The sequence below is a fragment of the Rhinatrema bivittatum genome, chromosome 1 (assembly GCF_901001135.1).
Source record: "Rhinatrema bivittatum chromosome 1, aRhiBiv1.1, whole genome shotgun sequence".
Classification (NCBI taxonomy): Eukaryota; Metazoa; Chordata; class Amphibia; order Gymnophiona; family Rhinatrematidae; genus Rhinatrema; species Rhinatrema bivittatum.
The window spans coordinates 578,557,009-578,701,187 of NC_042615.1; the positions used below are offsets into that span (position 1 = coordinate 578,557,009).

The 144,179-nt window shown below is 44.3% G+C and overlaps 1 long non-coding RNA gene across 1 annotated transcript; it reads left to right on the plus strand.

The window, feature by feature from the left end:
* The first annotated feature begins 31,470 nt into the window (after nt 1-31,470).
* LOC115100022 lies at nt 31,471-104,984 on the plus strand. The gene is made up of 5 exons (XR_003858947.1): nt 31,471-31,512; nt 45,238-45,381; nt 47,395-47,521; nt 97,270-97,456; nt 102,427-104,984. It is a non-coding gene; the product is annotated as an uncharacterized LOC115100022 (long non-coding RNA).
* Nucleotides 104,985-144,179: the final 39,195 nt, after the last annotated feature.

Genomic DNA, 144,179 nt, shown 5'->3' on the forward strand with positions numbered 1-144,179 from the left:
GCTTCTTTGAAGATCTCCTGCAGACACTGCTCAGGTGTAAGCAGGGGGGTGAGTGCTGCACTGCTCTTAACTTCTCTAGCGACCCTCACTGCTCATACAATTCTCCAGTGCCATCTGCCCCTACACCACAGCAACAACAGAGATGGAAGAAGGCAGCTTGACTTCCAGCTTCTTACACAAACCTGTCAGTGCCTATTTGCTGGCACCTCCTTCTTTAAAAACCTTCCTTTTACATTGGGGGGGGGGGGACTCTTGATCAATGCTATTATCAGTAGTACTACTTATACTGGTCCTAGGTAGCTGAGGAGGAAAAGCCTTTCCTCTTCCTCTGACGTTGCTTTTGCAAGCACCACATCTACCTTTTGTTCCCAGTGGCATGATGAAATTTGAAACTGTCATTAGTAGTGGCTAGGATGGTGATGGCAAACTCCAATCCTAGAGTGCCACAAACAGGCCAGGTTTTCAGGACATCCACAATGGATATGCATGAGAGAGATTTGCATGTACTTCCTCCATTGTACGTAAATCTACCTCATGCATGCTCACTGTGGATATCCTGGAAACCTGGCCTGTTTGTGGCACTCGAGGACTGAAGTTCGCCATCACTGGGCTAAAGGCTTTTAGTCTTATAATATCATCTGCAGCACATCCAGAACAAATGTATATAAACACAGAGAGCAAAACAGACACAGCCACACTTGAAATAGAGCAAGAACACTGCTTGCTGCCAATATAGACCTACACTAGTAAGTTACCAAGTGATTCAGTTCATGGAAGAGTCTCATACCCACAAACACATACACACACACACACACATACACATACACATAAAGGGCCAGATTTTCAAAAGCATTTACTCGAGCAAAACTGGTTTTTGCTCAAGTAAATACACTTTACTCAAGTAAGTGGGCTTTTCAAAATTGCTACAATATATGCCATTGAATTGTCCATAGGATTTACTCAAGTAAGTGCACTTTACTCGAGTAAATAGCTTTTGAAAATTGCTACTATAGTATGTCACATTTACATGCATAACTCCTTTGAAAATTACCCCCACTGTATGCAACAGTGACCTCTCCATCCCAAAAGACAAATAATTGACCAAAATTGTGCCTGCTCAAAGTTACATTTTGCTTTCATTTTCAGGTTAAAAAGAAGAAGTGACATAGGAATATGCTGGTTGAAAAAGTGCTTCACCTTGATTTGTCGACCTTCCTTGTCCTTTCCCGTCCTGGCTTTGCACTGTCTGGCTTGAAGGGGAAAAACAGTGAAGTTTTTTTTTGCCCCATATACCAAAATATGTCTGAAAATGAATGGTATCACATTTTTTGAGCCACTCTCCATTTGTTTTAGAAATAATTTAAAAAATGAACCAAAAATAAACTCATTTGTCTCGTTTTACCATTTGCTTCAAATGAATGTGCATCCCTGAGATTATATTAGATGACAATTCTCAATAGGCTTCCTAGTTAGAAAGTATACAAAATCTTTTTACACATGTACAGCTGATTTTCAAAGAGTACCAAGGTAGATTCTCCTTGAATTTAGCAAGAATAATGTATGCACTTACAAGGATATGCAGCATTTCCTTTTGCTATATGTGTGATGGTCAACTAAATGTATGCTTCCTTTGCAGGTAGAAGAAATTACTACTACTACTACTTAACAAGGCCAAGAAAACTGCGGATGCTCATAGAAGACCAGCTCCTAAGTTTAAAGTTGGGGAAAAAGTAAAGCTAAGCACACGACATCTACACCTGTGGGTTACTTTTATGCACCTGGCTCCATGATATGTTGGACCTTTCTTCATTCTCCGGTAGTTCGGACCCATCACATACCTGTTGAAGTTACCACCTATGCTTAAGATACATAATATATTTCATATGTCACAATTCAAGCCACTAGTGCTTTCATGGCCTACTCGGGCATTATCTGAACCACAGAACATGATCATCGATGGAGAGACAGTAAATGAAGTCAAGGAGATCTTAGATTCATGCCGTAGGAGCAAGAAAATTGAATATCTCATCTCCTGGAAGATCTATGGTCTGGAAGAAAATTCCAGGGAGCCAGCAGAATTCATTGCCAGAGGATGTAGTGAAAGCTTATTAGTGTAGCTGCATTTAAAAAAGGTTTGAACAAGTTCCTGGAGGAAAAGTCCATTAACAATTATTAAGGTGAGTTGCTTATTTTTTGGATAAGCAGCTTGGAATCTATCTACCACTTGGGATCTGCCAGGCACATGTGATCTGGCTTAGCAACCGTTGGAAACATGATATTGGACTTGATGGACATTTGTTCTGACCCAGTATTTGGGAATGTTATATTCAAACTCTGCCGCATTGAGTCCGTAGCTTAATTTTGAATGCTTGAGAAATGTGATTTTGTATTATATGATCTTTCTATTGACTCTGTGTTTTCACTCCATTATTGTTGGGTGTGGGGTGGGGTATTGCGGTGGGCGGGCTGTAATGCTGTTCGATATATATGATGTTCTGAAAGTGATAATCTTTTTATTTCTTGCTCTGCATCAGAGTCACATGCATGCCAAGAGTTATTATGTCTTCTTTTATTAATACAAATTATATGAACATAAAATCCCCTTAAGCGGTAGAAGCGACATTTGAGCGACATGTCCACTTAAAATTGTGTGCATAGTCAGGCTATTTTATATCATGTGCATATATATGCACGTATGTTATAAAATTACCATGCCCTTGGGCACAGGCCAATGAATGCACGCACATGTGCGTCCACATACCTGTTTAAAAGTTACCGTCTTAGATTCTAGGATATCTAGTGCTGTAGACCCTAATGCAGTCTCCTGAAAGGGATTAATGAGCGTTGGGGTTATATCTAAATATTAAGGTTGATGGGGAAGTCTACTCATTATAGTTTTCATTGTCTATTATTTTCTTTATTACACTCCCTTCTTTCTGTCCCTCTGTCACCTTTTATATTGGTGCTGTTGTAGCCTGTATTGACAATTGGTATCTTGGATTTTGTATTCATTTCTATTTACTATTTTTATTGAGTATAGGGTTAATATTTCTTCACAAGTTATGCTTGTATGCAATACTTTAAAATATAAATAAAGAGTTAAAAAATATAGCAGCAAATGGGGAAAAGAGAGAGTAGGGAACCAACCTAGATCCATGCCACCTATCTTATACCTTATTTTATATAAACATGTACCGATATTGTAATGGCACTTTTGTAGATACCTTTGTAACCGAACTAAATATATGTGCCTATATGTAAACCGTTGTGATGGTGCATTACTAAACGACGGTATATAAAAGATGTTAAATAAATAAATAAATAATAAATCGTACGTTAGCTTCTCTTGAAGTTACTTCTAAAGGTAATAGTCAGTACCGAATTTGAACTTGATATAACTGATTTGAACTTCATATAAGTGATTTGAATGACTCTCATAACATCCCGCACGCTCTTTTAGCATCTCTGCTCTTTATCAAGCCGCAATTGGAATCATCTTTAATCATTAGTCACAAATTCACTTATGTGCATTTTTTTGTTAATTTTTTCTTTTAAATCAAATATTTAGTTCAAGAATACTTCCCTTTCGGGGATCACAGTCCATGGAGGGTACGACCCTTCCAGGAAAATCAGAGTGCAGTTCAACGTGCACGTGTCGCGTCCAATGCTGCTTCAGGAACTCCTCTGACTGTGTATTGTTTCCGCATTTACATGCCGGGGTATCTTCGGTTACGCTTTAATTTAGCCTCGCAAATGTATGTATTGCATCGTCGTGATTCGGGAGAGATCTGCTACTCACCGCGATGATGCAATACATACGTTCGCGAGGCTAAATTAAAGTGTAACCGAAGATACCCCGGCATGTAAATGCGGAAACAATACACAGTCAGAGGAGTTCCTGAAGCAGCATTGGACGCGAAATGTGCACGTCGAACTGCACTCTGATTTTCCTGGAAGGGTCGTACCCTCCATGGACTGTGATCCCCGAAAGGGAAGTATTCTTGAACTAAATATTTTACTTAAAAGAAAAAATTAACCAAAAAATGCACATAAGTGAATTTGAGACTAATGATTAAAGATGATCCCAATTGCGGCTTGATAAAGAGCAGAGATGCCAAAAGAGCCTGCGGGATGTTATGAGAGTCATTCAAATCACTTATATGAAGTTCAAATCAGTTATATCAAGTTCAAATTTGGTACTGACTATTACTATTAGAAGTAACTTCAAGAGAAGCTAATGTACGATTTATTATTCATTGCTATTTTCGTTGGTTCAGAAATAAGGTTGGAGTTTTGTTAGTATTATAAATAAATATATAAACCTGTAAAGAAAAAAAGGCAAAAGACTGCAGGGTGAGTCCTAACCCTTCAGTTTTTAACACCAAGGGTGGGGCGGGGGGAAACTAGGGGAAAGATTCTCACAGTAGAGGTGGAGGGTTCCCTTACACCTACTCTTTCCTGCTTCCTTAACTACCTGGTATAGGGATTGTATGCAAAATCTGTGTTTTATGCATGTATGCGCTTTGGAAAATTCCTTTCACTGTGTATACGCGTGCAATTTTACATGCAATTTTCTAAAGGGTCATTTCTGGGATAAAGCACTACTTTACCCACTGAAGTCTTTTTGAAACTAACCTCTGAGTGTCTTCTATATTTTGAGCAATGATTACAATGAAAAAATATATATAAATATATACATATATATATGTGTGTGTGTGTGTATAAATAAAAAATGTTACACTATAATGTATTTCATTAAACACAGATTCTTGACCTGGAAGAATATGAAATGGCAACACACCCACCCGTCTCTACTCTGATTACTTGTTATGATGTAAATTGTAATGAAAAGGTTTTCCCATCTAGAAGATGCTCTAGTAGTTAGTAGAATACATTGTCACCCTAGTTGCTTCTGTCAGGGAGATCTGCAGATTGGAAATGGGAAATTCTATTAAAAAGGAAAATGATTCAGCTACCAAAGCTGAAGAGTCATCCTCCAGTGAACCAAGACCTGGCAAAAGTCATAAGAATATGAGAAATGCCAGAAGCATGAAAAGGCCACTGAGTCCATCATTCTTGCTCTTTAATGCTTGCATCTGTGTGTCTATTTTCTATTACCTTTTTCTCTTTCTTTTAGAAATTTAACTTTTTAAACCTTTGATATTCACTGAAGCTTATTGTTTTAGATCCTATGTCATTTACTCATACTGATGTGCTCATTTATTTTTAAGAAAAAGTTTTTCCTATTCCTCCTAGATTATCTACTTTGTTCTCCAATGTCTAGACTTTGAATTAGATAGTATGTTTTATATTGTTGTTTTTATTGTTTCAAAAAAGCAATTATGTAAAACTTCCTTTGCTTTGGCTATAGGCACAGTTTATAGCATTTAAAGTGTTCATCTAATTAATTTTATCCCATTGCTTTTAGTATTTGAATTACTTTGGTGGTTTTGACTTTCATCCCTATATTTTTATATATGCGTGCAAGGTTACCCTGACTGAGTGAAGGTATTCCCGGGGTGGAGCTGAAGAGAGATTTGACTTTGTGTACATATTTTGGATTTTCAAAAGTATGCACACAAAGGGGCTCATTTTCCAAGCGGATCGAACGCGATAAGGGACGTTTCGCATGCGAAAAGTCCCTTATCGCGTGCGATACCAAGATCAGGGTGGAGTCGGGGCGGCATCAGCCCCAGAAGAGGAGGAGTTGGTGCGGCACCAGGGCTGACGCCGTGAAAACTTCGCCGACAGCGAAAGGTATGCTGCATTTTCGCTGCTAGTTTCGCGCCGAATAACTACACCTTTTATGGTGTAGTTATTTGGCATGACGCCGGCAGCGATCACACCATGGAGGTGCGATTGCTGCCAGCTATCTCAGGATCTCCCCCTCCCCCTGTTTCACCCGCCCGCCCCAGTTACCGCCGAATTCACTATGCCTTGCGGAATTAGTAAATACAGCCCAAAGTTTCCTAAACATTTCCCTACACAAATTAATGGATGTACAGATAATTTTCAACCTGACTATTCATGCCTAAATTGGCTTTGACAATTGGTGAAACTTATGTATGTGTTTGCTGATTTTCTTATGCAGGCTGTTAACAAATTACCCCCTAAAGTAGTAAATGGAATGGGAGGGAAGATGTGAAGGAAGACATATTCAAAAAATGCAGGAGTTATAATAAACTAGATTCTACTGTTGTTAGACTAAGAAAATGAGAATCAAATGGGCAAGAAAGAAGGGAAACCATATAATAGTTGCAAGCAGAAAAATAGATGCATTTCTAATGAATAATTTTATGAAATTCCTGGACATATGCACTGCATTATACTCTAGAACTGGAGGTGAATGTATTGCTCAGAAATCTGATGGGATCAACAATACTAAACAGAGAGAGGAGTTCCACAGCAAATTAAAAAAATAACCTTTTTTGGGGGGAAGGGGTGGGGGTGGAGGGACGCACATTGATTCAACCAAATTCAGAACTAAAATGCATCAGAAAATTATTTGCCAGGACTATAAACTCTAGTTGATCTCAGGAAAGCTGGGAAAAAAAGATAAGCTTTTAGACAAACTTTGCTCAGAATTACATTAAACATTCTAAACTTCATTATGCTTTTCCAAATATGCAGATTGCTCTCTTGACATCACCAACATCTGGAATCAGTGGAAAATGGTACATTAGTTTAGGAGATTACCATAAAAGCATCACACATGTGCATAAATCAGTTTTCACAGATTATTCTGTCCCTCTTCATTTTTGTGCAAATGCAGTGATTTCATATGCTCCCTATAAACCATATTCTCATCGAGTTTTAATATGTATATATTTACTGAACAATTCTTGCAGCAATAATTTTGTAAGTGTTCCATGCCATGACATACTCAGTGCTCCACTCATCTGCCCCCTACTTATACATGCACAAACACCCTCCTAAATTAAGACACTATAGAAACTTGCATGGATAAAATTTGGCTACATTGTCTATTAACAAACTATTACAAATGCAAAGCGTCATTACAATATTCATGACAAGAAGACACAGCACATATTTTACACAATTTTTTCAAACAGCTGAGGAATGGAGGAGCAGGTCTAGACATGTTGAAGATGGACCGTAGAAAGTTCATAAAATTCTAGCTGGGATTCATAAGATCAATCAATAAATTCCACAGCTAGGTACAACCTTATGCATATGACACCGCTCTCTAATTTTGATCTATCAAATTCAGATTGGAGCCCAGTTCTTAGCCATCATAAGCTTAATAGATCCCATTCTTTTATTAACTTCAATGCCCCTCCTTGTTGCACGGGAGGTGGACCCTTGGACCAAGGTGGGGTTGACGCTACCCGTAGGAGGGATCCTACGGGTCCCCACCGTCAGCAGATGGAGTGGGCTGGCTGACAGAGGCTGGCTGGAGCTTCACCAATACCAGCCCTCATTCCCCGTGGGTTGAGCCTTTGGGTACCGGGGCCGGCTGGAGTTAGGTTGGCCTCCATGTGTCATTGAAGAGGAGACGAAGAGGTCAGCCCAGAGGCAGCAACTAAGGAGCTGAAGAGTCTGTTCTGGGCGAGGCAGAGTCCCGGAGACCCGGGCGCCAATAGGAACCAAAGTCTGACAGGGGGCACCCGAGCAAGAACAGGCCGAAGCCTGAGAGGACCAGTCCAGGATGAAGACAAGGGGTGCATCATAGAACAAGCTGAAGTCAGGGTAGGTGGCGATCAAGGAGCGGTGGCAAGGCAAGGCTGAAGTCAAGTCCAGGAGAAAGGCAATAGCGTGTACGGACAAAGCAGAGGTCTGGACTTGGAGATGATCAGTAGCATGGTCAAGTGAAGCAGGGGTCTGGACTAGGAGATGATCAGTAGCGTGGTCAGGTGAAGCAGAGGTCTGGACTAGGAGAAGATCAATAATGTAGTCAAGCAAGGCAGTGGTCGGGTCCAGGAGAAATCAATAGAGTAGTCAGGCAAAGCAGTAGTCGGGTCCAGGAGATTGGTCCGTAAGGAAAGCCAAGTAGCAGGAACACAGGAATGAAGATGACAAACCAGGAACAGGAACTCTCAGGAATCAGTAACCAAGAACATGAAGGAAACACCAGGAGGCAACGAAGTACACGACCAGCATGGAGACTTGTTGCAAAGGTGACTAACAGGAGCTGAGCACGGCCTTATATACCGGAGCTTCAGCGACATCATCATCCGGGGCCACGGCCAAGTTCCTGCCGAGGGCCCTTTAAAGGAAGCAGAGATGTGCACGTGCCTAAGGAGGGGCATGGCACTGGATGGTGGCATCTCTCTGTGGACCACACCGAGAGGCCTGTCGTGGAGCACAGGAGTCAGTAGCAGAACCAGGAGTGCTGGGGATGGCCTGGGGATGGAGCCAGCGGCCTGCAGCCATGAAGGAAGTGGAGCCAGATGCTGGATTAGGCAGCAGAGGGTAAGAGGGCCTGGCCGCAGGCCTGCCGTGGCCGGCACACGCAACAGTAACCCCCCCTATGCCCCCCCTTGGAGGTCTTGGTTTGCCTGGATGGGCACGATGAAACTGGAGGAGGAGGTTTTTATTCAGGATACTGAGAGCTGGTTCCCATGAATTCTCTTCTGGGCCGTACCCCTCCCAGGAGAGAATGTATTCCCACCGGCGGCCCCTACGGTGAACATAAAGGACTTCATGGATCTTATAAGTGGTGTTGAACTCTGTAACCAGCTGGGATGGTTCAGGAACCTTGCGCGATGGCCAGGATAGAATTACTGGCTTCAGAAGTGACACATGGAAGGTATTGTGGATTCCCAAAGTTGGTGGCAAGCGGAGCTGATATGTAACAGGTCCAACATGATGCGTGACTGGGAAAGGTGTGATATATCTGGGTGCGGACGTTTCGGAAGTCATCTTAAGATGAATATATCGTGTACTTAACCAGACTTTCTGGCCAGGAAGAAACTCAGGAGCAGAGCATCGATGAGTGTCTGCAGACTTCTTGGTCCAAGTAGCGGTTTGGTGTAAGCAAAGATTCATCTGATTCCAGAGAGCCTTGAGGGCATCAGCAGTAACTTGCACCGCAGGAGTAGGTATTGATAGTGGTATGGGTAGCGGTGGTCTGGGTTGCTTACCATAAAGAAAGATACCCAAACCATCCAAATCCCCCTCCACCACATCTTTTGCTTACAGAAAATCCTGCCCCAGTGAGGACCTCACTTCAGCCTTTGCCAGCTCTTCTCTGAAACTCAACTGCTCAACTCCAAACACAGCCCTAGACTCTTGGAGCCACATCACCTTAGATATCGCAAACAAACTGTGCCCTATCACCACACATAAAACTAAACTATCTTAAAAAAAACAAAACCCATGGTACTCCCCAGACCTCAAACTAATGAAACATGAGTTCAGGCAGAAAGAACGCACATGGCGTAAAGACCCATCCCCGCAAAAAGCATCCATATTCAAATCCTCACTACATCTCTACAGGCTAGCCACCCTTAAAGCCAAATGAGACTACTATGCCCTAAGAATCCACGATTACAAATATAACCCCAAAGCCCTCTTCACCTATGTTTCTTCCCTTACCAAACACACATCCCCCCCCCATTCCTGACAGCGAAGCCAGCAGCAAATGTGAAAAACTGGGACACTACTTTCATGACAAAATCGCAACCATCCTTCTCCGATTTCCCTCTACTCCCTCCTCGCTCCCAGCTGCTACAGGCATTGACCCACCCTCGTCCTCCTTTAACGACCTTGAACTCATTTCATCTACTGAAATCATATCTTGTCTTATCTCATCTCAGCTCATCTTGCTGCTGCCACCTCTATGCTGCTGTGCTTCTCCTGGGTCTTCTGCCTCCATGCTGCTATGTTTTCTCCTGCTCTTCAGCGTCCATGCTGTTGTCTCATCTTATGTCATCTCATCTAATTGCTGTCTCCATGCAGCTGTGCCTTCTCTTCTGGCTCTTGCCTCTATGCTGCTCTGTCTTCTCCTGGTTTCCTGCCTCCATGCTGCTGTGCTTTCTCCTGGTCCTTGGCCTCCATGCTGTGCTTTTTGATCCTGCTCCTGCTTCTTTCTTGTTGAACTCTGCTGACTTGGCTCTTAAGTAGTCCCTTTGAGTGCACTCCTTCAACATGGACTGGCTGGGGCTTTCTTGTTGAACTCTGCTGCCTTGGCCTTAGGCTATCTCCTTGAGTGCGTTCCTTCACCATGGACTGTCTGTGGCCTTCTTGTTAACATTGCATATTTATGCTGCTATCAGCTATAACATTAGAACTGTACTGTAGCTCTTGGGTGCCACTTTTGCTTTCTATGTTCGTTGATGGTACAGCTCTACATTCGATGTGCTGTTCATTTCAGCTACAATGTCATATGCAATTCAATATCTTGTTCTTGCAGAATGTGATTAGCAAAGATGTTAACTTACTTTTAATCTGTTGACATTTGTTGTGTAATAAAGTGGTCACATGTTGGGGAAAAAAACACTTTCTGTTTGTCTGTTTTTATTTTGTACTTTTCGCCTTATGGGTTAAGTAGGTCAAAGGTTTGGGATCCATATGACCATGCATGTTACAGTGCCAGTGGCCATTCCAATTAGGTACTTTTCTGGCAGGGAAGACCATATGGCCTAGAGCCTACAACCAAATGCTCATTGTATGTTCCCAAGGAAGATAGTAAGAGCTCAACAGGAAGCTCCTTACTGTGGAGCTTCACTATTGGTTCCAGTTGCCTTCTCCAGAGAGCATACTCTTAGCTAACTCTTGGGTACATGTGCTTGTGATGTGAGGTGGGCACTATCTAGTTAATGTTAACCTCCATATGCAGTCAGGTGGAATAGGAGAGGAAATGCTTGGCTAAAGGTGCAGTAACTATGTCTTCACTCTGTAGAGGGACCAATAGGTTGTACAGCTATGTGAAGGTCATACGGAAGCTATAACAAACCATTGGCCTCTTCCTTTGTGAAGATATATTACTTCTGACCAAACAACGGGCCTTCTTTCTGGCTTTGCACTGAATACTATCATGATATAAGTCTTTAATCAGATGGCTACTTGAAATTTTCTTAAAGGTGTGTTTCATCTCTAGGGAGCATAAATGTGCAGCTACAGGTATCAGGGCCAGAAAGTACTTAGAAACATAGAAACATAGAAATGACGGCAGAAGAAGACCAAATGGCCCATCCAGTCTGCCCAGCAAGCTTCACACATTTTTTCTTTCATACTTATCTGTTTCTCTTAGCTCTTGGTTCTATTTCCCTTCCACCCCCACCTTTAATGTAGAGAGCAGTGATGGAGCTGCATCCAAGTGAAATATCTAGCTTGATTAGTTAGGGGTAGTAGCCGCCGCAATAAGCAAGCCACACCCATGCTTATTTGTTTTACCCAGACTATGTTATACAGCCCTTATCGGTTATTTTTCTTCTCCCCTGCCGTTGAAGCAGGGAGCTATGCTGGATATGCGTGAAGTATCAGTCTTCTCCCATGCTGTTGAAGCAGAGAGCCATGCTGGATGTGCATCGAAAGTGAAGTATCAGGCACATTTGGTTTGGGGTAGTAACCGCCGTAACAAGCCAGCTACTCCCCGCTTTGTGAGTGCGAACCCTCTTTTCTTCTCCCCTGCCGTTGAAGCAGAGAGCTCTGCTGGATGTGTAAAGTATCAGTTTTTCTTCTCCCCTGCCGTTGAATCAGAGAACTATGCTGTATATGCATTGAAAGTGAAGTATCAGGCTTATTTGATTTGGGGTAGTAACCGCCGTAACAAGCCAGCTACTCCCCTCTTTGTGAGTGCAAATCCTTTTTTTCCACATTTCCTCTTGCTGTTGAAGCTTAGAGCGATGTTGGAGTCACAGGCAGTAGCCATCATTCTGGCGAGTCACTCACTCTTCATTGGCAGCCTCTTGACTTTATGGATCCACAGTGTTTATCCCACGCCCCTTTGAAGTCCTTCACAGTTATGGTCGTCACCACATCCTCCGGAAGGGCATTCCAGCCATCCACCACCCTCTCCGTGAAGAAATACTTCCTGACATTGGTTCTGAATCTTCCTCCCTGGAGCTTCAAATCGTGACCCCTGGTTCTGCTGATTTTTTTCCTACGGAAAAGGTTTGTCATTGTCTTTTGATCATTAACACCTTTCAAGTATCTGAAAGTCTGTATCATATCACCTCTGCTCCTCCTTTCCTCCAGGGTGTACATATTTAGATTCTTCAATCTCTCCTCGTACATCATCCGATGAAGATCCTCCACCTTCCTGGTCGCCCTTCTCTGTACCGCCTCCATCTTGTCTTTGTCTTTTTGAAGATACGGTCTCCAGAACTGAACACAGTACTCCAGGTGAGGCCTCACCAAGGACCTGTACAAGGGAATAATCACTTCCCTTTTCTTACTCGATATTCCTCTCTCTATGCAGCCCAGCATTCTTCTGGCTTTAGCTATCGCCTTGTCGCATTGTTTCGCCGACTTCAGATCATTAGACACCATCACCCCAAGGTCCCTCTCCTGCTCCGTGCACATCAGCCTTTCCCCCCCATCGAATACAGTTCATTCGGATTTCCACTCCCCATATGCATGACTTTGCACTTCTTGGCATTGAATCTCAGCTGCCATATCTTCGACCACTCTTCCAGTTTCCTTAGATCCCGTCTCATTCTCTCCACTCCTTCTGCCATATCTTCGACCTTCTGCCATATCTTCGACCACTCTTCCAGTTTCCTTAGATCCCGTCTCATTCTCTCCACTCCTTCCGGCGTGTCCACTCTGTTACAGATCTTAGTGTCATCCGCAAAAAGACAAACCTTACCTTCTATCCCGTCCGCAATGTCGCTCACAAAGATATTGAACAGGACCGGTCCCAACACCGATCCTTGCGGTACACCACTTAAAACCGCTCTCTCTTCAGAGAAGGTTCCATTTACCATCACACATTGTCTTCTGTCCGTCAACCAATTTGCAATCCAGGTCACCACCTCGGCACTCACTCCCAAGCTTCTCGTTTTATTCACCAGTCTCCTGTGTGGAACCGTATCAAAAGCTTTGCTGAAATCCAAGTATATGATATTGAGCGCTCTTCCTCGATCAATTCCTTGGTTACCCAGTCAAAAAAGTAAATCAGATTTGTCTGACAGGATCTTCCTCTGGTGAATCTATGCTGCCTCTGGTCCATCAATTCTCCCGACTGTAGATAGTTCACTATTCTCTCTTTCAACAGTGACTCCATTACTTTTCCCACCACTGAAGTGAGGCTAACCGGTCTGTAGTTACCAGCCTCCTCTCTGTTCCCACTCTTGTGAAGCGGGACCACCACCGCTCTTCTCCAATCACTCGGCACCACTCCCGTTTCTAGGGATCTATTGAACAGGTCGCACAGTGGTCCCGCCAGCACATCTCTGAGCTCCCTCAGTATCCTTGGATGAATCCCATCAGGCCCCATGGCTTTGTCCACTTTCAGATTCTTTAGCTCTTCCCATACATTATCTACTGTAAATGGATTTTCCTCTGTTCCGCTTCCCTCCAGTTTCTTGTTGTGTAGAGATGGTCCTTCTCCAGGGTCTTCTTTAGTGAACACAGAGCTGAAGTATTCGTTTAATATTTCTGCCATTTCTTCGTCTCTCTCCACACATTGATCATTTTCACCTTTCAATTTCACTATACCACTTTGGACTTTTCTCTTTTCGCTGATGTATCTGAAAAATGTTTTGTCACCATATTTTATCTCCTTGGCAATCCTCTCTTCCACTTGACTTTTTGCCAACTTGATTAATTTCTTAGTCTCCCTCAGTTGAATCAGATATTCTTCTTTGTGCTCCTCCCTTTGGGATCTTTTGTATTTCTTGTATGCAGTTCTTTTAGCTTTAATTTTGTCAGCCACCTCCTTTGAGAACCAGATAGGTTTCATTTTTCTTTTGCTTTTCTTTACATTTCTAACATATAGAGCAGTTGCCTTGGCGATTGCTCCTTTTAGATTGGTCCACTGTTGATCCACATCTCTCTCATTTCCCCATCCATTTAGTTCTTCCTCTAGGTACTTCCCCATTTCCTCAAAGTCTGTGTTTTTGAACTGTAAAACTCTGGTCTTTGTGCTTCTTTTCCATATTCTTTTAGTGATATTAAACCATATCGTTTGATGATCACTGGTGCTGAGGTGGGCGCCCACCTTGACATCAGAGACGATATCTCCATTATTGAGCACTAAGTCGAGAATAGTTCCTTATCTTGTGGGTTCCAATACCATTTGTTTGAACAAAGATACTTGCATGGCATCCACTATTGCTCTACTGTTTTTAGATTCTGTAGATCTAAGGCTTGTGTGGTGTTAAGGGGAAGTTACACTAATCACCACACAAGATTTAACATTGGGCCCATTACTTGGGTCCTCACTCCACTTAAAAGGCAATCTGGACCAATCCCTTTTAGGTTTCATACTAAACAACATGCATTCTACTTACAGATTGCTCTAACACTGTGACAGCAGCTGTGTGACAACTGAGGAGGAGTAAGAGAGTTGTTTAGGTTAGAGAATTCCCATAGCCCAAGAGCAGACATCTATGAAGCTTGCTGTTGCTTGGTACTACACAGACCTCCATAGTCTGGCTGCTATCCTTGTACTGGCCTGGCTTGTTGATCTGGATAAACCTGTTTGCTAAGGATAATTAACATGCCAGGTCAGTACAGGGGAGGGGGAGGTGGGGAGGGTAGCCAATCTGTGGAGGTCTGCTTGATCCCAATCAACAGCAGGCCTCATAGCTGTCTGCTCTTGGGTTGTGTGGATTCTCTAGACTACACAACTCCCTCACTCCTCCTCAGTTGTCACACAGCTGCTGACATGGTGTTAGAGTAGTCTGCAAGAAGATAGAAGTGTCTAATGTAAATGTTGTGTAGTAGACAAGTGATGTAGCAAATGTTTGCAGCTAAATCGGTTCTCCTAAAATCAACAGCAGAATAGTGTCAGCACGTCTATGTATGCACAAAAAACATATCGAGCTACATATGGAAGAATATTTGGAGGCCTAACCTAATATCTTAGACATAAGACAGAGTAAATTTCAAATGATGTGGCCTGGTATGGCATCCTCTGTCAAGTCTGCAGGATATGTTCTACAGAGAAGAGGGTAAGTAGGCTACTGTTTTGAAAAAGGGAACCTATAATAGGAATGCTGGCAGGCCTTAGGTCCTACCCACAACAAAACAGCTAACCTTTCCTGGCAGATGCAGTTCTTAGAACCATGCATACCTCCAAATAACAGGACAATTAGATCCACTAAGGTACTAGATGGAATAGCCTCAGGGTTGGGGGGGGGGGGGTAAAAGGTATACACTACAGGCAGATATCTAGTCATCTAGAAATGTGACTCACCAAATCTGAAGTATGATGCTGGCAAGTTTCACAATGCCCCCCCCCCCCCACCCAAACACAAGGAATAAACTTTGTGAGCCCTAGGTGGAAGGTTATTTGACTATGTATCTGGCCATTTTCTCTATCTGATAAAATCATATCTTTGAAGTGTAGAGCACCTGGCACAGAACGGTTTAATGTTGCACAGTGTCACGTTCAGTTGTAGCCAAATCGTTAAGAAAGTTTCCCCATACAAATAAAATATTATTAGTTTTTTTTTTAAAACAATTCCCAATTCCAGATGACTTTATAAGAAAAATAAGATATTGTCAGACAAATTTATGATTAATTTAAAATGTATTATTGCCAAAGTGACCAATAATAAAGAGAAGTTTGAAAGATATTTTCAACAATATTCAATTACTCACTTTTAAAGTAAATCAATTTGAATTTTCAAATAAAAATTAATTCCCTTCTCAGATAAGCAAGGAATAATTAATTCCACACATCAAAGAATAAATATTTCCATAAACCACAAATCTTTTCACATATATGTATATAGTTATACTCTCTAGGATTCATTCTTGGTTTGACTTACAAATTTCAGATACACAAGAACAATAAAAACAACTTACCATTAAGAATGAATTTAGATAAGTATGAATTACAATGAACAGGTAAACAGGTGTATAACCCCTATACCCTTATATTCCAAATTCAATATACTGGGATATATATATCTTAACAGATTGGTATGAGTAATAGAACAAATGCTTAGTTTGGTACAAAACTTAATCTAAGGTTGCATGAATTGAATGTCTCATGTGGCAATGTGTAATTGACTTAGCTTTCTTCTCTTCAAAACGTGTCAGAGGGAAGAGCTTGTGAACTCTGCTGGCCAGTGTGGGTTAATACAGAACCAGGAAGCTGAGAAGCATTGGTGAATTTAGAGAACAATGCTAGCTAACGATGCTGACTTGTGCAGGCTGGAACTATCAAATCTTATAGCATTCTCTCACAGTACTTGGAACTTTAGCATGTCCAACTCTTGAGCACATAGGGCCAGATTTTAGTAGGTATGCGCAGGTGTAGATTTGTGCGCGCAACTGGCACGCAAAAATCTACGCCCGATTTAATAACTTGCACGCGCAGCCGTGCGCATGTTATAAAATCCGGGGTCGACGCACGCAAGGGGATGCACACTTGTGCACCTTGCGCACGCCAAGCCGCGCAGCCTTCCTCCATTCGGAGCGGCCTCAGAGGGAACTTTCCTTCCTCCTCCCCCACATTCCCCTCCCCTCCCTTCCCCTCCCTAACCCACCCCCCCAGCCCTACTTAATCCCCCCCTTACATTTAACTAAGAAGTTGCGCCTGCCTCCGGGCAGGCATAGGTTGCGCGTGCCAGCCGACAGCCAGCCCGCGATTCCGGGAATAGCGGCAAATGGCCGCTGTGCCTGAAGGCTCAGTCCCCGCCCCCACCCCACCCACGGACCACCCCACCCACGCCCCGCCTCCTTTTTCAAGCTCCGGGACATACGCACATCCCAGGGCTTGCACGCACCGCCGGGCCTATGCAAAATAGGCTTGGCGTGCGCAGGAGGGGTTTTAAAGGGTTAGGCGCGTATATAACATGCCTAACCCTTTTAAAATCTGCCCCATAGTCTTATTGACTATCCTTTCTTAATAAAATCAATAAAGGAATATCCTATCTCCCTACTCCAATTTCTTCTTTAGGTGACTAAAATCTTGCTACATTTAATGTGAACAGGAACCTTAGTGTACTGAGTTATTTCTAGCTATTGTAAATACAATTTAAAAATATTTTCCTCACTTTTTAAGATATAAGTGACTTACCTATCTTATAGGCTCATTCATCAAAATGTGTTATGACGTTAACGCACGTGATAACGTGTTAATGTGTGCATTAATGCCATAGCGCATGCGATAATAATGCTATTGCATGGCATGGATGCAAATTTCAGAAAGGGGTGGGATAAGGGAGGAGTTTGGATGGGAGTTATTAAAATAAGGGGCAATATTACAATTTTAACTATGCCTTTTTTCCTGGTGTTAAGCTGTGCAATATGTCTGAAATATCTGTCACCCAATTCGTGATAAATTTTTAGAATTTCGTTTGGCTATTTCGGGGGCTAGGGAGGGGAGTGTAGAGTGGAATGGAGAGAAAGAGAGAGTCTCTGGGAGGCCATCACAGTGTTAACAAATTTATATGCCTATAGGAGGGCCATCTAATAGCTTTAGGTGAGGTGTTGGTGGTGGTTTAGGATTTAGGGGGCATGTTTTCATCTAGAGTGAGATGTACAAACAGCACAGTATACCTTGGTGAAGATCTGACATCATTTGGAATGAGGAAAGTCTCACAAAGATGACATTTTTTTACCATGTTATCTCACCCTAGCTTGATGGTACCCTGTTATAGAGTCCATTAAGCTAGGGCGAGAGAACATAGTAGAAATGTCATCTTTGTAAGACTTTCCTTACTCCAAATGACATCTGATCTTCACCGAGGTGTAGTGTGCTGTTTGTTCGTCTCACTCTACATGAAAAACTGGCCCCTAAACTCTAAATCACCACCAACACTCCACCTCAGGCTATTAGATGGCCCTCCTATAGAGATATAAATACTTTACCACTAAGAGAGTACTGTAGATACTAGGTTCTCTCCCTCTCTCTCTCTCCCTCTCTCTCTTTCTCTCTCTCTCTCTCATAGGAATTATCACAAGGTGCAATAAGCTTACAATACTATTGATACAAAGCAGTATGTTATCACATAGTGCAATAATTTTAAAATTTCCATAAAGATTCCCCTTCTTATTATTGCAGGCATTATCCATGCATTATTAATGCATTTTGATGAATGTAGGGCTTAGTGTTTTGCTGCTTGCAGATCTTCTTCTTCAGGAAATCAGGAACCTCAAGAACCCAAGCATTCATTCACACACTCTTGGAGTCCATCATTATAGTCATTTAAAATATCATGACTATCAATATTTATGCTCGGGCAATATACAAATTTCTAACTATAACTAAGTAAAAGGTACTAGTTTATCCTTTTTCAAGAATAGGAAACTGATTTATCTACATCAACTTTACATAAGAACATAAGAAATTGCCATAATGGGTCAGACCAAGGGCCCATCAAACCCAGCATACTGTTTCCAACAGTGGGCAACCCAGGCTACAAGTACCTGGCAAGTACCGAAAAACTAAGTATATCCCATGCTACTGATGCTAGTATTAGCAGTGGCTATTTTCTAAGTCTACTTGCTTAATAGCAGGTAATGGGCTTCTCCTCCAAGAACTTATCCAAACATTTTTTAAACTAGCTACACTAAGGGGTAGATTTTATAAAAGTATGCTCGCGCAAACAAACGTACACCGGATTTTAATAGATAAGTGTGTAGCCGCACGTATCCTTTAAAATCCGGGGTCAGTGCGTGCAAGGCTGCCCAAAATCGGCACCCTGCGTGTGCTGAGCTACACAGCCTGCCTCCGTTCCCTCCGAGGCCGCTCCGAAATCGGAGCGGCCTCGGAGGGAACTTTCCTTCCACCCCCCCCCACCGCACCTTCCCCTCCCTTCCCCTACTTAACTCACCCCCCAGCCCTATCTAAACCCCCCCCATCTTAGTTTTAAAAGTTCCGCCTGTCAGAGGCAGGTGTAACTCATGCGAGCCGGGTGGCCGGCGCGCGATTCCCTGGCCCGGGAGCTGTTTTGGAGGCTTCAGCCATGCCCCCGAAACACCCCCGGGCCGGAAGCACACCTGCGGCCCCGCCCCCGAATGACGCGCCGCCACAACACGCTGCCCCGGGTCTTACGCGCGTCCCGGGGCTTGCGTACGCCGCCGAGCCTATGCAAGATAGGCTTGGCACACGCAGGGGGGGTTTGGGGTAGGTTTTCTGGGGTTACGCATGTAACCCTTTGAAAATCTACCCCTAACTGCACTAACCACATCTCCTGGCAACAAATTCCAGAGCTTAATTGTGTGTTTAGTGAAAAATAATTTTCTCCAATTAGTTTTAAATGTGCTATAGGCTAACTGTAGAATTCGTGGACCCTTGGACCGATCGGAACCAGATGGTGAGCCGCTGAGTAGGGTGATAGCGGAGGTCCCGATCGGAAGGCGGCAAGGACGGAGCTGTGAGTGGCTGGAAGACGATCCTGGAAGGCCCTATGTGACCAAGGGCCGTGGCAAGGAAAGAAGGAACTGTGGAGCTGGTACAGTGGTGAGGTGGTCTTCGCCCTGGAAGCCCAGCCTCCCCCAAGAGGAGCTCGTAGGAGTTCGGCCGCTGGGACTTAGGAGATTCACCCTGGAAGCCGGCGCCCCCCCAGGAGGAGCCCGTAGGGACCCGGCCGCTGGGACTTAGGAGAGCCCGCGGGGGCGGAGTCAGACGGAGTCCAAGGTTGTTGCTCACCAGGCCGGAGTCGTGTACCAGGGGATCGTCGCTTGCCAGTCCGGGATCAGAAGCCAAAAGATCGTTGTCAGCCAAACCGGGGTCCGAGAGCCAGGAGACGTTGTAAGCCAGTCCGAGGTCCAGAGCCAGAGGGAACACCGAAAGCCGTACCAGGATCAGAAGCCAAGAGTAGTCGGAAGCCGGTCCAGAGTCAGAAGCCGAGAATCGCCGTAAGCCAAACCAGGGTCAGGAAACACAGGAGATCAGACGGAACAGTAAAACAGCAACTGGAGGCAGGGAAACACCTGGGAACCTCGTTGCAAGGCAGGGAATGGCTGCAGCTGCAGGGCTTAAGTAGCCCTGCAGCGTCTGACGTCATCCAGGTCTAATTCGGGCTTTTCGCGCGCTGGGCCCTTTAAGAGTAGGGCAGAGACGCGCGCGCGGGCCTAGGGGGGCGGAGCCAACCGCGGGGAACGCCGGCAGCGAGGGAGAGGCCGAGACGCGGTGCCTGAGGGCCCTGCAGGCCCGGGAGAGCTGGCCACGCGTTGGGGACGCTGCAGTCGGGGTCCCTGCAGCCCCGGGGCGTGGGGGACCGGATCGGGACCGCGGCGAAGTAAGTGCCGATCCCGGGGCTGCCCCGGGATCGCAACACTAACTTCATGGAGTGCTCTCTAGTCCTTCTATTATCTGAAAGAGTAAATAGCCGATTCATATTTACCCATTTTAGAACTCTCATGATTTTAAACACCTCTATCATATCCCTTAGGGATGTGCAGAGAAAAAGTTTATGTTCATAAGTCCATAAGTCGAAGGTGAGGGTCAATTTCGGTCAATATGGACATATGTAGAATTCCATAAGTTGAGGCTATGTCCATACGTGCACCGATTCCCTAAATAAAAATTTAAACCCCTCACCCTCCTTAATCCCCCCCCCCAAGACTTACCAAAACTCCCTGGTGGTCCAGCGGGGAGTCAGGACGCCATTCCTGTATTCCTTGCGAGGAGCATGTGACGTCGGCGTCACGTCGGAGTGACGTGGACGTCACGTGATTCACCACGCGTCCGCTCCGGGACCATCGTTGGACCCAAACGGAACTTTTGGCCAGCTTGGGGGGGCCTCCTGACCCCCCCAAGCTGGCCAAAAGTTCCGTTTGAGGATGTTGGGCGATACCTGTTCCAGAGAAGGTTTTCATGGGTAATGATTCAGATGGACTGAACCAAATCACAGTGAACCTAGAAGATATGGTAGACCTGATTGACAAACTGAAGAGTAGTATATCACCTGGATTGGATGGTATATACCCCAGGGTTCTGAAGGAACTAAAAAATGAAATTTCAGATTTATTAGTAAAAATGTGTAACCTATCATTAAAATCATCCATTGTACCTGAACTGAAGGGTGGCTAATGTAACCCCAATATTTAAAAAAGGGCTCCAGGGTCGACATGGGAAACTACAGACCAGTTAGCCTGATATCAGTGCCAGGAAACATAGTGAAAAGTGTTGTAAAGATCAAAATCACAGAATATATAGAAAGACATGGTTTAATGGAATAAAGTAGGGATGTGAATCGGTACCAGACTCATTTCCAGTATTGCGTTTGGGTAAAAACCGCAGGAAATTTTCGTTCCCGCGATTCTTACCCGTTTTAATCGGCTGTGTCGTGCTGAAAAAAAAAATCCCAACCCTGTAAATTTAATTCTTTCACATCCCCCACCCTCCCAGTCCCCCAAAAATGTTTTTTAAGTACCTGGTGGTCCAGCGGGGGTCCCGGGAGCGATCTCCTGCTCTCGGGCCGTCGGCTGCCACTAATCAAAATGGTGCCAATGGCCCTTTGCCCTTAGCATGTGACAGGGTATCCGTGCTATTGGCCGGCCCCTATCACATGGTAGGAGCAATGGATCACTCCCGGGACCCCTCCTGGACCACCAGGTACTTTAAAAATTTTGGCAGGGGGGTTTGGGAGGTTGGGTGATGCAAAAGAATTAAATTTACAGGGTTGGGATTTTTTTTTTCAGCACGACACAGCCGATTAAAACGGGTAAGAATCGCGGGAACGAAACAAATAAATCCCCTTTAAAAAAAAAATGTAAGTGAGATACTGGTTTATCCTCATCAGTTTTATATCTCCAGTGCTTAAATTTATAGGCGGATTTTAAATGCCCTGCTCGCGTAAATCTGGCCGGATTTACGTGAGCAGGGCCCTCGCGCACCGGCGCGCCTATTTTGCATAGGCTGCCGGCGCGCGCAGAGCCCCGGGACGCGCGTAAGTCCCGGGGCTTTTTTAAGGGGGCGTGTCAGGGCGTCGCCAAATGACGCGGCATTTTGGGGGCATGGTGTGGCGTTTGGGGGGTGGGCCTGGGGGCGTGGTTTTGGCCCCTGGTTCGGGTCTTGGCGCGCCAGCAGCCCGCTGGTGCGTGCGGATTTACGTCTGCCTCTGGCAGGCGTAAATCCATGGATAAAGGTACGGGGGGTTAGATAGGGCTGGGGGGTGGGTTAGGTAGGGGAAGGGAGGGGAAGGTGAGGGGAGTGCGAAAGAAAGTTCCCTTTGAGGCCGCTCCAATTTCGGAGCGGCCTCGGAGGGAATGGAGGCAGGCTGCGCGGCTTGGCGCACGCAGGCTGCCCAAAATCAGCAGTCTTGCACGCGCTGATCCCGGATTTTATAAGATACGTGCGGCTATGCGCGTATCTTATAAAATCCAGCATACTTTTGTTTGCGCCTGGTGCGCTAACAAAAGTACGCGATCGCGCTATTTTTTAAAATCTACCCCTTAGTATTTAAAAGTTTACTAAATCTTTGTGGAAATGTATTAAAAATAATCTACATTCATCCATACAAACAACATTCAATTCACTATCAAGGCTGACAAATTCTGTGGGTCAGTCAAATTCAAATTAATTTTTAATACCTCAATTTTCCTTTCTCACCTCAGGATAATTAATAAATAGAATCAGAAACACCCTCACAATTATTCAATTATGTTCCCTAGCTATCTTAACTATTAAGTGTTTTTATTAGGCCTCTGGGTACAAGTACCAGATGGGCAGGTCTTGTCCCTTCCTTAGTCAACTCAGGAATCCCCCCAGTATTCTAAACTGAAACTACAATGAAAGATTCAAGGGATTATTACTCTGAATGAAGTCATTAAATAAAATAGTTCCTTGCCTCTTGGTTTTAGGTAACTAAGAACATATAATTAATAATTAACCAATCTGTCAGTGAATTTTGAAGCTAAAGAAATGTTTAATCCACCTTTACTTTTGTTTATCCTCACAAGGAAAAATATTTTAAAAGTTATTTGGCTTTAAAATAGTAACACTACGCTGACTTTTCACTTCAAGAATTTTGAACAAGATTCTGTTGTCAAGGAGATTCTATAGCAATGGCTTTCCTTGTTATAGTTGCTCTGTAATTAGGCAGAGACTGAATTTTTAAATAAAATTAAAATCTATAGCTTCCAAATAAAATATTACTTTTACCAAAATACAAAATAAACACTTCAAATTCATTCTCTCATCATTCACTATATTACTACTGTACTCATTTACTTGAAATCCTATGAAAACATTTCAGAACTCCCTTCAGTTCAATGTCTGAATTTAAAAATATTTCAGAACAATTTTAAAAGCAGCCAAAAGCTTCTTTAAAACTCCTTAGATGTTTATTAATACAGAACAAACTTTTCCAATGAATCTATATGTTTTATCTGGTTTTCAGAAGTACTTATAAATATAAACTTTTAAAAGCACTTTTTCAAAGTCTCATTTTTACATAAATTATATTTTCAACAAGTCTTCTTATGACCACCACTATCAAAACTCTGAATTTTTAAAGTTTTATAGGTCCTCTGATCCCCTCCCACAACGGCTATTAAAATGAATGTGAAGCCCTTTAAAAATGTTATGGGAGCTTCCTTAATTATTGTACATAAAAATTGGTTCAATATTTTGGATGCGGAAGTTACTATGGATCAAATGCTAAAATGTTTTAAAAGCAGTAACTACATGCCCATAATCCAGATGAGGGGGTCTGAGAATTGCAATTTCGGATTCTTCATCTGACTTACTACGATGTCGTTTGTCATTTTCGGATGGGCCTTATGGACTCTCCGCTATGCATCAAGTGCAGCATGGAGGAAGGCACTTTAATACACTGCCTCCTTCAGTGACCCTCAAAATGTTTTGGACTACTGTATTGGGAACCATCACTCAATGTACAGGTGTTGCCACAAAGACATCATAATGATACACCCCCTAAACACTACACCACCTTGCAATCTCTCTAAGGCAAAGTTTGGGCACCTGGCCACTCTGTTGGTGTGCCTCACTATTTTGTCGTTCTGGGTGGAACCAGTTACATCACCTTCTGTTGCTTCATGGTTTCAAAGGATGGCATCACTTATGCAAATGGAGCGACTGGATTGCCTCTTCGGAAACTGAAAGAGGGATAAAACATACGAGGAATGCTGGCTTGCCTGTTTTGTGTTGTTGCCCTTTGATGTACAGGCTGGAATGTTAAATGTTGGTTACAACAAAATTTCCGAATAAATTCCCTGGTCTCAGGGGGAAGTTGGGAGGTCAGGGGGAGTTTGAATGAAGATGTTTGACTTGTGGATAGGGAGAAGATGAATGGTTGTATGTGATAGAGATGAAGGGTTACAGTAGTGGGAGTGAATGTTCCAATGTATATCTGGTGATGAGTGGGAGGCTGTGTGTGTGGGGGGGGAGGGGGAAGAAAAGAGAAAAGAAGAGGGGATGAAATCATCTAGACTCTTCTGACAACAGTTTGTGCGTTTGTTAATGGTATGTACATTATGCTGGAAGACGTTGGAATCTGCAAGGTCTAAATGTAATCCATTGATATGTTTTCTGTGATATTTTGAAAAAAAAAATTGCTACGTTTTTTATTTTTAAAATATCCCAAAACCTTTTATTTTTACTTAAAAAGACATTTTCAGGCATTGTGTTGGGCAGCCCTGATGTTATTAGTGACATCATCCAGAATCCTCACTCTTCCATGTACCGGGCTTCCTAGCACCTATATACAACTTCTGCAACAGCAACTTCCCAGGCTGCCGCTACCACTTATGGCATATAGGCGATGGCACAGACACAAATATTTTATTTAAATTCAAATTTTGCCTCCGCCGGCTTAGCACCTGCACAGGAGACCTGGAGTAGCAGCAGCACTGACTTCCACCATGCCCCTCTCTTCCCATGCATGTGTTGTTATTTTTTAACTTTTGTTTCAGTGCCAGCGGGAGTCCCCACTCTTCTGTGGTACCCTTAGCAAATGCTGGCACTCCGGCATGCGTCAGCGTGTTCATCGGGAAACAATGGGAGCCTCAGAGCAGCTATGGCACTAAAAACAGTCGCCTGCTCCGAGTCCTGATGCCTCTCTCCCACTGCACCCTCAACAGACAACTTGTGGCACTCACGCTGCTCACTCGCGGCAAACATTGCCTTAAAAATAAAATCTAGTGCAGTACCATGGGCCATCCAAGTTCAAGATGCAGGTATTTAGTTTATTATTATTGTCTTTCACCTATCTACAGAGGCATCCCTTGTAAAGAGTGAAAGCATAGGATTGATGGTGTTCAAAGGTAGTGTTGGCAAAATGGATGCTAGGGATGTGCAGCAGGGATGGATTCGTCCCATTCAGTATTCATATTCGTGGGGAGTCAAATCTGTTGCATCCGTTCTTGGGGGACCCCGATCCGTTCATTAGTTACATATGTATTTGTTTCCCAAAAAACCCCCATCCCAACCCTTTAAATTTAATTAACTTCAACCCCCCACCCTCCTGACCCCCCCCCCCCCAAGGCTTGCCAAAAGTCCCTGGTGGTCCAGCGGCAGTCCTAGAGTGATCTCCTGCACTCGGGCCGTCAGCTGCCAGTATTCAAAATGGCGCCAATAGCCTTTGCCCTTACTATGTCACTTAGGCTACAGATGTCATTGGTCGGCCCCGTTACATGGTTGAAGCACAAGATGGTGCCGGCTGTCCATTGCTCCTACCCTGTGACAGGGGCAGACCAATGGCACCGGTAGCCCCTGTGACATACTGAAGGCAAAGGCTATTGGCGCCATTTTGAATACCGGCAGCCGACAGCCCGAATGTAGGAGATCACTCCAGGACCCCCGCTGGACCACCAGGGACTTTTGGTAAGTCTTGGGGGGTCAGGATGGTGGGGGGTTTATTCATTAGATACGTTGTATTCATGGAGGTTCGCCATACGTTTCATGACTCCACGAATACAACGAATAGGGACATATACGTTGTGGATTGCCAATACGTCAAAAACGAATGCACACCCCTAATGGATGCACACATACTGCATGTTCTGGGATATGCATAGGTATTGTAATGGAGGAAACAATGAGGCCAACATCACCCCCAGATTCAGATCTAGACATATAGGCTAACACTGTATGTCATTCACCCAGACACACATACTGACACATATCTGATGACCCATATTTAGGTACAGACTACCTCCTGCACTTTCTGCATCTATACATGGCCAATGTGTAGGCTCCTGCCCTGTTTCTAATCAACTATCATTGATGTCTCTGGCAGCCTGGTCCATAACTGCTAATGAGGGAGTCAGAGTCCTAACTATGCACAGAAAATTATCTCTAGCTGCCAGCATGTCACACATCTATGAGATACCAACCTATTATCTATGGGCACCCAAACAATTTAAGAAGGATCCTTACTATGCTAATTAGAACCTCAAAAAAGAACCTTCATGGTAAGTATGACAGCTCTCTAAAAAAACTATTAAATCCTCGTGAAAAGAGTGAAAAAATTCAACTATTAACAGAACCAAAAAATTTTTTGGAAGGAGAGGAATGTTTCATATGCATAATCATAAATCCCCAACAGGGGTAATATGACTGTAAATTGTAATCATAAACATCCCTCCTCCGACCAATGTGTGCACTGTGTGTACAAAACAATATTACAATCAAAAAGCTTTTTTTAAAAAAAATTTTGTGTATTAATCTGAAAACATTTTGCTGTGTTGATAGCGGTGAAAAAATACACTCAAATATTATAGTTCAAAATGTTATCAAGTGAACGCTCCTCGCAGCCTTGTAAACTGATCCCAACGGAGGGTATAAATCTTAAAAAGCCGCTGATAACGCGACCTAGGTAGGCTTAACCGGCAGTCTCTTATGGCTTAAATCAAAAGCTCCTGCAACACCCCGACTTATCTGGTGGTTTGGTGGGTCACCGACGTAGCCACGTTTCAGGTCTGCATTGAGACCTTTCATCAGGGAGTTGATCCTCTTACGATGTCTCGTCAGTCAGTGTTGGGCCATTGCCTGCTAGGTTCGAAGTGTAGGTCTTGCGACTCTGTCCAAGGCTGAGAACGCTGTGGGCTAACGGAAGCGTCCATTTAAACATGATGTTCGGATAGCTGTGCAACCAATCTCCATCAAGCTCTGAACGTATGACATGTGCAGAAATACAGCCAATCAGAAAAATAAAAGCAAAAGAAACAAACTCCGTTGAAAGCGCGATTATTTAAACTTCAACAATCACAAAATTGAATTCCAATCTAATAATTAATTTAACCCTGTTGGTGCTTGTGATTGCAAAGTGAAAATCCAAAAGGCTTCTCGCTTGTTTAAGGAAGCATAGAGGTACTGAATATGGACCACTCAAGCCCTCAGATGGCACTAAATGCATGACTTGCAAGAGACAAACATAGAAATTTTCTAAACCAACATGCCAAACACATGAGACCTCTGGGAGCAGTTGGCCTAAACATTTAGCACGTTTCAGAATGAGGCAGGATGTAGGCTTTTGAGGTCATCAGCTGACAACACCTTCTGTACCCTTTATGTTGTACATAGACCTGATGAATGAGAGTAGGGATGTGCAATAGTTTAGGATGAATTAGGCAATTTCAACAAAATTGCCTAATTTGTCCTAGTTCGGGGAACCCGAAAACCAAACCAAATTTTCCAAAATGTTTGGGAAAATTTGGTTTTTGGGTTAGTGTGCACTAACCCAAAATTCAGGTCCCCCAAATTACAAAGGCCCGAACTGCGGGAAATATAAAATTTCCTGTGGCAGGCTGGAAACAAAGCCTAAACCGAAAGGTTCGGGCTTTGCACATCTCTAAATGAGAGTCTCTTAGCACACCTGCCTTGCTGACCACAAAATGTAAAATTGACAAACACCACATGAGGCACAGCCTATAGGACAGCAACTCTTCCATCTTGGCCACAAGTCATGGCAGCCATGTGGACCAGCAAGGACGTCCAACCATAAAGCACTGGAAACTGACTATTCTGTAAAGACATTCAGATCTCTCCACACACAGGTAACATCAAAGGTACTGTATGTATGATAACATTAAAAAGACTATTGGACTAACGCAGAATAGCTAGCCCCTTATGCATTTATCCTTACTTTAAAATATTTATTACATGTATCATCTATCATTCAAGTCAGCCACAAGATAGACCACTGATGAGAAATGAAAACAAATGGAACAATGGGTAGAATTTATTTATTTATTTATTTATTTAAAAACATTTCTATACCATCATTAAGTTAAGTACCATCATAACGGTTTACAGGAAGGCACCAATATTAATATAGGTAATTAGGAGGATTCTATCACTAAACAAGTGCCAGGATTTTACGGTAACCTAGCTTGTTTATAATTATTCATAATTGTGATTGTTATGTTCACTCATGTCCATTCTTTATTGTCTCGTATTTTAGAGTGTGTCCAATCATATTTAAAAGTAAAAGTAGAGTATGTTCTCGTGTAGTTTGGGCTAGTGTGCCAGAGTGTTCTGCCGATTGTTTTTTGTTTTTCTCATTATCCCTGTATACTACTCTCCTTTCTCAATGTTGTAGGCTTGTTTAAATAACCATGTTTTCAAGTGTTTTCTGAAGGTTTTGATGTCTGTTTGTAAGCGGATCTTGACAGGCATGGTGTTCCATAGCATAGGACCTGCTAAGGAGTAACCTAACTAACCCAGCTAAACTAACCCAAGTAAGCTCTCTCTCTTACTTGGGTTAGTTTAGCTGTTCTCACTGAGGGGATTGTCAGTAATGCTTTATTTGCTGATCTTAGGTTCCTGTTGGGGACATGTAGGTGAAGGGCTGTATTCAGCCATTCGGCTTTTTCGTCGTGTATTAATTTATGTATGGTACATAGGGTTTTGTAATGTATTCTTTGCTCGATGGGTAACCAGTGCAATTCTATTAGGGTTTCAGTGATGTGGTCTCTTTTAGTTTTACCAGTCAGAATTCTGGCCGCTGTGTTCTGCATTATTTGAAGTGGTCTAATCGTTGTGTGTGGCAATCCGGTTGGAGGGAGTTACAGTAGTCAGTGCTAGCAAAAATTAGAGCTTGTAGTACTGATCGGAAATTGTTTGTTGTCAGTAGGGGTTTTAGTCTTCTAAGGGTCATGAGTTTCGCATATCTTTCCCTTACTTTTAGTGATATGTGTTGTTTTAGGTTAGGTTCTGTGTCAATTATTACTCCAAGGTTTCTCACTTTTTCTGAGAGTTTAATTGTTTGGTTGTTTTTGAGTGTGATAGGGTTTTGGATTAGTTCAATATTTTTGCGTTCCAGTAATAGGAATTCCGTTTTCTCTATGTTAATCACTAGTTCCATCTGGTTCAATAATTGTTTGATGACATCCAGATACATGTTTGCTATGTTCAGTGTCTTTTCAATTGTGTCATCAATGGGTAGGATTAACTGAATATCATCAGCATAAATGTAATGTGTGATGCTTAGACCCGCTAGTAGGTGACATAATGGCAGTAAGTATATGTTGAATAGGGTGGCTGATAGTGCCGATCCCTGAGGGACTCCTGTTTGAAGGTTTATTTTATTTGACTTTACGTCCTTTATCTGTACTTGGTAGTACCTGTTATCTAAGTATGATTGGAACCATTTGATTGTTTTGTTACTTAATCCTATTTCTTCTAATCTATTTAGAAGTATGTTATGATTTACGGTATCAAATGCTGCTGATAGGTCAAGCATCATCAGTATGTACCGCTTACCGCTGTCAAAGCCTCTCATGATGTTATCAGTAAGGGCAAGTAGTAGCGTTTCTGTGCTGTAGTTTTTGCGAAAACCATGCTGTGATGGATATAAGATGTTGTTATTCTCTAAGTGCTCAGAAAGTTGTTTTTGTATGGCTTTTTCTATTAGTTTTGCGATTAATGGTAAGTTTGAAACTGGTCTATAATTGTTTAGAATGTTTAGGTCACTGTTTTTTTTCTTTAAAATGGGTTTTACAATTGCCCCTTTTAGTGAGTCTGGCAAGGTACCTTCTGCTAAGGATAGATTGATAATCTTTGTTAGAATCGGGGATACTGTGTTGGCTATTTTCTTTATGTCCACGGTTGGTATAGTGTCTACTGCATGTGGGGCGGGGTATATTAGAATATTATTCAGAGCCATAATCCATAGAAAGCACTGTTTCAGTTAGGCCATCAATGCCATAGAGTTTCTGCCTATCTTTAGGGAGTTGGATGATGTCCCAACAGAAAAAGAGATCTGTTAGCCATTAATGACTGATGACGAAGCAAATAAGTAGTGCTCTGGAAAGAATGCAATTCTACCCAAGTCAACACATATAGGGGTAGATTTTCAAAGGGTTGCACGCGTAAGATCGTACACAACCCCCAAAAACCTACCCCTGCCTCCCCCTGCGTGCGCTGAGCCTATCTTGCATAGGCTCGGTGGTGTGCACAAGCCCTGGGACGCTCGTAAGTCCCGGGGCTAGAAAAAATGGGCATTACGGGGGCAGGGCCATGGGCGGGGTGCTGGCCCGGGGCGTTCCAGGGGTGGGACTGAGGCCTCCGAAACAGCCACCAGGCTGGGGGATGGAGAGCCGGTGCGCGCAAGTTATGCCTGCCCAGAGGCAGGGGTAACTTCTTCAATAAAGGTCAGGGAGATGGTTTAGTTAGGGCTGGGGGGCAGGTTAGATAGGGGAAGGGAGGAGAAGGAGCGGGGGGGGGGGGGGGCGGAAGCCTGAAGGAAAGTTCCCTCCGAGGCCGCTCCAATTTCGGAGTGGCCTTGGAGGGAACGGAGGCAGGCTGCTTGGCTTGGCATGTGCAGGTTGCACAATTGTGCACCCCCCTGCGCGTGCCGTCCCTGGATTTTATAACATGCGTGCGGCAGTATGCGCATGTTATAAAATCTGGCATAGATTTGTTTGCGCCGGGTTGCGTGAACAAATCTACGCCCGTGGGCATGTTATAAAATCGTGCCCATACAGTGTGCTGCTTGCACACTTCCACCAGTCCTTCTTCTTATGCTGTAAGAAATGCATGGTTCTTCAAAACATGAGGGATGCCAACATCACCCTGTAGAAGAACAAGAGTGATTGACAAACTTTTTCACTCAATCCTAAACTGGCTCTGGATCCTTACTAATAGAGTTTACCCTGAGTCAGAATGCAGCTTCCGAGCTGAGCAGTGAACCAGTGACAGGATCTTTTCCCTGAAATAGCCACAGAATTGCAGAGGTTTGATACAACCACCATGCAACACTTTATAACTAAAAGTAAGTCTTTTTAGCTGAATATGGGGGAGCATCTGGGGTGGGTGGTAGGTGGAAGGTGATGAATTCCACCTGCACAAAAGCAGGTGCAAAAGTGCCTGCAGAGCAATTCAAAGGGAACATGCACACATACCTTCTCATTGAAACGTGGCACAAAGTCCACAGGTAAAAAGTAATCACTAACTTTGTCTCAAAGCAGTCTGGAAAGTGAACTCAGTAGGAACAGATGAAAGAGCAGACAAAGGTAAAGAAATGTTTTAAAAAGACTAAAACAAGTTAAAAAAAATGGAAAATAAAATATTGCAGGAGAAAAAGGATGCCTGGGAATAAGACCCCAGAAGATAGCAATAGAGCCAAGGGACACGTAAAGTATAAGAACAAATTCTGAAGAATTAAGATAATACTACTACTTCAAATATTAGGGCAAAACACTATTACTTAAGTGTGATCTGTTTTTTTTTTTCTTTTGAAAATTACATTCTCCTGTTCATTTCTTTAGTATATATATTTCCTTTTTGTCAGTGATTTTATTGTAGAAATAATATTTTGTATCCTTAAGATATTTATAATCAGGTTCCAATTGGCTGTACAGTTTGAAAGTTTATATCAGGCATATGCATTTTATTGCCAAATTATGAATTCAATGCATGTTCAATGTTATCCAGTTGTGTTGTGCCTCAGAATCTAACTGTGGCACTGGTAAATGCGCATTCTGTTGAGAACATGGTTTTGAGTCTTCTGGGCTATGTATTAGTTTTATGTGCTTTGATAGATTGAAAATTGCTTATCAGCAGAGGAGAAAATTACAATGCATAATTCATCAAAATATTTTATTTGTATCATCAACACATTTTGAAACAAAAGCATAAAATAAATCATAGCCTACAATAACAAATATAACTCCTTGTGATTGGATTAGCTCAGTCATATCTTGTTATTGTAGATGAAAGGGAAAATAAATAGCCTCATAAACAAATGTAACAAATCATTTTTTATGCTGCCCATGGGATTTGCTTACTTATTGCATATTATTTTGATCAGCCTTCACATTAGCTACAAGTATTTCAAATGCCCTGAACAGCCTAGCACATACAATTTCCAATAATAATAACAACATACATTGGAATATGAAATCTGCCATCTTAGACCTATTACTTTCTCCAAAATCCTACCTGATAGCATTCATAAATAATTCTGTATAAGAAGTTTCAAAACTGCTAAACTCTTGCGTTATATTTATCATAACCTGTTGAGATTAAAATTGGTCCCATCTGAAAATGAGATCCTATAAAGGAATGCTTATTCGTTTTTGTGTTGTTTCTATTTTGGATTGCTTGGTGTCATCAAATAAACACTAACCAATAAAATACATACTGTAAAATAGTGTTATGGTTCCAAACAGATCTGTTCCACTCATGGTGGCACTCTCTAGGTTTCCACAATGCTGATTGTAATAGTAATGTATTAAAAGCAGGAAATTGAAAGTATGACAGTTTGTTTATTATATTGCACACAAAAAAATACATCTGTGTAATGCTAAATCAAAATAAGTAATCTCCAACAATAAATAGTATACAAATGAAAAATATTGCATCATATATAACAAATTCTAAACATCAACAGTGATAGTTTGAATACATTCAAACAACTATATAACAATTTAAACTCAGAACTAATTATACTAGCCACAACTAAAATTAGTAAATCATTATGAGGAATCCTTCCTCATAAAAATCCAGGTTTTGATGTTTTGTTTTTTTAACTGATCAATATCTTTTGTTAACCTGCTGTCATTCAGAAGATTGTTCCACAGTTGTGGTTGATAGTAAAAAAAAAATAAATTATGTTGCCTGGAACATTCCAGATGAGCAGTTCTCACAGGAGAGATAACAAGAAAAGAGACCTGGGAGGAATGCACATATCTAACAGGAGGTAACAGGAGGTAACAAGAAGTAACTTTAATATAAAACCTTAAAGGCAAATAAAAGATTTTAATCATGGATCCTCCACAGAATCAGTTACCAGTGGAGGTTAAGTGGCAATACAGGAATGATAATAATCTCTGTGATTTGTTCTTGAAAGAACCCGGGCAGCACTGTTCTATAATAGCTGAATCTTCCAAACCTATTAATGCTGGCAGGCTTGCTAACAATCTATTTCAATAGTCTAATCAAGATGAGATCATTGCCTTGTCTATTTACAGACATAGTTTAGAAAGGTATGGACAGATCTGTCTTAAGGTAGAAGAAAAAAATGTAATATATGAAAGATTTGATATGTACATGTCTAGATTAAGCAGAATTCCCAGTCAGCATACAAATTATTTGGAAGATATAATAATATTATTCAATAGGGATATGCAAAGGACAAGTTTTAGTTTTGGTATATTTTTTCAGGTTTCTTTTTTTTTTTAATTTTTTTTGATTCATTTGGTTCAGCAAGGGGCTATTTTTACTTGACCAAATCCCCCTATCAAGGCTGAACAGGAGATCCTACTTACTTGTTACCTTCATGGATGCCCTCTTCCTTATTTATATGGGTTGGGTGGGGAAGGTTTTCCTGGTGGAGGTTTAATGGTGATTGAGTAGGGAGTGGCAAACATGGACCGACTAGCCAATCTGGTGGCTGCAGAAGGTGAGATGATATGAGCAGGCAGGGAAGAGGCGGTTACTCCTCAAGACTCACCTCATTTACATCTCTGACAGTTGTCCCTCCCTTTCTCCGAAATTGAATTTCTTGAAATTGTTGAATTTGCTTTGGTTGAGTTACAGTTTACAGGTGGTTCTGGGCTAGGAGGTGGTTGTATCTAAGATGAAATTTAATCATACCAACCTCCTTCAGGTATCAACTTAAGAGCATGAACATTATCTTTGAGCTGTTTCTAAAGGTACTCAGAATTCTTCAAGTGATACCACAATGGAGTAATAGCTCTTTAGGAAACAGCAGCAATTGCATGTCCCTTAAGGCTAGTGATACCATAGATTAAAGGTTTTGGATTAAAGTTAGCCATTGGGTACAGTAACCTCCTTATGGCTAAGTTACTACCAACTAGTTGGTTCTCCAAGTTCAGTAGCAATCTTTGATTGGCCTAATAGTCCTTGAGTGGATGTAGTTTCAGCCAATAGTCATATTTAAGTTAAAGATTAAATATGAGATGCTTGGCCAGTCTGGTGATTTGGAAGAAAGGTATTGTTTCATTTATGTTGCTTTTTTTTAACCTTCTTATCTATGAATCAATTGTAATGTTTGTTATATTATTAATAAAACTGCAACCCTAATATTCCACTATATAATTGTCCGGACATACTCTATGTTTGGATACTGACTCAAGAGGTATATAAGTGTCTGTTATGCATATTTCATTTCCAATTGTTTGTTGAACAAAAGTAAACATTGGGACGTCCATATCAGACACAGTACAGAATAAAGCTAGCTGGATAAACTTAGCTGGCTAACTTTGGAGGTACAGTACAAGCAATAGTGCAGCCACACTATAGAATATAGCTGGCTATCTTAAAGTTATCCTTGCAACACTGTCATGAAAGATGACATTTAATGTGGACAAGTGCAAAGTGTTACATGTAAGGAAGAGCAACCCAAATTATAGCTACAAAATGCAAGGTTCCACTTTGGGAGTCACCACTCAGGGAAAGGATCTTGGTATCATCATGGTTAATATTGTGGTTGAAATCCTCTGATCAGTGTGTGGTGGTAGCCATAAAATCAAATAGAATGCTAGGAATTATTAGGAATGGAATAGAGAATAAAACAGATATCATAATGCCTCTATATTGCTTCATAGTGTGACCACACCTTGTGAGCAGTTCTGGTCACTGCATCTAAAAAAAGACACAGCAAAATTAGAAAAGGTACAGAGAAGGGCAACCAAAATAATAAAGGGAATGGAACAATTCCCCTAAGAGGAAGGGCTAAAGAGGTTAAGGCTTTGCAATTTGTAGAAGAGCCAGCTTGGGGAGGGAGGATAAGATAGAGAGAGGTTCATAAAATAATGAGTGGAGTGGAATGGGTAAATGTGACTTGCTTGTTTACTCTTTCTTAAAATAGAAAGACTGGGAGACATTTAATTAAGTTATTAGTTGATAAATTTAAGACCAATAGGAATTTGTTGCCTGAAGATGTGGTAAATGAAATTAGTGTAGATGGATTTAAAAAAAGTTTAGAGAAGTTACTGGAAGAAAAGTCCTTAAACCATTATTAAGGTAGACTTGGGGAAATGCACTGCTTATCCCTGGGATAAGCACAGTATAGAATTTGTCAGCCTTTTGAGATCATGCCAGGTATTTGCGACCTGGATTGGCCACTGTTGGAAACAGGATACTGGCAGGGCCATTTTAATGTCAACTAATGCCCTTAGCACAGCCCAAAATTGGTGTCCTTTGGGATCTTTCATTGTTTAACTGAGAAGACATTAAGACTCAATAAGTGCTGAAGGTGAAATAGATAAAAAATTAAGTTTTCATCCAGGCCATCCCCCAGGCCAGACCCCATAACCTTATAAAATATGAATTTTAGTTGTTTTTTAAAATTCTTTTTAATACTAAATAGCAGTAAGCAATATAAGCTAATCATTTACTTATAACTAAAGGGAAACATTAAAAAAATGCAAATGTTCAACGCTCTGTGGTGCCCTCTTTCCCTTAGTGCTCTAAGCATGTACTTATTTTGCTTAATGGTTAATCTAGGGGCTGATACTGGGCTTGATGGACACTTTATCTGACCCCATATGTTCAGTAGTTCAATCTTCTGAGCACTTGTAAAACAATTCAAAAATCATTCTTTGTGGTGGAGGGAGGGGTAGGGCATGAGAGCGTAATTCCACTCCTCTCCTTAAACCATCTGGAAATCGGCTCCTAATACGTTCCTCAGTGATTCTGGAAAAAGTGTTCCTTGTATTCTGTGTCTCTCAAAATGTCCTCTGGTAAAGGAACAAAGACTGAGCCAAACTTTACTGCAGCCTCGGATGTCAAACGATTGATGATTGGCCCCCTTCCCTAAGCCTGAGTACTGCTGGTCTCAAGTGATACAGTGTTTGTTGAACTTCATGGCATATGGGACCTCATGAATGCTCATTTTAGTACTACCCAATTTAGGGATGTGAATCGTTTTTCAACGATTAAAATTATCGTCCGATAATATTAATATCGTCTTAAATCGTTATAGAACACGATACAATAGAAATTCTAACGATTTATCGTTAAAAATCGTTAAATCGTGTTAGTGCGCACTAACGGGTGTTAGTGCGCACTAACTCCCAGTTAGTGCGCACTAACTCGATTTAGTGCGCACTAACTGAAAATGATACAAATAAACACTTTCCAGGTCACTGAAGGTCAGTTAGGAATGAATATGTGTTCCTATTGGCTGGCTGCCCTCTTATCTATTGATGTTACCAAGGTTACCACTGAGGTGATGGTTGGGGGGATGGGAAATGGAACTGGAAACTAACGAACACCAACAGAAAATGAAACAAAGTGTTCACACTTCCCAGGTCAGTAAAGGTCACTTAGGAATGAATATGTATTCCTATTGGCTGGCTGTGCTCTTATCTATTGATGTTACCAAGGCTAACACTGAGGTAATGGTTGGGGGGATGTGAAATGGAAACAGTTGGAAGCTTGACAAAAAAAGTAATGTAATGATCAGCACTCACGTGACTAGAACTTGTTTGTTTATTATTTTTGTTAGCAGGCACCTGAAATGCTAGTGCATGTTGAATTTGCCAATCACTGTGCATTTTAGAAAGGTGGTCCTGGCTGGAACTGTACACAGTTCAAATATATGTAATTGATTGTTGGTAAGTGTAGATTTTAAGTGATTTTCCTGCACACAGTGCCCTAACCCTGGCACCAGGGGTGTTGTGATCTTCCTGCACACAGTGCCCTAACCCTGATACCAGTCTGAGACAGCTCCCTCCCTGCATTACTAGTGAGAGGCTGGCTTCACAGACAGGGGGGAGCTGCCTGACCCTCACTCCTGACTTCCCCCATGTCCCAGCTAGTGAATGGTGTGTGGGTGAGGGGGGGGAGGATGGTGAAGTCTGAGACAGCTCCCTCCCTGCATTACTAGTGAGAGGCTGGCTTCACAGACAGGGGGGAGCTGCCTGATCCTCACTCCTGACTTCCCCCATGTCCCAGCTAGTGAATTGTGTGTGGGTGAGGGGGGGGGGGAGGATGGTGAAGTCTGAGACAACTCCCTCCCTGCATTACTAGTGAGAGGCTGGCTTCACAGACAGGGGGGAGCTGCCTGACCCTCACTCCTGACTTCCCCCATGTCCCAGCTAGTGAATGGTGTGTGGGTGAGGGGGGGGGGGGAGGATGGTGAAGTCTGAGACAGCTCCCTCCCTGCATTACTAGTGAGAGGCTGGCTTCACAGACAGGGGGGAGCTGCCTGACCCTCACTCCTGACTTCCCCCATGTCCCAGCTAGTGAATGGTGTGTGGGTGAGGGGGGGGGAGGATGGTGAAGTCTGAGACAGCTCCCTCCCTGCATTACTAGTGAGAGGCTGGCTTCACAGACAGGGGGGAGCTGCCTGACCCTCACTCCTGACTTCCCCCATGTCCCAGCTAGTGAATGGTGTGTGGGTGAGGGGGGGGGGGGAGGAGGATGGTGAAGTCTGAGACAGCTCCCTCCCTGCATTACTAGTGAGAGGCTGGCTTCACAGACAGGGGGGAGCTGCCGGACCCTGACTCCTGACTTCCCCCATGTCCCAGCTAGTGAATGGTGTGTGGGTGAGGGGGGGGAGGAGGATGGTGAAGTCTGAGACAGCTCCCTCCCTGCATTACTAGTGAGAGGCTGGCTTCACAGACAGGGGGGAGCTGCCTGACCCTCACTCCTCCGGGGTATTGTGATCTTCCTGCACACAGTGCCCTATCCCTGATACCAGGGGTGTTGTGATCTTCCTGCATGCAGTGCCCTATCCCTATTAATACCAGGAGTGTTGTGATCTTCCTGCACGCAGTGCCCTATCCCTAATACCAGGGGTGTTGTGATCTTCCTGCACACAGTGCCCTATTCCTGATACTAGGAGTGTTGTGATTTTCCTGCATGCAGTGCCCTATCCCTGATACTGGGATGTGTGCAAGAAGATCCCAACACCCCCGGTATCAGGAATAGGGCACTGTGTGCAGGAAGATCACAATACCCCTGGTATCAGGGTTAGGGCACAAGTTCTAGTCACATTGACTGATCACATTACTTGTTTTGTCAAGCTACCAACTGTTTCCATTTCCCATCCCCCATATACTGTCAGTGGGAAGCTTGGTAACATGAATAAATAAGAGGGCAGCCAATAGGAATACATATTCATTCCTAAACTGACCTTAACTGACCTGAAAAGTGTCAAATTGTATCATTTTCAGTTAGTGCGCACTAACTCTCCGTTAGTGCGCACTAACTCCCGTTAGTGCGCACTAATCGGAAAAAACGATTTTTAACGATTTTTTAACTAAAAAATCGTGCCTAACACGATTTTCTTGCCCTGCCACATGATTTCTATTGTTAAGACGATATGGAAAACGATTCACATCCCTACTACCCATGATATAAAATTGGGTCTGGAGCAGCTGGTAGAACAAATTAAAACCCTGCAAGTCACTGTAAGTACATGTAAAAACAAAATACTGCACTGGAAACCTTGCCTGAACAGAGCTACAGAATCCCTTCAAAATGGTGTTGAAGACCTGGCTAAGCACAATCGTAGGAGCAACATTTGCATCTTGGGAATTGCGGAACGCTCAGAAGGTGGAAATATGATACAATTCCTAGAGGTTCTGATTTCAAAAGTCCTACAGCTTCATTTTAAAAAGCCCTTTGAGATTGAGAGGGCTCATTGGGGAGCTTCTAGGCCTATCCCAAATTCCAAGTTCTCGAGATTTGTAGTGGCAAACATTTTGAGAGATCACCGGGTACTGGTGATTCTTTCTGTGGCCAGAGTTAATGCTCTGCTTCTGCTTGAAAGGAAAACTTTTTTTTATTGGATCTGGCTAAAATGACAGTTCAGAGGCATAAGCACTTTTTAGTGCTTCACCCACAATTGTAAGCCATGGGAGCAAAATATGGTTTATTATTTCCAGAACAGATGAAGATCATTTTAAATAGCCAACCAGAACTTATGATGTCCCCAAGGCTTCAGTGGTTTTCCTAATGGCCACAACAAAAATGTGTGCCATGACTTGACATCTCTGCTATCACTTTCTTTTCTATTGCCAACTTTTGCCACATCCTGTCTAGCATGCAAGAATAGATTTATCCATTGCTAATGGAAGCCAGGAAACATTTCTCTTCTGGCTACAGCATCCCTTGTTGAGTGAGAAAGATAAGGGGAGTTTGGATTCTTCCATCACCATGAAAGAGATTTTTTCAGCCATAAAGTCTCTTATAGAAACATAGAAACATAGAAATGACGGCAGAAGAAGACCAAATGGCCCATCCAGTCTGCCCAGCAAGCTTCACACATTTTTTCTCTCATACTTATCTGTTTCTCTTAGCTCTTGGTTCTATTTCCCTTCCACCCCCACCTTTAATGTAGAGAGCAGTGATGGAGCTGCATCCAAGTGAAATATCTAGCTTGATTAGTTAGGGGTAGTAGCCGCCGCAATAAGCAAGCTACACCCATGCTTATTTGTTTTACCCAGACTATGATATACAGCCCTTATCGGTTGTTTTTCTTCTCCCCTGCCAATAAGCAAGCTTCTCCCCTGCCAATAAGCAAGCTACACCCATGCTTTTTTGTTTTACCCAGACTATGTTATACAGCCCTTATTGGTTGTTTTTCTTCTCCCCTGCCGTTGAAGCAGGGAGCTATGCTGGATATGCGTGAAGTATCAGTTTTCTTTTTTTCTCCCCTGCCATTGAAGCAGAGAGCTATGCTGGATATGCGTGAAGTATCAGTCTTCTCCCATGCTGTTGAAGCAGAGAGCCATGCTGGATATGCATTGAAAGTGAAGTATCAGGCACATTTGGTTTGGGGTAGTAACCGCCGTAACAAGCCAGCTACTCCCCGCTTTGTAAGTGCGAACCCTCTTTTCTTCTCCCCTGCCGTTGAAGCAGAGAGGTCTGCTGGATGCGTGAAGTATCAGTTTTTCTTCTCCCCTGCCGTTTAAGCAGAGAACTATGCTGTATATGCATTGAAAGTGAAGTATCAGGCTTATTTGATTTGGGGTAGTAACCGCCGTAACAAGCCAGCTACTCACCTCTTTGTGAGTGTGAATCCTTTTTTCCACATTTCCTCTTGCTGTTGAAGCTTAGAGCGATGTTGGAGTCACAGTAAGCATGTGTATGTTTATTTAATAAGGGTATTGTCTCCAGGCAGTAGCCATCATTCTGGCGAGTCACCCACTCTTCATTGGCGGCCTCTTGACTTTATGGATCCACAGTGTTTATCCCACGCCCCTTTGAAGTCCTTCACAGTTCTGGTCTTCACCACATCCTCCGGAAGGGCATTCCAGGCATCCACCACCCTCTCCGTGAAGAAATACTTCCTGACATTGGTTCTGAATCTTCCTCCCTGGAGCTTCAAATCGTGACCCCTGGTTCTGCTGATTTTTTTCCTACGGAAAAGGTTTGTCGTTGTCTTTGGATCATTAACACCTTTCAAGTATCTGAAAGTCTATATCATATCACCTCTGCTCCTCCTTTCCTCCAGGGTGTACATATTTAGATTCTTCAATCTCTCCTCGTACGTCATCCGATGAAGATCCTCCACCTTCCTGGTCGCCCTTCTCTGTACCGCCTCCATCTTGTCTTTGTCTTTTTGAAGATACGGTCTCCAGAACTGAACACAGTACTCCAGGTGAGGCCTCACCAAGGACCTGTACAAGGGAATAATCACTTCCCTTTTCTTACTCGATATTCCTCTCTCTATGCAGCCCAGCATTCTTCTGGCTTTAGCTATCGCCTTGTCACATTGTTTCGCCGACTTCAGATCATTAGACACTATCACCCTTCTCACTGGTAAGGCCCCAGGACCTGATAACTTTCCTGTAGAATTTTACAGGGTATTTAATCCTTTATCTTCCAAACTTTGTGATATTTATCACTTTTTTTCACTCTTCTGGCAGAACTACTGGTAGTTTCTCTGAAGTTCGTATTGTGCTTTTGGAAAAGCCTCAAAGGGACACTTTATTAGTACAGAATTACAGGCCTAGCTCCCTGTTAAATGTGGTCTGCAAAATCTACTTCAAGCTCTTAGCCACCCAATTAAATTCTGTGTTAGATGAATTGATTCACCCAGCTCAAATGAAGTTTATGAAAGTATGATAGATCTTTGATAACTCCCAGTTGTTTCTCAGTTGACTGATGCTGAAAAAGCATTTGATCGGGATGAATGAGGCTATGTCTTTGCAGTTCTAGACTGGTTTGGGAATGACTTTATTAGGTATATTCACATCTTATACAGCTGCCCCAGATCACGGCTTTGACAGCTTTGAATTACATTGAGGTACACAGAAAAATTTTCCCCTTTCTCCCTTACTTTTCATTTTGTCCCTGGAGCTCCTTTTATTTGCTCTACAGCAGAAATCTGGGATTTCTTATGGCAAACAGAGCTGTAAAGTAGTCATTTATGCTAATGATTTGTTAATCTTTTTATCTCACCAAGAGAGTTCCATTCCTAGCTTTCTGGAGTTAATTATGGACTTACTTTCTCTTGTCATAATGTAAATTGGGTTAAAATTGAGATTATACCATTGAATAAGTAATGTGTACAAACCATGGTTATGGGGGTGGATTGTAAATGGTCTCTTGGTGGATTCAAATATCTAGGAATTTCTTTTTTTTCCTAATTCTGATTTAATGTGAGAAGACCTTATGGGTCATATTATGACATTGGATGAGGACAATACCAAGCACTGGTCACCCCCCGCCCCCCTTTCTTTCTTGGTTGGGGAGACTAGAATCCATTAAAATGTCTCCTACCCTTTTTCCCAAATCCTTTTATGCTCACTTAGACAGTATTTTGGTATTCTTTCTCTGGAAAGGAAAGCCATCTTGTATTGTACTTAGGGTTTGCATTCCTGAATTTATTTTTTGTATCACAAAGCATTTCTCATCTGCTATGGTATGCAATAGGATATCACTACAGATGAGTTGTACTTTATTCCACATTGGCTGTCTTTTGAGCATGAGTTAGTTGACCCTCTGCCATTGAGCCTGTTACTTGGTATGAAACACCCTAAGTCTCTCTGTTTGATCCCAGCAATTGCAGCTACTTACTCGATTTTTTGCTCCTTTGCTAACACTTTACCAGGGAAATGGAACTCTAGTTTGCAGTCCCTACTTGGCATAATTCTACATTAATGATAAATAAATTGGTCATTAATTGGACTCTCTGATAAGTAAAGGGCATTTAGACAATGAAAAATGTCATGGATGCTAGTAAGCTACTCCCTTTTACTGATTTGGTTCTAAAATATGATATGCTCCTCTTAATATTATCATTGGCTCCAAGTTGTTTAACGCATAGAAAGGTCAAGTTAGATCTTTTTATGGTCATTCTTGACCTTTTATCTATTAGTTCCAAATTTTACTCTTTGAGCCATGAGACTTCTTTACTCTACAAATAACCATGTGCCACTTCTTCCTCCAGACTTTTGGGTCTGGAAAAGGTTTGGGAGAAGGACCTTTCTATTGACCAGGATGCCTTCAGTTGGAATCAATATTGGTTGAGTCTAATGAAAACCTTATGCAATCTTTGTACTTCTTTACCTATCATGTTACATGAACCCCTGTAAAGATGGACTGTATAAAGCTATACTACAGTCCTGTGGTACTTGTTGTCACTGTGACTGTCGAGAGGGTATCCTGGAACATGTTCTCTTTACTTGTAAAACTAACCCTTTTGGGGTTCAAGTTTGGGATTATCCTCTGCCAATCTCATACTGACAGCCTGCACAACAATCTCAAAACTTAATCCCACAGCTTCCCATATTTTGTCATTTATTCCCCCCTCTGTCTAATCTTCCTGTTTCCTACAGATATCTAAGTCTATTTTTTCATTATACTTGAACTCAGTCTATTTAATGTACCTATCCTTTGGTACATCTTATCTGCTATGCTCAATGTGTTTATCCTTTGGGATATCTTGCCCTGTTCTTATGTTTGACATGACAGTTCTCAGATTGTTAATTGTTGTTTTCTCTTCAATGTCTTCAATTAGTTTTATGTAACATGTTGTTATAATCTGTAAACCGGAGTGAAGGCTACTCTGCTCTACCTCGGTATATAAAAAATGCTAAATAAATAAATAAATAAATTATATTAGCAAAATTCTTTCTGTGTAACCTCCTATTTCTTTACAAATTGTTTGCCAAATCTCAGGTACTGCAGCAGTCCCTTTCAGGTTCCTCTTGTACATTAATCAATATCCTCCTTGAACTAGCCTTACAAGCAGTTCTGAGTAATTGGAAGGATTATAGTCTATTGAATGTTTATTTATGATGGAACACTGTTTGCATGATTTACAGATATGAGATGGAAACTACTGACAATTTGGACATAAAGGTAAATTTCATGCTATTTGGAAACCAGTGGGAGATTTCTTGGCTCTGTAACTGCTGCTTTGGACTTTACCAAGGTTCTAAAGTTATTATTATTTTTATATACCAACATTGGATCTGAGATATCACATCGGTTTACATTCAGGTACTATAGGTATTTCCCTATCCCCAGAGGGCTTAGAATCTAAGTTCTGAACCTGAGGCAATTGAGAGTAAAGTGACTTGCCCAAGGTCACAAGGAACAACAGCAGGACTTGTCCCCTGGTCTCCTGGCTTGTAGCCCACTGCTCTAACCACTGGGCTGCTCCTCCTCCCTCTTTTTTGTTATTCCAATATGATATACTTCCTCCTGTATATTGTCATTATTGTTTGCAATTTGATTTTTCTTTACCTTCAATACACAGTTTGAACCAAAAATTATTTTTTGCAATGTATCTTTTACTGGCATAATAACCACAATTTATATAAAGAGGACCATGCTGCCATCTTACTATGAGACTTAAAAAGTAACCTTGAATCTAATAAGACCCCTAAGCCATGTCTTCTGTATTAATGGGAAATTTGAATTATCAATTATTAATGGAGGCAGGCTTTCTGGAACTTTTTCTTCCAAGCCAAAGAAATACTGATTTCTGCAAGTTTAAAAATAATCTGTTCCTACTTATCCAGGCATTAGTTGAGTTTAAACACTTGGCTATTTGTTCCATTGTTCACCTTCCAGCAAAATCACATGACAAAGTAAATCGTATGTCATCAACATAGATGAAATAGATACGTCCCAAAGATGAAAGTGCTATAAATACAAATTGAAGAGTACAGCTGATAGTGCTCACCCTTTGGTACTGATTCTCCCTTTTGTTCCTTTACAACTCCAATTATCCACATGCCTCCCCACTGGCAAATACTTGCTTCTTTACACTGTCACCTTCAAAACCCTAAAATGTTCCATATCTACTAATTTGTTGACTTTCTTTCAACTAATTTTACTTTGCTACTCCGGTTCTACTGCATTCTATAGTACTAATCTCAACATATTTCATTTGACAAAGCAATCCTATGTCAACATTTTATAAATATAGCTCAACTTCTCCATTTATCTCCTTAATGACTTTGAGCTCAGTTGCTACTAAATTGTAATAGCTCTCCTACACATCAATTAGTTTAAATTGATCACCTATTTTAACAGTTCAGTTATAAGCTATTTTTGTTGTAATTAAGTAATAAAAAGCATTAAGTCAAAATGACTGTACATAAGTTCCATGCATAGATTCTGGTACTGAACAATATTAATATCGAAACAATCTGAAATAAATGAAGATGATCATGTGACAGACAATATTTTGGTTTTCTATCACATGAACTAAATCTTGTTCATTTGAAACCACAGTCCATTTCTGGTAATTTATTTTAACCATAGGAAGCGTTAAAATATCTTATTTTGTTTTATTTTTGAAGGTGGACATTTGATATGGACAATAAAATTGCAATTCAAATACAAAGGGGGAAATCCTCTTCTCGCTCAAGGTGACTGAAAGCACTTTGTATACGTCTCCTGGTTTTCAACATCCTAGCCTGATGAAGATTTGCCTTGCTACACAAGTAAGCAGATCCTACTGTTTTTATGACAGGAGTCAGGTGGCACCTTATAGACTAACCAATTTTTTGGAAGCATGATCTTTTGAGAACAGTTTCAGGATATCCACAATGAATATGCATGAGATAGATTTGCATGCACTGCCTCCATTATAATAAAATCTATCTTGTTTATATTCATTGTGGATATCCTGAAAACCTGGCCTAGTAGTTGCTTTCCAGGACCAGAGTTGGCCACCCCTGGACCGGATGAAACAATAGCCTTGGTCTGGCTTTAGTTTCTTGTTCTCTGTGACTTTCTTTGATTGGAAAAAGAAGTCACTGTCATGGTGACTATAGTGTGAATGTCCTCTTTTTCCATAAACTTGTGTCATCTGAGGAAGTCGATTTTTATAAGCAGCAGTTAGCAAACAGATGCGTTTTATAAACAGAGTGTGTGCTGTTCTCTGCATGACTGTGTATCAGACCCTTTTCTTCACTCTCCACACTGGTAGGTGTATATGTGTTAGTGTAATCAGGAGGAAGATTACACTACATATTGCAAAATTAATGACACTCCTGGTGATTGTGTCATTGTCTCAAATTTCATAATGCCACAAGGAATGGAATGCAAAAGTAAATGTCCCTAGTACTAACAACAGTGATAAAGGCAGAGGAAAAGCTTAGCCTCCTTCTGGAAAGGGACCTACTTAGGGGAAGCCCAAGCACTTTCAGTAATATTACTGGTACTGAAAAGACCAAGATACCCTTACCAAAGCTAAAGAGATCTTTTTTTTTTTTTTTGCAGGGGAAAACCACAAGCAGTGTAGAGAGAAGAAACTGAAGGCAAAAGAGTATACGTTAGCCTTGTTGCAGTGGTGCAAGTGCAGGCAAAGGCAGTCACTGGAGGGAAGAATTGGCAGCAGACAAGCAAAGGCTGTAGGAGTGGAACAGACAAAAGAGCACAGTTTCATTTCTGATTCCTTCCCAGCAGTATCTGCAGCAGCTCCAGGAAGAAAGTACTGATTCAGATGTTTCATATCCATGGATGATCAGAATCAGAGAATGGGACATTGAACTCCTACGAGCTGAAGAGAACTTGTAGAGTCTAGTTACAGCATTCTCTCCTCTAGTGAGCAGTCACAGGAGGCAAAAAGAGACTGTGAGGGTAAAGAGAGGCCCCCGAGAAGAGGAGGTAGAGGAAAGCATGAGAGATGCCACTGGCTTTTTGCCCCTGTTCACCCTCAACTCAAGGCTCAGCAGCAGCACCCAACCCTGCAAAAAGGGAGAGTAAATAACAGAAAAATATCAGCGGTATGGAAGCACTTTAGACTTAGGGAGCACCAGCATTTTGCTGAATGTATACTTTGTTGTAAGGCCATCAGTAGAGGAAAGACAGTGGACTATTTTATGTGATATTAAGCATCATTAAAAATGACTATCCTTTAGTGTGGGTTTCGTAGTAAAGCCCTAGAAGAGCAGAAGTCAGTGTCCTAAGCCAACTCCTCGCCTCTTCCTCCAGTGAGGAGTATTTTACCACAGTCCTGTATTAGGAGGCAGGCAATATCAAAGGTATTGACATGTTATCCTGGGAAACGAATACTCTAGATGACCAACCCTTAAAGATCATGGAAAACGAGGGATTTCAGTGGCTGCTGCACCTGTTGGCTCCCAATTACAAAGTGTTCTCCTAGACAACATTCAGTAGATAGATTATCCCCTCCCTGTACTCTCAGTGCCATGTTCGCATATGGATGCAGATGTCCTAGATCGAAAGGGGAAGCATTCATTTCACAAGTGACATGCTTAATCTTCCCTAATGACACACTGGAGGCAGCTGTCTGATGCATGGGGCAGGCAGAAGCTCTAAAAAGGTGGAACAGTAGGGTTCAGGTATGCTGTGCTATACACTAAGGTGATGAATGTCAGCCATACATCGTTTGATATCTTAGGAGCAATAAAGAAGATAATGAAGGAATGGCAAATGAATTAAACAAGAACAGTCCTGTTACTCTGGTCTAATTAATTATATTTTGACAGAGTGGTGCAAAAATGAAAAAGGCAGTGCAAGATGGGAGCTGCGAGGGGACCCATTGCTTTGCACACTTGTTGCACTTGGCAGTGAAGAACACTCGGTCAGGAATTCTGCCCAGCTAATGTTACAGAGGTTAGTAGAGCAATGGACAGCCCTTCATGATTTGTCTATGGAAAGTGAGATAAAGGTGAATTGACTCTTGGGACATCATTATTGGTTTCACATGATACAGGTGATATGAGTCCTGAAGAACTTCAAGGATGCCACAACGGATCTCAGCTCCTCAAAAGCAAACCTATGTGATCTTCATAATATACATTCTGGAAAAGAAGTGTTATGAACCTGAAGGTGGACCCCTGTTCCAAGGTAGAGTCAGTGCCACCTGAAAGGGATGCAATCCCCTGAGGTCTCTACCGTCGAAGGGCCAGGACGCAGGCTGTAGTTGCACAAAGACTTCACCCTGGAAGCTCGAGATCCCCCCAGGAGAAGCCCGTAGGGATCCGGCCGCTGGGAGTTTAGGAGACTCCTTTGAAGACTGAAGAAAGGTCTGGATGCAGGCGCCTCCTGCAGGTCATGGGTTCCAGATGGCTGGCACCTCCAGCAGGTCATAGTAGTCTGAGGATGGAGTCGCAGAATAATCCAAAGCCGGTCTGAGGAATTCGGAACACAAGAGGGGTCGAAGTCCAGTCCAAGATCAAAACAGGAGAAGGGTCCGGAGCCAGTCCAGGAGCAATCAGGAGAAGGGTCCGAAGCCGTACCAGGGTCAAGCCAGGGAAACACGCACATCGGTCCAGAAGTCAGAAGCCAAGAATCAATCCACGGAGCAGGGAAGCAGAGCGGGATGAAGAACCAAGAACAGGGAGCTCAGGAACAAACTCAGCCAGGAACCTCGATACCAAGGCAAGGTCTGAGTGTCAGACCTTGCCTTAAATACAGGATGTCAGGGGAGGAGTCTCAGGAGGAGCCAAGACTATTTCCTGTCATGGCTCCTTTAAGAATACAGCTCAGCTGTGTGCGTGGCTCTAGAGAGACAGAGGGGGGGAGGAGCCAACTCGACCGAGGAACCCAGCAGCCGAGCCAGACCACGGAAGCCATCCCCAGGAGAATCAAGGGACCACCTGCAGTCCTCCAGAGGCTCGCACAACACCCGGTGCCCCGGGTGAGTTATTTGCCCTGCAACTGCCGGCCTGACCCTGGTCTCGTCCTGCCGCGGCCAGCGGCCATGACACCCGGTCCTGGGTGTGGCATGCCACGGCCGACAGCGCTAACAAGAAGTAAGTGTTTCTAGCAGAAACAGGGACTGGAATAAAAGGGTTTGGTATCTGTGGACTCCTTGGAGCAGCAGATGGAAGATAGGCTGATACCCATCACTCAAAAGAATACTTATATATTAGCCATACTGTGTGACCCATGGGTGCAAGGGAATATCTACCTCTGGCTAAATGCTCTAATTTACTGGAATGAGACATTTTTTGGCTAGGGTGTGGTAATGGGATATCTAGACACAGAAGGACAGTGGGGAATACAGTAAAGGAAAGAGTGGGCACCACACACAGTAGTGTCAGCATTCTTTTATCTACCACTTCCTACTCTACTTTTACCTACCATGCCCCCACCCCCCCATGGCTATTGCATAATGGTAGAGATGTGTATCGTGCTGGCGATCATTTTTGCTTTCGTTTTCGTAAAACTGCAGGAAATTTCGTATCTCCCGCGGTTCGGTATTTTTTTTTTGTAGTGAATCATTTTCGGTTTAGCGCGCAATAATGTTAGTGCTCACTAGCTCCCATTAGTGCACACTAAACCAAAAACAATTTGCCACAAAATAAATAAATAAAAACAGCAAATATAATATATATATATATATATATATATATATATATATATATATATATGGTGATTTTTTTTATTGCAATATCTTAATACATTTCTTAGAAAGCTTTGGGGAGCAAATACTCCCTTTCTCCAATCAAGGGGCAGTAAAATTCTAGGAGGGGATAGCAGATAACCCTGCCTCGCACACTGAGCTTAGACATTCACGTAGTTCAGCTTTGTTCTTACCCTCCACCAAGTGCCTCGAGTCAGAAGGCAGTGGCAGCGCCGAGATCCTATTACATAACCCACTGTGCTATAAACTCTCACCCTCACCTACCTCCAGGCTGGTGGAGAGAGCGAGGAAAGACACACGTGATTGGCTGTGCTGCCTGCAGGACAGAAATGCGTCAGTGATGGGCAGGAGAGCAAAAGCTGCTCCAACTCAGCAGCAGGACGGAGGACTCCACCGATTGGCTGCAGGCCCAAAACCCAGGGGGAAGGAGCCCAAGCTCTGCCTTCTCCTTCCCTGTCATGTACTCACCCAGGCTGTTAAGCGCCAAGCCATTTTTTCTTGACGCTTATGTCCATGGATACAAGAACACTTAGATTTTTGTAGAAAGTATAATTTTTTATTGATCAATGTAAGTATTCTTGGGAGATGCTGATGCCATGCCGCTGACAAATAGACCACCAGCATCTCATCGTATACAGGAAGTGATCCTTCTTTTATAGATAACATACAATATTGTACTGGGTTTAGAAGATCCTAGAGTTGCGTGACTGCCTAGAGAATAATTCACATTGGTTGTCATGTCAACAGCATGATAAGATCATTCCTAAACGTCCATGTTTACCTCTCCCAGGTGGGGCCCATTTATCATCACTCTTTGGATAGTCTTTTGTTCTGTTAGAATCTTGCTGGTCAAGGCAATTAACACATCTGAAGTTGTGTTTACAGATACTCCTGAGAATAGTACCTCTTATTGTGACAGTATAGCCTGAAGTTCCCTCCGCTGGCTTCTGCTTTGTGTGACCCTATGATTAGGCATCACCGTAAGGACCCGCTTCGACTGCATGTCCAGATGTCCTGGGAATTCTGCAAGTTATGCTCAATAAGCCACTTAGAGTTCATACAGCCAAGGCAGGCTAAGAAAACAGAGGATTCTAGGTTAGTTTCCTTTCTCCATGTTGGTTTTCTGTTCAGGCACACTCCTCATTTCCCTCTTGTACCACTTACAAATGGCAAGAGTGGCACACCCAAGCACCAGAGGGGAGGACAGAACTATACAAAGTGATTATGGCAAATGGACTGAAATGTGTAGGCTAACAACTAACCTTTTATATGGATTGTGATCCCTTTAGATCCCCATTAAAGTAAATGAGACTCATAGATAGACATGCATTCTCTGATTAACAAATGATAGCAGTATGACTAAGTTTCACTAGATATTTGTTAGCTCTATAATTGAGCTGTAAGGATACCTATGTTATGAAAAGGACCTAACTTATAATAGCAAGACCACATATGTTATCTTTCAGAGTCAAGTAATAATGTTCCAATAACCTGTTCCAATGTATTCCGCCCCTGAGGCGACAGTTTAGTTCCATGTAAACCAGTGCGATATGTATTGTATACAGGAACATCGGTATATAAAAATTAAAAATAAATAAATGTTGTAACAAGTTAGGAAAACAAAGAGACTAGTATGAAAGTATTATTTTTCTCATATAATACTATATATACTGGGTGAGTCTCTGCAAGGAGTACTGCTATTGTAAACAACAACCCAGGATAATATTCACTAAACAAAACACGCATCCAAATGCCGATGGAGTACACTGTACTGTATCGGCCTGAAAGTTTCTGTAAATTTGGAACCCAAATGCTTTGAGACAAAATGGTGTACAGGGTATGTGCACTGTTATGCATAGGCCAGTAATCCTGCTTCCCTTTGTGCTCTAGTCTGTTTTAGTAACCTCTTGTGCTGCAAAGTCTGCTAACACATGACCTCTATGAATCCAAGTATCAGTAGAATGGTGGGCTTTCACCCAACATATAGTGTTAGGGTCCTGGGCCGTGCACCGGACCTTCACTCGCCTCCTGGCCGGACCGGCTGTGGGAGTCCCTCCACTTCAGCCCCACAGGCCCAAAACACGGCCTACTGTGGCACTCTCCCTGCGAGGGAGACGTCGCCGATACATGGCTGGCCCCGGCCCCTAGGTGCGCGCATGCGCAGGGGCTTCATACTTAAAGGGGCCAGTGCGGGAAACTCAGGGACAGCCTCCCACTGATGTCAGACACTGCTGAGTTATTTAAACCCGGCATTCACTGACTTGCCTCGCCTTGCAACAAGGTTCACTCAGTCCCCTGAGTTACTAGTTGCTGCATTGGATCTTGGATCATCTCTTCTGCTTCTGGCTTCTGACCCGGCTTCATCCATTGACTTCATTTTTGCTCCTGCTCCTGGCTTTGACTTCGGACTTCTGACTTCTGGCTTCTGACCCGGCTCCGTCCTTCGACTCTGTTTCCAGCTTCTGCCCCTGGCTTTGACTTCAGACCTCTGTCTTCTGGCTTCTTATCCTAGGCTTCATTCCTGGACTCCGACTTCTGCTCCCTCCGCCTCTTCAGGTATCTGGTTTTGCTGGCCCAGGGGATTCTCCAAATTCCCAGCAGCTCAGGCTCTCACGGGCTCCTCCTGGGGGAGCCGCGGGCTTCCAAGGGTGAAGACTCTTCCAGCCTCCTGGGCCCTACCATCCTCATCGACCATCTCTTTGGCCGCTTCCTGGATCCTTGGTCATAGAGGGTCCCACTTAAGCCCAAGAGGTCCGAATCCCTACGGGGTCCTCCTGGGGGGACCTCAGACTTCCAGTGGTGAAGTCTTCTCCAGAGTCTCTCTTCAGCACCACCTCCTGGCTGCGACGCTCACTGTGCAACATCTGCAGTCTCAGCTGGCCCAAAGGTCCACGACCATAACAGTTTGCAAAGCCATGGACCCGGCGGATCTCTTGACCTTGAAAGTCATTCCGGGAATTGCACAAAGGTTGCAACAGCAGCAAACTTGCCTCGACTCGATGATGGCAACTGTGCAGAGGCTAGCAGACTGGGTGGAAGGAGACGCAGCTTCCGGTTCCCCATTACTAGTAACCATCCCTAATGCAGGGCGTCTGCGCCCATACAGATGCCAGCACCTTCTCAGTACTCAGGGGATATGAAATTATATCGCAGATTCTTGAACCAATGTTATATCCGCTTCAACCTACTACCAGCGCAATTTCCAACAGACCAGATCAAAACAAGCTACATTATCTCCCTGTTGGATGGTAGGCCTTTGGCCTGGGCCTCTTCCCTATGGGAACATCAGGTTCCCCGCTTAGCCAACTTGGTTCAGTTCGTCACATCCTTCCGACGGATCTTTGACGAGCCTTCCCACGGATCCACGGCCGCGTCCGTGTTACTCCAGCTACAGCAGAGTAACCATCCCTTGGCGGAGTACACCGCAGAGTTCCAGACCCTTGCTGCTGAGCTGAACTGGAGAAGCGATAGCCTGCACGGCATATTCCTGGAGGGGCTCTCTCCATGACTTCAGGACGAGTTGAAGGCCAGAGATCTCCCGGTCGACTTGAATGATCTGATTGACCTGGCTGGCCGCGTAGACCACCACATCCAACGCTGGTTCCGGGAGAGGAGACCCGCTCGGGGATTTGGGGGCTCCGGATCCACACCTCCTCGAACCAGGCATTCTCCTCCTGCTTCCACAGGGCCGCATGATGCCGAACCCATACAGTTGGTCCGGGGTCCTATTTCCCAAGAAGAAAGGAGAAGGCGCCAGTCCCAGGGCCTGTGTTTATATTGCGGGGGCAAGGGACATTTCCTTGCCCACTGTCATGAGCATCCGGGAAACGTTCGGACCTAGAGTCAGTCAGGGAGTTAACTCTAGGTAACACCACCTCCGCCTCCCCTTGTACCGTTCCAGTAACTCTGATTCTCCCAGACGGATACTTCGACACCCCAGCCCTGGTCGACTCCGGAGACAGGGGGAACTTTATCCTCCAGGACCTGGTACAACAACTCCAGCTTGGGGTCCAACCTCAGGAATCCCCCCCATACAAGTGTCTTCGATCCAGGGGACCCCACTTCCTGGTACCATTTCCATACGTACTCAACCACTAATGCTACTCACCGGCCTCCTACATGTTGAAAAGATCTCATTCCTCATTCTGGAGAAATCCATACATCCAGTCGTGTTAGGACTGCCTTGGCTTTGGAAGCACTCTCCTGTGATCAGTTGGGACTCCCTCCAGATTACATCCTGGGGTCCAACCTGCTTTAATGAGTGTCTGTCTGCCTGACTTCAACCGCTGGTACCACTCTTGACAACTCCACAAGCGCTACCACCCCAGTACCATGCCTTCCGAGATGTATTTTCGAAGGAGAAGGCCGAACTACTTCCCGAGCATCAGCCGTTCGATTGTGCAATCAAGCTGATCCCCGACTCCACACCACCTCGAGGAAGGGTCTACCCGCTACTCTCCCGAAGACTCAGGCCATGTCTGCCTATATTAAAGAGAACCTGGACCGAGAGTTCATCAGACTGTCCAACTCCTTGGCCAGAGCCGGGTTCTTCTTCGTAGGTAAGAAGGACGGGTCCCGTCGACCCTGTATCGATTACCACGGTCTGAACAGCTTATTGCGCCGTGACCGCTACCCGCTACCCGCTACCTTTGATCCCAGAACTATTGGATTGGCTCCAGGGAGCCAAGGTCTTCACAAAATTGGATCTCCGGGGGGCATATAATCTGGTGAGAATTTGGCCCGGTGACGAGTGGAAGACTGCGTTCAACACAAGAGATGGCCATTACGAATATCTTGTCATGCTCTTCGGCCTCTGCAACACCCCGGCTGTGATTCAGAACCTCATGAACGAGGTACTCAGTGAAATGCTGACACCTCAGTGATTGTTTACCTCAATGACATGTTAATATATTCCAAGGACTTGGAGGTGCACTGCCGAGATGTCCGTCAAGTACTTCAGAAACTTTGAGAGAATCGGCTTTATGCCAAATTGGAGAAATGCCAATTTGAACAGGAGTCACTACCCTTTCTGGGGTACATCGTATCCTCCACGGGGTTCCATATGGACCCAGAGAAGGTCGCCGCCATCAAGAATTGGCCTCAGCTGGTGGGAGTCAAAGTGCTCCAGCGGTTCCTTGGTTTTGCCAATTTTTACCAGCAATTTATCCCACACTATTCCCAGATGGTGGCCCCGCTGACGGCCATCACTAGAAAGGGGGCCGATGCTAAGAACTGGCTGACGATGGCCCTATGAACCTTTCAGGAACTGAAGGACGCCTTCCTCCAGGAGACATGCCTCTGGCACTCAGACCCTCAACGCCAGTTCATCGTGGAGGTCGACGCCTCTGACACGGCCATTGGGGCCGTCCTAAGCCAATTATCCAATGGGGTAAATCCCTGCCCTGCTCCTATTTTTCACACAGATTCTCGCCCGCAGAGAGGAAAAATGGTATGGGGATAAAGAGTTGCTAACCATCAAACTAGCATTCGAAGAATGGTGCCAGTGGTTGGAGGGGGCCCAGCCCCGGTGGTCATGTATATGGACCACAAGAACTTAGAATACCTATGCCGCACCCAGTGCCTTAACCCCCGGCAGGCCCAGTGGTCTGTCTTCTTTAGTCACTTCGACTTCCTTCTCCGCTACCGGCCACCAGACAAGAACATCTGGGCGAACTCCCTCTCCCGTACAGCGGAGACGGAGAATACCCCTAATCCACCACAGTACATCCTTGACCCGGCCAAAGTGCTCCTTGCGGCCTCCTACGTGGTCCCAATGGGGAAGACAGTGGTACCTCTCCAACTTCGAGAAAAGGTCCTCTCTTGGGCCCACGACTCCCTGACCGCTGGTCATCCGGGAGTAGCTAGGACCCAGGAGCTACTCTCTGAGTTCTACTGGTAGCCTCAGTTTAAGAGGGACGTCTGTCTCTAAACTGCTACCCGACCTGTGCCCGATAGAAGACTCCCACTGGTTGCCCTGGGGTCTTCTTCAGCCTTTGCCTGTCCCCACTGAACCGTGGACCACTTATCCACGGATTTTATCATAGATTTACCCACCTCTGAAGGGAAAACAGTGATCTGGGTCACAATAAACAGGTTCTCTAAGATGGCTCACTTTGTGCCCTTGCTAAATTGCCCTCAGCACCCAAACTGGCAAACCTGTTTAGTCATCATATCTTTCGCCTTCATGGACTCCTTCTGCACATCGCCTCGGACAGGGGCTCTCAATTCATGGTGAAGTATTGGAGTGCACTCTGTAAAAGGTTTGGGGTCCAGCTAGACTTCACTACTGCGTTCCATCCTTAAGCTAACGGCCAAGTGGAACGCATGAAGCGGACTTTGAAGACATTCCTCCGGTCCTTCGTGGGAGACCTACAAAATGATTGGGTGGCCTTACTCCCATGGGCGGAGTTCTCTTACAACCACCACAAGCATTCCGCCACCGGTAGGCCTCCCTTCTACACAGTATATGGGAAATGTCTTCGACCTCCTTTGCCATTACCGTTGGAAGTGCCATCACCAGCTGTACAGATCACAGCCCGACAGTTGCGACAGGTCTAGAAATCCACTCGGGAGAAACTTCTCCGCACTGCAGTCATTGCAAAAAGATTTGCGGACCACCTACGATGGCCAGCCCCGTTATTTCTGCCCGGGGAGAAATTGTGGCTTAGCACCAGACACCTACGCTTTCGGCTTCCTTCGATGCGTCTGGCTCCGAAGTACATTGGCCCATTCGCTATCAAGGAAAAGATAGGGGCAGTTTCCTACTGCCTCCGTCTCCCGTCCACGCTCTGGGTACACAATGTCTTCCACGTTTTCCTGTTGAAGCCATTGGTTCTCTCTCCCTTCCATAGGAAGAAGCCTGCACCAGCCACTCCTGAGGCACAATAAGATACTGTTTATCAGGTTAAGGAGGTAGTGGACATGCGGTTCCGCCTCAGACATTGGGAGTACCTCCTCTCGTGGGAAGGTTATAGCCACAAAGAAAATTCCTGGGAGCCTGCTGTCAACATCTTGGACAAGGATCTTCTCCACCAGTTTCACGTGGCTAATCCAAGTAAACCCAGGCCTCCAGGAAGGGGGCGTAGGAGGGGGGTACTGTTACGGTCCCGGGCCATGCCCCGGGACCTTCCCTCACCTCCTGGCTGGACCGGCTGTGGGAGTCCCTCCACTTCGGCCCCACAGGCCCGAAACATGGCCTACCATGGCGCTGTCCTTGCAAGGGAGACACCACTGATGATCCGCGGCTTGCCCCACCCCCTAGGCACGCACGCGCGCCAGGGCTTCAGACTTAAAGGGGCCAGTGCAGGAAACTCAGGGACAGGCTCCCACTGACGTCAGATGCTGTCAGGTTATTTAAACCCGGCAGTCACTGACTTGCCTTGCCTTGCAACGAGGTTCACTCAGTCCCCTGAGTTACTAGTTGCTGCATTGGATCTTGGATCGTCTCTTCTGCTTCTGGGTTCTGACTCGGCTTCGTCGATTGACTTTGTCTTCGCTCCTGCTCTTGGCTTTGACTTCGGACTTCTGACTTCTGGCTTCTGACCCAGCTCCGTCCTACGACTGTTTCCAGCTTCCACCCCTGGCTTTGACTTCGAACCTCTGACTTCTGGCTTCTGATCCTGCTTCATTCCTGGACTCCGACTTCTGCTCCCTCCACCTCTTCAGGTATCTGGTTCTTGCTGGCCCAGGGGATTCTCCTAAGTCCCAGTGGCTCGGGCTCTCATGGGCTCCTCCTGGGGGAGCTGCGGGCTTCCGAGGGTGAAGACTCTTCCAGCCTCCTGGGCCCTACTGTCCTCATCGACCATCTCTTCGGCCGCTTCCTGGATCCTTGGTCGCAGAGGGTCCCACCTAAGTCCAAGAGGTCCGGGTCCCTACGGGCTCCTCTTGGGGGGACCTCGGACTTCCAGTGGTGAAGGCTTCTCCGGAGTCTCTCTTCAGTACTGCCTCCCGGCTGCGACACTCACTGTGGGTCCCCACAGTGCAACATCTATAGTCTCAGCCGGCCCAAGGGTCCATGACCATAACATATAGCAGTTAATAATTTTTTCTCCTCTATCCCTTAAGTGTGATGAAATAGGTTCCCCATTAGAATCCCTACAGGACATTGCCATGCCTACTAATGTATGTATCAGCTTACATCCCTAGGTGTGCCTAGCACACTCCTTGGATGATGGTTTCTTAAAAGGCATCAGTGAAAGGTTATCCATTGTAAATCTACTATCTTTATCTACCTCTTCATCTGAAGAGTGCAAAACTCCCCTCTCCTTTTCTACTGAGAGAATCTTTCCCCCTTCTGCTTGTTTGCTCTGAGCTGTCAAATGTGTAAACTCATCCCCAAACCTTTGTCTTAATTCTTCTACTGCCAGACCTGATTGTGCAGTGCCTGAAGGATGCATTAACTCTTTGAGACTACAAGTCACTTCCTGCCATCCATCCTGCACTTCTAATTGAAGTGGAGGGGAAGATGCAGAAACTGCTATGGACGGAGATACAGCAGGAACTACTGCTAGCAATGGTGTAACCGGAGTTCTGATTATCTTAGGTAGTATGGGAGTTCCCTCTCCTGAAACAGCAGTAACAGATATTGGAGTTAAAGGCAGAGGATCTATCTGTAATGGTTTTTAACCTGGAGCAACATAATTTGGATCAACCGGATCTAATTCAGCCGGGGCAGTATATAGTAGGGATGTGAATCGTTTTAGGACGATTAAAATTATCGTCCGATAATTTTAATATCGTCTTAAACCGTTATGGAACACAATACAATAGAGATTCTAACGATTTATCGTTATAAATCGTTAGAATCGTGAGCCGGCACACTAAAACCCCCTAAAACCCACCCCCGACCCTTTAAATTAAATCCCCCACCCTCCCGAACCCCCCCCAAATGAGTTAAATAACCTGCGGGTCCAGCGGCGGTCCGGAACGGCAGCGGTCCGGAACGGGCTCCTGCTCCTGAATCTTGTTGTCTTCAGCCGGCGCCATTTTCCAAAATGGCGCCGAAAAATGGCGGCGGCCATAGACGAACACGATTGGACGGCAGGAGGTCCTTCCGGACCCCCGCTGGACTTTTGGCAAGTCTCGTGGGGGTCAGGAGGCCCCCCACAAGCTGGCCAAAAGTTCCTGGAGGTCCAGCGGGGGTCAGGGAGCGATTTCCCGCTGCGAATCGTTTTCGTACGGAAAATGGCGCCGGCAGGAGATCGACTGCAGGAGGTCGTTCAGCGAGGCGCCGGAACCCTCGCTGAACGACCTCCTGCAGTCGATCTCCTGCCGGCGCCATTTTCCGTACGGAAAATGGCGCCGGCCATACGCGTATGGCTGGCGCCATTTTCCGTACGAAAACGATTCGCGGCGGGAAATCGCTCCCTGACCCCTGCTGGACCTCCAGGAACTTTTGGCCAGCTTGTGGGGGGCCTCCTGACCCCCACGAGACTTGCCAAAAGTCCAGCGGGGGTCCGGAAGGACCTCCTGCCGTCCAATCGTGTTCGTCTATGGCCGCCGCCATTTTTCGGCGCCATTTTGGAAAATGGCGCCGGCTGAAGACAACAAGATTCAGGAGCAGGAGCCCGTTCCGGACCGCTGGCGTTCCGGACCGCCGCTGGACCCGCAGGTTATTTAACTCATTTGGGGGGGGTTCGGGAGGGTGGGGGATTTAATTTAAAGGGTCGGGGGTGGGTTTTAGGGGGTTTTAATGTGCCGGTTTTGCGATTTTTAGATTTTTAGATTTTTCACGATTTTTCACGATATTTTACCCCCCCAAACGGCAACAATACGATTCCCTCCCCCTCCCAGCCGAAATCGATCGTTAAGACGATCGAGGACACGATTCACATCCCTAGTATATAGTGAAAAGTGACCTAACTGACTAGACCCTTTGCCTATACCATAAATAAATGTTTATCTAACGACTGCCCTTTCTTCATGTCCTTTATATATTTAAGCAAATTCAGCAACACAGCGGGCTGTAAAGAGCCTTTGCGTGGCCAAACAAATGCAGACTGTCCCTTAGACTGTTTTCCTAACTGCACCAGGTCTCCTATATCTGCCATAAATATTTTTATTTTATTGTTTGCAAACCCAATACCTTATTAGTTTCTACCCAAATTCAATGTTAGCCAGCCAGAGAAAGCTGACGAAACCAAACTTTCTGAAAGAATCTACTAAATTAAATTCACTTACTGTAACATTTCTCCACAACTTTAATTCCTTATCAGTCTGCTTATACCTTTCAAACAACAACAAATCATGTAAACCAGTTCTCTCCCCTGTGTCCTACTGTGCATATGAATGCCTGGAGCTTTACATACCTCCTACCTGCTCTGTACCAGCCAACACAGTTAACTCTCCAGCTCACAGTGCCCTTTCAAGTTCTGAAACTGCCATAACAATTGTAATTCAGACCCTATTCACTGCAATGCCTTACACCATGGCGGAAATCAGACAAAAATAGAAAACCAGATGTCAAACTATACTTTCCCAAAAACTATCCCTTTTTTATGTTCCTCTAATAATCCCTCAGCCTTGCAAGCTTACAAGCTTTTAAGCTTACAACCACGGACTATCTGTCGCTGTGTTTAAACCTCTTTGTTTTTTCCAGTACAAATTTATTAACAAATATACAGACAAATAAACCAAAATCACTCTTAATAAGTTCTCATTAAGTATAATAGTCTACAAATGGGTGTCCCCACAGTAGATCAAAATAGATAGTGCACTTTTATTTACACTTGGCCAAAGAAAATCTTTTACTTACTTAACTAGAACATTATACGTACAAGTTAATTATGTAGGCATGAATAAGTACTTACAGATCTGTCATCCCCGACAGCAGTGGGGGGGGGGGAGGGGGGCATTCCCTCTTCTGTCTGCTAGGTAATACTTTTCACTAAACAGTCATCCAGAAAGCTGCAGTTCCTGGGAATTACTAGGCAATAAACAAAACATCCTTCGGACTAGAGCCAATAAAAGTCCAAGCAGCATCATAAGATCTGACCCTGTGCAGCAGATTCAGATATTAGACTGCACAATAGATAGCCGCAGCTATCAAGTCCCTGTCCGGGCACCATAATGTTAAGCGCCACACCATTTTTTCTTGACACTTATGTCCAGGGATACAAGAACACTTAGATTTTTGTAGAAAGTATAATTTTTTATTGATCAATATAAGTATTCTTGGGAGATGCTGATGCCATGCCTCTGACAAACAGACCACCAGCATCTCATTGTATACAGGAAGTGATCCTTTTATTGATAACATACAATGTTGTACTAGTTTAGAAGATTCTAGAGTTGTGTGACTGCCTAGAGAATAATTCACATTGGTTGTCATGTCAACAGCATGATAAGATCATCCCTAAACTTCCCTGATTACTTCTCCCAGGTAGAGCTCATTTACATTCACTCTTTGGATAGTCTTTTGTTCTGTTAGAATCTTGCTGGTCAGAGCAATTAACACATCTGAAGTGTTTACAGATACTCCTGAGAATAGTGCCTCTTTTTGTGACAGTATAGTCTAAAGTTCCCTCCATTGGTTTCTGCTTAGTGTGACCCTATTAGGCATCACCATAAGGGGCTGCTTCGACTGCCTGTCCAGATGTCCTGGGAATTCTGCAAGTCATGCTCAATAAGTCACTTAGAGTTCATACAGCCAAGGCAGGCTAAGAAACAGAGGATTCTGGGACAGTTTCCTTTCTCCATGTTGGTTTTCTGTTCAGGCACACTCCTTATTAGGGATGTGAATCAGGCTTCGGACGATTGAAAATATCATCGATATTTTCAAAATCGTCAGAAATCGGGGGCTCCCCAAAACGATAGGAAAACCCCACGATATTGATCGTGGAGGTTCCCTTGTCATTTTGGGGGAGGGCGGGAAAAATGGCACACAAAAATAACCCCTAAACCCACCCCGACCCTTTAAAACTAACCCCTTAGCTTCCCCCACCCTCCCGACGCCCCCAAAACCTTTTTACAGGTACCTGGTGGTCCAGTGGGGGTCCCGGGAGCAATCTCCCGCTCCGGGCCGTCCTCCCGCTCCCGGGCCATTGGCTGCCACTAATCAAAATGGCGCCGATGGCCCTTTGCCCTTACCATGTGACAGGGTATCCGTGCCATTAGCTGGACCCTGTCACATGGTAGGAGCACTGGATAGCCGGTACCATTTTGTGCGCCTACCATGTGACAGGGGCTGACCAATGGCACCGGTAGCCCCTGTGACATAGTAAGGGCAAAGGCTATTGGCGCCATTTTGATTACTGGCAGCCGATGGCCCGAGTGCAGGAGATTGCTCCTGGACCACCGCTGGACTACCAGGAACTTTTGGCAAGTCTTGGGGGACCCTCCTGACCCCCAAAAGACTTGCCAAAAGTCCAGCAGGGGCCCGGGAGCGACCTCCTGCACTCGGACTGTCGGCTGCCAGTATTCAAAATGGCGCCGATAGCCTTTGCCCTTACTATGTCACAGGTGCTACCTGTGCCATTGGTCAGCCCCTGTCACATGGTAGAAACACAAGATGGTGCCGGCCATCCAGTGCTCCTACCATGTGACAGGGTCCGGCCAATGGCACGGATACCCTGTCACATGGTAAGGGCAAAGGGCCTTCTGCGTCATTTTGATTAGTAGCAGCCGACGGCCCGGGAGTGGGAGGACAGCCCGGGGCGGGAGATCACTCCCGGGACCCCCACTGGACCACCAGGTACCTGTAAAAAGTTTTTTGGGGGGTCGGGAGGGTGGGGGAAGCTAAGGGGTTAGTTTTAAAGGGTCGGGATGGGTTTTTTGTTTATAGGCTCGGGCGCAGCCTCATGAGAGGCTTCTACGAAAATTAAAAAGTCATGGGATAGGAGGCGATGTCCTTTCGTGAATTACAAACTGGTTAAAAGACAGGAAACAGAGAGTAGTATTAAATGGTCAATTTTCTCAGTGGAAAAGGGTAAACAGTGGAGTGACTCAGGGATCTGTACTTGGACCGGTGCTTTTCAATATATATATAAATGATCTGGAAAGGAATACGACGAGTGAGGTTATCAAATTTGCGGATGATACAAAATTATTCAGAGTAGTTAAATCACAAGCAGGCTGTGATACATTATAGGAGGACCTTGCAAGACTGGAAGATTGGGCATCCAAATGGCAGATGAAATTTAATGTGGACAAGTGCAAGGTGTTGCATATAGGGAAAAATAACCCTTGCTGTAGTTACACGATGTTAGGTTCTATATTAGGAGCTACCACCCAGGAAAATAAATAAATACATTTACAGAAGCAAATTAATATTTTGCAACATGCCAAAGTGATACATACAAGTCTTTTACTTGCAAATATTTAATTCTTCGCAATATCTATTGTAAGTGATCATAAATATCTTAAAATTGAAAATGTGACAGAATAGATAGTCTGGGGGAAATAGGGGAACTTCAGGCTGAAAAGCAAAGAAGGTATTCATGAGCTGCAGAAGAACTGGGTGAACTGGTACACTAATTGGCAAAACTGGTTATTTCATTGCCATGCGCATATTATAAAATTTCCTGACTTATGTGTGCAAAAGCCAACTTACGTGGGGAAAAAGCATCTAATTAACACAAGTAAAATCTATTTGCATATTGTGATGCAGCACAACCCAGCCAGGGGCGAGAGAAGCCTGGGCACAGTAAGAGAAAGCCAAGCTGTACCAGAGACAAACAGCAGAGGGCAATACGGAAGGCAGGGATAACTACAACTCCCAGATTTTTAGCCACCACCTGACCCGTGGGCTGAGCAGGAGCTGAGACAGGTGTCAGAATCAAGAGGTAACGATTCTGACACTGCTGAGTCAATGGGAATTGAAGAGGAGGGCAAGCCAGCAAAGTGGCAGTAGCCAAATAAATCTAGCTCCTCAGAACAGGAGGAGGAGGAGATGGAGATGAGCTCTCAGATGGAGAAGTCCTCCAGTTCTGTGATGGATACAGAGTGAGTAACCAGAATGGGGGATGGTTAAGGAAGGTTTGTTTAAAAGAATGTTTTGGGCTTACACTGTGAGACGAGTTTAACACTAGCTGTTTGGCGTGGGAAGGCCCTAACGATTGCACAACATGAGGGGAGAAGGGGAGTGTTGCGTTTTCCCTCAAGTGGCTGGCTAGAGTGAACACAGTGGTTGTGAACATTGTTGTGGGAACTGTTGCCTGTTTATGTAAAGAGAGGAGCAGCACTGTGAGAACTGCAATACAAACTGTTTTATCAAACTTTGTTCTGTACCCCTGGGGAGTGACAGGACTAGGCCCTGTGCTCTTATTGAGAGAACTCTTAAGCCCAGATAGGGCGGTGCCGGGCTCAGCCAAGCCCTAGGAGGCCTTGCCGGCGGCAGGACAGTGTGGATAAGGAGAAGTGACTTAAGTGAGAGGCATGTTGGGACCGGAACAAGCAGCAGAGCAGCGTAGCAGTGGTGGAGAGCCCTCACAATATCCTTTAAAAATGTTGATTTATAAATATGTGAGTATATCATTTGTGCACGTTTAACTGTATGAATTCCAACTTATCTGACTAAGAAAGGGATGTGCATTTGTTTTAGACAAAACAGACAATGGCAACAAAATTGTCTATTTTGTCTTATTTTGGGAACGGCCCAAAATGAATAATAAAATGGCGAAATTTTGTAAAAGTAGTATTTTGAGTTAGTGTGCACTAACATCCATTTAGTGTGAACTAAGTTAAAAATTATGGAAACACGAAATAAACAACTGAACCATTGCAAAAACAAAATTGAGAGATAACAACCCAAAATGAAAACGACACGAAAAAAAATCTGTGCACATCCCTAAGTAGCGCTTTTGCGGCTACTTAAATGGACAAACTTGAACTTAAGTAGTGTCACTTATCCAGCTATATTCCAATTTATCTAAGTAGCAGCAGGTGTTACTTAGCCAGATAAGTCTGAAAAGTGCTACTTGTCCATCTGAGTAGCGCTTTTCAGACTTAGCAGGATAAGGCCACTACTTTGGCAGATAAATCAGCATTTTTCCGGATAAGTCTGAAATTGCATGGCTCCTAGTTTTTACATACATGAGCATATTTTATAACTTGTGCATATCATTTCCACACAGGTTATAAAATATAGCTTAAACTTTGCATGCGCCCATATATGTTGTGAACCTGCCCGCGACAAGTGCGGGCAGGCCCCCTACCTTCGCGGCCAGTCGGGCCGCTGACACTGTTCTCCCAGCTGCTGAGACCACCATCCTCCGCGGCACAGAGGATGCATTCTTCTCCTGCTCTACGTGGCAGGGCTGAGTGCCGGGAGCCTCTCAGCACGGCTGAAGCTGCCGCCGCTGCCGGGGTCCTCGATCGGCAAGGAGGCTGTCCTTGCTGCTGCTGGGGTCTTCACCTGACAGGGAAGCCATCCCTGCCGGTGCCTGCAGCCTGCCTGCGCTCCTTCTTCTTTCTTTGTGGCTGGAGCCGCTTCTGCTGCCTGCCTTGCTCATCTTCAGGCTCTCCACATGGCGGACGCCACTAGCATGCCTGCTCTCTTCTCCAGCTCTCCCTAGGCGCAGGCGCTCGCCTCTCATGTGCATTTAAAGGGCCAGTGGCGGGAAATGGTGCAGAGGCTCTCATCAATGATGTCAACAGCCAGGTTTGCTTCAGCCCTATAAAAGGGCCCTAAGTCAGTCCATCTTCGCCTTCGCAAGGAGTTAGATGCTCCTGGATGTTCCTGTCCTTTGCTCCAGGAATCTTTTCTGTTCCATCTCTTCTTCAAGGTCCTGTGTTTCCTGTTGGAGCTCCTGTGTCTTCATCTGAGCCTTCGTTCATGATGTTCCAGTCCAGATGTCCGTCTTCTGTTCCTGATATCTGTCTTCTGCTCCTGATATCCATGGTCAGTCTTGATGTTCCGTGATCCAGTCCTGATGTTCCTGGTGTCCGTAATCCAGTCCTGATGTTCCGTGATCCAGCCTTGATGTCCTGAACCCTTGGTTCCTCATCACCATCCTTCCTGGCGTGCCATGTCGTGGTCCGCGACCAGCCCCACGGACAGGCTGAATAGGGCGTCTTGTGGCATAAGGCCTGCCTTCTTACCAGCAGCACAAGCCTCCGGAGGGTCATCCTTGCTTGAAGCCTTATCCCGTCTAGGTCCGGTCTCCTGAAACTTGTCCCGGCCCTCGGATCTCCTTGTGCCTGTTCCGTCCATGTTTTAGACTCTGCATCAACCTGTGCTGCTCCAGCGTGGTCCACAACCAGCCCCGTGGGTGGGCTGTGTAGGGCGTGCTGCATTGCAGTCTCAACCCAGCACTTTGTTCCTGAATCCTCGTCTTCAGTACATTGCTCCTGAATTTTCATCCAAATGTCTTCGCCTGAGTCTTCGTCTGAGCCTTCCATATTCCAAGGCCTTCGTTTGCCCCTGGCCTCTGTCTAGCCTGCCGCTTCTTGCCGTTACCCAACGGCAGGTCCGAAAGGGCTTGGAATGATCGGAGAACCATTCAAAGACTACCATGGCATTGTTGGTCTTCCCAGAGCATGCAGGTCCGGTGGAGAGTCAGTGCCTTCAGTCATCCTTGTCTTCAGTCCAGCCTTGCTCCTGTCCAGCTCATGCTCGGGCATGCCTCGCCTGCCTCGGCACCTCTTCGGAGTTCCCCTGGGTTGAGCCGTTGTCCAAGAATGCACAATCCTCTGGAAAGTGGAACTGCTCTCCTAGCGCTACCTAACAATATACACACGTAAATGCCACAAGCAAGCAGTTTTGAAAGTTATCCTCCTTAAGCATAAGCTACTACTGTTGCTATATAACAATGCTGGTAGTTTATGCTTTCAGAGTTGTTGACTAGCAATGGAAAAAGTACTGGATCAGGAGCACAGCTATGGCTCTTGTGCTGCAAGGCAGAAGCTACAAAACACTTATATTTTTTGTAAATACACACAAACCTTAAAAATTGGAAGAGGATCCCACAATGGGGTCTGGGGCATCCCCTAGTCCCTGGCCCAGTCAGCGCTGACATGACCTTGCCTCTATTAGAACATAAGAATGTAAGATTTGCCTACTAGTCAGACCAATGGTCCATCAAGCCCAGTATCCTGTGTGGCCAACCAAGTCACAAGCACCTGGCAATTACCCAAACATTAAATGAATAGATCCCAAGCTACTGATCCTTATTGACTAATAACAGTTTATGGACTTCTGCTCTGGGAATTTATCCAAAACCTTTTTTAAACCCAGCTTCACTAACTTCCCTAACCACATCCTCTGGCAATTAAATCCAGAGATTAATTATGTGTTGAGTGAAAAAGAATGTTCTCCAATTTGTTTTAAATGAGATACTTGCTAACTCCATGGAGTGCCCCCTAGTCCTTGTATTATCGAAAAAAGAAAATAAGCAATTCACATTTACTTGTTCAAGACCTTTCATGATTTTGTAGACTTCTATCATATCCCCCCTCAGCCGTCTCTTCTCCAAGCTGAACAGCCCTAACCTCTTTAGCCTTTCCTGATAGGGGAACCATTCCATCCCCTTTATCATTTTGGTCACCCTTCTGTGTACTTTCTCCAGTGAACCTATATCTTTTTTGAGATATGGTGAACAGAACTGCACACAGTATTCAAGGTGTGGTCTCACCATGGAGCGATACAGGAACATTATGATATCCACCATTTTATTTGTCATTCCCTTCCTAATAATTCCTAACATTCTGTTTCTTTTTTGACTACCGCAGAACACTGAGCTGATGATTTCAATGTATTATCAACTATGACGCAAGGGTTATTTTTCCCTATATGCATCACCTTGAACTTGTCCAAATTAAATTTCATCGGCCATCTGGTTGCCCAATCTTCCAGTCTCACAAGGTCCTTCTGCAATTTATCACAATCTGCTTGAGTTTTAACTACTCTGCATAATTTTGTGTCATCTGCAAAATTAAGCACCTCATTCATCATGACCTTTTCTAGATCATTTATAAATATATTAAAAAGCACTGGTCCTAGTACAGATCCCTGAGGCACTCCACTGTGAAAACAGACCATTTAACCCTACTCTCTGTTTCCTGTCTTTTAACCAGTTTGCAATTCACAAAAGGATATCACCTCATATCTCATGACTTTTTTAGTTTTTTTAGAAGCCTCTCATGAGGGCCTTTGTTGAGCACCTTCTGAACATCCAAATACATGATGGGATAGGGTTTGGGGTTCTGCTTGAAAAATGGTGCCAACTGGGCCTGAGGTATGGGGTGCCCTCATCCTCACTGGCAGATCCTCTTCCAGTTTTTAAGGTTTGGGGGTTCAGGAGGGTGGAGGGGTTCCCACTGATAACCAATGATCTTTTGAGGAATTTGGGGTTTGGGGTAGGGGGAGATAGTGGGTGGCACCATACCCCCCAAAATTGTGTTTGACTATTGAGGGGGTGGGAGCAGGGGGCCCTATGATAGCCTTTATTTCAAAGGAAAAGTAGATGGGGATATCTTATTTATTGAAGTCAGGGTTGGGGTGCTGGATAGGGCTGTTATCACATGAACTACTTTATTACATTTTTAACACTTTTGGGTGTCATAGCTGCCTCAAATGGCAGCCCTTAACTCAGTAAGGGGTCAGGCTTGACAGCTGCCAAACTTGCTCTTATTGGCTAGGGAGATTTTTCTTTAATTGTATGGCCCTTTAAATCTCATGCGGGAGCCTCAGGACCTGCATTACAGTCCCGGGACTCTCAGGTTAGATTTAATGATTCCCAGGAGCTGTTCTTAATTTATCATGGCTGACCACTTTATAAGTCAGCTGAGATAAATTATTAATATGAAATTGCTATTAATGAGCTCAGCTGCCTTGCATGGGTTTGCAAACTTTATGCATGAAAATCGCATGAAAGCAAATCATAGTAATAGGGGAGGGAATCTGGGCAGGTTCATGAAAACTTTCACGTATATCTTGCAAGATGCCACGATAGGGCTATATTGCATGATAAACAGCATATATCATACAATATACATTGTTTTAACGTGTGTTAGAGCTCTATCACACCTTGATGCATCCTTCAGTTTTTTATTAGAGAGTAAAATCAGGTTGTACACTTGCAGTACACTTTGCTCATGCTGACAAATAATTAACAACCTATTTGTTTAATGGCTTCTTGAGCAGGGACAACAGGCCTTTTCTGAAAAATATTGTTTTGTACCAACCTATAAATGATAAGGGAGCAAGTGAATTCTTTTCAGAAAACTTTGCATAGTGTTTCTTGGACGTGTAACAGCTGGCTGGCATGTGTAATCTAAACATCTCATTTCACAAAGTAATATTCAGCAATATAAAAACACTGTAACATCAACAATTCAATAACTTTGATGTACTTAACTTCATAGCAAAATAGAATATCTCTATTCTAAGAGCACTAGATCCCTATCTGAACAATTGGGAATACATTATTTCAGTCCCACCTCCGCACCTTTAATTGTCAGAAGATGCCATGAAAAGCAATAAAGTATTCTGCCTATAAACTTTTGCAACACATAAAACAAATCTTCATATAGCCATAATATTGACTCCAGAACTCATTGCTCCCACACGGTGACAGAAAATTATTGAAACGAAAGTGTTCACTGTCTATCAGTGACAATGAAAGCTGCCTTTCATTTCAGAGAGAGAAAACAGTTTTCACTGTGCTGTGACAGTTTAACAACTGCAGTATTCCAGCAGTTAAACTTTTGTTTCTCATTTCCTCCCTCTGCAAGGTAACTGAGTGCAACCTGTTGAAGCCATTTGCTCTATTTTAACTTGGATCCTTTGCAAGTTGTGATATCTTTTAATGAACTCACAAAAAAAAATATAAAGAGTTTTTCCACCATCATAGGGAGAGCAGACTTTATATTCAAAGAAGAACTTTTTAGACATGTATATTAAAATGTGAGTGAAGAAAACAAATAATGAATATTAATGACTCTGTGTTTGCTTTGTTGGTTTTTGACTTCCAGTTCAATTGTAAATGGTTTCTATTGAACTATGGCACTATGAGCCCTCAAAGGTAACACTCTGGTGTTAATTTTCAAAGATGTTATACGTGTGAGCTCAAATGGATTTCTCATGAATCCCGATTAAGCTAATCTCTGACAAGGCAGGGATATGTAAGTGGGCCTCCTGGGAAGATTTCAAGGTTAATTGAGGGTTATAATGTATTAGCTGGTCAATTAAATAATTGGGTCCAGTTAATTTTGGCCTTAAAAAACAGGTGTAATGTTCTAAATTGTTCCTGAACGTGAATATTACATGGCTAATGCTGTCTTTATAGTTACAGCTCACCAGTACCCTTGCAACTGTGCTTTGTATTAGTTAAAATTTCCTGATATAAATCTGAGGTAATCCATTGTAGAGAGCACTATAATAATCTAGTCTAGACAAACTAATGCTTGAATTACCATTGTTAGATCAGGTGTACTAAGAAAATGTCTTAACTGCATTATCAAGTGTAGCTGCACAAAGAAAGGCCTAGGAACTGCAGTGATCTGATCCTCCATCATCAATCTAGTGGATAACTTTCAGACAACTGTACACAGCATCATATATACATGCACATGACCATGCACATATTTGTTATAGCATTTTATAATATGCACTCTATATTTGCACATTTTATAAAATATGCATAAATCTACCATGCAACATATGCGTGCATGTCAGTATACATGCGAATATATATGTAATGCATTGAAATCAAGTATATCAATAGAATTAATTCATATACTTACCCACCTAGTTTAAATATATATGTACATATAGGGGCAGATTTTAAAATGTATGCGCGCAGCCTACATTTGTGTGCGCTACCCGGCTTGCACAAATGTATGCCTGGTTTTATAACATTTGTTGTTGAAGTTGGCCGGTGTGCGCATAACTTGCGCACACCGGCCAACTGCCGGCGCGCGATTCCCCGGCCCAGCGGCCTTAGAAAGGCCTCTGGCCACACCCCCGCCCCGCCCCGGACCACCCATTTTTTCAAGCCCCGGGACTTACATGCGTCCTGGGGCTTTATGCGCCCTACCAGGCCTTTTGAAAATAGGCCCAGTGTGTGTAATCCCCCTACACGCGTAAATACTCCTGGATTTACGTGCATAGGGCTTTGAAAATCTGCCCCATAATTTATGTATGAAAATAAACTAGAACTTATGTAAGTCCAGATTTACACATGTAAATTGGCCAATTTTAAAACATGCATACTTCAAGAAAATTAACCAGTTTACCAATTAATCCACCAATTTACTCAGAACTTCTCCAAGTCATCGAGACCATCCTAGTTCTACAGCCTGAACTCCCTCTAGTCCAGCCAGTCCTCTCATTCTGTCAATACAACACAATAAACATGTTTAAGATCACTTAGACCAGATAACTATAAAGTGTAAAAATACGAGAGTAAGTTGGAAAAAGTATGTGTGTGTGGCTTTTAAAATAGCATCTTACATGCGTGATTGTTAACCTCGCCTCAAATTGGCATAGTCTGCTCCTTTTTTACATGCATATATGTGAACGTAAAAGTGAACATACGTGCATATTTTCAGCTTTTATAAAATACAGAATACGCTAGCAGAGGCTACATACATGCATGTATGCTATATTTTATATACACATTTTGAAAATTCACCTTCTAGAGTCTAGCCAGACATTTAAATTACTAACCTTGTGAAGGTGAGTAATAAGTATTTATGGTAATTTGTACAGCTGGGTCAGATTCAGTAGGGATATGGTTTTGTTTGAAATGACAGACAATTTCAGTGACCTTATGTATTGTTCCATATAATTTGTAATAAGAAATACAAAATATTAATGTGTTTTTTTTGTTCGCTTTTTAATTCAAAATAGTACACACTCATTTGAAATAGTGTGTACTGAATCAAATATTGCACACTGACTCAAATAATGCTCTTTTAAGTTAGTATTTAATATTTTGAATTAGTGTGCACTAAAAATGATACTCTAATTTTAAATGATTAAAAACAAACAAAAATAGAAATAAAAAATGAAAAGAAAATAAAATTGTTACAAACGCACCCTGCGAGCCCTGAGGAGGGACACGAAGGCGTGATCGTCTGCTCCTGGGAGAGAGTGAACCCTTGGCCCATGAGGCAACTCAGGGAAGAGCCCCGACATGCCCCAAGGGAGGTGAGCGAGTGCAGGCATGAGTGGACCAAGTACAATGGAGCTGAGACGAAGAGGATCAGCCCCCTGCTGAGCCACATGCCCCAGTGAAGTCAGACAGAGGCAGAGGGCTGGGAATGAAGAGACCAGGAACTGGTCTTGGAGACTTGGACGAGATGAGGCTCTTGGAAACTTGGACGAGACCAGGAACTGGCTCTTGGAGACTTGGACAAGATGAGGCTCTTGGAAACTTGGACGAGACAAGGCTCTTGGAGATGAGGAAGCACTGTAGCTCTGCCACCCTACACAGCCCAACGTAGACTTGTCATGGACCATCCTGTCCCACTGCGCACCCTACACAACCTGAAAGGCTGGTCACTGACCATGCGGAGAGCGGGACATGCACAGGATAGAGAAGAGGATCCAGACAGCGCTTGGGAGACGTCCAGCTGGAAGGAGACTCCAGTCACCCGAAGACTGACACCAAATGAGGCAGATTTACTCCCACAAAGGATGGCTGGAGATGGAGTGCAGCAGACGGCAAGGCTGATGCGGATTCTTCAGTATCAAGATAAGGAATGAATTAAAATGTACACAAGAGAGTGATACCTCTGGTTACATAGATATTGGAATATCGGGATGTCTGGACACCTGGGCATCTGGATCTCTGAGCAAGTGGACATCTGGGCATCTGGACATCTGGACGAGAGGTCAAGAGACATCAGGATGAGTGGACATCCGGACATTTGGTCAGGTGGATGAGAAGACATCTGGACAAGATGAAGAACTCCAGGGCTTCAGGAAGGAAAGCTGGGGACTAGAACATACCATGAAAAAGATACGACAAGGGACGAGACTCAGGACATCAGACAGAGAAGACAGGAACATGAAGAACACAAAGTCATCTGGACAGGAGCAGAAGATGGATGGATCTGAGCTGATCCAAACTGATCCGAAGGCCCTGAGGAAATGAAGCAGGGCCTTTTTATAGGGCAGGTCCAGGAAGTGCCCTAGGGACATCAGCAGGAAGGCCGAAGGGTGCTTCCTGCTTTTGACCCTTTAAAAGGTGAAGAGAGGTGAGTGCCCGCTCCTAGAGGAACCCTGGAAGCTGGAGGGTGGAGCTGAGGCCTGCGGCGGTATCTAGCCGCATGGAGGAGAAGAAGGCAGGCCAGAGGCGACTCCTGCCATGAAGAAAGTCCCAAGGCGGTGCTTGGCAGCATAGGTGGAGGGAATCCCGGCGGGGACTTCCCTGCTGAAGAGAGAGTTGGCAGCGCAGCTCCCAGTCACGAGGAAGAAGGAAGGCACAGCTCGGTGTTGTGGCTCCAGCCGTGCAGGAGGGAAGCAGCAGCAGGCTGCTCCAAGGAATGCTGGCAGCATCCACAGCCACGAAGGCCTGCAGCAGTGACGGTGGTGGTAGAGGAGGAAGGTGGGGTCCGTGGACAGGATCGTAACAAAAATATTTCATCATGCATACGCTTAAGATTCAGCAATATTACCAGCCAAGAGTACCTCCAGTATGAGGCATTCAATTTTGATCTATTTTCCCTCATCCGTTCAGTTAATGCGTCTTGATGTAATATAATGATTCTTTCTTTCAGATCCTTCTCTAATGATAAAAAGACATGATCTTCATCTGCATACAGAGTAGGGTGGCAAGGTATCTGGCTTGACTTTTTCAGCAGTCATTCTTTCTGTGCCCCAATCTGGGAGTCTGCTCCCCCCCCCCCCCCCTCCGCTGGCTTTTCCCACCCCCAGAAAAGAAAAAACTCACATAAGTATCTCAGATTGCAACAGTGTGTGGGAAGAGCCAGAAGTCAGCAGAGCTGTGTGGGACATCAGCAGCCAATAGCAAATCGTTGTGAATGGTAAAAGTAATAGCAAACCTAGGGCCTGATTTACCTAGGCTTTTCTCCCTTTCTGTGACTATGAGAAAAAGGCTTCATAAATGAGGCCCTTAGTCACAAGAAGGGAGGGGGTGAATCACGGAAAACTTCTCTTATGGCAACTTTAAAGGAGGGGCAATCACTATTTGCAAGACATTTTTCAAGCAGCAGTGTCTACATGCGTGCAACCAGCCTGAGCTTGAAGAAGACTGGCAGTGGACCCACATGGACAAAGCCAATTAGTATGTGAAGGCTCAGGGTACGTGACGGGGCAGGGAAAAGATGGATGCAGTAGGCTAGGGAATATCTAGAAGCCAGTTTAAGAACTTTGTGTTGCTCTAGTGCCTATTTGGGGGATCTGGGGTAGGAGCACTTGCTGATTGAGTACATGATAAATAGTACAGCAACAGAAGGTTGTATGTGTTTGTGCCAGAGAAAGCATATATATATGTGAATGTGTATGTCAGAGAGAGAGAGAAAAATTGTGTATGTCAAAATGAATGTATGTCAGGGAAGGAATACATGTGTGTTGGCATTTGGATAGGAGTCTAAGTAGATGTCCAAGTTACTTGAGCACAGTCTTCTACAATAAGGTGAGTTAGATTTCTGTTTAAACTATAGAATTTGTAATGTCATATCTAAGTAAATGTATTTCTATAATCAAATTCATTTCTACTAATTATTTACAAGTGAATATTCAAAGGAGCTACGCGCATAAATGTGGCATACTATTGTAGCAATTTTCAAAAGCATTTATGCTCAAAGTGCACTTTGGTAGCATTGATTTAGATATTTATTTTAAAGGAGCGTGGTCTGCTGAAGCATAGCATCAAAACTGGCATTCAAGGGATTACACGAAGAATATAACATTCCTTGAGCTTTTTCTTGTTTTTGTAGCTTCTTCAATCTGGGGAGATTAACTGATCCACAAAAATGTTGTGATGCATTCAGATAATATGGGGGTTCTAGAAGCTGTTAATCATCAGTTTGGAAAATGTTCGTTGGTTGTGGGAGTGTTACAACTATTAGTTTTATGTTTTTTTATGATTGACTCTAACATTGGCTGCTAGGAGCCTGGATTTAATAAAGCATTTAGTCGATTAAATGCACTTTATTCAAGCAAGTGGGATTTTGAAAATTGCTACAATATATGCCATTAAATTGTCCATAGGATTTATTCGATTAAGTGCACTTTACTCTAGTAAATGGCTTTTGAAAATTGCTACGATAGTATGTGAAATTTTAACGTGTAATTCCTTAGAAAATTACCTCCTAAGCATGTTGTGTTTGTGAATAATGACATCACTGATTTTTTGTCTTGATTTCAGTGGTCTCATTTTTGGCTGCTCTTTCCTGAAGCAGATTTATACCTGAAGATTATTCCACATGAATTGTGGGATGCCCTTCCTCAATGATTTGGGAGCATCTTAAATATTCTTTTATATTCAAATACTTGGAAAGTTTATGCTAAGGGATGGAAACAATTCATGTCTTCCATTCTTTACATTCTTCAAGGCAATTGGGGCCTATTCAGGACCCTAAAATTATATATTTTATTTTATATGTTAAGTAGGTTAACTTACCTTGGCATTCTTTCTTTGCTAATTTTTCTATCTCAAAATTGCATGTTTTTTCAGAATTGATGAAACCCTGTTAGTTAAAAAGTGATTATATTGTTTTGAGTGATCAAGTGTTTGAGCTATCCCTACTCTGGATTGTCTTCCCATTTTGCATGATATTTTTATTTCTTTGCTCCAGGTACTCCATGAGGTTTGTTTATCAGAATATAAGGCACTGATTACTAGAATTGACTTTTGCATTTTTGGAGCTCTTTGGATAAGTGAATTGGTAGCCTCAAATAAAAAAGACGTAAGTTATGCAGATTGTTGCGTGCCCCGTCCGCGCACGGGCCTGATCAATTTGCTAGCTCCTCTGTAGGTCACAGGTTGGCCGCCCCAGTGGCAGCCGCGAGCTCCTCTAGGCCTCAGCATCCTGTGGCAGCAGTCGCCGGGCCTTCCAATGTGCACCAGGCCTCACGCTGGAGCTCAGCATCTCCAGTGGCATTGGCCACACCCCTACGTGCGCGCGCGCGCAGACCGCCTGGCCTCTTGTTGGTTTAGAGGCAGGTCCTACCACCGTAGCATGTCCTGATTTATGGAACAATATAAGGAAGTCCCTGCCTGCACTTCCTTGACTTGGCAATCGGGTCAGTACTGTAAGTGTACTAGTTTGCCTCCGCATTCACAGTCTTGTTCCAGCCTTGTTCCAGCATCCTTCTGTTCCTGTGTCTGTCTGTCCATCCTCCCAGGTAGTACCCTCGGACTGTCTCTCTGGTACTAACCTCGGCCTGTTCCTTCACCTTCCTGTCCGCTGCCTGCATCCTGATCTCTGCCTGCCTTGTGACCTCCGGAACCTGACCTCAGCTTCGTTGACTACTCCTCAGACTGATCCTCGGATTCTGAACTTGGCTGCCATTGACGTCTTCTTATTCTGGCTCTGTCCCTTGCCTCATCATCGCCTATGCTGTTTGGACCTTCCTTGCCTCTCCAGGCCAACAGCGTCAAGTCTGACCGCGTTCCCTTGCTGATCGTGGGCACGCCTCTCTACTAGGGGTGTGCATTCGTTTTGAACTTAAATGGAAAACGCAACTTATTTTTTTTTTTTAACTTAAAAAAATGATGAGGCGTAAACGATCGGATTTCCAACTTATTCAACATAGCTATGTTGAATATGTTGGAAATCGCGATTGTTGATCTAAATAAAAATTTAAACCCCTCACCCTCCTTAATCCCCCCCCCCAAGACTTACCAAAACTCCCCAAGCTGGCCAAAAGTTCCGTGAGGGTCCGGGAGCGGACGCGTGGGGAATCACGTGACGTCCGCGTCACTCCGACGTCACGTGGTCCATCGCGGTTCCGCACCCGGACCCCTCGTTGGGCCCAAAAAGCACTTTTGGCCAGCTTGGGGGGGTCAGGAGGCCCCTCCAAGCTGGCCAAAAGTGCCTTTTGAGCCCAACGAGGGGTCCCGGAGCGAACCCAAGGGGAATCACGTGACGCCGCGTCACGCCGACGTCACGTGATTCCCCTCGGGTTCGCTCCCGGACCCCTCGTTGGGCCCAAAAGGCACTTTTTGCCAGCTTGGGGGGGTCAGGAGGCCCCTCCAAGCTGGCCAAAAGTTCCTTTTGGGCCCGAGGGGTCCGGGAGCGAACCCGAGGGGAATCACGTGATGCCGCGTCACTCCGACGTGACGCCAACGTCACGTGCTCCTTGCAAAGGAGTTCAGGAATGGCGTCCTGACCCCGCTGGACCACCAGGGAGTTTTGGTAAGTCTTGGGGGGGGCGGGATTAAGGCGGGTGAGGGGTTTAAATTTTTATTTGCGCATATGGACATAGACTCAACTTATGGAATTCTCCATATGTCCATATTGACCGCAAATGGGACCCCCTTTCGACTTATGGACTTATGAACTTAAACTTTTGGTCTGCACATCCCTACTCTCTACTACCTCACCAGGAGACTCTGCGAGGCCCACCTAAGACCAAGCGGCCCAGATCCCTACGGGCTCCACCTGGGGGGACCTCGGGCTTCCAGTGGAAAAGCTCATCCTAGCCTCTGTCTCCTCCTGTGCTCTGTCCCCTGAGGGCAGGTGCTTCCTGGTCCCTAACAGGGTGCTGTTCTCCAATGCTCCAGGACAGGGGTCCACCTCCAAGCACAACAGGTTTCCAAGGCCTTGGTCTCAGCAGAGTCTCCCACATCCAGGGCCCTACTGGGTTTGGCCTCCACAGTCCAAGAACATCGCAGGGCTTTGGAATCGCTAGCCTCTTCGGTGGAAGAGCTTCATTCCCAGCTGAGAGATATAGCTCTGGCAAATCCTGTGGGCCTATCGGCCTCTATACTACCTAAAGCATCATTGGCTCTCCCTGCACCTCCCTGATACAACGGGGACCCACGCTCCTGTCGTGGCTTCCTCAATCAGTGCTTCATGCAATTTGCACTGCAACCATCCTTGTTCACGAAGGAATGAACCAAAGTGACCTTCATCCTTTCCCGCCTGGGAGGGAAGGCTCTGGCATGGGCCTCTCCCTAACGTGAATGCTCTGATCCTATGCTTTCCAAGCTACCTGAGTTTATTGCTCTCTTCAAGCAGACCTTCGGAGACCCTAGCTGCCAAGCTGTGGCCAGCCACAGTCTACTCCATCTCCATCAAGGGTCTCGGACCCTCTCTGAGTATACGGTGGAGTTTAGGACCCTGGCTACTGAGCTCAGGTGGCAAGAAGATTGTCTGCAAGCCATCTTCCTAGATGGACTCTACAGCGCTCTCAAAGATGAAATCTCCATCCATGAGACTCCCACGTCTCTAGGGGACCTGATTTCCCTCATCGGGAAGATCAACCATCGTCTCCGGCAAAGGCATCTAGAAGTAAAGCCTTCCTGCTCACCTACACCGCGTTCCACACGTGTCCAGAGTCCTCCAGCCAAGATTCCAGCACCACCACCTTCTCCCATTGTGGAACCTATAGAGGTGAACCGTGGGCGATTGACTCTGACAGAACGATTCCGACGGAGGAAGGAGGGTTTTTGCCTTTACTGTGGCACTTCCAGACATCTTCGGCAGTTCTGCCCGGCCCGTCCGGAAAACTGCAACGCCTGAGCCTGGCAGGAGTCTTGAGCATAGGCGCTACCACCACGGCCCCCAACTCCTACTTCCAGTCTCTCTGGGCATCCAGGCCTACTCCTTAACCACCACTGCTCTGGTCGATACAGGAACAAGTGGCAGCTTCATCATGGATGACATCGTCAAGCTTCTGAACATTCCTCTTCAGCCATGGAGAACCTCTTCCAGGTTTTATCACCCATTGAACAGTGGCTGTCCATCTTACTGTCAGCACTCTCCAAGAGGAGGAGGTGTCCTTCTATGTGTTAAAACTTTCCACATATCCAGTCATCCTGGGGCTGCCTTGGCTCCAGATCCACAAACCCCAGTTCAATTGGCATTCCCTGCAGCTGGGGCAGTGGGGTTCCAAATGCCAGAAGACATGCCTATGTCAAGTATCCCCAGCAGTCTCTGTCATGACTCTACCACTCTATATGATTTGCTTACTCAGTATGTTGTGTTCGAAGATGTCTTCTCGAAGCAGAAGGCAGATACCTTGCCTCCGTTTCACAAATTCAATTGCTCCATAGAACTTCTACCGGGCATGACGCCTCCCAAGGGCAGAACTTACCAATTGTCTCCCCAGAAACCCGAGCCATGTCTGAGTATATCAAAGAGAACCTAGAAAAAAGGGCTTTTTCTTTGTTAAGAAGAATAACGGTGGTCTATGCCCTTGTATTGATTACAGAGGGCTCAACGCCATAACCCTCAAAGACCGTTACCCTCTGCCCCTTTTAAGTGAGCTGTTTGCCCACCTTCAAGGGCACAGATATTCACCAAGTTGGATCTGAGGGGTGCGTACAATCTGGTATGCATCCAACCCGAAGATATCTGGAAAACCATATTCAATACGAGGGATGGTCACTACTATGAATATTAGGGATGTGAATCGGGCTTTGAACGATTGAAAATATCATCGATATTTTCAAAATCGTCAGAAATCGGGGGCTCTCCCAAAACAATAGGAAAACCCCACGATATTGATCATGGGGCTTCCCTTATCATTTTGGGGGATGGTGGGAAAAATGGCACACAAAAATAACCCCTTGATCTTTTCCAAGGACCTCAAATCCCATCGAGATCATGTTCAGATTGTCCTCCAACATCTAAGAGAAAATTATCTATATGACAAGTTAGAAAAATGCATCTTCAAATGAAATCGCCTACCCTTCCTAGGGTACATCATATCCATTCGAGGTTCCTCCATGGATCCAAAGAAAGTCCAAGGGATCCGAGATTGGCCCCAGCCAGTAGGCCTAAGGGCCTTATAACGTTTCCTTGGTTTCACTAACTATTACCGGAGCTACATTACCAATTATTCTACCCTAGCTGCTCTGCTCACCGCCATGACCAAGAAAGGGGCTAACATTCATGGGTGGACACCCAAAGCACAAGCCGCCTTTCAGACGTTAAAAGAAGTCTTCTGTTCCGGTCCTTGTCTTCAGCAACCAGACCCAAGATGTCCATTCGTCGTTGAAGTCGATGCCTCCACAATTGGAGTGGGAGCCATCATAAGTCAGTTTTCTCCAAAGGATAAATTAATACCTTGTTCAGTCTACTCCCACAAGTTTTCTCCCATAGAGCAGCACTACACAGTAGGTGACCAGGAATTTATCACCGTCAAGTTGGTGCTCCAAGAGTGGCACACCTGGTTGGAAGGGGTGCAACATAAATTTAACATTTTCACGGACCATAAGTATCTTGAGTTCCTGAAAGAAGCTCAAGTCTTGAAGCTAGACAAGCCCATGCATGCCATCTTTAAAAATGGCGCCGACCATCCAGTGCTCCTACCATGTGACAGGGGCCAGCCAATGGCATGGATACCCTGTCACATGGTAAGGGCAAAGGGCCATTGGCGCCATTTTTATTAGCGCAGCCGACGGCACGAGACCAGGAGATCGCTCCCGGGACTTCCCCTAGATCACCAGGTATTTGTAAAAAGTTTTGGGGGGGTTCGGGAGGGTGGGGGAAGCTAAGGGGTCAGTTTTAAAGGGTCGGGTGGGTTTTTTGTTTATTGGCTCGGGCGCAGCCAATAAACAAAAACGCAATCGAGCCTCACTAGAAAAAATTAACAATGTGAATCGGAATCGGAACCGATTCCGGTTCCGATTCACATCTCTAATTACTATAGAAGCTTTATAAAGAATTATTCTTCTTTAACTGTGCCCTTAACTGCAATGACTCGGAAAGGGGCCAATGCTTCTAAATGGTCTGTGGAGGCCATTTCCGCATTTGAGGATTTAAAGACTGCCTTTTCCACCAAACCATGCCTGTGCCATCCAGACCCCAACAAGCCATTCATCGTGCAGGTAGATGCTTCTGATGTCAGCGTGGGGGCTGAATTGAGCCAAACCAAAGACTCCAAATACTTACATCCCTGCTCTTTCTTCTCACGATGTTTCTCTCTGAAGAGAAGAACTACGGGATCGGAGATAAAGAGCTCCTGGCTATTAAGTTGGCATTCGAGGAATGGCGGCCTTGGCTCAAAGGTGCTCAACATCAAATTATCATGTTTATGGACCATAAGAATCTAGAGTATCTCCGCCATGCGCAACGTCTTAACCATAGACAAGCCAGATGGTCCTTATTTTTTAACCGTTTTGACTTTGTGCTCAAATATCACCCTGGAGACAAGAATACCAGAGCTGATGCCCTGTCACCTCCTTTCTCTCGGAGGATGTTCCAGAAGAACCTCAGCATATTATCAACCTGAAGAAAGTCATCTTGGCTACTCATACTTTGCCTGCTGGTAAAACCATCGTGCCTAAACACCTCAGGAAGAAAGTGCTCTATTGGGCTCACGATTCCAAGCTGGCTGGCCATCCTGGTCAATGCTGTACCCTGCTGAAGCTACAGAAGTATTATTGGTGGCCAACCATCAAGGAAGATATACCCTCCTACGTAGCATCTTGTGCCAACTGTTCCAAGCACAAACCTACTTCTGGCCAACCGTGGGGATTGCTGCAACCGCTTCCAGCTCTGGAACATCCCTGGATGCATATCACTACTGACTTTGTAGTTGATCTTCCCCTCTCTGGAGGCATGAATACCATTTGGGTCACAGTCGACCGTTTCAGCAAGATGATCCATTTTGTGGTGCTGCCTGGCTTACCTTCAGCCTTGGAGCTTGTGAAGCTCTTCATAACCCACATCTTTCACATTCACGGCCTACCGAAGCACATAGTCTCGGATCGAGGATCACAGTTCACGGCAAGATTCAGAAAGGCTTTATGCAAGCTTTTTATCATCTCTCTAGATTATACATCAGCCTATCATTCTCAATCAAATGGCCAAACAAAACGGATGAATAGGACCCTGAAACAGTTCATTTGGGCCTATGTGAGTTGCCGTCAGAATAACTGGAATGAACTGTTACCATGGGCTGAATTCGCCATTAATTCTCATCCAGAATCATCAACTGGATCAACACCTTTGGATGTGGTATATGGATGTTCACCATCATCACAACTTCCACTGAAGCTCTCAGTGACATCCCCAGCAGCTCAATCCACTGATGATGATATCCATCAATTATGAACTCAGACAAAAAAAATGCTACTCAAAGCGAGTGATCGAGCCGAAAGGTTTTATGATGCTCACCATTGGAAGCGCCTGTCTTTCAACCTGGTGACAAAGTCCTGCTATCCACTAAGCACCTTAGACTGAAGTTACCCTCCACTCGATTTGCTCCTCGCTACGTTGGACGATTTCCAATCCTCTGACATCTTGGCAACATACTTACAGTCTGAAGCTACCACCTGGATTAAACATCCACAACGCTTTCCATGTTTCACTGTTGAAACCACTCATTCTCAGTGAGATTTCTTCCAATTCTCAGGAACCATCTCCCATCAATGCAGAAGATGACCTAGAATACAAGGTCGAAGCCGTCCTTGATGTCTGAAGACGAGGCAAGACTTGGGAATACCTTCTTTCATGGGAAGGTTTTGACCCCGAAGAAAATTCTTGGGAGCCTCTGGCTAATATCCTTGACAAAGAGATGCTCCATCAGTTTCATCTCTTGTATTCTTGGAAACCAAAACCTGGTACCTGCAGAGGAGACCATCGCTTCCTGATGGCTTTACTCCACCTACCTTTCCTTGTTTGCGGCTCCTCTTGCTCTTCAAGGGTGCCTGGCTGCCACGGCGTCCACCTGCCGTCCTCTCCGGCATCCCCGGACCGGCTTGGGCGCTGCCTCCCACCATGTTCTACAGGTATCTTAGGGCATGCACGCTGTGCGGCCCTCATTCTTATTTCCTCATTCAGGGGCTTCCCCCTGTGATGACATCACGCTGTCCAGATATTTAAGCCCACAGTTTATTGCTAGTCGTTGAGTTAGCAAGGGGAATCTTACGGATGGGATTCGCTCTCCGTACCCAGCTACTCTGCCTTTCCAATTTTCATTGGATTCTTTCTACTAACGGGGTACCCTCGCCTTGGGGGCCTCTTTTGCTTCTTTCAGGTCACTATCAGGTAACCGGTACTCGCTCCTTGAGGACCCATGTTCCCTGACCCGCTGCCTGCACCTATCTCTTCTTCTACTTGGAAGAATTCGCTAAGATACCATCAGTGAGTACTACTATCTTCTCCTCCTCAGAGCTGTCTCCCTGGAACCAGGTACTCGCTCCTTGAGGTCCTGCCTCCATTCCAGCACCAGTGCCATCTCCTACGTGGAACCGCTGTGTGAATACTTTGCCAACAAGTCTCTCTGCTCCCAGGGATCTGGTACTTGCTCCTCCACTACAGCACTGCTACCAGAGGAACCGCTGTTCTAGCGCCCTGGGGAATACTAGTCCAGCCGGGCTACATCTTCTACTCACTACTGCCACCTCTGGTGGCTTTCCAAACTGTCTAAATAAAGAAATATCTGTTTTTGTGTGTCCAGAGCTGAGCCTGACCTGTGGCCCCTCATGGGACTCCCCCCCCCCCTGTGGGCGTGGTCAGCTATCACAGTGTCCAAGGGTCCACCCAAACCTCACTAATTATAACACTTATAGATAGTCTTGCAACAGTTTATATACATATCAACTGTTATGTTTTTCATAATTAAATTTGGCATATCAAGTTGTTTTTTTTATCAGTTTCCTTGCAAATAATTCATTCCTGTAAAAATAATTTCACTCTTCAAGAAACTTGGGCATTATTAGAGGTTGAAGAAAAAACTATTTTACCTTTAATAATTTATTTGCAAACAATTTTATAAGCACTCAGTAGGAGAAAATGAGTACTCTTACAAATTTCTATAAATGTTTTAATAAATTAAATTTACAATTTGACAATGAATTATGCATATTAAATGTTTGAAAATTTCAGGAGGTTTTTGCTGAACTAATTTTGAAATTGAAAAGTAGGAATACATATTTTCTTTTAGGAACACTCTATAAAAAACACATTCTTGTCATAAACTTGTTGAGATTTATCAGGGCTGACTACCTACTTCTTTGTTAGAATAATTCTACTTGCTTATTATCTGAAATTCATTTTTAATATATATTTTAAATAAATACAACTGTTCTATTTTCTAAATTGTGCTCATCATTTTTACAATGAGTCATGCATGATTGCATGAATGCATGCTGTGATGTGTCATATAGACTATGCATTAGGATAGAGATTTAAAAACATTTTATTTCCCAAAGCTGTTCTTACAGAAAGAAATAAAACTCTACAATGAAATGCATTTAATTAAAAATTCAATCCACAGCAGAGTATATAAAGGTAAGTAGCAGTGGAAATGTCCTCTAGTGCTACTACGTGCCTTTTATATTTTCTTTCTGTGTGTTTAAGTACACTTGTGTCTCTCTATGCAAGTTATTTATCTGTCCAATAGTACAGCGTACATGAGGATGCATAATTGTTGGATCTTATTATTCCAGAAGTAACAGTATATACATTTACCTAAGGGCACAATTTTGTCTTCCTTAAGCATAGGCATTTACCCCAGTGGATGACACCATTTTGCCGTTCAGTTGCCATACAATGTGCCATATGTTATCATGGCACCACCCATTGGGGTAAATGTGCCAGAGTTAATTAACTCCAGTACAACCCCAGCGCATGGCATCAGAAGAAAGAAGAGGATGATGTGGGAAGATCAGAAGGCCTGGGCTCCAGACCTGAACCTGACCCTAGGCTGAGGCCCAGGCATTGGGAACCAGACTCCAGGCCAGGCCCAAAGGTCGGAACCCAGTCTCTGGGCTGGATTGCAGCATCAGGCCTGGACTCAGGCATTGGGACCTGGCCTCCAGGTCAGATCATGACATTGATCCTGTGTCTGGACTCAGGCCTAGGCTGAGGCCCAGCCATCTAGACCCAGCCTCTGGTTCAGATTGTGGTATTGGGTCTGGGTCCAGGCTCCTGCCCAGACTGTCCATGAATTGGGACCTGACCTCCAGTTCAGGTCGTAGTGTCAGGCCTGTGTCTGTGCTGAGGCCCCAACATTGAGACCCGGCCTTTGGGCCAGTTCCCAGCATTGGGCCTGGGTCTGGTCAAGGCGTCAGCCTTGAGTAAGCAGTGGTCACGGCAACCTACCACTCTCTCAGCTTACGCAAGGTTGAGGCTTCAGTCTGGGCCTAGCTCTTGCCAGTGGATCCCCACCAGACCAGGTAAGTGGGGGCCAAAGGGATCCTGTCCCTGGCATTTTTCTGTGTGGCCTCATTTTGTATTTTTGTCTGTTTTTGTGGGGTTTTTTATTGTTTAATTTGTTTTTTCTCACAAATGAAATGAATCAAACAATCCATGAACCGAAATTAATGGGAATAAAACTCCCAAAATGAGCCGATAACAAAAATGAATTTTTCCCCCTAGACATCCCTACCAGCCATGCCCACTATGGTGTGAGCTATGTTTACTTCCTATAAGTCTTTGGGTCTCTGTCATTTTTCCAAGAAAGGCTGTCCTGATGCCGCATGGCTGTACCCAGCTCAAGCCACACAGCTTTCTGAGGACCTCTTCTGCTGTACAAAACTGCCTGCCTCTGTTTAAAATGATTCTGCCCTGGCTACAAGGACAACATAATAATATAGTAACATGACAGAAAAAGATCAACTAGCCCATGCAGTCTGCCCAGTTTTTCCTGTCCAAACTATTAAGGATATTGTGAGTGAGTTTTTTTGTTTATGTAGAAACAAAGGTGTTGTGCTCAGATGCAGGGCCAACCTTAGGCAGAGGTAAATTGGTACAACCGTCCAGTGCCCTGCACCCCCATGCTAGCTCTGCCTCCTGCATCTGGCTGCAGGCACCAGACAGCATGATCTTACCTCTTTCCCATATGCCCTTCTTTCAGCAGGAGCACTAAGAGACCAGTGCACTTACCTGCCACTATTATGGTATGCAAGAAGCCCCATTGGTTTTGGAAGTATGTGGGAGGAGGGGTTGAGAGAGAGGGAGGCATCACTGATGATTTATCTCTCTCCCTCTCCCCATTCCTCACTGGTGCTTTTCTCTCTTTCTCCTCTTCCTCCCCAACTGGTGTTTTTCTCAGATTCAGGAAAATGTATAATTACAACAAAATATGTACATGTGTTGCTACTCTGCTCCCTAATTTAGTCCCTGCCTTCTGATATTTCCCAGGCCTAATACAGAGGGGAAAAAAATTGTGCCAGGGCAAAGTAGCATCAGAAAAAAAGCCTAGCTGCCAGTAATAACGCATGACCATTTCTAAAATATTTCTTCATATCCAGAACAGCTTTATCCTCATTCTTATTTGTATTCTACTATCTCAAGCAGGTGATCATATATGATCTCCCACTTAATTCGACTCCAACACCCCTCCCTTCCCATGTCTACCTATATGTTTTCTAAGAATCTAAATAGCTATTAATATTAGAGTGGATGTAACCCAAACATCTAGCCTCCTAGGTCCCTGGTCAGACCAACCTGATTTTGTGAGCACCTGTATATTCACTAGATCTTCTAGTTATTACTGTACTTGCAGGCTGCCAGACAGACTAACTGCTAGTTTAATTACTTCATCACAGTCTATATCTAATAATACTAGTGATGTTGTTGCCCAAACATCTGGCTTCCTAAGTCTCTTGGGTAGATTGCCAGACAGCCCTCTCCTCCCCCCCCCCCCCCTTATATGAGGAATCAAAATGCTCTGCAGAATCATTATGGATAGAAATTCCAGGTGTGATGGGTAATAGTATTGCAATGGGAGTATACTGCTGTCCCCCTGGCCAAGATGAAGAAACAGACTGAAATGCTAGCAGAAAAGCAAATAAAATTGGCAGCACAATAATAATGATGGGAGATTTCATTTATCCCTGTACTGATTGGATTAATATCTCGTCAGAACCCACTAAAGAGTTAAATTTTCTAGATGTCATAAATGACTGCTTCTTCATGGAGTAACTGGTTCTAGAACTGACAAGAAGGGGGGAATTACCTTAGATCTAGTTCTCAGTGAAATGCAGCACCTGGTGCAAGGGGTTACCGTGGTATGGCTGCTTAACAATAGTAATCACAATGACATCAAATGTAATATAATCACTGGAAGAACATTAAAATGATAGCAAAACCATATAACTTTACAAAAGGAGACTATGATAGAATGAGGAAATTAGAAAAAAAAATGAGCAGGTGCTAAAGTTTAAAGTTTGCATGAAGTGTAGACATTGTTTAAAAATACCTTTAGAAGCCCAAATATATTCCATGCATTAAAAAAGATCAAAGGAAGATGCAACCACTACTATCATGGTTTAACGATGAGGTAAAGAATGCAGTTAAAGACAAAAGAGCTTCTTTCAAAAAAATGGAAAGCAGACCTAAATAAGAAAAATAGATAAGAACTTGAATGATGATAAGTTAGAGGTAGAACAGTAGTAAAACAGGCCAAGTACATTTGAAACAAAAAGTCTGGGGGAGTCACTTGGGCCATTAGATAAACAAGGGGTAAAAAGGGTGCTCAAGGAGGATAAGGAAACAGCAGAAAAAATGTAATGCTTTTTGGGCCACACCCGAAATGTTGATGGTGATTATTCTGAGCTACTAAACAATTTTATTGGAATATAGAAGATATAATTGATCTAAGTGGCAAACTATATAGTGAAAAATCACAAGAACTAGATGGTATTCACTCCAGAGTTTTAAAATAAACGTGAACATGAAATTACAAACTTTTACTAGTAATCTGTTACCTATCATTTAAAATAGCCTTCGTTTCAGAAGACTGGAGGGTGTCCAATCTAATGCCAATTTTTAAAAAGGGTTGGGAAATTATATACCTGTGAACATAAAGTCAATACCTAGCAAAATGGTAGAAATTATTCTTAAAAACACAAATTCTGGACATATACAGGCCAATGCAATATTGGTGCACATAAAATGTGCACTCATGATTGAGCACCTGCTCTCCTGACTCATGCCGATCCACCTCTTCCGGATGCCTGATTTAATATTTAAATGGGCTGCTGCGGTAAAAAGGAGACAATGGAGGAAACTGTGCGTCCCTAACGTCTCCTCGGTATTGGGTGCCCAGGAGAGGTGGCTGACAGTGCAGATTAGGAAATTTTATGAGCGTCCATTTTCCTAACCTGTGCACAGCCAAAGGTTATGAAAATGGATGCTCGTTAATTGAGCATCTGTTTTCCTAACCAGACCGCTGGTGACATTTTTTTTTCTCTTTCTCATTTTTCAGTTCCTCTGACTTAATATTGCCATGATATTAAGTTGGAGGAACTACAGAAAAGCAGTATTTTCTATGTTTCTGTTTTTAGCGGCTCCTCAAGAATTAACGCAAGCTCTGGGGCCAAGACTTGGAGACATGGACCCAACACCTTGAACTCAAATGCGGCCGGTACCTAGGTCCAAAGTCGGGCCTGGCCTGCTTTTCTGTTAATTTTAGGGGCTCTTTAAGAATTAACGCCTGCTCTGGAGCCAAGGCTTGGAGACATTGACCCAATACCTTGAACTCAAATGTGGCCAGGGCCTAGACCCAAAGTCAGGCCTGGCCTGGAGGCTGGGTCATGCAACCGGGGTCTCAACCCAGACCCAGATCTGACCCCTGGGTCTAGGCCTAGGCCAGTGCCCAAACCCAGGCTCAATGCAATGACCTGGCCTGGAGCTCAGGTCTTGGAGACCCCCCCCCCCCCCTTCATCATCTTCTTTCTTTGTCTCTTCCTTGCCAACTGAAATCATCAGCTGGGGAGGCTGTGCCAAAGTTAACTTTGGCACAACTTCATCAGTGGAAGGTACCAATTGGCAAAAAAGAGCCAAATAAAGAAGACAAAGAGGAGCTCCATGTCGGGCCCCCATATCAGGCCTGAGTCCGGACCTTGACTTAGGATCTGGGCTGAGGACTCCAGCATCAGTAGCCAGCATCTGGGTATTAGGCCTAGGTCAGGACCCCTCAAATAGGTTGAGGCCCAGGCATTGAGGATGGGTCTGGGTTCAGACCAAGGCCCCAGAGTGGACTGGATTAGACCTCGATGTCAGATTTGGTATTATATGGGAGGAATATTGAGTAATTTCGCAGGCCTGGGCCTTTGCATGGGTCTCATCTTAGGCCCCAGCATCAGGCTAGGGCTGTGGCCAAGATTCCAGGGTCACACTCAGGTATAGGCCACGCCCCCTTCTTTGGGTTACTGACTATGCCTTGGCAAGGCCAGGGCTTTTGATCTTGGCCTAGGCTGAGGTACCTGGTGTCATTCTCATGCGTAGACGAGAACCTACTGCTTTGGGTCATGGCCTACTCCCTAGGAGAGGCCCCAACTTTGTGCCTAGGCTTGGGACTGACTGGTGACTTTTGTTATTAAAAGTAGGTGTTCAAAATAAAACTAGATTCCAACAAAATTTCATTCACTCGTTCTGTTTTGAAAATAGTCTGAAATGAAATATGAAATGAGATGAGATTTTCTATTTTGTTTCTCCTGAATGTCCATCCTTAGACTATTATATATACACACACACACATATATATATGTTTATATATAGATAAATAGATATTAATACATTTTCATTGGACTCAATTAATGTGTTGACTAGCTTTTGAGAGCTATTACCTTTCTGTGTCCATGGACCCCAGTTGCCTTCCCTGACTCACCAGCGTCCTTGTCCCTCCACCCGGCAGAATGCCCCCATTACATGCACATAAATGTGTCCACAGCAGGGACCCAATGACATGTGCCTACGGTGAACAAGTGTCCAAGTGGGTGCTTTTTGTATATCCCTAGGCGTGAAACCACTGCAGCTGCTGTTAGATGGCTTCATACTTCTCTGTCTATTTAAACCTGCTTGACCCCCATGTTCCTTGCCTCTGCAACAGGTCTCCTGAGTGATCTGCTCCTCACTGCATTTTGCTTTTCCTTGCTTTTTCTGCCTGTATTCTCTGTGCTCATGGTCCTGTTATCTGGTCTGTCTATCTTGCCAGCTCCTTGCCTTCTCCGTTGTGCCTTGTCTCACTCTGTCTCACTCTGTCTCCCTTGGCTTGACTTCCTGGTTTGACCTCAGTTTGTTCACTGATTTCTCAGTTTGCCCCCCTAGAAATGACCCTTACTTTGGACCTGACCCACGCTTGTCTGCTTCCTGCCTCGACCTTCATTCATCTACTGGATTTCACTGTCTGCTGCCTGCCCCAACCTTGGTTCATCTACTGGATTTCACTGTCTTCTGCCTGCTCCAGACTTCTCTCATGGACTTTCTCTCTTGCCACTACCCCGTGGACCCTCCTAAGACCTGCCAGCTGACCAAAATAAGGGCTGAACCTGCGGGAATGACGGTTAGTATAGGTAAAGCTCTAGCCGGTCCCAGCTGGTGTACATCAGCCAGCGACTGGTGTGGGCTCAATGGGCTTACCCGTCCAGCTGTGTCAACTGTACCACCGCACAAGGGTTAACAACTCTAACAATACTCTCCTCTTCACGTCAAAAGTGCAAAAGATGACAATTTCAGAAAATATAAAGATGAGAGGGTTTGATAAAATTATACTGCTTGTCAACCTTTGTCACTTTGCCACCCTTTCTTCTACTTGACTCTGTGATTGGAATATCTTTTATGATTCATTCATGGCAGCCACGCTACTTTATATTTCCTGGTAATGTCATCTTTTGCACATTTGAATTCTGATTAGAAGAAGTGAGTATTAGTTTTCCAAAGCTAGTCAAAAAATATATAAAGCGATAGTTTTTTATTTTACTTAATACATTTTTTGTTAACCTTTATTTCTGCACATATTAAAAAGGGCATAGAGGTCTATACAGAATATGAAGCAAAGAATGCACACTTAAATCTCAAATATTTATTGCTTTGATTTTAACCATAGTCCAGGAATTCATTGCAATGGATTTCCATTGGACTGAAGTCACAGTTGTTGCAATCACGGTAGGAGGAAGCTCTAGGGGGCACTCCCCATTGCGGGACGCTGGAGGTGAGTGTACCCTTGGACCATGACGTGACCAGAGAGGAGCTCCAGATAGCGCCACGGCAGGCGAGGAGTGCCCAAGCATGGGCAAACAGGCTGGAGATGCAGGGCCCTAGCCGCTGCCGAACCTTAGTGCATGGAAGAGACGCACAACGCAATGTGGTCTCTGGAGTAGCCCTCCATCCACTCGACAGCCCTTTTGGACCTAGCATACAGGAAACAGCACATGCAAAAGGATGGACAGTGGCTGAGGGCTGGGATAACGAGGACTCAGACGAGGTTGCAGACGAAGACTCAGACAAGGTTGCAGACGAAGACTCAGACAAGGTTGTAGGATGTGAAAAGTGAAGCATGGAGAAGGCTACGGAAGAAGTACTGCCATGCCACACGCCCTACACATCCAGTGAAGGCAGGTCACGGACCATGTACCGACAAGGCAGACTTCCAACTCGGACATCGACTCAGGAAACTAGAGTTCAAGATGGCAGAGAACATTCAATCAGCGTTGTCTCACCACGCGCCCTACACAGCCACTCAGGCTTGTTGCGGACCACGCTGTTGGTAAGGCAGACTCCAGGTGAAGCAAATCCAAACATGGCAAAGATTCTGAAGAGGCCTGCACCGAGCTGAGCTCTACCCGGCCAATGAAGGCAGGCACGGCCACGCAGGAACAGAGCGGGTTCAGGCAGGATCTCAGGCATGGAGCAAGGCAGGAGCAAGGAACTCCAAAGATCTGGTCAGGATCAGGATTCAGGCAGGACCACAGGATCCAAGGCTCGGAGAGCAGAACTCGTAGCAGCGGCTTGGAGACAGACAAGAACCGAGGCTGGAACCTGAGGCTTGAAGGTGCAGATGAAGGACACGGATGCTTGCGCTGCCGAAGGAAGAGGTATCTGGATGTGAAGACAACAGGAAACATCTGGACACTGGAACCAACAAGACGGGATGAAAACTCAGGACATGACGAGAGACCAAGATGGAGACATGGGATCCCACATGGAACAGAGTGCCTTGAGAAGAAGAAGACGAGGAGTCCCAAGGAGGACTAACTCCTTACAAAGGCAATGAGAGAATGAAGCCAGGCCCTTTTTCTAGGGCTGAAGAGAAGCCTCCCTAGATGACATCAGAGGTGCACCACAGCCTGGCTGTACGTTTAAGAGAGGAGAGGAGGCGCGGCTTTGCCCCTTAGGAAGAAGGGGCAGGATCTTGGAGAGCGGCGTCCCTGCTGCTGAAGACTGCAGGAGGGGCAGAAGGCTGCAGGGAAGGCTCCGGGATGGATGGCGGCTTCTCTGGGGGACCCTCCTGACCCCCACAAGACTTGCCAAAAGTCCCTGGTGGTCCAGCGGTGGTCCGAGAGCGACCGCCTGCACTCGGGCCGTCGGCTGCCAGTATTCAAAATGGCGTGGATAGCCTATGCCCTTACAATGTCACAGGGACTACCGGTGCCATTGGTCGGCCCCTGTGACATAGTGAGGACAAAGGCTATCAGTGCCATTTTGAATACTGGCAGCTGACGGCAGGAGGTCGCTCCCGGACCCCCGCTGGACCACCAGCGACTTTTGGCAAGTCTTGGGGGGGGGGTCAGGAGGGTCTCCCAGAGAAGCCGCCAGAGGCCTCTGATACAGCGGCCATTGCCGCTATGTTGGAGGATCGTGTGCCGGCAGGCTGCCAGCACACACAACTTGCGCCTGCCTCCGTGTAAGACAAAGATCAGGGGGAGGGGGGATAGAGTAGGGCAAGGGGGGGGAAGGTTAGGGAAAGGGTGGGATGGTCAGGCTAGGGGGGGTGGGAACAGGGGAAGGCAGCGCCGCTCGCTGCGTGTAAGGTGCACAATTGTGCACCCCCTTGTGCGCGCCGCCCCCTGATTTTATAACATGTGCGCGCCTGCGCAAATCAGGCATTCATGTGTGCACGCCGGGTAACACGCGCACATGTACACCCGCGCGCACCTTTTAAAATCTACCCCAATACTTAATGTGCATTCTCACCATGGAGAAATTCAGAGGCATTATGACACCCTCTGTTTTATTCTATGTTCCTTTCCTATGAATTCTTAACATTCTATTTTCTTTCTTGGCCACAGCCACACACTGAGCAGAGGATTTCAACATATTATCCATGATGTAACTAGATCGTTTTCTTGGGTGGTGACTCCGAATGTAGAATCTTATGGGTGCACCCTATTTAGCAACTGGGTGCACATAGCTGCCCACAATGAGTATGAGCCGTGCAAGTGGGGGAATTTTACAACTGGCACATGACCACGCCCTAACCAGTGTCCACCAGTTTGACCAGTATAGAGCTAGGTTTTCCAAACCCCTTGGATTAATAGCCTGTACTCCACCCAGTTACCCCAGACTCTTTAAAACCCTTAGGGATGGCTGCTTTTTTTCTTTTAACTTACACCTCTTCTATAGCAAAAGTAGTTACTGTATGTGGCACTGGATTTGGGCATATGCTCAGACACGTAGGTATTTGCATGCACATCTCTTGGCCCTGCCCTAGAATGTCCATGCCCCACTCAAACCACACCCATACCATGCCCCTTTTTGAATCTGAGTGAGATATTCATGCATTGGAGATCCACATGCTGTAAGTGGCTTTTAAAATCTGCTGAGCACATGCCTGTGCTTCTTGAGTACACATCTTTTGATTTTGGTGCACGCCGGGCACTTAAAATTCACTTCAATTGCCATTTGGATACCCAGTTTCGCAAGATCCTCTTGCAATTTCTCAGAATCCTCTTGTGATTTAACAACTTTGAATAATTTTGTATCATCAGCCAATCTAATCTCTTCACTCATTGTTCCTCTCTCTAGGTCATTTATAAATTTGTAAAAAAAAAACAGTGATATCAGTACAGATTTCTGGGGAACTCCATTATTCATTTTTCTCCTTTGAGAAAATTGACCATTTAACCCTATTCTGTTTTTTATCTTTTAACCAGTTCTCAATTCACAATAGACCGTTACCTCTTATCCCATGACTTTTTACTTTTTTAAAGAATCTCTCATGATTTACTTTGTCAACTGCTTTCTGAAAATCCAGATACACTATATCAATTGGCTCACCTTTATCCACATATTTATTCATTCCTTCAAAAAAATGAAGAGGATTGGTGAGGCAAGATATCTCTTGAATCTGTGTTGTTTTTTCTCATTAAACCAGTGGTTCCCAACCCTGTCCTGTCCCCCCCCCCCCCCCCCCAGCCAGTCAGGTTTTCAGGATATCCACAATGAATATGCAAGAGATAAAATGTGCATGACCTGCCTCTATAACATGCAACCCAGGACAGGGTTGGGAATCTCTTCATTAAACCATGACTATGTAAATGTACAGCAATTTTGTTCTTTATATTAGTTTCAACCATTTTTCCCAGCACTGATGTCAGGCTCACCAATCTGTGGTTTCTTGGATCACCCCTGGACATTTTTGTTAAAGACTGAGGTTACATTGACCACCTTCCAATCTTCAAGTTCCTTAACTGATTTTAATGGGAGCAACTATTTTCAACAATGTGAAATCTCCTCAATATAGCATAAAACATCCACACAGAATCCGATGTAGGTCCTCGTGAACCTAACTGTGTAACAGTAGACCAATATTTCAGACACATAAAACTGAGATCAGCAAGCAGCTTTAGTCAGCAAGCCTGGGGATTTCAGCACCAGTGAACCATAACTCCAAGGGCATTCTGAAAAGGTAGGGCGAACTGATAACACACTGATCGGTTAAGATACTCTGCAGAAAGGAATGTTTCAGTGATCAGGGAATTCCAAAGGAGACAGGAGAGGAATCATTGGCCGGACATCTTTAATTATTGTGGCAACTGGATTGGGGGTGTGGTCATAAGCCATGTGGGAGAGGACCTCTCTAATGGCTGGGACGTAAAGGTGGTAGAAAGTTTATTAGATGGGATATGGGGGGGGGGGGGGGGAGTGGAATCAGAGCTGGGATCTGTTACATAAGCATAACCATCTAGATTTAAGCCGCTACCCTTGCACAAGGATAACTGACTAATGTAGATAATTAACACTGAAAATAAGTACTAACTAATTAAGAACTTTTCCCCAACATAATTCTTCCCACTGACTGCCCAGAATTTGAATGGTTAAATATAGTCATCTAGCTATATTTTGCTGCTCAGAGTTTGTACATTTTTAAACCCATTGATCAGTTTCAAGGACCCTATGAGTCTCTGACTGTAGAAGAAATTGCATAATCATGTTGTTGCCACATAACTGACAACCCATCCTCATAATTATCTATAGAAAGCCCAATTATCTATAGAAAGCCCAATAGTATGTGCAGGGCGGCTTCAATAGTCATTTTGTCTCAGAGTGAAAAACTGAGCTGAATACTGACTGGCTGTCTCTAACCATCAATCATCATAGCCAGTAAGATGTTCTGTTAATAAAGCAAAGGCAGTCTTAAAAAGAGAAACAGGTCTCTTTCCAGACTCAAGATTAGTTTTGCTGCTACCTTCTAATTATTAAGTTATAGAGTTCCCTGCTCTCCCTGCTATCCTTGCTGTTGCTGCCCTGATTTCAAATGAGAAATATGTATTGTACTTTTGAAAATCATTTTTGCTGCTTTCTTTAATATTTATATTAATAAACGTTATTTTTGGTGGCATATTTAAACTTAAGTTCCATTTTTTTATTTATGTATAAATGCATTTGTATACAGTGTATTTCCCTCATTTTCCATTCATTAATGAGTCCCCCATCCCACGCAGTACTCTTGGTCAGCACAGGGAGCTCTCACTAGCTCAGGGGTCAGGAACCTTTTTGGCTGAGAGAGCCATAAATGCCACATATTTTAAAATGTAATTCCATGAGAGCCATACAATATGTTTAAAACTAAATACAAGTAAATGTGTGCATTTTATGTAAGATCACACTTTTAAAGTACAATAAGTCTCTGAAAATATTACACCAGGCCTTAAGACACCAATACATCTCCTATTAGGAAAATGGACCAAGTCAGGCTGCTATAGAGTCCTACACAGAAACTACACGCCAGCAGAAAACCTCACCTGAATCACGTGCTGTCCCTCACCTAACATAGAATAAAGAGACCAAAACGCATAACAAGAAGCATGCAGAAAAAACTGAATTGGAAACTGCAACAAGCCAGAGTCTCTGTATGCAGTGTAACAAAGGAAAAAAGAAACATCACCTATCCTTATAAAACAAATCAAGAAATATAAAATCATCAGCAGTAAAACTGTACTAACAAAAAGAACATATTTTGAAACAGCTGATGAGTGGAATATCCAATAATTAAAAACTCATATAAAACATTTCCAGATACCAATAAAATATTTCAAAATAGCAGACACAAAGACCCAGTAATGAAAAATAATAAGGATACAAAAATTTTTTGCTCTGCATACCTGGGAACGTTTGATATCCAGGTGTCCTGAGATTGTTCTGAATTAGCAGGAGGTGGGGTGGTTTGCTTGGAACTTTCTTCTCTCTCAGTCACATACCAGCGCTCTCTCTCACACTGGCTCTCAATGACACACCTATACACACATGCTCTCAGTACTCACATATACACATGTTTTTTCTCTCTCACTTATATAGGCTCTTAATTACACATTTACACACATGCTGTCTATCTTTTCACGCTTACACACACACACAGGCTTTCAATCACATAAATACATGCTGTCTTTTTCTCTCACACACAGACTCTCATTCACATGCTTACAAACATGTCCTCTCTTTCTCTCATTTACACACAGGCTCTCAATCACATACTCACATGCTCCATCACCTAAACCAGCTCTCAATCACACACAGACACACATGATCTCTCTCTCTCATTTAAACACAGGCTCTCAATCACATACTCACATGCTCCATCACCTAAACCAGCTCTCAATCACACACAGACACACATGATCTCTCTCTTACTTATACACACAGGCTCTTAATCATACATACACGATTTCTCTCACACACAAAGGATCTCAATCATACACACATACTCTTTCACACAAACAGGTTTTCAATCACAAACTTACACATACAGGTTCCCAATGGTAAACTTACATTCATGCTCTCTCTCACAGGCAGGCTCTCAGTCACAGACATACTCTCTTTCACATATACAGGCTCTCAATCATTCACATACATGCAATCTCACACACACACACACAGGGCCCCCCCCCCGCAGCCCGGAAGAGGAAGTGGAGAGTATCGGGTGCGCGTGCGGCAAGAAGAGGCCACGCTAGTGCGCTCGGCATCGGCCCGAAGAAAAGAAGACTGCAGCGCGGCTCGGAGGAAAATGAAGAGCTTCAACCGCGGCCGATGGGACTTTGCCTCCGCGAGGGCTGAAAATGAAGGAGGTTAGCGTTGGGAGGAGGCTGCTGCTGCCGCGAGTTCCCGGGGTGGGGGTGGGGGAGAGAGAGAGTGAATGAGCGAGCAAGCATGTGTGTTTGCTCGCTCATTCACTCTCTCTCTCCCCCACCCCGGGAACTCGTGGCAGCAGCAGCCTCCTCCCAACGCTAACCTCCTTCATTTTCAGCCCTCGCGGAGGCGGAGTCCCATCGGCCGCGGTTGAAGCTCTTCATTTTCCTCCGAGCCGCGCTGCAGTCTTCTTTTCTTCGGGCCAATGCCGAGCGCACTAGCGTGGCCTCTTCTTGCCGCACACGCACCCGATACTCTCCACTTCCTCTTCCGGGCCGCGGGGGGGGAGAGGGAAGAAGAGAGCACACCTGTGCCGCTGACTCCAGCTGTCCTGCCGCGTTCCGCCCGGGCTGACAGCATTTTAAGCCCGGGCGGAGGAGGACCGGGGAGCAGCTGGGTCAGCGGGGGACCGGAAAGTGTGGCGACACTTGTCCGCGAGCCAGATGCAGCCCTCAAAAGAGCCATATCTGGCTCGTGAGCCATGGGTTCCCGACCCCTGCACTAGCTCATAGAGCTAGAAGGATGTTTCTGTTCAGGCCATCCCCTCAGCACCCTTCCATCGGCTGAGGTTGCTGCTGCAGCATCACCAACAATCTTTTGTCTCTCCTAGGTTCATCAACTCAGCAGCATGCGCACAAACCCATAACCAGACAACCCCTTGCACGGACTCCTAGAAGCAAGGAGGAATGAGAGTGATGGCAGGTGCAGATCACAGAATTGGGCCAACAGTCTCATCGGTTTTGAACTCCTCTCCCTCAGTCTGAACAGATTCAGACTGCAATGTCTTGAGACATCTGGTCGGTCCACTCTACAGCATTTTATATAATGAATATTATTAGAAAATGTATGGTTTACTGCTTTTCTGTGATTTCTTTCAGTAGTGGTATTTTTTTCTGCTGGTGTGCTATTCTTTTTATTTATATAATTTCAGATTTATTTGATATATATACAGTAACATTTACTTACATAATTTCATTTACTAATTTGTGCTATTTATTGTGTTTATATTTCACGTGTGTCTTAATTTATCTGTAATAAATGTCCTCATGATTTAAATCGAGCCCCACCCTAGGTATCACATCTGGTTAACTCAAGATCACTCATCAGATCTGAAAGACTAAGGATTTAATTCCGTTCAGGTTCTAAAAGATGAAAAACTTCCACACACAAAAAATTTTCAAAGGTGGTTAAGACCGTTTACTCCATAGTCAAAAATGGAGGCAGTCCAGCTGACAAAATAAACTTGTCTGGAGTGGGCTGACCAACATGGCCACATATTGGGGCCGATGCAATATTAAATGCGGAAAGTGGGCGCTGACTTTTCAGTGCCCGGTTTCTTAATGCGTGCATGACAACCGCAAGGGGGGCGCCATGCAATAAACAAATTAGGGGGTCATGCTATCAAGGAGGCAATAGGGTCACGTGCGTGACCTTAGCACCTCCTTGCTAACGCAACCCCGTGGTTACCAGTGGTCTGCCGTTATGAACACCGACACCGATAAACTCAGCATCGGTTTTCATAATGTAGCCAGCCGGTTATGAAAACTGGCATGGAGGATATCGGCATCGGTTTTCAAAGCGGCCGGCAGAGGTTTTTTTTTAAATTTTATTTTAACTTTTAAAAAAGTACAGAAAAGCATTTTTTTCTGCTTTTCTGTACTTTTTTCAATGCGCTCAGCTATTAACGCCTGCTTCAGCCAGGCATTAATAGCTGAGTGATAAATGTGCATCTGAGATGTGCCCCTAAATGTGCATCTGAGATGCACATTTAGGGGCAGATTTTCAAAGGCTTCATGTGTAACATACGCATGTAACCTGAGAAAATCTGCACCTGTGCGCACCGAGCCTATTTTGCATAGGCTCTGCAGCGCGCGCAAGCCCCGGGATGCACGTATGTCCCAGGGCTTCAAAAAAGGGGCAGGAAGGGGGCGGGTCCGGGGGCATGATGGTGGTTCAGGGGCGGTCCCAGGGCAGGGCTGAATACCCCAGCACAGCAGCCTGTGCTGGGGGATGGCAAGTCGGCACGCGCAAATTACGCCTGCCTCGGGCAGGTATAACTTTTGAAATAAAGGTAGGGGGGACAATTTAGTTAGGGCTGGGGGGTGGGTTAGATAGGGGAAGGGAGGGGAAGGTGGGGGAGGGGTGACCGAAAAAATTTTCCTCCGAGTCCTCTCCGATTTCGGAGCGGCCTTGGAGGGAATGGGAAAAGCCATCGGGGCTCCCCTCGGGCTCGGCATGCGCAAGGTGCACATGTGTGCACCCCCTTGCACGCTCTGAGCCCAGATTTTATAACATGTGTGTGGCAGCGGGCACATGTTATAAAATCGGGCGTAGATTTTAAGATCTGGCCCTTAATTTTTTGCATTTGGTATGAATGAGTAATAGCCTTATTCACATGCATTTGCATGTGATGAGCGCTATCTCATTCACTCCACGTCGGACGCACGTTAAATAGGCGATAATCCCCCTATTGTATTAGGGGGTGGATTAGCGCCTATTTAACATGCATCTGACTGCGGCTATACAGTGCGCTCGGCTGAGTGCACTGCATTGCATTGGCCCCATTGAGAAGCTGAGCTGAAGTTCTCTGTTTCCTAGTTCCCTTTTTTTTCCCCTAAAATGCCACATACTAAGAGGAAAGCCAAACTGAGGGAGTCTGTCCAGGTTTCTCCCTCGATAGGCTCACTTCAGCCTCGGATTGAGGGCTGCTTTGCCCCGACATCTGCTACAACGTTGGTTATGGCCCTTGTGGATGCCAATGTGGAGCGAACACCGATGCCGTGGTCCGAAGAAACATCTCTGAGTCCCGGTGCACCTACCATGCCATCTCCTCCCTTCAGTAAGACATCTGTGGAAGTCAGCCGAAACCAGTAAGCCCCGCAGTAGATTGGGTGACTCCGGTGCCTGGGGGCTCTGCTACAGTGGCAGCTGCAGATCTCAGTTTTGAGGAGGGGTTAAATGGAGGTGTCTTTTCCATCCCTGTTCAGGGAACTGCATCTAATATTCCCTCGATGCAGACTTTATCATCGGTATTTGGAGGGGACTTGGCTGTTAACAATGTTCTCTCGAGCAAAAGTGACATGGATTCCAGGATTTGTCTGGCTCCAAAGGTAAATTTAATTAAACCCACAGTTATTACACTGGACGCTGTTTGGAATGCCTTAGTTTCTTTAGAAGCTTCTATTTCCTCTTTAACCAAAATTTCTTTGAACACCAACCAGTGTGTGCTAGCTACTGATAAACTGGTCTTTCAAGAGGGTAAAATTGAAGGGCCAGGTCTTAAAAAATACGCATGGGCATAGATTTGTTCGTGCAACCCAGCGCGAACAAATCTACGACCCCGGATTTTATAACATGTTATAAAATCCGGGGTCGGTGCATGCAAGGTGGTGCACACTTGTGCACCTTGCATGCGCCGAGCCCAAGGGGAGCCCTGAGGGCTTTCCCTGTTCCCTCCAAGGCCGCTCCGAAATCGGAGCGGCCTTGGAGGGAACTTTTTTTGCGATTCCCCCCCACCTTCCCCTCCCTTCCCCTATCTAGCCCAGCCCTCAGCACTACCTAAATCCCCCCTACCTTGTTTCGGCGCGTTACGCCTGCCTATGGCAGGCATAACGTGCGCACGCCGGCGAGCTGCCGGTGCGCCATCCCCCGGCACGGTGGCTGTTCCGGAGGCCTCGGCCCTGCCCCCAGAATGCCCACGGCCCCACCCCTGGAACACCCCTTTTTTGAAGCCCCAGGGCATAAGAATCCCAGGACTTTTGTGCGCCACTGAGCCTATGCAAGATAGGCTCGGCGCGTGCAGGGGCAGCTTTTTTGGGGATTATGCATGTATGTTATGCGCATAACCCTTTGAAAATCTGCCCCGAAGTTTTCAAGTCATGTGTCTGCAGATGTTCAGACACAAAATGGCTTGTTTCACTCTAATTTAATTTACTCTAATAAATTAGAGAACATTGAGAATGCCATGAGAAGTTCGAATTTGAGAGTTCTTAATTTTCAGTTACTAAATTGATTTCACCACTGGAACTCTTCAAGAACTATATTTCACAAGTTATCAAGATTTGCAAGGAGGCAATGCCTGTTATCACTATAGGGTATTATCTGCCACAGCAGGTTATTGGTACTTGTGGAGACCAAGAACAAGATTCCTCTTTGAACTTAATGGATTTTCTTGAATCATCACAAAATGCCCTGATATCTAAAAGGGGAACTTTATTGGTTTCATTTGCCTTTCTGAATGATAGAAATACTGCTCTTAAATTTTTCTTTCGTAACAGGTCATTGCCATTCTGTGGTCAGAAGATAGGGATATTTCCTGATATAACTAGAATAAACCAAGATCGCAGGAGAAAATTTTCCATGCAATCTGAAGTTTTGTCAGGTGCATAGTTTACATTGAGATATGCATGGAAATGTTATGTGAAATATCTTAACGTTAATTATTTATATTTTGATTGTTCTTGGAGTCACATGTCCAAGAAGCTCCTTAAGATGGTATGGCAATTTGGAAATGATGATGTTTTGGTATGCTTCTTTATGTCCTTTTTCTCATTTCAGCATTTAATCACTCTTTATTTTTTGCTTGGTTTCCCCCTTTTTCCTATAAATATTTTGAAAAATGTGTGGAAACAATCATTTTTTATTTTCCTTATATTAATATGACACTAATTAATGTATTTGACATGGCACATTTCTCATTCCTTTTCTAATACAAGAATTCTTGTGTTTAATTTGAAAAATTCATAAATAAAAAATTTAAAAAAAAACCTTATCTGATGCAGCAGAAGATTCTCTTGCAACATTAAAGTCTTCTTTAATCTCTGCACATGCATTAGGAATCCCACATTATAGTCTCTCTTTTTCATTTATTGTCATGAGGATGAGAGTCGCTTCAGGAGTTTTGACTCAGAAACATAGTGGGAAGCAGCATCTGGTAGCCAATGTGTTCCAAAGGTTAAATTCAGTAACACTTGCAACTCCAGCATGCTTGCAGGCTGTGGTAGCAGCTGCATTATTAGTAGACAGAACAAAGTCATTTGTCCTGTTTAACCAACTTCATTTGCATGGGCCACATGCTGTTTATGCTCTCATGACACAGATGCAAACACAGATTTTTTCATTAGAAAGGATCATGAAATATGAACTTATACTACTATTTGGTAACATTTTTTTTTCATAGATCTAGTCCTCTGAACCCTGCTTCCTTGTTCTTGAACCCCGAGGATGGTGACCCACATGATTATTAGTTACAGTCATATAGATTACGCCTCATGTAGATTTAGAGAAGATTCTTTTGCAGGATACTGATCTGGAACATTTTGTACATAGCTCCTGCCTCCAACATCCAGGAATGGGAATATTAGTTGCAGCTTAGGCAGTATGTACTTTTTTTTATCAGACAGTAGAAACAGCAGTTATTCCTAGAGTTAGGACAGCACAGGTAGCAGAATTCTGTGCTCACCAGGGCTTGTGTATTGGCAAAAGAAAAAACTGTGAATATCTATATAGACTCTAGATATGCTTTTGGGGTGGTTTATGACTTTGGCAACAAATGGAAATCCAGTGGATTTCTAACATATGCAGGTATTCCAATTAAACTTGCAGAATGTGTTTAATGGATACTATTGTTCTCCCACCACAGGTATCAGTTATTAAATGTGCTGCTCACACTTCTGATGGCTCTGTGGAATCTCCAGGCAATGCATGACTGGATGCTGCTGCCATGATTACGGCCCTGACCCCTATTCATTTTATGCTTCCTTTGCAGGCAATTAAGACGTCTACTTCCTCTTCAGTGATACATGAAGAACACAAGCTAATAGAAATACAGAAAGAAGCATTTGAAGAACATGGGAACTGGAGATGCCAAGACTATGATCAACAGATTTCTGGACTTTTTATAGGCCCCAATGGGTGTGCAGAACTCCCCCAATCATTCCCTCCCATTTTAGCTAGAGCTTACATGTTAGGAATCATTCTTCTTTAAGCACAAACTTGCATGAGATAGAGGGGCATTGGCGGACCACCAAGCAAAATGTAAAATAAATTGTTTCTCAGATACGTACAAGATGTTATATTTTTGCTGTATATATTGTTGGTAGGGGGCTCTGTATAACATATGCACATTTATCTAGACCCTGGGACCATTTTTGGAAGTTATGAATGGGCTTTATTGAAATGCCAACTAGGATGATGACTTTGAAGTACATACTAACTATTATTTGAATGTTCATGGTGTGGTTAGAAGCATATCCAGTAGCAAAGGCAGATACAGGAACAGTAGCAAAGATGAAAAAATTGATATCTAGGTTTAGGGTTCTAGAGTATTTAGAATGTGTCAAAGGTGATCATTTTACTGGTGAGATTATTCAGAACGTAGGTAGAGCATTGGGAAATAGTCTACAATACCATTGTCCATATAGACCCCAAGTCTCAGTATTGATAGGTCATGCAAATGGTCACCTAAAGAATAAAATAGCTAAAAGTTTGGCTGAAACATCTTTATAATGACTGATGCTCTCCCAATTGCTCTAATGGCCTTAAGGAATACACCTAATAGAAAACACGACCTTACTCCTCATGAACTGCTGTTATGGTGTCCCATAGCAAATATGATCCATCCTCTAATCACATACTCATGTTTTTTTGTGCATGATGAAATGGTATCACATTGGGGGAACCAAGACACCTGCTCCTTAGCAGATGCATTTCCGTGCAGCTCCAACAGTTTCTCCCTTTTTTATCATTGCATATTGCCTAAAACTCTCTTGTTTGATGAAGAAACAAAAAGGAGCCAGAAAGAAGGGTAAACCTGTGGAAATGGCGGCTTCCCTTCATCAGACCATGTTGCCGGAACACACTCAAACCTTTGTACTGGCAGTCGAAACTGGCTTGGCTTGACTTGGGGATGCTAGCCTGTCAGCAGCAGAAGTTTCTCTTAGTCCCAACCGCCATTCCATCCCACATTTGCTGGCAAATATCTTCGCTTCTGTAGACACCTCTCTTGGGGATTTTGGACTTTTGGAGAGCTCTTTCTCACCTCCTGGATCTCCTCATTCTGCCAAGCCGAGGCAGACTAGGTGGCAGAGCTTGGTGAAGAAGATGCCAGAGCCTTCAGGAACGTTGGTTAGAGCAGATGGAGTGGTTTCTCACTTAACCACACTGGCTGAATTACCTGAAGAATGCTCTAAGGAACCTACAATGCCTTCTTTGGCTCCCTTCAGGTTTTCTTGACTCTGCTTCTCTGGTGACAGCTGCAGTAATAACTTTGGACAGTCTTTGGACTGTTATGATGTCCATCAACAAGTCCTTCCCATTTTTAGTTTCTTTAACAACAGACTTGCATAATAATTTTCAATCTCATGAACTTCATTTAAGTTCAGTGGAAAAGAAGGATTCTGAAGGAGAGACATCTCTAACTAAGATCCAAGATGTGCAGGTTAATATAATTAAAGATCTAATGTCTACCTCACATAGAATCAAACATATTGAGAATTCTCTCAGATCTTTGAATCTGAGAATACTTAATTTTCCTCAGAGTCCTTTGAAGTCATCCGCTGAGCTTTTTGTTTCTTATATGAAAGAAGTTCTGTCTATCCCAGAGAATGAACTACCTCCTGTTGAGAAGATCTTTTATTCTGCCTGTTTCTAAGAATCTGTGGATAATGTCTTGACAGATGTCCCTGCTAACTTGACTGATTTCCTGGAGAATTTTGAAGAGGAAAATGTTGTTGGTCGGGTTACTTTGTTGGTGACCTTTGTTTTCATGCAAGAGCAAAATATCATTTTTCATCTTTATTTTCGTAATAAAGATGTCTTGTTCAAAGGTCAAGAAAATCTGGATGTTTCCAGACTTATCCAGAGTAACACAGGTGCATAGAAAGAAGTATTTGACCATGAAACCTGAAGTTCTTTCTTTAGGAGCCACTTGTCTCATTTGTTTTCCTTGTACATGTATAGTAACATTAGATTCTGTATGATTTCTTTTCTTTGATCCTTTACAGATAAGAAAATTGTTAGATGCCAAATGTGGTATTGTGACTTCCCCTCCCTCTGCCAAAATGGAATTGTCTTGATTGAGTATTGATCTGCTTTGAAGCTTGTATGCTTAATGTTGGTAATTTACCATGTAGCTAGCCATTCCCCATGGCTTTTTCTGCTCCCTCTTTATATTGGGGTCTAATATTGGCATTATACTTCGGGGAATTTATTTTCTTTTTTTCAATTACCTCTTTATCATGTTTTGTATAATGCATGTATACTGCCTTCTTTTCCTTGCAAAACATATTTGATTTTATATTTGATTTAAAGTTATAAATAAATAGTTTTAAAAAATAAAGAGAAATGCTATCACATTTGCATTTTGTTTCACAGTTAAATAATTAAAGACTTACAGAAAGTTTCTCTCAACAGTATTTCAAGAAACTTCAGAGGATGATAACTGTATAGTAGCAGATGACTACATATTCTACTGAATTTTTAAAGGAAAGAACTGTTTAGCACCCTGGTGAAAAAGCCCACACCAGGTATTGTTGGTTGGACATGCTGCTTTGAAGTTACAAGTTCTAAATTCCTGGGTTCATATTAGCCACTGTAAGAAATTGCCTCTGTTTCAGAAAATGGCATGAGGGATTTATTGTTTGTGCTCTGTGTGAGGGGCCTTATTTTTTGGAATTATGTCTTGGCCATTATGGCTCCTTTAAGACACTCATACATTAACTTTACTCATTATACATCTATGAACTTGAGCATATCCTCATGCTGGAAATGTTTTCATCTTCCTACTCAAACTGTAGGGTATGTTCCTTTACCCTACAATTTGATGAATATGACTACACTTTCTTTTCCCTTGGACTATTCTAATATTATCTTAATACTGGAATAGTTGCATTTCTAGTTGCATTTCTGGTTGCATTTCTAATGATAATTGTAAGCAGCTCAGTGGGGACTTGGCAGATATTTGGACTAGAGACAAATATCCATAGCACATCAAAACTGTATGTACAATGAAAATCCTTCTGCCTTATGGATGACTTTGCATAAGGTGTTAGCTCAGAAGTGTGCAAATATTAGGGATGTGAATCGTGTCCTCGATCGTCTTAACGATCGATTTCGGCTGGGAGGGGGAGGGAATCGTATTGTTGCCGTTTGGGGGGGTAAAATATCGTGAAAATCATTAAAAATCGTTAAAAATCGAAAAATCGAAAAATCGAAAAACCGGCACATTAAAACCCCCTAAAACCCACCCCCGACCCTTTAAATTAAATCCCCCACCAAATAACTTAAATAACCTGCGGGTCCAGCGGCGGTCCGGAACGGCAGCGGTCCGGAACGGGCTCCTGCTCTGAATCTTGTCGTCTTCAGCCGGCGCCATTTTCCAAAATGGCGCCGAAAATGGCGGCAGCCATAGACGAAAAAGATTGGACGGCAGGAGGTCCTTCCGGACCCCCGCTGGACTTTTGGCAAGTCTCGTGGGGGTCAGGAGGCCCCCCACAAGCTGGCCAAAAGTTCCTGGAGGTCCAGCGGGGGTCAGGGAGCGATTTCCCGCCGCGAATCGTTTTCGTACGGAAAATGGCGCCGGCAGGAGATCGACTGCAGGAGGTCGTTCAGCGAGGCGCCGGAACCCTCGCTGAACGACCTCCTGCAGTCGATCTCCTGCCGGCGCCATTTTCCGTACGGAAACGATTCGCAGCGGGAAATCGCTCCCTGACCCCCGCTGGACCTCCAGGAACTTTTGGCCAGCTTGTGGGGGGCCTCCTGACCCCCACGAGACTTGCCAAAAGTCCAGCGGGGGTCCGGAAGGACCTCCTGCCGTCCAATCTTTTTCGTCTATGGCCGCCGCCATTTTCGGCGCCATTTTGGAAAATGGCGCCGGCTGAAGACGACAAGATTCAGAGCAGGAGCCCGTTCCGGACCGCTGCCGTTCCGGACCGCCGCTGGACCCGCAGGTTATTTAAGTTATTTGGGGGGGGGTTCGGGAGGGTGGGGGATTTAATTTAAAGGGTCGGGGGTGGGTTTTAGGGGGTTTTAGTGTGCCGGCTCATGATTCTAACGATTTATAACGATAAATCGTTAGAATCTGTATTGTATTGTGTTCCATAACGGTTTAAGACGATATTAAAATTATCGGACGATAATTTTAATCGTCCTAAAACGATTCACATCCCTAGCAAATATCTCATTCACACTATCTAGAAAGTACTACAATAGATATTTAAGTTTCTACAAATCCTTTGATCTATGGTGGCTTGATGAGAGAAATGGGTTCAAAAGATTTCTTTCTAATTATGAAGGACATCTTGCCTTTGGGCATTTGTACCTTATTTCACAATACAGAAGAATATTATTTCTTGGGTGATGATATCAACCCATCATTCCAGGAAGAAACACACAATTGGAAATTTTCATTTTGATAATGACATTGCATATTAGATCTTCAGAAGAATCATTCCACCTTTAGGAAAATATGAGCTGGAGACCTTTGTGAAGAATCTGTCATCTATCACTAAAAAGGCCATTAATGAGATTCTGTTAAGTTTGAAATTGCTACAAAGTGAATTACAATTTTTAAAAGCTGTTGTATTAGATAATCACATGGGCATAGGGTAACATTTGGCAGGCTGCAAGATGGTGCTGCGACTGGCTGCACTCACCCCAAATGCCATCAACGCAGTGGCCATACCACCATGTTGCCTCCCTCTCGGCACTTCCCTAGGTGCGCACATGCGCAGCAAGCCAGTTTTTGAGGACTCCATGATAGGAAGCATGCCAATAGTGCCCAGTGATGACATCACATGGCTGGGGTATTTAAACCCAGCTGCCCTCCATACCTTGCCTCAGCAACAGGTCTTCCTGCATTGCAGTGCATTTTGCTTCTCCTTGTGCCTGGTCTTGATGTTCCCATTTCTTGTCTTGCTGTCCCTGTGCCTGCCTCATTATCCTGCTGTCTTGCCTTGCCTTCTCTGTGCCCTTGCCCTGCCTCCCTTGCCTTGCCCTATCCACCTTGCCTTGTCCGTGTTCTTGCCCTGCCTCTGCTGCCTTGCTGTGTCTGCCTTGCCTTGTTTGTCTTGTCCGTCAGTGTCTAGTCACTGTCTGTCTTGTTGGCTTTGTCCTGATTCTCCAGTTTTGACCTCTGCCTTGGATTCTGACTTTGCTCGCTGCTTGCCCTGAATCTTGGCCTAGATCCTGATATTGTCTGCTCATTGCCTGCCCTGACCCTTGATCTGGACCTGGGTATCATCTGTTCGCTGCCTACCCTGACTTCTGCCCATACCTGGAATATCTCTGATCACTTCTTAAGACATTCGCCTAAGCCCTGCTGGCCCCTGGAACCAAGGCTCAACCCACAGGACTAGGGGCTGGTACAGGTGAAGTTCCAGCTGCAGTCCTAGTAAGGGCGTGTCTGCCATCTGTCTGCATGGGCCCAGTAGGTTCGCCTACTAGGCTGCATCAACCATGCCACAGCCCAAGGGCTCACAACCGTGACACTTAGATCTTATGCTAACTGAAAAAGTGGTATATGTCATTTTATTAATATATCCTAGGGATGTGAATCGTTTTTCAACGATTAAAATTATCGTCCGATAATGTTTATATCGTCTTAAATCGTTATAGAACACGATACAATAGAAATTCTAACGATTTATCGTTAAAAATCGTTAAATCGTGTTAGTGCGCACTAACTCGAGTTAGTGCGCACTAACTCCCCGTTAGTGCGCACTAACTCGATTTAGTGCGCACTAACTGAAAATGATACAAATAAACACTTTCCAGGTCACTGAAGGTCAGTTAGGAATGAATATGTGTTCCTATTGGCTGGCTGCCCTCTTATCTATTGATGTTACCAAGGTTACCACTGAGGTGATGGTTGGGGGGATGGGAAATGGAACTGGAAACTAACGAACACCAACAGAAAATGAAACAAAGTGTTCACACTTCCCAGGTCAGTAAAGGTCACTTAGGAATGAATATGTATGTATGTATTCCTATTGGTTGGCTGTGCTCTTATCTATTGATGTTACCAAGGCTAACACTGAGGTAATGGTTGAGGGGATGTGAAATGGAAACAGTTGGAAGCTTGACAAAAAAAGTAATGTAATGATCAGCACTCACGTGACTAGAACTTGTTTGTTTATTATTTTAGTTAGCAGGCACCTGAAATGCTAGTGCATGTTGAATTTGCCAATCACTGTGCATTTTAGAAAGGTGGTCCTGGCTGGAACTGTACACAGTTCAAATATATGTAATTGATTGTTGGTAAGTGTATTTTTTAAGTAGCCACACTGGCACAAGTATGTTTACTTTTCCTCCTACTTAACTCACTAGCTCAGCTTTGTAAGAAGGGCTTCTCTGCTTGTGTGTTGTTTTTGTTTGGTGTGAGGAGAGCAGAAACATCAGATCTTTATTCAATCTACTACAGTCATCTCTTACAGTGCCCTATCCCTATTAATACCAGGAGTGTTGTGATCTTCCTGCACACAGTGCCCTAACCCTGATACCAGTCTGAGACAGCTCCCTCCCTGCATTACTAGTGAGAGGCTGGCTTCACAGACAGGGGGGAGCTGCCTGACCCTCACTCCTGACTTCCCCCATGTCCCAGCTAGTGAATGGTGTGTGGGTGAGGGGGGGGGGGGGGGAGGATGGTGAAGTCTGAGACAGCTCCCTCCCTGTATTACTAGTGAGAGGCTGGCTTCACAGACAGGGGGCAGCTGCCTGACCCTCACTCCTGACTTCCCCCATGTCCCAGCTAGTGAATGGTGTGTGGGTGAGGGGGGGGGGAGGATGGTGAAGTCTGAGACAGCTCCCTCCCTGCATTACTAGTGAGAGGCTGGCTTCACAGACAGGGGGGAGCTGCCTGACCCTCACTCCTGACTTCCCCCATGTCCCAGCTAGTGAATGGTGTGTGGGTGAGGGGGGGGGGGGAGGAGGATGGTGAAGTCTGAGACAGCTCCCTCCCTGCATTACTAGTGAGAGGCTGGCTTCACAGACAGGGGGGAGCTGCCTGACCCTCACTCCTGACTTCCCCCATGTCCCAGCTAGTGAATGGTGTGTGGGTGAGGGGGGGGGAGGAGGATGGTGAAGTCTGAGACAGTTCCCTCCCTGCATTACTAGTGAGAGGCTGGCTTCACAGACAGGGGGGAGCTGCCTGACCCTCACTCAAGCAGAGAAGCCCTTCTTACAAAGCTGAGCTAGTGAGTTAAGTAGGAGGAAAAGTAAACATACTTGTGCCAGTGTGGCTACTTAAAAAATACACTTACCAACAATCAATTACATATATTTGAACTGTGTACAGTTCCAGCCAGGACCACCTTTCTAAAATGCACAGTGATTGGCAAATTCAACATGCACTAGCATTTCAGGTGCCTGCTAACAAAAATAATAAACAAAGAAGTTCTAGTCACGTGAGTGCTGATCATCACATGTCAAGCTTCCAACTGTTTCCATTTCACATCCCCCCAACCATTACCTCAGTGGTAACCTTGGTAACATCAATAGATAAGAGCACAGCCAGCCAATAGGAATACATATTCATTCCTAAGTGACCTTTACTGACCTGGGAAGTGTGAACACTTTGTTTCATTTTCTGTTGGTGTTCATGAGTTTCCAGTTCCATTTCCCATCCCCCCAACCATCACCTCAGTGGAAACCTTGGTAACATCAATAGATAAGAGGGCTGCCAGCCAATAGGAACACATATTCATTCCTAACTGACCTTCAGTGACCTGGAAAGTGTCTATTTGTATCATTTTCAGTTAGTGCGCACTAACTCGAGTTAGTGCGCACTAACGGGGAGTTAGTGCGCACTAACTCGAATTAGTGCGCACTAATCGGAAAAAACGATTTTTAACGATTTTTCAATGAAATAATCGTGCCAAACACGATTTTCTTCTCCTGCCACACGATTTCTATCGTTAAGACGATATGGAAAACGATTCACATCCCTAATATATCCTCTTCAGGGCCAGAGCATCCATTAAGCAAACTAGGTGGTCACCTAGTATGCCAGACCTTAGGTGGGCACTAAAAATTGCCATCACCAGCTTGATAGCTGAAGAGACAGAGAAGAAAGGCCCAACAGGGCAGCAACTGACAAAGCAGGGGAGAAAGGCCTGTGAGTGACAGAGGTAGAGCTGATCCCATCAGTGGCTAAAGAGGCAGAGGAGAGAGAGGCCCAGGAGAGACATGGGTGGAGGCCATCCCGCCCATAGCCAAAGATTCAGAGGAGATAAGCCTGGTGTGAGAGAGAAAATTAGTGTAGGGTGTGTGTAAAAGAGAGGGGGAGGACACTTGTGAGCAGTAAGAGTATATGAGCAAGAGAAAGAGGGATCCTACGTGAGGGAGTGAAAATGTCTGTATATGTGATATACATATACATAACAGCCTGTTGGAATGTTTGAGGAGTAAGTGTGTATGTTTGTTTAAGAGAAGGAACCTATATACGAGTGTGAAAGAGAGAAAGGAAGCATATGGGTATGTAAGAGAGAGAGAGAGCCTGAATGTGTGAGGTTGTATAACTGAGTGAGAAAGAGGGAGAGAGGGAGACTTTGTGAATGAGTGTATGTGTGTGAGAGGGAGAGATGGATGCTTGGGTTAATAATGTCTGGAGATCTGAAGATGTGAAAAGGCAATCGCTAAAGCCTAAAGAATGCTGGGTTGCATAGAAAGAGGAATAACAAATAAGAAAAAGGAGGTGACAATGCCCTTGTACAGGTTCTTGGTGAGTCCTCATTTGGAGGACTGTGTTCAATTCTGGAGTTTATATCTCAAGAGAGACAAAGAAAGGATGGAGGCAGTCTAGAGAAGAGCAAATAAAATGGTGTGCGGTCTGCATGAAAAAACCTTTGAGGAGAGGCTGAAAGATCTGTATAGGTGTACCCTGAAGAGAGGAGGTGCATGGTAAATATGAAGCAGCCCTTCACATACCTGAAAGGTTTTAGGGATGCACATTTGACAAACCTTTTCTGTTGGAAGAAATCAATAGAACTAGGAGATCACAAAATTAAACTCCAGGGAGGATGACTCCGAACTAACATCAGGAAATATTTCTTCATGGAGAGAGTGGTAGATTCCTGGAATGCCCTTCCAGAGAAGGTGGTGAAGATGAAAACTGTGAAAGAATTCTAAGGGACATGTGATAAACACTATGGATCCCTAAAGGCTACAGGATGGACATGAAGAAAAGAATGCATGGGGATAACTTGCTGATGTGGTGGTTACTACCTTTAACCAATAAGCCTTCATACCCTTGATGCAACTCCATCACTCTCTGCTTCAATCATAGAGGGAAAAGGGGAATTGGATTTGAACAACAACCAATGAGGGCCCTGACCTACACAGTCTGGGGAAACAAGTATGGGGGTAACTTACTTATGTGGTGGTTACTAGGGATGTGAATCGTTTTAGGACGATTAAAATTATCGTCCGATAATTTTAATATCGTCTTAAACCGTTATGGAACACAATACAATACAGATTCTAATGATTTATCGTTATAAATCGTTAGAATCGTGAGCCGGCACACTAAAACCCCCTAAAACCCACCCCCGACCCTTTAAATTAAATCCCCCACCCTCCCGAACCCCCCCCAAATAACTTAAATAACCTGCGGGTCCAGCAGCGGTCCGGAACGGCAGCGGTCCGGAACGGGCTCCTGCTCTGAATCTTGTCGTCTTCAGCCGGCGCCATTTTCCAAAATGGCGCCGAAAAATGGCGGCGGCCATAGACGAAAAAGATTGGACGGCAGGAGGTCCTTCCGGACCCCCGCTGGACTTTTGGCAAGTCTCGTGGGGGTCATGAGGCCCCCCACAAGCTGGCCAAAAGTTCCTGGAGGTCCAGCGGGGGTCAGGGAGCGATTTCCCGCCGCGAATCGTTTTCGTACGGAAAATGGCGCCGGCAGGAGATCGACTGCAGGAGGTCGTTCAGCGAGGGTTCCGGCGCCTCGCTGAACGACCTCCTGCAGTCGATCTCCTGCCGGCGCCATTTTCCGTACGAAAACGATTCGCGGCGGGAAATCGCTCCCTGACCCCCGCTGGACCTCCAGGAACTTTTGGCCAGCTTGTGGGGGGCCTCCTGACACCCACGAGACTTGCCAAAAGTCCAGCGGGGGTCCGGAAGGACCTCCTGCCGTCCAATCTTTTTCGTCTATGGCCGCCGCCATTTTTCGGCGCCATTTTGGAAAATGGCGCCGGCTGAAGACGACAAGATTCAGAGCAGGAGCCCGTTCCGGACCGCTGCCGTTCCGGACCGCCGCTGGACCCGCAGGTTATTTAAGTTATTTGGGGGGGGTTCGGGAGGGTGGGGGATTTAATTTAAAGGGTCGGGGGTGGGTTTTAGGGGGTTTTAATGTGCCGGTTTTTCGATTTTTCGATTTTTCGATTTTTAACGATTTTTAACGATTTTTCACGATATTTTACCCCCCCAAACGGCAACAATACGATTCCCTCCCCCTCCCAGCCGAAATCGATCGTTAAGACAATCGAGGACACGATTCACATCCCTAGTGGTTACTATCCTTAACCAATAAGCCTGCTACTTTGATGCAAATCCAACATTGCTTCCTGCTTCAACAGTAAGGGAGTGAGGGTGTGTATTTGAGTGAGAAAAGGAACGTGTGTTTGTGTATGTGTGAAAGAAAGAATAAGAGTAAGAGTGTATTTATAAGAGAGCCTGTATGCAATGCATAGAGAGAATGTGTGTATAAAAATAAAGAAGATAAAATTTATGCACAACAATCCCTCTCTTCCCCCTCCCCCCCAAACCCACTGTCCCACAGGGCATCTGGAAATAAAAATTCCCAGGTATGGAGAGTTAGCAAATTTATATCCTTGTTACTTTTAATCATTGGGTGTTATTTGATGTGTCTGCTGTTTTGCAAACATTTTTTGGTGTTTGGAATAGTTTTTTAAATATGAGTTTTAATTATTGGATGTTATTCTATTTGTCAGCTATTTTGAAATATTCTGTCTCAAAATATTGAACTTACTATTATTGATTTATATTTCTTGATTTTATTGTTTTATATTTTATGAGGAATGGCCATGTTTCTGTTTTTCCAAGGTTGTGCTATATACAGACTTTAGCTTATTGTGTTTCCAGTTCAGTTTTTGTTTGCAGATTTGTATTTTTACTTTAGGGTCTCTTTATTCTATATTTGGTGATCATTTGTTTGTGTTCTGCATGTGTGACTAAGGTGAGGTATTTAGTGTAGGGATCTATATCAGTCTTGCTTGTTCTGTTTTCCTACTAGGAGGTGTATTGGTATGGTAGAGCCTTGTGCAGGGCAGGATTAAAGTGATGTGCCTATAGGCAATGGGGGAAGAGGGCATTACCCTTCCCCTCTTCCCTGCAGGGGGTTGGTGTGGGTGGGGAAAATGTATCCTGCTAAAATCCCCATCTCCCTCCATCCTCATTTCCATTGCGGCATCTGAAGATGAAGTAAAGATAGCACGGAGTCTACATTGACCATCCCTAAATCCGGGCCTGGTTTGGTGTAATATTCACAGCGTTGCATTTTCATAGGTAGAGTTCTTTCTGTGAGAGTGCTGTCAGTTAGTGATGTTTTGGAATGGGAGGTTTACTATATTATAATTGTAAATTGTTTAATCATGGCTTTCTGAGTGCCAAACTCACACCCAACACGTGTTACAATAGGCCTAATACCATATGGGTTCCAAGCATCTTTTTTTGCCTTTTAGCAGTTTTCTGGTGGCATACAGCAGAGCATGTACATTTAATATACATGTTGTAAGTGAAATTTTTACCTCTGAAATCTGTAATTTAAATGTCCTCTTTCATGTAAAGTGTGTTATTATAAATACATAATTTTTAATTGTGTATGGGGTGAGCTGGGAGCGAGGAGGTCAAGGTCAGGGTCGAGGTCAGTGGGAGGGGAGAATGACAAGGCTGAAGGTTTGCTTAGAATACCTAATAACCTTGCACCAGCCCTGATTGTGTTGTGCATAAATTGATCAATCCAGCAAAATAATTGACCATTTGCCAGCTCTACAAGGTTTATTATCTAAAATTACCAATTTTGGTCCATCATCCTTGAATGAGACTTAAGATGTATTTGGAATAATGGCCTGGTTAGGATTAGTTGGCCTTAAGATACTAATGGGCATCATAATAGTTGAGTAAATCATTGTAGTAATCTATATATGCTTATAGATGGGAAAGCAATTAGTCAAATGTGGTTTAAGTGTAGTTAAGAGTAAGGTAAAGCAGACTAAGCTGACAATGACTACCGTTATTACTGTCTCAGAATCTGGAGACACCTCTATAGAAAAGGAAGAACTGCACCTGTGTTTCACAGCATTATAAGGGATGTAGATGGAGTTCTAAGTCAGTGAGAAAGAGGGAAAACCTGAAGGACTGAAGAAGTAAATAGATAAATGGGTTAAATGTAGTTCCCTCTAGTTTTGCTTGGCATGTTAGAATAGCGGAAGGTGTACATTCTCAAGGAAGCTGGAATAAAATGGAGGGCTGAAATTAATGTCAGGTTTGACATTTAAAGGTTGCCATATTACTTGGTGTTAATGTAAAATGAATGGATGGCATAGAGTTTCTTTTCTGTAAAATACATTCATTAGAAGCCCATAGAGGAGATTTTACCGCTCCAGGATCAGATACGTGGCAATTTTATATCCTGTGTGTAATATACGCACATGTTATAAAGTAGCCCTGGTGCAAATATGTGTGCTTCTAATTTTACAAGTGTGCGCACACAGCCGTGTAATGCCAGCTTTGAGTTGCGCAAGTAAGGGATTTTGATGACAGGTGCGTGTCCACGCTATGACCAGTTTTTCCACCTGTTTGCTACAGCTAGGTCTTCCAAAACCACTTTAGCCTGCACTTCCCCTAGTTAACCCAGAACCTTCAAACACCTCAGAGATGCCCGGATATTGTTTTATTGAGGCTTACACCTCCTCCATAGCAGAAGTAACTTTACACTCAACTATTCCTGGTCACCCGCCGAAGCGCCCAGGTACTTGCACACACATTGCTTGGCCCCTCCCCAGAATGCCCACACCTCACCCACATTCCACCCCTTTTTTTCCCTGATGCAAGATATTTGTGCATTATGACTTGTGCATGCATGTGGGCGGCTTATCAAATCGGTTGGAAACATGCATGTGCTATATGTGTGCACATCTCCTGATTTTGGTGTGCGCCTGGCTTTTAAAATGCACCTTTAAGTGTGTCTTGAAACGTGGTTCAGTACTGTTGGTCCCAGAGAGGGGGACCCGAGTCCCTCATGCATCATGCTTATTTAGTGTGGATATGCTGAAAACCTGACCAGCTGGGTATGGCCCAAGAACTGGGTTGAGAAGCCCTGCATTAAATATTTGATATGCACTGTAGATTATCTATATTGTTTTGTTTCCTTTGGTCTTTATTTTGAGAATCTTTCTTTTCTTTTTCTACATTTCATTGGGTAAGACATTATTGGATTCTCTAGCTCGTCTTTCCAATACTCTCCTGCAGGCAAATCTTACCAGTCAGGTTTTCAGGATATCCACAATAAATATTCATGAGACACATGTGTATACATTAAAGACCCAAGGGATGCAAATCTCCTGCATAAGCGCATATTCATTGCAGCAATCTTGAAAACCCAACAGTATAAGTGCATCTCCAGGACAGGATTAGGAAACATTCTTCTATCTTGGTTTTTGTAGTAACAGACATATTTTTTTCTATTTCATATGATACGTTGTATTCTTTTTTATATATACGTCTGTTATCTTCAAAATTTGCATAGATTGCTATTTGAAAATTAAACAAAAACTAATAATACAGTTTAAAATTGTAAAGTTAGTTTAAAAGACTGAAACCTGCAGATCTCACATCGAATGCATATTAGTAATAGAATATTTTCTCTGTTTTAAAGTATTTTGCAAAACAATTCTGAAGCTGGTTTGCTGCCAACTATCAGAGCCCTCCATCTCATGCTGGTATTTGTCAATTCATGTTTCCATGTCCCGCTTATACCAGGACTCCCTCATTGCCTTTTTAATCTGAAAAAAAAAAAAAGAATATATATATATATATATATATATTTTTTTTTTATTTTTTTTAATCTTGTTTTGGGGTCCAGAGTAGAAAAGCGGGGTTTAATTCTACAGCTCAATGTTCTGCATGTACACATCTTCTGCAAAGTATTACAAACTTTCCTAACTCGTATTTGCTACAAATACAGATTTGCTCTTTTAACAGTTTTAGACTTTGATAAATATTATAATTCCTGACATCCCTATGTGGTTTTTCCCTTGAAATGGTTAACTGTCTCAGCCACCTCCAACATCTGCCAGTTTTGTTTTCTTCTCTGTAGGCATGGTATTTACTTTATTCCTTGTACTTGGTGAAGTGGGATTTAAGGAAAGGTTTACATTCTTGTTTCCTGATACTTTTTCCTCTTGTTTTTCAGTCACACCTCAAAATGATGCTCCTGTTGCTACAGAGTCAGTAGCAACCAGATCAGTCAGAGAGACTACCAAGTCGTCACAGATGTAGTAGCAGTCAGGGAATCAGGAAGAGGCCAAGCCATATTCTACTCCTTTATATCCCTGCAGCCGGCCAGAAATCGCCAGAGGGTATAGCTTTTATTGTTGTTGTTGCTGTTTATATTTGCAATTCGGTGAATAAGTTGCAGTGTTCTCATTTTTTTTTTTTCCCGTGGTATCAATTCCTGTATGAACTATTAAAATAGTGATATAGGAGGGCTCTGATGCTGAAAAGAGCAGTTTGCCATTCTACCTTTTCCAGGCTTGCTTTGGGAGAAAAGGGAGTGTGATGGCCTGACTGCTTATATCATCAGCACGACCTTGTGAGCCACTACAAGAGCTGTTGGCCTATGGCACACAGCTATCAGCATGTAGCCTAAGGCATGAGCCAAAGTGGCACACCTCTTCTGATCCCCTTGGGGAGCCCCATGGAAGCCATGACAGATTTTGTTCCTTTGAGTACTTGTTGCATTGATTTGGACTGGGCAAATATTTCTGGTTCAGCTTATGGAAATGAATAGGAAGGGCAAGAAGAATATGTCTTCCCCTGTGGCATACGCAGCTCCCTTGATAGGTCCTTAAGACTCCTGGGTACTTTCTTCAGGAAGTCAGTCCTTCAGCATGCTTTAGGAGGGACAGTGAGTATGAATTCTTCCATGCCCCCTTAGAGCATGTTATGTTTACTAAGCCCTGAAAATCAACAACCTCCGTCATGTCCATCATCTGCTGTTGAAGCTTCTGGGGATTCTTATTCTGCAAATAGCCTAATGACTCTGAGGATAAACTGGATGGTATATCTGGTTGGATTTCTGCCTATGTTTTACTTGGGAATCTCTCTCCTTCTTCTAACTTCACAATCATAGGAGTTATAAACTCTCTCTAAAGAGATTATAGTCTTTTGTTTCTTTCCTAGTATCATTCCAGTTTCCTTTTTGGAGCTGTGAGAAATGCCAAGCAGATTTTGTGGGCTGGAGCATTAAGCATGCTGATTCAAGCCCATATATCATGCAATATCATTTTATTTATAACACAGAAAACAATATATACATTCCAGACTATCTACCTTCTTAATATTCCCACTCTATTCTCCCTGAGAGAGTTCAGGAACTCCTACTCCTAGAGACATATAGGGTCTCCTGATCTCAGCTGGGCTAAGCAATTTATTCCCCTCTAGCTGGCCATACCCTCTGAGCTACTCAAGCCCAGCTGGGTCCTGCCCATGGAACATTCTCCCTTTAGGTGATTTAAAGTGGACCAGGTATCTAAACTGGTCCTACATAGATTCATAGGGGGACACTAGGGGCACACTTTCACAGGAGCCTCAGATAGACTGATTCCCTAAAAAAAGAATATATCTTAGAAAGCTGTGTGGTGAAGTTTTGTTCGTTCTTGGCTGATGCTACAGCTCAGAATAAGCACATAGTTCCAGATTGGCAAACCACTCAACTCTATTGGAGATTTGAAATTGTGGACCTGCTATTGGAAATTTTTAAACTATCAATAATAACCCCAAAATATAAAAATGGATCAAGAGGTGATCTAGGAAATTATAGACCAATGAGTCTGACGTCAGTTTCTACCATTTTGCCTGGAAAAATCATAAAGAACAAAATAGCTGAACATATAGATAAGCATAGCTTAATGGGACAAAGCCAACATGGATTTAGCCAAGGGAAGTCTTGCCTCACAAATTTGCTACATCTTTTTGAGGGCATAAATAAACATGTAGATAAAGGTGAGCCACTTGATACAGTACATTTGACAAAGTCCTTCATGACAGACTTCTTAGGAAATTAAAAAGTCATAGACTCGGAGACAGTATCCTACTGTGGATTACCAATTGGTTAAAAAATAGAAAACAGAGAATAGGGCTAAATGGTAAATGTTTGCAATGGAAAAAGGTGAATAGTGGAGTGTCCCAGGGATCTGTTCTGGAACTACTGCTTTTTAACATATTTATAAACAACCTGGAAATGGGAACCATAAGTGAGGTGATCAAATTTACAAATGACACAACATTATTCAAAGTTGTTAATTCACAAGAGGATTGTGAGAAATTGCAAGAGAACATTGCAAAACTGGGAGACTGGGCATTAGGGATATGCAGGGGAAAAATATTCATTTTTGTTTTTGGTTCATTTTTGGGAGGGTTTTTTTCCCATGAATTTGGTTCATAGATTGGTTGATTTGTTTAATTAGTGAGAAAAAAACGAATCAAGCAATAAAAAAAAAAAAAAGAAAAAAATGCAAAAAATCAAAAACAGGGGCTACCGCCAATCTGCAAGGAAAAATGCTGGGGCCAGAATCTCCTGAGGGGAAGAGGTTACGGTGTCAAGCCTGGGTCCAGGATACAGCCTAGGCTGAGGCCTAAGAGTCACAACCCAGATTCCAGGCCAGGCCCTGGCATGGGGGCCTAGGTCCATGCCTGGGCCTAGGCATCAGGACCCGGCTCCAGGCTGGGTCATGGTGTCAGACCTCAGAGTATATAAAGCTTTGCTCACATACTGCACCTAGCAGTGAAGGCTGAGGCTGGGGTCCATGGAGCCAGAAAATGTGTACCTGCATGGGTTACCAGACAAGTGTAGAAAAATAGGTGGGCACTTCCAATGAAGCAGTAAGCAGCAAAAAAAACATAACGAAAGGTAGGAGAAAAGGTTTAGGGGGGTGGGGAGGAGAGGGGAAGAGGGGAAGAGGGAGGGAATATGGGCAGGGGGGTAGGGAACTCAAGGAGGCCTGATTGCGTTGCTGCACGTAATCTTATAAAATAGCTCCCCCCCCCCCCACACACACATGCATAGATTATAAAATCCCGCAAGCAAGTGCGCGCAGCCATGGGATTTTATAACAAGCACGCGCTGGCATGATAGTACCCTGGTATAGAGTCCATCAAGCTAGGGTGAGAGAACATTGTAGAAATCTCATCTTTGTGAGACTTTCCTCACTCCAAATGATGTCAGATCTTCAGTGAGGTGTACTGTGCTGTTCGTGCAACTCATTCTGCATGTAAAACTGTCCCCAAAACCCTAAACCACCACCAAAACCTCACCTCACTTTATTAGCTGGCCTTCCTATAGTGATATAAATAGTTGAATACTATGAAGGCCTCTCCAGAAGCTCACTCACTCTCACTCTCACTCTACTCCACAGCATTTCACACAGCTTAACACCAGGAAAAAAGGTGTAGTCATTTCCAGCAAGTGTTACACTATCACACAATGCAAAAATGCCCTTCATTTTCATTAATCCCACCCCAACCCCTCCCCAATTCTGAAACTTTGAAAAATTTGCATTCACGACTCATGCTACCATTACTATCGAATGCGTTATAGTGTCAACATTATAACGCACTTTGATGAATGACCCTGTAAAGCTGGAATTGGGATGATCAGGAGTTAAGATTTAAAAGCAGTCAAAGATAGGGTTTTAAACTGGGTTTGCATAAGATGAGAGAGACCATGACACACCAACTCAGGATGTCTGTTCCAAGCATATGGTGCAGCCAGGGGGAAAGCAAAGAGTTGACAACTGGAACTAAAGGGAAGGGCATAGATAGGGGTGATCTGCCTGATAAGCAGAGGAGTGTAGGGAGACATAAGAGAGTTGCAAAGCAAAGGCTCTTGTAGTTGAGTAAGAGGAGCTTGTCCTGTGTGCAAAAACAGATAGGGAGCCAATGTAGTGACTTGGGAAGAGGGGTAATATAGGTGTAGTGAATTTTGCTAAAGATAAATCATACAGCTGAAGTTTGGATAGATTGTAGTGGAAGGAGTGATTCACTGAGATACCTTTGAGGAGCAGATTGCAGTAGAGTGAGCAAGAGGTGATGAGAGAGTGGATAAGAATTCTAGTAATGTGTTCAGAAAAGAAAGGATGGACTTTGGTAATGTTACAGAGCATGAAATGTCATATATTAGCAGTGATTTAGATATATGTAGCGAAGGAGAAAGAGGATTTGACAATGACTCCAAAGTTATGGACTGAGGGGACTGGGAGGATTACTGTGTTATCCACAGAAATAGAGAAAGAAGGAAGAAGGGGAAGTGGGTTTGGGGGGAAAAATAAGTAGCTCTGTCTTGGCCATGTTGAATTTAAGGTGGCAGAGGGACATCCAGGCAGCAATGTCAGACAAGTTGACTGAGATTTAAGACTGGATTCCTGATTACATTTCTGGTATAAAGAGATACATTTGAGGAATCTTCAGCATTAAGAGGATATTGTAAGTCATGAAAGGAGATAACAGCACCAAGAAAATTAAGAACATAAGCATTTGCCATACTGGGTCAAATCACGGGTCTTTCAAACCCAAAATTCTATTTCCAATAATGGACAATCCAAGATAAAAGTACCTGGCAAATACCCAACCATTAAGTAGATTCCTTTCTACTAATGTCAGTAATAAGCAGTGGCTATTCCCTATGACAACTTGAGTAATAGTATCTTATGGCCTTCATCTCCAGGAACTTGTCTAAACCTTTTTAAACACAGCTAACTACCTTAACCACATCTTCTGGAAAATAATTCCAGATCTTAATTGTGCACTGAGTGAAAAAATAAAATTCTGATTTGTTTTAAATGTGCTTCTTGATAACTTCATCGAATAACCCCTAGTTCTGCTATTATCTGAAAGAATAAACAACTGATTCATATTTCCCATTCTAGTCCTCTCATGATTTTGTAGAGCTCCATCATATCCCCCCTTAGCATTCTCCTCTGCAAGCTGAACAGCCCTAACCTCTTTAGCCTTTCCTCATGGGGAGCCTTTCCATCCCCTTTATCATTTTGGTCACCTTTTGCTGTAATTTCTGCAGTGCATCAATATCTTTTTTTAGATGTGGCAACCAGAACTGAACACAGTATTCAAGGTGTGGTCTCACTATGGAGCGATACAGAGGCATTATAACATTTTCTGTTTTATTCAACATTTCCTTCTTAATAATTCCTAACATTCTGTTTGCTTTTTTAACACCACAGCACACTGAGCTGATAATTTCAATGTATTATCTACTATGATGCCTAGATCTTTTTCTTGGGTGGTAACTCCTAACATGAAATCTAACAGCGTGTAACTACTTGTCCACATTAAAGTCCATCTGCCATTTGGATGCCCTATCTTAAAGTTTCACAAGATCCTCCTGCAATTTATCACTATCTGCTTGTGATTTAACTGCTCTGAATAATTTTGAGTCACCTGCAATATTGATCACCTCACTCGTCGTACCCCTTTCCAGATCATTTATAAATATATTAAAAAGCACCAATTCAAATACAGATCTCTGAAGCATGCCTCAGTTTTCCTTTCTCCATTGAAAAAAATACCATTTAGTCCTACTCTGTTTCTTGTCTTTTAACCAGTTTGCAATCCACAAAATTACATTGCCTCCTATCCCATGACATTAATTTTCTTACAAACCTTTCACAGTATATACAGAGAGAAGGAAAGAGATGAGGGTTCAGGACAGAGCACTGAGCCCTCACCAATTGATAGTAGGAAGGCAGAAGAGGAGGATCTGCTAGAGGGCACACTAAAAGCACAAATGGAGAGGTAAGAAGAGAGCCAAGAGCACCAAGAATTCCCCTAAGAATTAAAAGAACTGCTGAGACACTGAGTAGCAAGCCTTATGTAATTCATCATTTTATTGTATCTGCCCAAAAAAGGTAATATGTAATAAACATCAAATTTAGCAGCAAAATAAATAACATTTTCACACAAATCTAGTACGTACATTACTATATTAAAGCTATATTAACCCAAGTCTACATTATTGTATTAAAGTTACATTAAAATGTATTGGCAAAACAATAAGAATTACTCTATTAAAGCATTACTTTAACCTAATAGCAAAGCAATAGTGTTTTTTACCCAACAGACTTTTACAACAAAGGTAGATATCATATTCTATTTTATAACAAAAGGGGATTCCAGTTTCCTTCTATATGCTGAGGCATCTTGCCACTAGTGTGTAGTAATATACTCTCTGGTCTTCTCTCTCAGTGCTCAGCTCTCTATCAGCTCTTCTCTTTTGATTGCAGTTTAATAACCCTATGTCTTATTTATTTATTTAAAAGGCTTAAACCCCACTCCATCCACCATTCTGGGCAAGTAACAACAATACATGCATAAAATCTATATAAATAAAAATGTTAAATAGTTTGTACCAAATCGCTAATCTCAGCAACCACTTAACCGATTGAGTTCAAATTTGGACACAAGTTTCACCTCACATACGGCAAGGATCTTCTACACTTACATTACATATATGTCACACCGGGGGCTGGTAAAAAGTTTTAAAATTTAGTTCCACAAAGCAGCGACATCTGGTGGACGTAAGTGGAAGCTCTTACACCTTGCACAAATGCTCACACCCCACACACACGTGACCAATGTTTGCGATTCACACACCCTCCGAGCAGACACAAATCCACCCTCCTCACACACCCCCACACACATGCCAATTGTACTTATTTCACACACCCTCAAAAAACACACAAAACCCCACTAAATACCAGAATGCTACACCGGGAGGCCACTCACATGCGACATGTTTTCAATTCCCACATCCTACGAACTCACACACAAACACCCTCCTCATACCCCTCACGCACATGACTTTTCTACTTACTGCCCTCAACCTCCGAACGCATGGAAAACTGCAGAATAGTTCGGGCTGCTCCAGTGGGGGGACAACACCGCTCCGTGACACATCGCATACACTATGGCTGTCAGCTGCCAGCAATCAAAATGGCGCTGACGGCTCTTTCCCTTACTAGGACACTCGGGAACGCCAATAGCGGCAGTAGCCCATGTGACATAGTAAGGGCGAGGGCCCGTCGACGCCATTTTCTGAACTGGCAACCGGCGCACCTTCGCCCTTACTATCTGAGCGAGATGACCGCTCCCATTGCTCCACCTTGAGGGCCCGGCGCAAATACTTCCATGCCGGAACGAACGCCCGCTCCACCGACTACCATTTTTGAAAGGTATCATCGGGCCTGCAGGGGGGGGGGGGGGGGGGGGGATGTTCTTGCGTCCATGTTTGGGGGGGGGGGGCAGGGGGCAGTTCTGAGATTCTGCAACTCTTGTGGGTTAGTCTATTTCGCCGGCCTGGGGGGGTGGAAGTTAGGGTGGGGGAGGCTTATATAAACACAACGTTTCTGTGGGGATTACTTTGGGGTGCAAAGGGGGAGGGCACACACAAACACATACACAAAATGTGCACCATCTCCGAAAGGTTACAAAACAGCCCTCACCAGGTGGGGAGTCACTGAGGTGACAGTGAAGGGAGGGAGAATGAGGAGGGAGGTAACTGTCAGGGGAGGAAGAATGAGGGGAGAGGTGAGTGTGAGGGGACAGAGCTGGAGGGACAGGGGAGGGAAGGGGGGGGGGAATGACCAAGGGGGAAGAGGATGAGTGACTGAGCTAAATGAGCAAGGGGAAGGGGCAGGGAGGGCAAAGAATCTGACTCAGCCACTGCAACGCGTGGCAGGGGTCCGCTAGTCCCAAATAAAAACAAACAGACAAATAATATAAACCACAGTATATAATAGTGGTGACCAGCACACTAGAATTCCATGCTGGTTAATATCTATATCTATGTGTTGGAACTCTGTTGCTACTATATTTTTTTCTTTTTTATGTTTCCTCTTCCAATATCTATGCTGTCTGTGTCTTTGTTCAGGTAAACATTTCTCAGAGTTCTTTAACTTAACAATATGTTTCTTATCAAGTAAGTTTGTTCCTGATATCTGTCTTCCAGGTATTGTTCTAGCTAGATTGTTACGCTCAGAGGTGGACCTTTGTCCTGGGGCAGTGGAGGAACACCTTCTGATAGGGATCAGGGGGGAACTGCCCCCAGGGGATGTAGCACTGGAGGAGACAGAGGCTAGGATGAGCTTCACCACTGGAAGACCGAGGTCCCCCCCGGAAGGAGCCCGTAGGGACCTGAGCCGCTTGGACTTAGGTGGGCCTCGCAGGGTATCCTGGGAGAGTAGAAGTCCAGCGTGCCACAAACACAGAGAGAGCACGGTCAGATTCGAAGCTAGAGGTCTGATGGAGGAAGGAGGACCAGAACAGTGTAGGTGATGACAAGGCAAGGAACAGAGTCAGAATCTAGGGACGAGCTCAGGCGAGCAAAGGTCAGAGTCCAGATGTCAGTCCGTGGAATGGTCAACAAGGCAAAGGTCAGGTACCAGAGATCAGACGAGGTCACAGGCATGCTGAGGTCAGGAGGCAGGAGGCAGGCAGCAGACAGACAGGAAGGTCAAGGAACAAGCTGAGATCTTGAGGCAGGCAGCAGGCAGGCAAGTCAAGGAACAGAATGGAGTCGAGGCAGGCAGCGAGCAGGCTTGGTCAAGGAATGGACTGGAGTCAGAAGGCAGGCAGCGAGCAGGCTTGGTTGAGGAAGGCAGAGGTCGAGGTCAAACAGCAGTCAATAGGAAGGAGTTCCAGACGTCTACAATTAGCAGGGAGCCCAGACAACCTATGGAGGAAGCCAGTTGCAAAGGCAAGCTCTGGTCATCAGAGCTTGCCTTAAGTAGGCCCTTTTAAATCTCAGGGAGAGGTGCGCACACTAGAGAAGTCTCCAGCAGGAAGGAACTTCGGTGGCAGTGGATGAGCCGTGTTATCGGGCCCGGAGGTGGACGGCAAAGGCATCCCTGCCATGCCGTGCGACCGACGGAGGTCGCCAGGAGTGCAGGAAGGAGGTGAGAAGAACTGGCCATGGCACCTGTGGCCAGTCTTCGTAACATAGATTATGTGATATTGTGATGAAGTGTGTACACTTAACTCTGACTCTGTAGATCTGATATAGCTGGCCGGGGTGTGCTGACCTGGATTTTCTTCTTTGAATACAGTGTGGTTGAGAATTCTGGACACCACTCTGTTTTTTTCTGGCTTGGCTATGTATTTTCCCAGGTAGAGAGTCCATCAAGCTAGGTAAGTGTAAAACATTGATAAGACAGGCAAAGAGAGAATTTGAAATGAAGTTGGCCATAGAGGCAAAAACTCATAATAAAAACTTTTTTAAATATATCCAAAGCAAGAAACCTGTGAGGGAGTCAGTTGGACCATTAGATGACAGAGGGGTTAGAGGGGCTCTTAGGGAACATAAGGCCATTGCAGAAAAACTAAATGAATTCTTTGCCTCCATGTTTACTAATGAGGATGTTGGGGAGATACCAGTTCCAGAGATAGTTTTCAGGGGTGATGAGTCAGACGAACTGAATGAAATCACTGTGAACCTGGAAGATATAGTAGGCCAGTTTGACAAACTAAGGAGTAGCAAATCATCTGGACCGGATGGTATGCATCCTAGGGTTCTGAAGGAACTCAAAAATGAAATTTCTGATCTATTAGTTAAAATTTGTAACCTATCATTAAAATCATCCATTGTACCTGAAGACTGGAGGGTGGCCAATGTAACCCCAATATTTAAAAAAGGCACCAGGGGCAATCCGGGTAACTATAGACCAGTGAGCCTGACTTCAGTGCCGGGAAAAATAGTGGAAACTATTCTCAAGATCAAAATCGTGGAGCATATAGAAAGACATGATTTAATGGGACACAGTCAACATGGATTTACCCAAGGGAAGTCTTGCCTAACAAATCTGCTTCATTTTTTTGAAGGGGTTAATAAACATGTGGATAAAGGTGAACCGGTAGATGTAGTATATTTGGATTTTCAGAAGGCGTTTGACAAAGTCCCTCATGAGAGGCTTCTACGAAAACTAAAAAGCATTGGGATAGGAGGCGATGTCCTTTCGTGGATTACAAACTGGTTAAAAGACAGGAAACAGAGTAGGATTAAATGGTCAATTTTCTCAGTGGAAAAGGGTAAATGTGGAGTGCCTCAGGGATCTGTACTTGGACCGGTGCGTTTCAATATATATATATAAATGATCTGGAAAGGAATAGGACGAGTGAGGTTATCAAATTTGCGGATGATACAAAATTATTCAGAGTAGTGAAATCACAAGCAGACTGTGATACATTACAGGAGGACCTTGCAAGACTGGAAGATTGGGCATCCAAATGGCAGATGAAATTTAATGTGGACAAGTACAAGGTGTTGCAAAATAACCCTTGCTGTAGTTACACAATGTTAGGTTCCATATTAGGAGCTACCACCCAAGAAAAAGATCTAGGCATCATAGTGGATAATACTTTAAAATTGTCGGCTCAGTGTGCTGCAGCAGTCAAAAAAGCAAACAGAATGTTAGGAATTATTAGGAAGGAAATGGTTAATAGAACGGAAAATGTCATAATGCCTCTGTATCGCTTCATGGTGAGACAGCACCTTGAATACTGTGTACAATTCTGGTCGCCGCATCTCAAAAAAATATAGTTGCAATGGAGAAGGTACAGAGAAGGGCAACCAAAATGATAAAGGGGATGGAACAGCTCCCCTATGAGAAAAGGCTGAAGAGGTTGGGGCTGTTCAGCTTGGAGAAGAGACGGCTGAGGGGGGATATGATAGAGGCCTTTAAGATCATGAGAGGTCTTGAACGAGTAGATGTTAAGAGTGTGCATTCGTTTTCGCCGTATTGGCGATCCGCAACGTATACTGCACTATTCGTAGTATTCATGGGGAAGCGAAACGTATCGCGATTCCCCACGAATACACAAATATTTGCCGAAATATACGGCCACCTAAATAAAAATTTAAACAAACCCCCCACTCTCCTGAACCCCCCCAAGACTTACCAAATCTCCCTGGTGGTCCAGCGAGGGGGGGGGGCGGGAACCATCCCCTACACTCACACCCTCGGTGCCGGTTTCATCATGGCGCCGATAGCCTTTGTCACAGGGGCTACCGGTGCCATTGGTCAGCCCCTGTCACATGGCCATCGGCACCATCTTGTGCTCCTACCACGTGACAAGGGCTGACCAATGGCACCGGTAGCCCCTGTGACATAGTATGGGCAAAGGCTATCGGCGCCATTTTGAGTACTGGCATCGGATGGCCGGAGTGCAGGAGGTTTCTCTTGGACCCCCGTTGGACCCCCAGGGACTTTTGACCAGCTTGGGGGGCCTCCTGATCCCCACAAGACTTACCAAAATTCCAGCGGGGGTCTGGGAGCGACCTCCTGCACATTGGCCGTCCGATGACAATACTCAAAATGGCACCGATCACCTTTGCCCTCACTATGTCACAGGTACCGACGGTCGGCCCCTGTGACTTAGTGAGGGCAAAGGTGATCGGCGCCATTTTGAATACTGGGGGTCCAGCGGGGGTCCGGGAGCGATTTTGTTGTCGGCTGCCAGAAATCAAAATGGCGCCGATAGCCTTTGCCAATACTATGTCACAGGGGCTTTCGGCGCCATTGGTCGGTTCTCCTACCATGTGACAGGGGCTGACCAATGGCGCCGGTAGCCCCTGTGACATAGTAATTCAGAGGCTGTTCGGCACCATTTTGAGGAGCAAGGCTGACAATGGCACACATGTGCACGGAAGAGCAAATGGCACCCGGGACCCCGCTGGACCACCAGGGATGTTCGTAAGTCATGGAGAGGGATCGGGATGGGGGGGGGGGGGTGGTTGTGTTATAGGTAATCTTAATGTTTGGGGTGGTTTGGGGTGGTTTTTAAATTGAAAAAAAAAATTTGCCTCTCTCCCCATGCAAACCCGAAAAACGGATTTTCCCCGAAGTTCGGTGAAAATCCTTTTCGGGTTTTGGGGGCCCTGAAACACGACGAACTAGGCAATTTCATTGTAATTGCCTAGTTCATGATAAACGATTGCACATCTCTACTTAAAACTCTTTTTAGAGCACTTTAAAGTCAACCTCCAAGCCAGCGCGAAACCAGAAGTGCCTCTCTAGGTCACTTCAAGTTTGCGGCACACGTGCTTTCAGCATCGGGGACCTTCCCAGGGGTCCCCATTACTAACTTCTGCCTTAATAGGGCAGTGGCAGATTCCTCAAGGCTACCACTGCAAAAATACCAGCACCATGGGCTGTCTCTCTCAGCTGCTTTGATCACAGCTTCTCCTCCCCCTTCCTGTCACTCACTTCACTGCTCCTGACGCAGCCACAGACTCCCCCGATTGAGGGCAGGTCTCTCTCCTCCTCTCCCTGGTCAAGTTTTTACTGTGGCTGACACAGGGAAGAGAGCATGTCTGCTCTCAGTCCAGGGACCTCAAACAGCTGACTGGCAGGTCTCAATTTATCCTGACTAAAAAAAAACACTGCACATTATCACCTTCTCTCTTCTTCAGCAGCACCCTGCTGCTAGAGAATGCTGCCCTGGGACAAATAAACAACAACAATAAAAACAATGCTGCTGCATTCCTGCATGGCCAGGACAACTCCAGCACAATAATTCTCCCTAGGAGCCAAGGTCAGTTTTGTTTAAATGTATTTGTCAGCTCTGTGTTCTTTTACTAACAAAAAAACCCAAAACTTTAATTTTTCCCCAGCGGTTACATAGGGATGGAGAGGATGGGAGAAGGGGAAGATTACGAATCTCGGTTGGGGAAGCAGAGAGAGAGAGAGAGAGAGAGAGAAAGAGAAGAAAGCTCTTGGATTGAGGGAGAAAGGAATAAGAAGGGAGGAGTGGGTTGCAGGATCTTGGAAGAAGGGAGAGTTAGGAAGGGTAGTTTCAGGATCTGTGGATAGAATCCAAGATTAAGGGAGGGAGGAATGTTGTAGTAGGTGGGGAGCAGAGGAGGGGGTGTCCCTACCATGCTCTGGTCCTGCTCCTCCTTGCATCCACTCTCTAACATCCTACCCCATGGGATGTGTCCAGTGAGCTCAATGGGTTTAGGAGGCAGGGTGCAGGACAAGCAGGTAAAAATCTGCAGAGGGTTTCAGGACCAGGTACAGCGGCCAGCCTTGTTGTTCTTACAGGTTCGGAGGACAAGGCTTATCCCAGTACTTCAAGGAGTGTGTAGAGGAGTGTGACACAGCCAGGCTACGCTGGACGAGAAGTGCAGCAGGCGGATCAGCTGGACAGAGAAGGCACGATGGCAGTAAGGAGCAGGCTACCCGGCGCGGTTGAAGGTAAAGAGAGGGATGGCGATCACAGGCAAGGGAGAACAAGCAAAAAAAAAAAAAAAATACGTAGGAGGAGTACGTCATCAAGCTCCACAGATAGCAGTTCCTATACGGAGTCCTCTATGGATTCTAGTGAATGAGAGAGGGTAGCCAGGTATAGCGGCGCAGGTCCGAGTCAGGGCAAGGGACACCTGGCACTAGCATCCTTAACAGATTTGAGGTACCCAGCAAATCGCGTAAGAGAATTGGGCACATAAGATATTTTATATTTTTCAGCTTCTGGATGGCAGGAGGGGAGGTTAGAGATGAAGAAGAAAGGGAGGCAAAAAGTGGGGTGCAGGGGAGACAGGGACCAAAGCACCTACGAATATTTAAATTGGACGAGGGGTCTTCGCTTAGTTAGAGGGGTGGGACATTTCAAGCTGGAATACCATGCGGCTTGTTAGCGTATTGTGACAGTATTCCGGGTGCTTTTAAGTATTACGAAGGTTGGGGCATGGCCTAATTAGGATGAAAAATATAGGGAAAAGATGGAGGGAAATAAATTCATGTCTTGGTGCCTTCAGGACATCAATTTCTGGCTTACCCAGATGACCAACAAGAGTGCCGGGTCAGGAAAGGTCGGTGAGGGGACAGCGGGGTGGTCGCTGGGAGGTGGGGGGGAATTTCCAGAGGCATGGCGTTGGGGGACCAGGAAGCGGGAGGTGGTAGCAAGTAGAGTACAGAGCCAGCTGTGGGAATAGCCAGCAGCGACGTCTTTTGGAACTTAACAGGGGCACTTGCCTATTTTCGGAGTGCAAGTTTAGACACGCTTGCTCGACATGCAACGGAGCCCATCCTAGTATTAAGTGTACTACTGGCAATGCTAAAGTACCCATGAAGGGCGGTAAACCCTAAAAGGGGAGGGATATACCAAAAAAAAAAAATCCAAACAATAATAATTATAAGCAGGCATAGGGAGGGGGATAGCAATGGGGGCTGAGGAGAGAAAATATGTAGCTAGGAAGAAGAGGAGCATTCAATAAGGGGTGGGGTCAAATGGAGGCGGGGGAACCAAGTGATGGGGACCAGAATGATGGGGGTGCCAGCGGGTGCAGTCACACGCAAAGGTAAGAGTTTAGTGGCCCCCCACAACAAATAAAGAAAAAAAAAGGGAAACCCAGGGATAAAGAGTTTGAGGCAAGCTTACAAGGGAAATAGGTTGGGGAGGATGAGGTATGGCACGTAATACGGTGGTTGATGATTGCTTTTCCATGAAGGTCACGTAGCCTCACTGTACAGGATTGATGAAGAATACTTACGGAAGACACAGGACAAAGATGAATGGGCGTTAATTCAGAGTTCAGTAGCCCGTAGTACGTGGACAATGAATTTAAAAGGAAGCGCAGCACTGGCAAATTATTTGCAGTATTGGGGTTGGGTAGGGGGAAAGTTCGTCAGTAGTGTCATATGGGCATAACAAGCCGGTTATTCAGTCACCACAGTTCGTGCGCACTTGTTGGATTTCTCATTTTTTCAAAAGTTGAAGGGTTGGGGAAATTCGGTGGAAGGATTTTGGTTACATAAATTTCTTGGGGATGGCAAAAAAAAAAAGGGTGGGAAGACAAAAAAATAAAGGTTGCCTATTAGAGATTATGGCTTAACAAGATTTTCGGTAATGTTAGTACAGTTGGTTGGGGTTTGAGGCAGTGTTATCGTGGTTGGCTTGCTCGCGGGCCTGCCTTGGCGCCATGAGAAGCAGCAAGTTAATAGCCCAGTCCTGCAGGAGCACAAAGGACAAGGGAATCACGTCACAAAGAATTCAGATTACAGCAGAGGTGGTAACTTTGTTCCTCCCAAAATCTAAGATGGAACAATCAGGGAAAGGCTCGTTCATCACACTGTTACTAGTGGACAGTGAGGTAGCAAGTACAGTACGGACTGCAATACATTATTTGCGGATAAGACTGGTGGTGGAAGGCCCTTTCTTAGTGCAGCATTGACAAGATACCAGGTTGCGCAGGTTTTGAGTAGGGTGGTGAGGGCGGACGGCAGGGATACATTAAGGTATAACTCGCATTTCTTTCGTATAGGGGCAGCGACTTCAGCAGCAGAGGCTGGTCTCCCAGCTGCCGGCATTCAAAGCATAGGGAGATGGAGGTCAGAGGCTTTTAGGGAGTATATTCGGATGGGAAAGGACAATAAAAAAAAAAGGGGGGTGGGTTGTAGGATGGAGGACGGGGGTAAAGAGGAATCACAAAACTAATGATATGCCTTTTGTTTCAGAACTGTTAGGGTGGAAACGCGGGACCGGATGCACCTGGATCGTGGGCCATTCATTCATACACAGAGCCCAGAGAAGAGCCTTAAAACGTCCTTATGGGACACATCTGGAATTGGACTGACTGGGCTGGCGGCTGGCGTGGTTCAGTCGCAGAGGCATGCATTGGGACGATCTGTTGTTAATTTGACATGTATTAAGAAGGATTCGGTGCAAGTCATGATTAGGTGGCCTCAGATACAGATAGGGTGGTCGGACATTATAGCCCATTTGAAGAACAGTGCTGAGGTACTTTGGAATTTGTGGTTAAACAATTAAACTGACAAATGGGGAAGGGGACGGGATGGACAGGGGGATTCGGGGTAAGACACTCCTGGTCTTGGGAAATGGAGGTGGGATTATTTTGCATGGTTGGTGTTCACCTCTCCGAGGTAGGAACGGACCTGTTTAACAACGCGATACAAGAGGGTTTAGTAAAGAAATGCGATGGGCCACAGTAGGGGAAGAAGCCAGTAGCTGGCTTGTTAGTGGCGGAAAACCTGAGCCCATGTTATGTTGTAATGTGCCGGCGGGGGGGATTTGGTTGGTGGAGGGAGGGGGGGGTGTGTCTCGTGTAGTTGGGGGGCTGCTACATGGGAGGACCGGAGAACTGTGGGGCTAATATAGCTTGCTCTCGCTGGTACGAGGCGGAGCAAGTGGAAAGGGGGGAAGGGAGCTTCACCATTGGGGTTTAAGGTGGTGGAGGACACAGAAAGGGTGGGAGAGGAGGGTGTGTGGTGGAAGGGGTTTTGTTATAGTTAAAGTTGATGTAAGGGCTCAGGTTAGTTTCTTATTAAACTGCGACCTGTTTTAAAAGCCAACAGATAGTCGGGGTATTTATTGGGGGGTACCTGGACAGGAATCGAGTGCAGAGTCTTCCCTCCCAATGTTATAAATTTTATGTCCTATGCTTTGCATAGTCTTAAACTGCCCTTTTAGTCCCTTGCAAACAGCACTGATGATCAAGCAAAATAAACAGCAACAATAATCATGCTGGAAGCTGTATGTTGGTTTTCAACTCAATTTTAGTGATAATTGATGGAATGGTTGAAAGATCTTTATAGCTCTTGGTGTTAAGATCCAATTTGATTTATGTTAATTCTTTAAAATATGTGTTACCTCAAAGTTCTACCAAAATTTCTTTAGACATTAAAGGCAGTTCATGTAATAATTTATCACCTTATCCAGTCCAATCAATAAATTTATTTGTAACTTCTTACCATTGTGAAATGGTTAGAATTTTAGTCCCAGTTACTTCAATGAAACTCAAATCCCCAGTTCTTCTACCTCTTCTGTAGCCTTCACTATTCTCCTTTCTTCCTTCTGGTAGTACTAGGTTGGTACTGTCTTACTCCTCTCCTTCCAAGTGTTTCTCTCCTGGGTCAGTAGTTACATGCGCTTGAATGATATCCTCAGGCTCCTTCTCTCTGATAATCGATGGGAATACATACCTACTTGCTGACATAGATGTTCTTCAGGTGTTTTCTAGGTGAAAGACACCATTTTCTCCAGATGTTACATAATCTTTGGGCCCTAGGGTACTCAGTAAAGAAAGTAAAAATAAAATCTCAAAGGGGGAACTTAGCAAGATGTAGTAAGTGTATAAACATGCCCTCGTCAAATAACAAAAAGGCTTCCAAAACCATGGACAAAAATATGGGACAGGGTAATCTGATTCTATCTCTTTACCCAGGTCTGAATCCCTGAAACCCCCGAGCCCTTACCCAAAGAAACAAAATCAAACTGAGGACAGCAAAGAAAATGTTGTCCCTATGAGGGTCAACTAAGAAATCCATGCCCTGAGATGGTTAGAGCACACACCATCGGAATCTCCCATAATGAAGAACCAAAACCCCAAACTACTGCTGACTACTCACTCTGCTCCCCTCCCCAAGAATTGGATTAGTTCTGTATAGTTACAAAGCTTGGAGACAAGACATGGGATGGGGAAAGGGCCTGGGTGTTAAATATTTAAATTTGTATGCTCATCTACCCAGAATAGTAGAGAACTGAAGAGAAGGAAAACAATAACGAGCAATATTTTACCAGTGATCAGGCTTCTATGGCTTTTATCTAGGATGCAATCTTAGTAGTGTAGATCAGAAAAAACAGGCACATTAGATGGAGCAATAGGTGTTTATGTACTGTCATCTACTATGTTACTAAGCTATATAACTTGTCATGATCCATACCATGATCTCATAATATGATCCCTCAAAATTTGGATTATGCTAATCATGTTCACTAATGACAGCTATTCTGGTACACCTCAGAATCTTGTCCATTGGTAATTGTTCATAACTGGGTAATAGCTACTAGGGATGTGAATCGTGTCCTCGATCATCTTAACGATCGATTTCGGCTGGGAGGGGGAGGGAATCGTATTGTTGCCGTTTGGGGGGGTAAAATATCGTGAAAAATCGTTTAAAAAATCGAAAAATCGAAAAATCGAAAAAACCGGCACATTAAAACCCCCTAAAACCCACCCCCGACCCTTTAAATTAAATCCCCCACCCCCAAATAACTTAAATAACCTGCGGGTCCAGCGGCGGTCCGGAACGGCAGCGGTCCGGAACGGGCTCCTGCTCCTGCATCTTGTCGTCTTCGGCCGGCGCCATTTTCCAAAATGGCGCCGAAAAATGGCGGCGGCCATAGACGAAAAAGATTGGACGGCAGGAGGTCCTTCCGGACCCCTGCTGGACTTTTGGCAAGTCTCGTGGGGGTCAGGAGGCCCCCCACAAGCTGGCCAAAAGTTCCTGGAGGTCCAGCGGGGGTCAGGGAGCGATTTCCCGCCGCGAATCGTTTTCGTACGGAAAATGGCGCCGGCAGGAGATCGACTGCAGGAGGTCGTTCAGCGAGGCGCCGGAACCCTCGCTGAACGACCTCCTGCAGTCGATCTCCTGCCGGCGCCATTTTCCGTACAAAAACGATTCGCGGCGGGAAATCGCTCCCTGACCCCCGCTGGACCTCCAGGAACTTTTGGCCAGCTTGTGGGGGGCCTCCTGACCCCCACGAGACTTGCCAAAAGTCCAGCAGGGGTCCGGAAGGACCTCCTGCCGTCCAATCTTTTTCGTCTATGGCCGCCGCCATTTTTCGGCGCCATTTTGGAAAATGGCGCCGGCCGAAGACGACAAGATGCAGGAGCAGGAGCCCGTTCCGGACCGCTGCCGTTCCGGACCGCCGCTGGACCCGCAGGTTATTTAAGTTATTTGGGGGGGGTTCGGGAGGGTGGGGGATTTAATTTAAAGGGTCGGGGGTGGGTTTTAGGGGGTTTTAGTGTGCCGGCTCACGATTCTAACGATTTATAACGATAAATCGTTAGAATCTGTATTGTATTGTGTTCCATAACGGTTTAAGACGATATTAAAATTATCGGACGATAATTTTAATCGTCCTAAAACGATTCACATCCCTAACTACATCACAGGAACCTTGAAAAGTTATAGTCCTGTTTAAGCTAGATGATTTTGCTTTACCTGTAAAGATTTGTTTGCCTACTTCTTTCCCATGGATTTGTCAGGGTTCCAGCAGGGAAATCCTCATGCTGGGATATTGGTAACCTATCTAGATTGGGGAACCCTGGAGTGCTGTAAGGTATGCCGATGAAACAGAAACTAATTCCTTACAGCAATAAGCAAGGCATGAACAAAAATACAAGGCAAGGTATTCTTGAACAAGAACTCACAGCCAGCAGAAACAAGAACAAGGCTCGAAATTGAGAATTAGACTTTAATGACCCAGCAGGGACGCCAGTCTGAGATGAATATAATACTCATTCCACCACAGGTTGGGTCCTAAAACAAGCACAGAAATCATTGGAATGACTAGAGCCAGAACTGGGGTGATTGAGACAACTGGAACAATGCTATCAAGTACAGGAACTGCCTCAAAGCTGGGCTGGAAGAATAGTGCAAGATCTGTCCTTAAAAACCTCATTGCAAGTGAGGGTTCCTTCAGGACAGATAAATATAGGTCCTGGGGGATGGCTGCTAGGATTTTCAGAGGATCCTCTTTATCTGGAGTAGCCAAAACAGCTGGTGCTGGAGTCACTAATGCAGAAACTGAAGCTAGAGCTATAGAGATAGCTGGAAATGGATTCATTGAAACAGGGAAAGTAGCTGGAGCAGCTAGGTCAGTTGGATTCATCAGTGCATGAACTGGATCTGCAGCTGTAAAGACACTGAAAGCTAGAATAGCCTGGAGTAAAGCTGCTGAAACTGCTGGAGCCAGCGGAGAAGCTGGTAAAGAAGTCTATTAGAAAGATGAAGTCACTGGAGAAACTGACTCAGTCTGGAACAATCACTGGAGTAGATAGTGCCACCAGAAAAAATGGACACTGGAATAGACTAGAGTAGAGTTGCTGGAGGAGGTGGAGTTGCTGGTACAGGAAAGCACAGGAGGATGCCCTTCCCTAGTCCAAGTCCAGCCATAGTTCCTCCACCTGGCCCCTAAACATGGAGGTTATGACAGCCCACAAAGCTTTCCAGACTATCCAAGACTGGGCTGTCCGGTGCCAATAGAGGAGGTAGCTCCTTTGAGGCAGATACATATGAGACCCATCTTGACCTTGTCAGTGGGGAAACTCATGAAGTTATCTCTGGAAACAGCAACTGCAATGGTTAATTAAATCCTGAAACTTCCCCTGAGTGCCAACAAATTTTTTTCAGGAAGAAAAAAGGCGGGCGAAGGCTCCTTGGATGTTAGCATAAAGGTTGCAAGAAAACACTGTTTTAAAGTTTCAGATTGCTTCTGCCTTTTCCACAGGGTCTCACATAACTAGTTCAGGATCAGGACATCCTTAGAAATAGCTTGGGTCTAGAATACTCAAGAATAACTTGAACTGGAACACAGAGTCTCTGGAAATAGTTGCCAGAGTAAATTCAAGAACAGATTCAAATTTGTTTGCAAAAGCAACAAATCAAGACTACAGTTCAGGACTACTTGCACAAAAATTCAAAAGGCAAGCCAGGACAAAAAGTCCAAGCCACGAATTTCAAGATATTTAGCAAAAAGTTCCAAAAGCAAACCAGGATTAGATTTTAGAATAAGACTAGGATTCAGGATTGTTTGCAAAAAAAAAGGGTCCAAAAGCAAATCAGGACTAGAATTCATAAGAGGTCTAGGATTCAGGTAGTTTGCAAAAGTTCAAGAAGCAAACCAGGACTAGGATGTGGCACTTTGCTAGCAAAAAACTGCTAGAGTATCTGCGGGTGGGATTACTCTCAGCTGTGACAATTCCCCAAACGCAGGGCCACAAATATCAACTTCAAAAAAATAAAGCCTATTAGGGATGTGCAGCCAAAACGTTTTTGTTGCATTCGTGATTCGGATTCGTCGGGGCGCAAATGCGTTACATTCGGCCGTATGGCGCTCCAATGCGTTAATACGGCGAGTTAAATTCGTGTCCCAGCTAAAATTAAAATTAACTACAACCCCCCTCCCTCCTGACCCCCCCAAGACTTACCAAACCTCCCTGGTGTTTTAGGGGTGTGCATCCATTTTTCACGTATTTGTAATCCACAACTTATTTTGTCCTATCTGTTAAATACGTGGAGAGACGAAACGCATCGCGACTCCCCACGTATTTAACAGATTTCTGTTTTATTCGGCCTCCTAAATAAAAATTTAAACCCCCCACCCTCCTGACCCCCCCAAGACTTACCAAAACTCCCTGGTGGTCCAGCGGGGACTCCAGAAGCCATCCCTGCATTCTCACACCCTCGTTTGCCGGTTTCATGATGGCGCCGATAGCCTGTGTCACAGGGGCTACCGGTGCCATTGGTCAGCCCAATGCAGGGATGGCTTCTGGAGCCCCGCTGGACCACCAGGGAGGTTTGGTAAGTCTTGGGGGGGTCAGGAGGGTGGGGGGTTTAAATTTTTATTTAGGAGGCCGAATAAAACAGAAATCTGTTAAATACGTGGGGCGTCGCGATGCGTTTCGCCTCCCCACGTATTTAACAGATAGGACAAAATAAGTTGCGGATTACAAATACGTGGAAAACGGATGCACACCCCTAAAGCCTATCTCTCACCAAAATATGACTAATTTAAGCGACCCTTTCAAACAGCCCAGGTAAGGCTAAAGCTTTAACTTGGTTCAGGATAACTCTCAGTTGGGTAAAGGATAGAACTCGTCCCAAGCTGCAGACTACACTTTATGACTGCCTATCACATTATGGCTGGGTCATTCTGTCACAGTTTTGGCAGGGATCTACCCAGCCTGGGACATTGCCACCAACCTTCACTAGAGATCTTTGAATATGCCTGCGAAACAGAGACAAGACTTAGGGCTGGATATGGGTAATTAAATGGCACTAATTGCTTACAGCAATAAGCTTGGCAATACAGTACAAACAAGGCATAAATAAAAATACAAGGCAAAAAATGTATATAGTAACATAGTAAATGGCCGCAGAACAACACCCAAGTGATCCATCTAGTCTCCCAGCAAGTTATTTTATTTTATTTTATTATGTTTAATAACTGCCACTCTGGGCAGGTTACTCCCATGCCTTCTGTTAAGGGTAGTAACTGTTAAAGATAGAACTCCTAGCTGGAGAGGAATACCAGAATCAGGAACAAGGAAAAGGATCCATATTGAGAATTAGTCATTAATGACACAGCCTAAGGTATAGCTGAAATGCTTAATACACCATGGGCTGTGCCCTGCTGGACCAATTAGGACACAGCTGACACAGCCAATAGAAAACTTGCTGTGCCAGGAAAGAGCAGTCACTAAGTAGACAGCCACAGAGCCACGGCACCACAGAATTCCATGCTGCATTCACTGGATTTAACCAGAATGCAACTTGGTTCTGATGTTTACTTAGATGAGTGGTGAAATTCTGGAAGGTTCTTCAATATAAATAATAATAAAATTATCAGTTTAAAAATTGGCTGCTAATGTTCATATTCAGGAAAAAATATCTGGCTACTGCTTTAAGGCATATTTTTCTTTATCTTTTACTCCCATTCTCTTTGAAAGAATAAACCAATGGGAGCCAGAGATCATTTTTCAGAAATATTTGGTATTTTTCAAATGAAGTCCAGGTTTTTTTGGAATTTTCTTGGCTTACTCTTCTCTGTGATGTCTGACGTGTCTAAATACATTATGCTGGCAAGATCCTGCCTTAGGCAGAATTGCTTCTGAGGGCTGAAAGATAATTAACTAATACAAAATCTCCACATAATGCCAAAGGTTTGAATATAAGCAAACTGCAACAAAAATATAAAAGTAAATTGAAGAGAGCTGAAGCTGGTAAACTATACCAGATGTGACATATTCCAATATACCTACAAATACTTTAAGAAAACATAAAATATATATATTTATTATTAATTTATTGCCAAAAAAGGGAGAGTGTGGGCAGCAAGCTCTATAATCCAGATGAATATTCACCATGATCCTTCCTTGCAAGAATCTATCAAGATTCTCACTTCAACATCTCTTAATATAAGCTGGAGCCCATATAACTTGGATTTTTGGAAGGCGTTTGACAAAGTTCCTCATGAGAAGTGTCTAGGAAAAGTAAAAAGTCATGGGATAGGTGGTGATGTCCTTTCGTGGATTACAAACTGGTTAAAAGACAGGAAATAGAGAGTAGGATTAAATGGACAATTTTCTCAGCGGAAGGGAGTGGGCAGTGGAGTGCCTCAGGGACCTGTATTGGGACCCTTACTTTTCAATATATTTATAAATGATCTGGAAAGAAATACGATGAGTGAGATAATCAAATTTGCAGATGACACAAAATTGTTCAGAGTAGTTAAATCACAAGCAGATTGTGATGAATTGCAGGAAGACCTTGTGAGACTGGAAAATTGGGCATCAAAATGGCAATGAAATTTAATGTGGATAAGTGCAAGGTGATGCATATAGGGAAAAATAACCCATGCTATAGTTACACAATGTTAGGTTTCATATTAGGGGCTACAATCCAAGAAAGAGATCTAGGCATCATAGTGGATAACACATTGAAATCATCGATTTGGTGTGCTGCGGCAGTCAAAAAAGCAAACAGAATGTTGGGAATTATTAGAAAGGGAATGGTAAATAAAACGGAAAATGTCATAATGCCTCTGTATCACTCCATGGTGAGACCGCACCTTGAATACTGTGTACAATTCTGGTCGCCGCATTTCAAAAAAGATATAATTGTGATGGAGAAGGTACAGAGAAGGGTGACCAAAATGATAAGGGGAACGGAACAGTTTCCCTATGAAGAAAGACTAAAGAGGTTAGGACTTTTCAGCTTGGAGAAGAGACGGCTGAGGGGGGATATGATAGAGGTGTTTAAAATCATGAGAGGTCTAGAATGGGTAGATGTGAATCGGTTATTTACTCTTTCGGATAATAGAAAGACTAGGGGGCACTCCATGAAGTTAGCATGTGACACATTTAAAACTAATCAGAAAAAGTTCTTTTTCACTCAATGCACAATTAAACTCTGGAATTTATTGCCAGAGGATGTGGTAAGTGCAGTTAGTATAGCTGTGTTTAAAAAAGAATTGGATAAGTTCTTGGAGGAGAAGTCCATTACCTGCTATTAATTGAGTTGACTTAGAAAATAGCCACTGCTATTACTAGAAATGGTAACATGGAATTGACTTAGTTTTTGGCACTTGCCAGGTTCTTATGGCCTGGATTGCCACAGTTGGAAACAGGATGCGGGACTTGATGGACCCTTGGTCTGACCCAGTATGGCATGTTCTTATGTTCTTAACATAAATGATCAAACTGAAATGGGTATACTTTTTTTTATTCAGTCATGGGCATAATATATTTAAGAGTTTAATTTTTCAAGCATTTATATTCATAAAAACATTTTACATGCAGAAATAGGTTTTCTGAAAATTACCCCAAGGGTTGTATGCATAAAATTATGTGCATAATTGATTTTGTATGTAAGACAGCTGGAGCAGAGGATAAAGCCTCTGACATTAAGAAACCCTAAAATACTAAGACTGGCTTGGAGTGGCAGCAGCAGCAGTGGGGCTAGTAATTAAAAACAGAAACAGTAGGAGCAGATCAATATAGCATGAAGAGTAGATGATAAATCTCTAGGGATGTGCAGCAGGGATGGATACGTTCGATTCGGTATTCATATTCGTCGGGACCCAAATCCGTTGCATCCGTTTTCGTTTCCCATTAAAGTTTAAAAAAAAACATCCCAACCCTTTAAATTTAATTAACTACAACCCCCCACCCTCCTGACCCCCCCCACCCAAGACTTGCCAAAAGTCCCTGGTGGTCCAGCAGGGGTCCTGGAGCATTCTCCTGCACTCGGGCCGTTGGCTGCCGGTATTCAAAATGGCACTGATAGCCTTTGCCCTTACTATGTCACAGGGGCTACCAGTGCCACTGGTCGGTCCCCTGTCACATGATAGTTGGCCATCCATTGCTCCTACCATGATAGTTGGCCATCCATTGCTCCTACCATGTGACAGGGGCCGACCAATGGCACCGGTATCCCCTGTGACATAGGAAAGGCAAAGGCTTCGGCATCATTTTGAATACCGGCAGCCGACGGCCCAAGTGCAGGAGATCACTCCAGGACCCCTGCTGGACCACCAGAACCCCTCGAATGCAACGAATAGGGACCTATACGTTGTGGATTGCGCATTTGTTCAAAACGAATGCACATCCCTATAAATCTCCAAAGTGTACCTTGAGGGTTGAGGTGTGAGGAAGAATGGCATCAAAAGCCCAAGTCATCAAGAAGGAAAAAACAGTACCAGGAGTGGTATGAAGAGCATGAGGAGTGGTGCAGCAAGCATGCAAAGCAATGGATACCCAGGGAGAAATCTAGAGTTTGCAAGTGCTGTAGGGGAAGAGGATTTGAAAAGAAGCTTAAAGACAGCCAGAGCAGAGGAGGAAGCATCCTAAGGTTCCATGAATGACTTTGTCTTTGAGTTCCCTCCAGAGGACTTTGAGGCACAGTTCTGGGAGAACGCACCAGGGCCTATCTTCAGCATGGCAAGACCAATTAACTTAGCAGCTTTCCCAGTGGCCAAAATCACAGATATGGGACTGGCCTCTTCTCTCAACAGTTGGGGCAAGGTAAGGTTTAGTGCCCAGCACATGCATGTTCTTTCAGCTTTCATGACGGCTCTCTCTTCAGAACTTGGGACTTCTCTTCGCCCCAAACTGGTGGAGGCTGGGGAAGATACCCCTTTTGTTTTAAGCTTCATTGAGACCTTCCCTTCCACTGAAAAGCAGAAGGTGGGCCCTTCGCTGGTGCATGGCAACCTGCAGTAGTGCGGGGGTGCCTGTCCCAGTTGTAGGCTTGGCTATTTGGTTGATCCTATCAATAGTACATGCCTCTGTTAAAAAGTAAAGACTGAGCCATAAGCATGTTAAATATATATGGCCAGTACATACCATGTGTATTTAACATTCACATGTGAAACTGTGAATGGCTTATTAAATCATTTATGGTTCCATCTCTCACTTGGATAACAGTGGTAATTGTAGAGCTAATATAGAACAAAAGGTATCGCCAAATCAAACTCAAAATATGCTCTTCACCAACAAATAATAAAATTTCTTATATAGAACGGAACTGCATCAGCAAGCCTGAAATGACATGCTTAGTGATGAGCTAAGCCGTCCGGTCTTTTCAATCATTTGCGGCCCGAGAAGAATTTTTTAAATATGCACTAACCGGTGCTAACAGTGTCTATAATTGTTTAACTGTGCCCTTCAAATATTCCTTATGGTAGCTGAAAGTTCTTTTTATATCTCCAAGGTCTTAGACTCAAAACAAATGACTCAACAACGGCCATGTTTTGCAACCCCTAAGCAGCTTCATCAGGAGTCAATGTCACAACGAAATGTCTATAGAGAAAAGAAAGGCATTCCACAATCAATATTTGTTTCTTTTTTAAGGTTGGTGTAGCAACCTTTTCAAAACGGGATGCTGAGTTTCCAAAAGTTATTTGACAACGCCGGGCAAGAGACCACATCAAACTGGTAGCATACATTAAACAGCCCATTCTTTCAATGGCGTCATGATGTCATCTGACGTGTAGTATCTCCTTGGTAACTAGACGCTAAACCGAAGACAGCGTCAATACAGCATAAGAAAGATCTCCTCAGTGGGGATTGAATGTCAGAAACAAATATTGATTGTGGAATGCCTTTCTTTTCTCTATAGACTTTTCGTTGTGACATTGACTCCTGATGAAGCTGCCTAGGGGTTGTGAAACACAGCCGCTGTCGAGTCATTTGTTTTGAGTCTAAGACCTTGGAGATATAAAAAGAACTTTCAACTACCATAAGGAATATTTGAAGGGCATAGTTAAACAATTATAGATACTGTTAGCACCGGTTGGTGCATATTTAAAAAATTCTTCTCGGGCCGCAAATGATTGAAAATACCAGACGGCTTAGCTCATCACTAAGCATGTCATCTCAGGCTTGCTGATGCAGTTCCGTTCTATATAAGAAATTTGATTATTTGTTGGTGAAGAGCATTTTTTGTTTGATTTGGCGATACCTTTTGTTCTATATTTGATTTTTGAGTATATAGGTTCGCAGTGTAGTTCTTTGTTTATATTTAATTGTAGTGCTAATACATGCCAATGAGCACTGACCATTCAGACATCATGCAGGGCATCATAAACAGCACAATGGAATCAAAGCTCCTAAGATATAGATTCAGGACAATTGCAATCAGCTTTATGGTGTCATTGCCCCCAAGGTGTAGAGTAAGTGCAAACACAAACAGCAGA